Source organism: Lutjanus erythropterus, chromosome 17 (genome assembly GCF_056507025.1).
Source record: "Lutjanus erythropterus isolate fLutEry1 chromosome 17, fLutEry1.hap2, whole genome shotgun sequence".
Classification (NCBI taxonomy): domain Eukaryota; kingdom Metazoa; phylum Chordata; class Actinopteri; order Lutjaniformes; family Lutjanidae; genus Lutjanus; species Lutjanus erythropterus.
In genome coordinates, this window is record NC_139333.1 from 19,836,663 (window position 1) to 19,980,841 (window position 144,179).

The following is a 144,179-nucleotide window of genomic DNA, read 5'->3' on the forward strand; positions in this document are numbered from 1 at the left end:
GCCAAGCCTTGCAGGTTTTACTACTTAAAATACAAGCTATCCTCATGAATTGATTATGACGGAGTTGTGATTCATTTGGAAATTTCCAGGGATTAAACAGACATTTTGAGAGCAGATTCAAGTCTGCTTCTTTTTATGAATCTTAATTTATTTTTATTTTTTTTGTATGGGAAGCAGCAAGAAAGAAAATCCAATCACACACACAAGAGAAGTATTATGCCAGGGATTTTGCTGTTTGTTTTTATTCATCTAATCTTGTATCTTGACTTCCTATTATCCTTATCATTATCATTTTTATAGCTTGTCACAGTGGTTGAGGTAGATCCCAAAAATCTACGCACATCATTAGGCATAATTGGTATCACTGATAACTTTCTGTATGAGGCCTAAACCACTTGTTTTCTTATTGTCCGTTCATACTGTATTTTATTCAAGGTTACAATAAAGATCACCTCCATTCAGAAATGTGTTTTTATTACGTTTATGTCACCTAAAGTGCCTGACCTTGACTATAATGACATGAATGCAGCATTTTTGTTGCCAGGTATTTTACGAAGGAAGGAATAAGCCTCCTGAACTTTTTCTAATTTGTTCTATGCAGGCTAAGAAACGTGAAACCTGCAGCACAGAGTGGACACATCAGTACAGAGTTAGCATTAGCTGTGTCAGCCACTGCTGGTTACAAGCTAACAAGCTAACAAACAACATAAACAAATAAGAGATGCTAATTACACTTAGCATTCTGATGCATCTGTTAGTGCACAACATGACTCCTCATCTGAGTCTGGATCTGACTGAGGCTGAAACATGTGTTGCTGATTCTCTCCAGTGTTTGCTCCTCTGTTGCCCTAAAATCCTCACTAGCGTATCAAATATGCATTTATCCGCCAATTACGCTCGTTTGACTAAAATAAACTAAAAACTACAGTGCCCAGCTGTTTAAGAAGCCTTTTTGCTGGGAGGTATTGAGAGGCTAATTTAAGTCTTTTCTTTGCATTTGTTGACAATAAGAAAAAACACCAAATAAAGCCAGTCTTTTCCTCTAACTGGACTGATCAGCAGTAGCTAAAAACCTGTGTAAAGGCTTTCGTTGTACTGAGCAGCTGTGTAACCATTTGAGCATGCTGTAGTGTTCTGTCAGCATGTTTGTGTTCAGCAAACCTCCCAAAAAATTCTGATTACAATATCATTTTGCCACCATCTATCTGTGCCCGTGATTATTATTGTATTTGCTCTTTCCAAAAATTTCCACAGCTACGCCTGCTGTTTAAATTAATTAGACTCCGATGACAAGTCCATTGAAGCCGCGGAGCTCTTTTACAACTGTCAGACACACAAGTTTAGAAACCAGCAGCATGGTTAAGAGAAGATAATGATGATAACCATCCCAGTCGAAATGCCGCAGGGATCTGCGTGAGACAGCTCACAGGGGGTAGCTAAGTTAAATATGCTAGCTGGCTGATTACATTTAATTCCCCCCGTCTGCCATGGCAATGAGAACAAATTGGGTTGTTGTGGCTGCTGATAATGCTAATCTCCTGCTGTGGCGACGGGATATTACAGTAAAACAGGGAGCCACATTGAGATGTCACGTTATGGCTTTAGGAAGGACTACATCACGCATAAATGAGATTCTGTCGAGTTCTTTCAACTGAGAAAAAAGCTATTAGCGCTTTAACTCGGCATCCTTTCCTTCTATACGATCTCCTTGATTAAGGTCATTTCAATATGACTTTAGTGTGTATCCATTATGCTGCCAGCTCGACAAATTAACAGTCTCCCACACACACAAACACATATATCCACCACAAGCCGCACATACTAAATACAGCATGTACACAGGCAGGATTGCAGTCCCTTCCAAGCATGTCCTTGACACCTCCCTCTCGCTGTGACAGTTAATACAGAGAGAGGAGGCTTGGCGCTCCCTGCTCCTCCATATGCAGCTCAGGGACAGTCGAACAGGCACTGATTTCATCCGCCGTTGAAATCAAACATACACAAGACAGTAAAAGAGGCTGATTCTCCCCAGGCAAGAGCGTGTCCTCGAAGTTTTTGTAGCTGCCTGGCCTAATTGTACAGTACTTGGCCTGCTGTTTCAACACTGAGTGATTTGTGGCCTAAAGCGAAGAATCTATCAATGCCAGGTTGAACCCGAGCACCTTGCATTATTACACCCTTTGTAACCGAACAGAAGCGGCATGGCTGTTGTGTTTAGTGCAGCTCAGTCCTATAGAGACAATTCATAACAATGATGGTGGACCCAAACACACATTTATCAAAAACACCCGAGGCGGACCTGAACAAAGGTGGCAAAAGTACACATATCTGTTACCCGAGTAGAAGTACCGGTTCAACTTCTTTACTGAAGTAAAAGTGAAAAAGTTCAGGCTCTGAAATGTACGAGGAGTATAAAAGTAAACAGTCGCCCTCTGAAAGACATTTCTACTGACTGTTTCTGTGCAAAGCTAACTGAACCTCGCCTCCAGTCTCCCCCTCCTGTCTGTTTGCTACACCTTTGTGCTGTTACCGTCTTGGTAAGTTGTTTTCATCTTGTTAAATCCTTTTCATCTTCTAACGTCTTGTTACATTGTTTCGTCTTGTTATGCCATTTTCGTCTTGTTACATTTTTTGTGCCATTTTTATCTTGTAACATCTTATGTTTTTTTGTGTCTTGTTACATCTTATTACATTGTTTTTATCTTGTTCAATAATTGCTTCCTTTGTCCTGTCATTATATTACTTTCATCTTAAGTCTTCTATGTTGTTTCTGTCTTGTTACATTGTTTCATCTTGTTATGTCTTCTTATGTTTTGTTATGTCATTTTTGTCTTGTGAGGTCTTTTGTTACTTTCATCTTGCATCGTCTTTTACTTCTTTTTCATTATTACATCTAGTTATGTTGTTTTCATCTTGTTAAGTTGTTTTTGTCATGCTAAGTCTTTCATAATGTTTTGTCTTGTTTCACTTTTTTCTTGTTACATCTTATTGTCTTGTTATGTCTTTTATGTTGTTTTAGTCCTGTTGTATTGTTTTTATCTTGTTATGTCTTGTTACATCTTCTCATGTCATTTTCATCTTGTTACATTGTTTTCATCTTGCTATGTCTTTTAAGTTGTTTTCTTCTTGTTAAGTCTTGTGCACCATTCTTGTCTCATTGTGTCTGTTGTGCATGAAATGCCTTGATGGATACACAAGAAATCATTTTGTCGTGTTTGTATTAAAACATAGGGAGTAATAGTAAAAAGATGTCTGAAAAATAAATACTCTGAGCCTGAATATATTGAGGGCAGCGTCTTTTTGCAGCCTAAATATATTTCCACCTGGCTGAATTATGCACAGCTATGTTTGCAGGGGCTTTTTTCTCAGGTTTAATAATTTCCACTCAAATAACAGGTCCCATGGCTACACCCTTACTGCAGAGTGATTTCAGCAGGTGAAGCCTCTTCTAAAGTGTTTACCCAGTGAAGGGTAAACGGAGGCTTCTGCCTCGTGTCCGTGAGCGATAACAATAAAGGTCATTGCAGATAAACAGATAGGGATGTCATTGTCGTGGAGTGGCAGATGAATTTCCAGGTGGCAATAAATAAAGGTGGATTTCTTATCATTGAGTTGCTTATGTCTGTAAATGATATATACTTTATCATATTTTATCTTACCAACCTGTAAAATGTATTTCTAAAGGACCAGTTTCAGTGAATATATCTCAGAAACAAGGAGCTTTAAATTAGAATTAGAAAATATATATATTCTGGTTTATTAGGAATGCCAGGAGGATTCATTTATCCCTAAAACAAATTATCAAAAAGATGAGAGCCTGTTTACAGAGCCCGTTGTGTCTTTTTAATACTAACTATAGGTTATGTTTTATTAATATGAACACAATTCCATTTGTCTGCTGTTTTTTTCATCATCTTTTGGGGCCAGGCTTTTATTTTTTTAATCTAATTTTTACTTTTAAGTTTTGCTGCATTTTAAAGTCCTCCTTTTTTTTTTAGCCAGGCTAACAGCGTGGCTCCGGGGATGATAATACTGGTCGGTTGGTTCATCACTTTGGTCAAGGGCTGCAGCTAACAATTACTTTCACAATTAATCGTTTAGACTATTAAAAATGTTGCATAAATTGTGAAAAATCTTCATCATAATTTACCAGAATCCGAGGTGATGTCTTCAAAGACTCTTTATAGTATCAAAACCAACAAAGAAAAGCAGCAAATTCTTACATTTAAGAAGCTGGAACCAGTAAATATTTGACATAACTAAAAGTATCAATAGATTATCAGAATATATGGAAACTAATTTTCTCTTGCTTGACCAATTGATTAATTGAATAATCACTGCAGTCCACACTGAAATATCTGAACAAGTACTGGCTCTCAGATGGTGGAGGATGCAGTCTGTTAACTTCAAATTCACATGAACGCCCCCTCAAGTCGGAAAATTTGATTCGGAAAAGTCTGTTTACATCATATAAAGAAATATGGCAGATTAACATAAATTTTTGGTTGGTTACTTTTTCACATATTGCATATCGATTTTTTGCTCACATGTAATTTGTAATATGGTAATAGGTTGTAACCAGTAGTTGCTATCAATGTAGAGTGACCTGATTAGTGTAAAAAAAAGTTATTTATTAGTATTAACCCTGATAACAAGTCAGGTAAAGTAATATTTTAGCGGTTTTAGGGTTTGTACTGGTGCAGCAACAAGTCTGGGACAAAATCACTTTGTGTTAGTGTCCTTACAGCAACATGAATCTTCAATGGGACACTAGTCTGAGCCAACCCATCACCGAGACCGTACAACAAGTACAACAACAACAACAACAACAACAACAACTCTACCCTACGGTTTGTAGCATCCATGTTCTTTCCACATCATGACTAAGTCATAAGTTCAACTTCCAAACTCTGGAAATGGGACCATCTGAGGAGCATGTGAGTACAGCCTCATTTATCCACTAGTTGTTTTTTTTAAAAATATATTTCTTCTACTTTTATGCAATCATATGCAACTGTTCACGTTTAAGTGTTTGTTTCTTGCCTTCATGGATCCAGGAACTTAGCAACCACACTGACAAAAGCAAAAAAAGGATCCTGTGAACAATAAAACCCAGCGTTCTATCAGTTTCCATTATCAACTCATAGTAAGCAATGATATTGTTCTGTTTGTTTGTTAAAGAGCTTGATCACTGATTGGGTGATGGGTGTGTCACCATGCCAGCCTTGAATGAAGACAGACACACAAGCAGAGTGGCAGCATTTATCGCTGTGCCTGCAGCGAGGCGTAGAGGAGCTTCACCAGTACAGAAACAACTCTCAGGCAGATGCCACTATAAATAATGCATGAACAATAGAGCCAGAAGAAGAACCTTGGAACAGCTAATTATTCAGACCGACATTTCAGCAACTCGCAGAGAAGTTCGCGGCTAAAAAAGATGGAATTCATTGCTACTGGTGTGTGTTAATACACTGATGTAGTAGGTGCAGCCAGGCTCCATTATGAAACACATTAATTTACATACTGTCCTATCACAACATGTAGCTTGCTCGTGCCCAGCCATAGAAAAAGGGAAGGGATTTTGTATATTTGGACAAGCTGTGGAACATGGCTTTGCTTATGAAAAACCCTTCCTGCTGTTCAAGGCAGCTTCTCCCAGTGTTTCCTTTGCCTTTTTTTTTTCTGCAAAGCATAAATTGCTTTCCAACAAGCAGAGCTTTTCCACACACAAAACAGCCTCTCCACTCAATTAGGAGTCACCCACGCTTGTGTTGGGACGCCAACAGGATCTCCTTTCTTCTCTGTTTCCACTGTGAATCGTATCTGAGCCGTCCAAACACTCGCAGCAAATCCCCCCGACATTCACCTCAAGCAAAAGACATGCATGGTAATGACAAGAGGAGGACAAGAAAGCATCTCTTTCCACCACTTCTTGCCATTTTGATCTCATTAGTGTGCATCGAGAAGATTTCCACAGATAGTTGATTTGTTAGTGTGATCTTCAGATGCACACAGCAGCGGAAATACAGATAACTATTAGCTCATTTAACTGTTATGGTCTTAATTCCCAACCCCCGCGCTGCCATTCACTTTTAATTGGAAATAGGCCTCATTATCATATTTTCTACAATTGCATACTGTCCTCTTGCTCTAATTTTTCTAATTTTTCATCTCCGTAATTACACTGGCTGTTAGTGCTGCAGCATAAATCCTGTGGGAGGCTAATAAATGGCTGAGGTTGATGACAGGAGCAGAAAAACCCACAGCTGGCAGCGTGTCTTTGAGCTAAGTAAAGGAGCTCAGTGTCACTTAGGATGCAACAGCATCGTGTTCAGCAGAAAAACAGAGTGAACCCTGGTCCTGCATTTATCTAAGAGCTCTCACAGAGGAGCTGTGTTGATGTAGGATCAGTGACCGGGCCATCGCCATCATCTCATTCACAGCAGCACGGATAAATGACTCTGATCCACAGTCGCATGAAGCATCAGGTTGCTTATTAGAGCTCAATTGTAGCTTGCTGTTCCTCTTGATGTGTTACAGTATGAAGGAGTTATATGTCACTGTGGCTGAAGTGTGCTAACCTGACTGGTCAATTAGCCAACAGAAAATTAGTAGGTTTAATAATTTCAGGATTTACAGGTTGACTTAATCTTAAACATTCTCTGGTTCCATCTTTTTAAAGGTGAGGATCTGCTGCTTTTTTGTGTTGTTTTAAACTGAAAGTCTTTGGACAAAACACGCAATTTAAAGGCGTCATCATTGGCTTTTGTCACTACACATGCCAGCATTTCCCAAACTTTTTACAATCCTGTACGTTCAATGCCCAGCTACATACCCCACCCCGACCCACCCACTTGTTTTCATGTTTGTAAACCACACATTCTTACATAAACGGCCGATTAAAATCCACTTGAAACAGAAATACTCCACACAGGTTAAAAAGAGGGATGCGCTTCAAACGATGCTTTGCTGAATTTGAGAGAGTCAAATTGTTTTCCACACACAGTCTGTGCCTGTATTTTGCAAATTACAAAAAAATCACAAATCCATTACTTCATGCACCCCTGGGGGTACATGCAGCCCAGTTTGGGAATAGGGGCTATAGGCTAATTGAAATAAGTGTATGCATATACAGCCACAGTGGCGGCTCTGTGATGCTGTAGTGCACCGCTTTGAGCTAAATGCTAACCTCAGCATGCTTACAATGGCAAATGTCTCGCCAACTACTGGATGCATTGCCATGAAACTTGGTACAGACATTCAAGCCTGTGGATAAACTGTAATAACTTTTGATGACCCTTTAACTTTTTCATCTAGTGCCATCACCAGGTTACTTTGCTTTACGTCCAGATACTCTAAAAAGGTTCCCCCTCAGCCTCAGCTGTACTTTATATCCATTAACACCCTAAACTAAGATGATGAACATGACAAATATTTTACCTGCAAAACATCAGCCTGCTCATTCTGAGCATGTTTGCATGCTGCTATTAGCATTATTCTCAAAGTGCTGCTGTACCTGCGAAAGTAAAGCTTCACAAAAAATGGGAAAGGGGGTGCTAGAGCCACTATTATGTCTGTAGAGTCTTAGTCTCACTATTTTTTCATTATATTAAAGTAATTATTAGATTACATGTCATCAGTTGCTGCCCAGAGGCTCATGTGTGCAGTACGGTGGCCAAGAACAGCCTTATTGCAATTTTTTTTCTTACCACTATTTCAAAAACACAAGTTAGCTTAATTATTTCATTATCAAAAAAAATAATAATTGTATTAATTTATCTCATTATCTCGAGAGAACAAGCTTTGTTATTTTGAGATGACAAGATAATCAACCTATTGTCACAAGAAAACAAAAGGTTGTTTCCTCTTATATAAATAATGTTTATTATTTTTGGCTCCAACCAAAATCTGATCACAGATTCATATTAGGTCTCTGACAGCCAACTTGGCAGTAATAAGCTACAGAAATTGCATGGGGACAATATGTCCCAGTGGGGAACTAATAATAATAATAATAACACATTAGAAACAATGCGGACAAAATAGTAAAGTAATGGCAAATAATGGCTAGTAATGGCAAGTGGAATGATCAACTCTGCTACACCAGCATGCATCGATGGCGTCTTGACAACTGTAGCAACTGATTTAGGCTGCAAATGTCCAATCAAGGAGTTCCCATTATTGATCAACCCATAAGACAGTACTTCAATCAAGGTCTAACTCTGGCAGAAATTGCATTGCAGCTTTCTGTTAGAGATGGCATTCAGATTAAGCCTCGTTATTTAAGGAGAAGACTAGCCCGACTGCAACTTCACAGGGAAGCACACGTCACTGATCATTTTCTCATGATAAGTTATCTTGAAAAATCTGCCATTTGTTTTCTTGAGATAATGAGATTAATTAAACTGTTATTGTGAGAAAATGAGCTTTGTTATCTCAAGATAACAAAATAATTAACTCTTGATCTCAAGATAACGGCATTAAAAAATAATTGCAAGTACGGCCGTTCTTGGCTTCCGTAGCACTGCATATAAAACAGTTATTTTCTCTTTCTGCCTTTATTCATATATCCCTTCATGAATATTGAGGATGTAGATTTAGGCATACTGAGAGGCTTGGGTAAAATTTAAGCAACCACTCATTGTAATCTAATTATTGCATATATCACTGTCCTAAATTAAATTAATTCGTAACAACCAATAAGGCTAATGATCAGTTGTATTTTTGCCTTGCTCTGTGCTAATCTTAACAACCGCAGGACCTGAGGACCCATTTACCTGAGAAAGATGTGGCAATTTTCCCTCATTAAAAATGTAGCTGGCAGTATAGCAGGTGCAAGCCTTAAACAGCCCTCTGTGGTTGGCTGAAAGGCTGCACAGCTACTTAATGAGTTCCCTCTTTGCACTGCTCAGAGAGATGGGAGAATCTGGCCGTGAATGAACAGCACAGTATTGTTCACAGGAGTGGTGGCCTGAGCTCCCACTGAGCAGATCTGCCCGGACACACCAGAATGTAAAGTGGAACTTGTGTTGGGATGAAAAACTACATCAAGAAGTTTTTAACCGATGAGCTGATACAGGAGGATGCAAATCAGCTAATTACAGTCATGCTTCATTTGTTAAGTAAAATGCTAAAATAAATAAATGCTAAAAAATGAAATATTCTAAAAAAAAAAGACAAAAGAGGTCTACAAAACAACTGCAAAACAAAATCATATTTTACACCTTAAAGGATCTTGGAATCAAGAGTTAAAAGACAAAAGTACTAGCACTGACAGTGTGTTAGCACCACAGTGGAGACCGTTAGCTTAGGCTAAGGCCACCAGTCACCAAGAAATAATTCCCCTTGAAAGTACAACTGAATAAATTTCTGTTTGTGTACAGATTAAACAAATTAGTGAGCTTTGCAGATGCTGGTAGGTGTATCTGTAACATTAGACGGAGCCATGCTAGTGTTTAGGCAAAGCTAATCATCTGCTAGCCCTTATACACAAGTGGTATCGAGCCACATATTTGACATTTGGCAAGATAATGAATTCTTTTTGAAATTTTCAACACGTTGAACTAATTCTTTAGCACAGAAATAAACAGATTGCCCAAACAAAAAATGAAAACTGTTAACTTTAACAAATCACAAAACACCTTAGCACTGAGCTCTCGATGAGCAGATCTACAACACACCAGAATATAAAGTAGAAATTGTGCTGGTATAAAAATATTACATCAAGTAGTCAAACTGGTGAGCTGATTCAGGCAGATGCAATCAACTACAGCCAAGGCTCATTTGCAAAGCAAAATATTAAATTAAATTAAATAAATGCTAAAACAAAACAAAACAGTTAATAAAAGATAAACAAAGGAAGTCCTGAACACAAACACAAAATCATATTTTACACCTTAAAGGATCAACATTTTTGGAAATATGTTTATTAACTTACTTATTGAGAGATACATGACAAAATCAATAGCACTCTCAAGTTGGTATGCAAAGCTAGCTAGTGCTACAGCAGGGAGGCAGTTAGCTTAGTGACAACAAGGCCGCTAGTCACCTAGTAATACTGCTAAAGTATGTAATTCTCCACAACTGAATAAATTTCTGTTTGTGTGCGGATTAAACAAATGAGATCAGTGCTAATTTGTGAGCTTTGGAGATGCTGGAAGGTGTATTTTTTAAACTTTAGACAGAGCCATGTCAGCTATTCAGGCTAAGCTAATCACCTGCTAGCTGTAACCCAATTAGCGAGCAGTATCGATCCTCTAATCTAACTCTTGGCATGAAAGTGATTTTTAATTTCTCAAATTTTTCAAGACAAATAAATAAATGTTTCCCAATCAGAAAATATACTGTTAAAGAAACCATAAAACTCATGAGCACTGAGCTCCATCTGAGCAGATGTAGCCGAACACACCAGATTGTAAAGTGGAACTTGTGTTGAGATGAGGCATCAAGTAGTCAGAGAAGTTTTTAACTGAGCAGATTCATACGGATGCAATCAGCTAATTACAGCCAGCTTCATATGTGACCTCTTGGCCCGCTTTGCGTGGGTGAAATCTGTGCGAACGTGAATATGCTGGGAAATCTGCATAAACTGGAAGATGTGTTGTCTTGACATTTGCGGTGTGTCATGATTACAGCTTCAACAATGATGCCAGTCATAATGGGGCTTGTATAACACGCTGTAACCTGCTGTGGATTATCCAGACACCTCCTGCCTCTGCAGCTGTTGGTCTTATTGTTCTTCCTTTCAACATTTCCTCATTATGTCTCCATGCTGGATAATCATACATACACTGGTCCCATTTAAGCACCAGTCAGATCAATCAAACCACCATCACTGTTTTATAAAGCCCACATTGGTATTTTTGTAACCACTGTTTTTATTTAGATGCAGTATGAATATTCCTGCTTGCTGTGTTCACACCACCTGCTTGCCAAGACAGCTAGTAAACAAATACGACCCCTTTATATTTCATATGGTGTATTTCACTGCCTACAGCAGAGAATAGTCCTATTTGAGCAGAACCAGGCCAGCTCGGCTGTCTGTTTCTCTCTACATTATCTTGTGCTGTGGTTAAACATTGCCTTGATGATGTTTATGTGAAGAGGTTGGAATAAAAAAGGGCACAAACCACATATCTTTCCATCAAAACCAGTTTGATTGCCAGCGAACCAAATCTACACAATTATAACCACTCAAAATCATGCTGTGTACCTCTTCTTTAGAACCAAAGCAGAATGCTAAAATAAATTAGCTAAAAATGCAAATAAAAGAAGCCGGAACTACAAAACAAAACCATATTGTATACCTAGATAGTGTTTGTATACACAAAATACTGTGCAGCGTGCAAAGCACAGAAAAGTTTTTTTGTTGTTGTTGTACTGGAACGCGGTGAACATGGAACACAACATGACTCTTGGTAAGTTGAACATAAAAATAAAGAGATCAATCAAAAAAATAAAAAATAAAACATTAAACAGTTTAACAAATAAGAGAGCACATGAGCACTTATCAAAACTATTTTGAAAATACCTTAAAAGCTTTATGTATTTCATCAAACTAAACTCAGTAATAATCTTACTTCTGACTGCCATCATTGTATGAACACATTACTGCAATGTGCATGGTCTTGTAAATAATGACTGCCTATTTTTTCTTTTAAAGCAATGTGAAAAAATTAACTCTGTGGCTTTTAATGAAATGTGATTTAACAATTTATTCATACAACTGTATTTGTCTCACTTGTCTAAAAAGCTTTTCCATGTTATTGTAATAACTTCACTTTTTTACTTTAGTCTAAATCCCAGTAAACAGGCTCCCTTTGAGGTCTTCACAACATACACACACTATGGATATAAAAAGTACCCCCACACACTCCTCATCTGTGCCTTTTTCATCTTTTATGGTTTTACAAATTTTAATCACAGTGGATTAATTAAACTTTAATGAATCTGATCAACAGATTTGTTTTCACTTTGACATTTAAGGGACTTTCACTAATAATAAACTGCACAAAATCCTAATTAATCCACTGGGATTCAAAGATGTGCAACAATAAAACAAGAAAAAGCCAGAGGGGTGAATACCTATTACAGAAACTAGTGGTGAAGTGATTAGTTTATTAATGAGTTTGTCAATCAAGGAATCTAATTTTAACATTTCGCCTACATTTAGTCTTTTTTAGCCAAAGTGCAAGTGGCCTCTCTAAGGAGGTGTGCTTCTTTTCTTAGTTTTATGTTATTGTAAATTCAACATCTTTTGATTTTATTGGCCAGAAAAAAACACACAAACAAACAAAAAAACAAAACAATTAATTTGAAGATTTTGCCTTGAACTCTTAGAAATGAGAAGAGGCCTATTTCATATTTTGTTTTTATATTTGAAACAGTTGGACTTGGTGGCACCAACAAAGATTTATTTAATGAAAGATTAGTTCTAATTAGAGTTTAACTGAATAAATTTAAAATTAAGCAGAGCCTTTTTGCTAAAAACTAATCTCAGTGGAGTAAATCCATGTTTAGTGATATAAAGTGAAATGAAAAAGAATTTAATCAATACAGAGATACTTGATCACCAAAATTACATGAATAAATAAAAAAGAGTGCGATTTGGACATAGGTGGTAAGTACAAAAGAGGAGGAAAAACCTTTAACTTTTGGCTACTTTGTATTCCTTAAAAAAACCACTGATAGCTAAAAAGTTTTTGTAAAAAAGTTATTTTGTTTTCTTGCTGGCTAAAAAAAACTTGTTGGCCATTATCAAAAGGGAGGGGGTGGAAGCAGTCACATTATTTGCTAGCTAGCTAAAGAGTAATAAAAAAAAGTTTGCTCACTAGCAAAGAAGTTGAAAAAACTTACATTTCTTTGTAACTAGTAAAAAAGGGAAAAATATTCTGTTTGCTAGCAAGCTAAAAAAAAATATTTGCTGGCTAGCTAAAAAGTTAAGACAACATTACTTTGTTTGCTAGCTAGCTAAAACACACACATTCACATTCAGGACACATTCACACCTACGGGCAATTTAGAGTCACCAATTAACAAAGCATGCATGTCTTTGGACTGTGGGAGGAAGCCGGAGAACCCGGAGAGAACCCACACAGACACGGGGAGAACATGCAAACTCCACACAGAAAGACCCCGCCCCAGCCTCAGCAGAGCATTATAATTTTGCTTAATCCATCTCAAAATGGCAGCCATTTTAAAATTTAAACCTCCTCAAATATTAATTGAAAGTTAATACGGGATGACAATTGAAAGTTTTAGTGCAAAAGAATTAAACTTAATCTAGGTTTTTGCATAAAAACTAAACTGAGGTTTAAAGAGATTTAAATGTAATCTTACATAATTTTTAGCTAGTTTAAAAGTTTGGTGCAACATAAATTAAACATTCAGTACCTTTTTTGGGGGTGTGAATTACATGAAGATTTATGCCAACGTTTTGCTGTCGCCAAATTCAGAATTCAAATGGATTGAAGCTCCAATTAACATCCACCTTCTAGAAATCTTCTGAGGACAGTGTAGATGTCCAACATGCCCCAAATATGCCACCAAATTCCCCACAGAAAGGCCATAGCCCTCCCTGATCGCCCCCTCTGTCAGTCAAGCACAGATCCAATCAGACAGGTGAGGCAAAAAACCAGTGAAGATAATATTCAATTTTGCATGACAGCACAAATTTGCAAGTCAATTACAAATTCTTCAACAAGCCAGGAATGTGTCCCCGAGCCAGTGGGACACATTCCTGCATGCCACCAAGCATGGGCCAAATTAATACAGCTACTGTCTGGCCGACATTGATAAGACGATCTGTCTAAGGTGATATTTCTCTGCAATGAGATCAAAAGACGGCCCGGTTGTCAAGGTGGAGGCTCAGATCTGAGCCGTTGCTAACGGACTCCTCCTCAGAGATCCCTCACGTCCTGATTCATGCCATGTGTTCTGTCGTTTGGTACCAGGGAGGTGTCACGACTGTACCAGTGAGCCACACCTGACACCTCCTGACCCATCGTGCTCATTGTGTCCCCGTCGCCCACACATACCCTGTTGGCTATGACAAAATGCAGTTTAACAGAAAATACAAGCATCCAGAATGACCATAAAGTTGAATCAACACTTCTCTAAAACAATTTCAGCAACATTAAAACCTTCATGAAGGCAGAATTTATTGCAGGGGCTGTTGTGTTAAATTGAATTAGCTTTAGCAAGGTAATAAACTGTGCACATATTTCCTTTATTGTGTTGGCTCACTTCTGAGTGTGACCAAGTTACATAAAGACACTTTCAATGTCAAATATAATATAAAACTCAGTGTTTTCACTATCAGTTACATTCATTCAGCAAGGAGGACACCCACTCAGTTCTTAGTGCCATTCCCTGGTCGCATAAAAATGATTCCACTGAGCTGCACAAAGTGAGTTTTACAGACTTCAAAATTTGGCAAATAAGAGACCATACTTGTGTGGGCCACCCAGGTGAGATAAAATTCCTTTTTTTTCCATTTAAGACTTTCAGCCATCCCTCAGGCACCTACACCCTTCTCAAGACAATGCTTGTGTCAAAGAGACATGAGCAGCTAACGGTAAGTTAACTTTTTTTGTAACTCAATAATAAAAATACCACACTTTGCAGTTCGTATATTTAACATCTAAAAAGTCATGACATATTTTATGTATTAATGTCATGGCATCTCTTTAACTTGCAAAGGTGCAGTTGGTCTGGCTAGCTAGTTGCAAGTTATCAGTTATCAGTTGCTAGCTAATTTGGCAATACTGTACTTTATTATGGTCACGCCAATAAAGTCACTTTGAATTTGAATTTAGAACTGAACGCTCAGTGCAAAGAAATGTATTGATAAGTTAGCAAGTAAGGGTGAGAGAAAAAATCGATTCTCTTAAGTATTGTGATTCTTTTTTTTACGATTTCTTGGATTGCCGAATCGACACTTAGTCTGTTAGCTCAATGCTAACGTATAATGGGAAATCCCATTGATGTGCCAACAGAAATTAGCATCGTCATTGTAGGTGTATTGTCCATTTTACTTAACGTGCTCAACATAAAACAACGTGTTCATACTTTCAGGTTCCTCTCATTTGTGAAAACAAACTAATAGCTGCTGATTGACTTGATCTATTTCTCTGGCTTGAACACACTACATTAACCAACTACAGAAGCCTCAAAGGGTCAAAACTCAAACTCAAAGATCAGTTTCAAACTTCAGTTTCATATGTGAAGGATGTTCTATGTTGTGCGCAGTTTTCAGGAACTCAGGAACTGGCCATCATGTTTTATTTCTTATCTTCTCAGCTAACTTTCTGAATAGGAACAGCTAAGTGTAGCAATTTACTTCAAAAAATATTTGATTTACTACTTTCTTATGCAGTAAAGAAATGATACTGCTGAAATGACATGTAATGTCCACTGTTTTCAGAAATATTACTCATAAAATAGTCTCCAGAGGTGTATAATTAAACTTCTTCCATGGGCTAGTGTTAAAAATGCAAACAAGACTCAATAAATCGTAACATCAAATTGCAATACTTGTAGAATCACAATACATATTGAATCTGCATCAAAGTATTGTGACAGTATCGAATCTGGAGATCCTATTGGCTGGCTCGCTAACTCAGTGCAAAGATGGTACTTGATATCGGCAGATACCCTAAATTGGTGTTTCATAATCGGGCGGGAAGAGGATGGATTCATCTCAACATCAACTTTATTTTCCCACGGCCGACATTTGTCTCACAGTGAGTTGAAAAACATCACCCCAACAGTATGCATTTGCTAAAATGCTCCACACACATTCACATAAAACAATATACCACAGTGACAGCATGATAAAGGACCAGGCGTACATCCATCCATCGTTATCACAGTCCTCAACAGCTAAAACAAATCAACATTAACTGGAAGACTGAAGACTCAAACAGTTTGACGGCACAGGAGACAAAAGAATTTCTCACACCGGTCAGACCAGGATTTGTGGATGCCTATTTGTTATACTGCACACTGAGTAAACTAATCCTGTAATATCTCTGCTTGTATCAGTCTAATGTGGACAACAGTGCAAAGTCATTAGCAATATTGGATTGACAGGAATTTGCATAGCCTTGATTTATGAGGTATTTAATTAGGTGGATTAACTAAAAAAAACAGCCACTCTCATCTGGTTATTTTATCCACTAATGGCATCTAAATTAAATTTCCTGTCATAATTTTATCATTATCATAATGTAACGTGACCTGTTACCTGGATGAGTGGGTTGACTGGTTGGTCAAACTCATAGACTGTATAATAAATACTGGACAGAGCCTCCTTGACGTCATTCATGGGACATTTTGGCCCATAAAATGTTGATTATTGTTTCCCAAATCCCAAGATGATGTCTTCAGATGTCTTTTTTCACCCACAAACACAAGATATTCAGGTTACTGTTATAACAGAGTAAAGAAACCAGAAAGTACATTTTAGAAGCTGAAGTCAGATATTTTTTTCTTTAAAAAATCACTCAAAATGATTAATCAATTCTGAACAGTTGGAGAGTAATTTAATAGTTGACACCAGACATACTTGTCAATTCACTATGCTCCATTGAATCAGTCAACACAGAGGAGTGTGCAGATTTGAACATAATATAATAGGGTGGTTCAGCTTCATACAGTGTCACTGTTTGTTGTAGCTTTTCTCTTTTTAACTATGCAGGGGTCAAACTATTTTATCACTTAAAGATCAGGATTAGGTTTTGATCAGTGTTATTTAAGATAAGGCTGTTTGCTCAATGAAAAACAGCAAATTCTCACATTTGAGAAACATAAACATAAAGAAAAAATGTTGCAGATTTATTTCCTGACCGCAGATTAAATGATAAATTAATTTCTATCCATCTCTAAATAGCGTGGCTGCACAGAATAAACAAAGCTGTCCTTTTGCAGCCCAGAATTAAGTCTAGACAACAGATCCACATGGGAATAAGAAATATTTGTTCTCTTATTACTTGATATTTGTGATCTACTACTGATGTCTCACTGTGTGGCTTTTCAGTCTCAAAGCCTCCTAACTGTGAGCCCCACATTTCATAAGCAATATGGCAGATCAATGGGTATTGATCAGTGAATACAGACACTGTTCGGATGATCACAGTTACACCAGAATGAAGAAGAGACTTGGGCTCATATCATAGATTTCCTTTAAGTTGTATTTCATTTACTCTCACATAAAGAAGTCCATAGATAAAAAGTGTCAATTAAAAAAAAAGAGAGATGTATGATAAAATAGTGACAGATGAAATATGAGAAAATAAGGCGCCCTGCCACCAAAAATAAAGATAATATGAATTTCGTGTATTTTTGTCCGTGTTTTGAAGTATTTCTTTGGCACAAACTGCTCGTTTTGCGTGTATTTGCACTTCAGAGCGACAGTTAACTGTGCGCAAAATCACCTGAGAAAACGGCCCCGCTTTACCTCCAGCAGACGGACAGCATCTGGAGATAAGATACGACACGAACAGCGCTTGTATAATTACACCAAAACACACCACTCACGTCTCTGAAGCGATTCCAGTGTTTGATCTTACGGCTGTACTGGGAGATGGTTGACAGCCATTGCTCATCTTCCATGAAATTCCCGGCTTTCCCTGCCTCTTTCCCACTTTTCACGTCCACCTGGAGCGACAAGCCCGCCAGCAGGCACAGGCAAGCGACGATCCGCACCGCGCCGACCATGTTGCTCAGGCAGTTTGGTCCTGGGATGTATCTCCTCCTGCTGCTGCTGCTGCTGCTGCTGCTGCCAAGGATCCACATACAAGAGACTGCTGCTGCTGCTGCTGCTGCTTCTACTGACTGAATGGAAATGAGACACAGGAGAGGTAAGAGGAGAGGAGAGGAGGAGAGAGGGGAGGGAGGGAGAAACAGAGTTAAAGGAGAGATCAGATCCTGCACTAATCATTTATTTCTGCTCACTTGGTTTCATTATTCCACTGTCTTTTTGTGGCCTTTTTTTTTTTCCTGTTTGTAAGCAGCCCACACACAAGCATCCTGATAGTCACACTGCAAATGAATCATACAAGTGGAACAGATGTTTATTGTTGTCCTGATGATCAATCAGACTTTATTCATGTACTAAAATGAGTCTAAAAAAACAAAACAAAACGTGAATTTAGTTAAATCAACTCATCTTTTCTCGTTAATCAAATCTTATTTACTTCAACTTATTAATCATGAGTTCTTCTAACTTGAAGTCGTTTGGTTTAAAATGAGTTGAATGAATGAGTTTTTTTTTTAATTTATTTATTTGGATCACCAGTAGCCATTACCAAGGTAGGAGCTGTTCTCCCAGCGGTCCACACAAGTAAACAGCACTTCATAATGTAAAACGGTTTTAAAATTCAAGGCACAAGGAGGCATAATAACAAAAAACCTACAATAATTAGTTAACAACAAAATCAACACTAATAAAACTACCAATGACTGCAATAACAGCATCACGCTCCTACATTATAGGGCTGAACAATTAAACAAAATTTTATTAAAATCAAAATATGGCTTATGGCAATTTTCAAATTGCAGGAGATGCAATTTATGTTCAATGCAAAATGTGTCAAACTACCATTTGTGCTGCAGACATGTCCTGGCCTATACACATCATATTTTTACAGACTTAAGAAAACATCTTTGTGTGGTACAAAAAAAAAAAAAACAGGTTATAAAAAAAACAGGTTATAATGTAACTGAGAAAGTTCCTCAGAATTCAATCAACTTATTAAATTAAGTTTCAAAAGAAACATGATCAGCATTTTACACTGTAAAACCTGTGTTAACATTTTTTAATGAAAAGTCACAGGGAGAAGGTCAGGTAAAAGGAGAGGATTTTTATTCAGATTATTTTTGATGTTATATTTTATTGTTATGGCAGAGGAAACGCTACAGCTTTCATTCACAGGGAATTGATTTGATACTTATTAAAACTACATTAAAACATCTAATCTTTATAATCTAATAAATTTAAATGTGCAACCTACAATCTGAGAGAAATCTACTTAAAAATTATAATATATTATACACTGATGGAAAATGTTATATAAAAAAAAGTTATAGAACAAGTGTGGAACTTATTTCCAGGCAATTTCCTAGAGTATTGTTTGAAAGTTTAAAACTCTCCTGAGACCCTTCTTTTTTATGGTAATACATAAGTCATGGTTTCTTCTTTTCACAACAATGAAAACACAGTGAACCACAAATGTAATCAATTAGTTTCACATATAGTTTTTGTGCCAAAGTTTAAATAAAGAAATTCCAACAGGAGCAGCTGCAGCTGTAAGAAAATATAAAAGGAAATCAAATTTGTTTGTTTGTTTTAGTGACTGGAAAGTTGTTCACCTCATATTAAGGTTCACCTTCATATATTAAAAGTTTCAATGAAACTGCTAGCAGAGTGCTTATTGGTTACGCTTCCTGTAAAAAGGGCAGCGGGAGGGTTTTGTCGCAGGCATTGATTTGCAGTTAGCTTAGTCCATAAACAACTTTGGTACTGAATTTCCTGTTGGTCTCAGAGGCCGTGTTCATCTAGAGACTGCTGAGCCCGGTTCTGTTGCCCGCTAACGTCATTTTACAGCTAACAGTTAAACAACAAAGCTAAAGCTATCCGTCCATCAGGAAACTCAGCTCTCAAACTCATAGAGAGTTGAGTCAGAGCAGCCGGAGGACGTCAGAAGGAAAAGCCAGAAAATATTTTCTCCATAAAATATGATCCAGCGAATGAAATTTGAAAGTTGTACTTTAGTATATCAAGAATCCCCAGAAACACTGCAGAGCATGAAGGAGAATACATTCATCCTCCAGCAGTGTCATAAGCGAGAAAACTTTTCATTGGATGAAAATTTAATAATGCCCCCAAGTGCAGGATGAGTCATCAACAGTATTTATTTTTTTTCCAGAAAACAAACAAACTCTGAAATACCATTAAAAATATGCCAAAATATCTACAGAACCTAAAATATGATGAAAAGTGTCTCTAACACACTTAGGATAAGTCATGGTTGCTTGTTTTCACAATAATGAAAACATCGTGAACTATGAAAGTGAATAAATTCCCTACCCTGTTTCACTTACGATTCAATAAACTGTAAAAATGAGGTCAAAAGAGTTTGTTATGTTAGTGTTACTGAAGAGCTGTTGGATTTAATAATTTATCTTAAGATTATTTAACATGTTTTTTTTCCAAGTACAGCTGAATTAATATCAAGCTTGAGGGGAAAAGTTTGTTTTGTATCATAACAAAATTACCTCAGTGTGTCTTTTTTAAATCCAGTCAACTTGGAATTTTAAAGCAGCACTTTACTAACTGACCAACTAACAAACTAACCTTTTAAGATAAAACAAATTGCTTATTTTTATGGAGAATTTGGCTCTGTAGCAGAGCCAGGCAGTGAAATGAGAGACTCAATTAAACAATAAAGTTGGAGAAAAAAAAAGTGTGATATGAAATGCTGGGAAATTGCTGCGATTGCAGTAATAATACCACAAGGCAAAATGTGCCCAAACTGTGCTCCACAGATCGCTGAGGGTCAACGAATGACTCCCAAGTGGCCTCAGAGAAAATGAGGTTAAATTTAGCTTAAAATGAGCTCCATTTCAGTCTTAATTTGTTCATTAGCAGCACAGAGAGTGACGGTGTTAGTGTCTCAGATCAGCTGTGTCTCTAAGGTGTTTTACTGTGAAATCTGACCCAGAACAAACCTTTATTATGGATCAGTAGTCCAAACTTTATTAATGAGTGGCTTTTTTATCTGAATTATTTGGTTAACTGTGTTTACACAGCTTGTGCTAATCAAATAATGAAATATGAAACCAACATTATTATTGTTATAATTGGACTTGTATGTGAAGGTTTGGTTGCCTTCTCTGTCTTCAAGGCTCTTATCATCATATTGGTCCAGTTTTTCACATTGTGCACCTTCTGCATAGCTGAACAATTATTTTTAACGTTGTTATTTATTCTTAAAGTTTTATTGTGGCTTTATTTTTTTGTTTTGTTTTGTCTCTTATCACCACTTTTATCAAAGTTTCTCATTAGTGTTTCTTTGGAGGTTTTATTTTATCATCCCCATTGTAAATGAGGCCTCTAACTCAATCTATTTTCGAGCTAAAATAAAATAAATCTTGAATGAATAAACTTTCTTCCCATAAGTTTTTCACTTTATAAATTTTAAAGACCGGTCCAGCACTTTAGAAGTAACGTCACAGTTATGTGGAGTGAAATAATAAAATCCAACACTAATCTTTTTATTTGTGGTTCTGATGCATTTCAAAGAAGGACCATTGAAAAATGAAATAATAACAGGACTATTATGACAACAAATGACTACTTTCATTATCAATTAATCTGCTGATTATTTTTTTTGATTGCTTGTTTGAGCTATAAACTGTCAGAACAGAAATACATGTCTTCAAAAGTCCAACCAGTCCAGAACCCCGATACTCAGTTTATTATACAATAAGATAACGAAAAGCCGAAAATCTGCACAACTGAGAAGTTTTACCAGGGAAGTGTTTGGTATGTTGCCAATCAATTTTCTATCAATTGACTAATCAATTAGATCCATTATGAGGCAGAACAAAAGTACAGTCCACAAGGTTCTGCTGCTTTTATGACAAGTTGTTATTGTTATTTTGTGTCTTAAAGTAAATAGTAAATTTGTAAATAAAATACACCATGCATGGTCAGATTAACCTGTTAAGGGGCCGTGTTCTTACCACTATCTGTGCAACATACACCTTTTTTCTATGTTGGAATAAGACCTGATCCCAGGATTACTCAGCAGTAATTCGATTTAACATAAAATAAGTCAGGAATAATCAACAAATGTCCTAAAACTGGATTTTTAAACGGGAACCTGCTTCAAAACCTCAAGTACACTCCAGAGAATCAGGCAGGACCCACCTTAAAGGGCATTTTGGGAAATATTCTTATCAGCTTTCTGGCAGAGTTTAAACAAACACAAAAAATAGGTTCCCAGTCTCATGTTTGTTCAGAAAATATGCAGCAACAACCAACAGTTGCTTAGCTTAGCTTACCTCAAAGACTGTAAACAGCTAGCCAAGCTCTTTTTATTACAAAGGTAATAAAAAAAACGCTTCCTCCCAGCACCTCTTGAGTTCACTAAGGGTTATGTGCCGGTCTATTTCTTGGCTGAGAGCGGTATCTTTGTGGAGTCGCTGGTGGTTGCCTGGCAACTGCTTCCACATAACCCCTGTAAAAGAGCAAATTGTGTTTTTTACACTTTGGTTTTGTCACGGATTTGACAAACACACAGTAAGGTGTTAATTAGTGAACTTCAGAGTCGGTGGTAGGCGGTATTTGCAACTGTTTGGACAGGCTAACTGTCTTTATCATAAGCTAAGCTAACTGGATGCTCGGTGTAGCTGTAGTATCAATCTTGTCACCTAATTCTCTCACAGAAAGCGAATAATTTCCAGAAAATGCTAAACTATTCTGTTAAGCCCCTTATTATGAGCTGATATTGTTCATCACTGCATATAGCAAAACAAATTTTCACCTAAATTAGCACAAAACAGTTGACTCAGTTGATATGAGGCACTACTTTCCTCTTATCGCTCATAAACATACATGGATATTAGTTGAAACTGGAAGAAAAAAAGCATTTCGTGGCGCTGATGGCTGATCCCACAGGTGCTGTTTGATGTGGCAAAGTATAACAACACTAAATCCAGGAAGTCTTGCTTAATATTAAAGTGATGCAAACAACCATGAAAAAAGCTCAGTCTGTGTTCTGGTGAAATAACGACATTTATTCTTTGAGTTATTTCACCATGAGATGGAGTGCTTGCTTTTTTTCCCCCATGGTTGTCAGCATCACTTAATGTTCAGCTTGACATCTAGGATTTTTTTTAAACACATGAATATAACACAATCAAAATACAGTGCATATATATTGTATAAGCAGATATGCATAGATTCAGCCTCAAGGTTCAGCTTTATTGTAATTGTACAATACAGGGTTGCACAATGAAGCTGTGAAACTGTGTAAACAAATATTTAAATTTCAGAACAGACAAAACATGAGAGTAAAAATTGATATAAGCAGATCTTAAGGGTTGGAAAAAAAAGAAAAAAGGAGAGGGGAAATAACATGGTCTGTAAACATACATATTAGTGCATAGAGATATCTCAGAGCTTAGATATATTACATGAATCAGGCAGTAACAGCGCAAAGCAGTAAAATGCCCAGGAGAGAGCATTAGACATTCATGAGGGTGCTGGAGGGATGCCAGTCCACAGTGCAACGTGTACTCGGTCTGCTGCAATTAAAAAAGGTGCCCACAGCTTTTTCAAAAACCCTGAGTGCATTTTTTTTATGAAATGATTAGAAAATGACAAAGGTAGATAAATGCAAAAGTTCCAAAACTTTTTTTTCCATGTATCTTCTGTCTTGTTAGTTCTTTTTGGTCCTATGCTGTTTTTGTTACATCTTTGTCGTCTTTTACATCATTTTCAGCGTATTATGTCTTGTTAGGTCTTTTTTGTCTTATATCCTTTTCTTCGTGTCTTTTACATCGTTTCACGTCATGCCTCTTTTGTCTTCTGATGCTTTTTTTTTGTCTTGTTATGTCTGTTGTGCATGATATGCAGTGACATTCAATGACACCAAGGCATCATCTTTTCCATGTGTTACTGTCCCTTCCATTTAGGCTGAAATCTGTCTTAATATGGGAAGGCAACGTGCAATGATGCAAAATAAAAATAATGAATAATTCCTCTCAAATGCACTCAAACTGCAGCATGGAGCCTGTTTTGAAAATGTACAGATATTTGTGTTAAATTGTAGGAGTAAAAGTTGTAAAATAAAGTATTTGTTTACTTTTTGTACTTTGTCATTTCCCCCCTCTTATTCTTACCTCTGACAAACTTTTGAAAACTTGAGCAAAGACAAAATTACTCTTTTAGCATTCAACAACAGCATCACATGACTCTGAGCCACAGATGGGCTGTCAAACCCTCAGAGGAGCATGAGACCTGCAGCTGAATGCAAACAAGATGATCCGGGGAGTTTAGAAGTGACTTAATTTCATGGCGTGTGAGGTTATTCACAGCTGTCAGCAAGACTGAGAGGCACAAATGGTCACTCAGTAATCTGAAAAGTGAATTTATTTGTCAGGGGGATTCTCAATAACCAGATGTGATCTAAATTGAGCATTTAGACGCTCACCAAGGCCAGATCACAGCTGAAATCCTTAATCTGGTAGAGACATTGATCTCTGAGTGAGAATTTAATCTGATCAGTGAAGCACAGACATGCTACAAAATCATTTTTGTCTGTACCACATGCACTCTAAGTATAAAAACGCTTTGCTGTGATTACAAGTCCCTCGGGGCTGCTGGTCACTGTGCTGCAACTTCAGATATTGATGGAGCAGAGGAGGCGAGCTCAGAAGAGCTCTCTGCAATTAAAATAAAAAAGATCCTTTGAGTCTTCTCATCCCTTAAACTTGGGAGATAACCCACTCAAAGCTTTCATCAACATGTTTTCCATTTGCTGTGGCTGCTCTTGCACATGTGGGACTCCCTCAGGATCCTTCCTCTGCCTCAGTCCAGAGACAGTCCTCCCAATATCATCTCGCACAATCTTAAAACGTAATGGTGCAAAGCAGAACACGGTCTTTAAATGCTTCTGAGCGACCCAGTTCATTAATCTGCGGCGCATTCATCCTGATCCTGACATGACTGATGACGACCCCTTGATTAACACATCATGTCCGGCACCTCGTGCACAGCTGGCTGACGCTGCGGGACATTTCTCCTGCTGCCCTTGCTCCCCAGTTCTGGAGCTCTGCACACTCAGGAAAGCCTGCATCTGCCACATCGACTATTTTGATGCCAGTGTCAGAGCCAGTTCGGCCAGCTAAGCAGCATCCCAGGAATGTGATCCTGCCCCTGGCTACCCAGGCTCGGCCAATATTGGTAACCCTAAACTCAAATGAACCTGAGCAGAGCGCTGGATTATGTTTATCTTCATGGGGATGAAACGAGGAGAGGAAGGAGTGAACGCAGAGAGGCCAGGGAGAGTTTAGGGAGCAGCAGGAATAACGTGGGCAGACTTAAAATGATCTGCAGGTGCAGCAAAACTCTGTAGGTCACGGATTTTTGAAGAAAAAGTCACATCACAGCAGCAGCTCAGATATATCACAGATTTAACCTTTTCAATGACACAGATCCATCCTCACATTACAGTGTTCAAACCCATGAAAGATTGTTTTAAACTTTAGCCAAGGACTCGCGGTTTTGATATCAAAGAGGCTCATGTTATGCTGATTTACAGGAAAATGTGTGAATGCACAAGCATGCAAGACATGCAGAAGTCTAGAGTTTTCTGTTTGATGTGTTACTGGTTTTGGACAGAAGTGAAAGATTACATGGTTACTTTGATAACTGATCACTTCTTTAAAGGGACAGCTCACCCCAAAATCAAAAGTACATTTTCCCTGGCTTGCAGAGCTTCCAGAGTTCTGGAAATATCAGCCTTCTCCATCTGCCCTCTCTCGAACATAATGGAACTAAATGGCACTTGGCTTGCGGTGCTCAAAAATACATCTGATTTTGCAAATCTTAAACCAGTGTTTCTTTGCAAACATCAGGACCCATTTGCTCAAGACAATCCACAGACCTCGTTGTGAACAAAGTGGATTAATCTTCACTCTTGCTTCTCCACCTGTCTGCAGCAGTGACCCACAGAGGAGTTGTGGACCAGTTTACAAGCAAGAGGAGAGCTGAGAGCTTTCTTTTGAAACTTTTGGGATTAAAAAGTGAGTTTATCTTCACTCTCGCTTCTCAACCTGCCCGCAGCAGTGACCCACGTGGTTGTGTACTGTAAGCTAATTAGTCTGTCTGTCCATGTTTACTGCTGACTGGGGGAGAAATGTACTTTTGTGAATGTACAGAGACGAGTGGGGGAAGAAGAGAGACAGGAGCGAGGAAACAGAAAGAACTGGCTTCTCTGGTGAGTGCTGTCAGAGGTTCGCACACAAACATGCAGACACAGTTGGTGCCAGGCCTCGCTAGTTGTTAGCATGTTGCTCATTAGCTTACGACTGCCTGTTTGGGGTGAATAAACACACTTGCGTGAGTAGTACAGTCGGCCTCACTTCCTTCATCTCCCCTCCTCCTCCCTCTGTCCTGCACATGAGCATGAACATCGCCTGTTGCTGACTGGCTGGAAAAGTTGTTTTCAGCGCACTCAGAGAACAGGGAGCTGGAGGACCGTGAGGAGATACGCACTGAATTTGATTTTTGAAAAAGTGTATTGGATTAGAAAAGCACACCCCACCTTTAATCAGCTAGCTATCTTACCCACTAATCCTGATTCATGAGACGAATTCCTGGTTTTACAGCCTTCGACAGAATTCCCATTAAAGTGGGATTTCATGCTTGAGTTGGCTTTATTTTTTGTTTTATATTTACTTATCAAGTGTGTACATGTTGTCATATGATTTTACAGTCCCCCAGTGATTGCTGATTTGACTGGCACTTAGATACGTCCAAGACAAAAACGTGATGTGCAGCCTCTTAAAGCAGCGCCACTCGTCTAACATCCTCCTCTCCATATCAGAATCACGCTGTGGAAGAGTGCCTTTAATTGTGAAGAGATTAACTGATGTCATCAGTTCCCCCTGTTCCTCTCCAGGCAGATGTTGATAAAACTTATCTACCCTGTTCACCAAGCACACTCAGTTTACACAATAGGAGTCGAGAGGAGGAAGGCTTCATTTGAATAACATCAGACAACACGACAAGCAGCAAAATTTGAAGGGTTGCTTATCTGTAAATATTTGCCGTCTTCAAATTAAACACCGCACATCCATTTTCTGTCGTACAAATAGCTCATAAGGCCCAACACGAGCTCCGCTGCTTATCGTGGCTGTACATATTCTCACATGATGTAACAACTCCGTAAGGATCGCTTCAGGAATTCCTGCTACACAACAATTAATTGCAACAGGCCAAGGGTGGATGCTTTACACATTTATTTATTCCTGCCAGATTTCAGCAGAATGTTAAAACATAGCACCTCCTGCCACCGTGAAGGAAAACACAACCCAAACAAATGTTCATTTTCCCAACTGATTTCAAGAAAAGATTCAGCAAAGATGCAACGACACGTTCACGCGCGTCCGTTCATTTTCATTACCACAGTGCTTTGCTGTCAGCTGAGAGTTTCTTCATCGGCCTGACCACTTTCCATCCTGCGTCCATGTTCATCGATGACCTGCAACACACAATCAGTGATCAATATTTGCACTTTACAGAGCCCTACAGCTGCAAATAATGATTCTTTTCATCCACAATAACTCTGTTGATTATTTTTTGAATAGCTGATATATTATTTAGTCTTGAAAATGTCAGAAAATTGTTAAAAATTCCTATCACAGCTTCTAATTTGTTTGTTTTAATGGACCAACAGCCCAACTACTTGCCTTAAATTACTCATGAACATACATGGACATCATGTATGGTAAAGAGTGACTTATGAGTGATATGCGTGAAAAGGGGGATTTATGTTTTCTAGTGAATGTGTACAATTTGAAAAGCACTGTATTTTATGTCTGCATCTCCCAGTGGGCCATCATAATAAGATTATGCATAATAATATGTTAATTCTACTACAGGAGAGACGTTCTCAGCAATTAGATGGAAAATATATGTGCATATCTTGGTGTCAGCTAAAATGAGAAAATATCAACATAGCAGATATCGGCAAAAATCCAATATACTGCATCCCTAAATAAAAACATATTCTGCTCCTGTATTTCTTCTCCAGCAGCCAGTGCTGATGCTTGTTTGTGAGGCAGTTACTGCCTGTGATAGGTGCCGCCACAGTAAAGTGCGCATGAAAAAAAAAAAAGTAGCCTGAAAGCAAGTTCCTGGATAGGAGAACCATCAAAAGAAGTTATTTTGAAAGTTGAGGAGAGAATAAACCACATCGGGAGGCATTTAATAAGTAATCTCGAGTGACTTACAGCTGTAAGTGGAGCTGCTATAAACGCGTATAGATCTAATTCAATTGGATTCAAACTGGGTCACACAGCTATTAAAAGTGCAAAGTTAGTTGAGAGCAGTCTGACAGCAGTTTGCCTTTGCCAGGAAAGTACTGGTAGCTGCTGTTTTGCACTGCGGGCAGCTGCAGCAAGGGTGGAACAGAGTGCACCACCTTTTTCAATTAAATGTGCACAATAGACAGAAGCAGGTTAATATTCTGAACTCCTGACACGCTCAGTCTCAGTAGATGATTTATTTATAGTCTACATTATCAAGCTAATGCCAACTACTATAAATGACAAATCCCCATCAGTTTCACTCTACATCCTACAAATAAGAAGCAGCATTAAGTGCCGCATGAGGGGATTTCACACTGCAACATTTTGGAGAGGATGGATAAAACATTTGAATAGAAGTCAGGAGGCGGATTTGTTTAAGAAGCTTCCAATACAGCAGCAGTCTTTACTTATACATATTAAACCTGAATCAATCACAGTGTGAGCCTTCTGTGCTGAAACAATTAGTCGATGAACAGACGTAACAAAGATTTACATATGTCATGTCATTATTCATACTTCAAAGCTGCACTTATCAATATTTCTATATTAACAATGGATTGAATAAATATTGTAACTACAGCTGGACTGAATGTCATCATTCTACATTTGAAGCTTCTATTGAGGATTTAGAACGAAACTAGTTTGTCATATCTCATCACCCTAAAAAAATCCTCAAAACAATATCTTCAATTTGAATAAAGCGATTAAGTCTGTTTTTAATGAAACAGAACTCATCAGTTTTGTCAACATAAATATAATTTATGGTGCTGTCAGATTCCTGCCGGTTTAATACAGGTGCGTGCCTCCTTTTGTGTGCAGCAAGCAGGAGAGCAAACAGTTGTTTTTTTTTCCACTCACTACACAATCATACAGAATACAATTACACAGTGAGAGCAGTCTCCACATGCAGCACCTGGAGGGGACCAACTCCAGTTGTTAGCCAGCGCCTTGGTCAGAGGTACTGACTGGAGAATTGACCAAGCGTGCATGTTTTTTGTCAACTGTCTGCTGACACATTTGCCCTTACAATGTTGTGAGGTGATAATATGTAAGGGTTGCGTTTGCAGCTTGGTCTGCTGCCACCAAGACGTCAAAAAGTCAAAAAAAATAAATAAATAAAAATAAATAAATGAATAAAATCAATGAATTCTGCTTCAGTGTTCCAACTGACTAAATTAATTTGAAATTTAAATAAAAGCTGTCATCCTACCTCTATCAGAATCAAAAATACTTGATTGCCGGAGAGAAACTCGAGTCACACTACAGTTGCTGTCATTCAATAAAAAAATATATATATATATATAGAGTACATAAGCATGGAGAAAATATTAAGTAGAAAGAAATATAAGAATTATGAACACATTTGTGCATCATACTACAATATAATAATACTACGATGCACATATTTATACAAAATTCTGACATTTCTTAATAAGTTATTCTTCCTTTCTACAGTCCTCAAGTTGGTGTTGTATGTCACTATTGTGACAACTGAGTCGATTCAGTTAAGGAGTTTATTAAGCAAAAAATCCAAACATATGGGTTCTCATATATGAGGATATTTTGCTTTTCTCATTTATATAATTGTAAAGCGAATATCTATCTGGACTCTGAACTGTTGGTTAGACAGCACAAGCAATGTGAAGACACCGCCTTGGGTTCTGCTAAATTATTGTGGGTATTTTTCAGTATTTTCTCACATTTTATAGATTTAACACCTATCAAAAAAAAAAAAAGGAAAAGAGATTAATCAATAATTAAATTTGACACAGCCCCATTTTGAACTCTTACTGTGCAAAGTGTACGTAAAGTAAACAGCAGCTCTGAATGACTACCTGCTGTTCAAACACACTGTGCTTTGTGCCTCCTCCCTGTGTGAATGCCTCCAGCAGTAAACAGACGTGGACAGCTGCAGGCAGCCTCCACACTCAGCACTTTGAATGATAAAGAGCTGCTGCAGGGATCACCTGCCTTCTCGCTGGAGACACAGATTAGACATTTCAAATACTCCAGCCTTGGCTGTCCGTCAAGGCCGCTCATGCCCATTAGTGACAGAGTGATTAGTGTGAAATTCAAACGGCGGTGACACTCGACTGGAGAATCACAGCCAACATAACAGGAAAAAAAAAAAATCAAAGAAAGGCACTCAGTCATATTTCACTGCTAACAACATCCAATTTGAAAGATTCGCCGGCTTCGTCTAGCAGGATCATTTATAGATCACCTTTGTAACATCTCCTGGATAGACATGTTTGATCAATCAAAAGACCTTTGTAAAATAACATCACGATTCAAGGTTGTTCAGAGGAAAACACCAGGTAACTTCCTGTCTTAAGATAAGAAGAGTCTGTGGAAGGATTTTGGTATTATAAAAGCAAAAACTTACTCCATCCTATCTTATCTCAGGTGAGGAAATCCTAAATACTCAATCCAGAATCAATCATCAACTTTTATGTCTGTTACCTAGCAACTGATGCTACTTTTGTCATCTTGCACAATATGATTAGCTACTAATAGCAAACACTACTTTTAGCAAACACTACTGTTAGCCAGTGACATAACATGACGAAGGCAGGGTGGAGCGGGACAGGTCAGCGAACACTAACATTAGTTACTATTAGGGAACACTACTGTTACTCCTGCTATGACTACAACAGCTACTGTTAGCAAGTTGAAAAGTTAGCTACTGCTAAAAGTGCAAAAGTGAAAGTGAGGACAGTTTAATCGTTATTCTAAAGTTAGGTTTGTTTTTACATTTTGGGAAGTTAGGATGCTTATGTAATGCATTTTTCCTATCTTCATTTAGAAGAGGATAGGTCAGGATACGAGACTAGACAAAAACTGCTGTTAGCTGCTGTTAACATAAACTACTGTCAGCATACATTACTGTTAGCTGACAGTATTGATAGATACTGTTAGGTTAGCTACTGTTAGCAAACACTACATTAGCTATTTAGTAAGTTAGCTACTACTACAGTTTGAAAAGTGAAAGTTATGACTTTCTTGTGTAAAACAGTTTCGCTATCTCCATGTGGACCATGAAGTTTTTTGACTTATTGTCCACGTTTAGTGTCAATTAAGGCTGCAAAAAATGATTATTTTCAGAGTCAATTTATCGGTCGATTATTTTCTTGATTAATTGATTAACAGTTGTTTATTTATTATTAAAAAAATGTGAGAAATGTTGAGAAATGTGTCCTAAAGCCCGAGATGATGTCCTCAAATGTCTCGTTTTGCCCAAAACCCCAAGATATTCAGTTTACTGTCACAGAGGACTTGAGAAACCACAAAGAATTCACATTTAAGAAGCTGGAATCAGAGAATTTAGGACTTTTTTTCCATTAAAAAAATTACTTAAACCTACTAATCGATTCTCAAAATAGTTATCAATTACTTTCACAATCGATTCTGAGCCAAAGCAGAGAAGAAACAGGTGGGCTCACACACTTTAGCCTTTTAGGATATCTTTTAGGATTTCTCGTTGTTTAATTTTTGCACAGACGACTAAGGCCCGGAAGTCCCCAAATGAGCATATGAGTGTTGCCATGACAATGACAACATTGACTTAGGAACTGTTCATCTGTATTGGCTTATTATCTAAATCTGATCCTAATTCTACTTAGCGCAGTTACCAAACAATTAAGAAAAGATCTGCAAGTTAGGAATTTTCCGTAATGCGGACCCAGGACTGTGACGCTACCTATTGACATGTCATTGCTCTCGTAGTGTGAAGTTCATCATTTCAGTTAATTGGATTCTGTTTAAAATATCCCATGCATCGCTCTGTTAAATGAACCTGATCAACAATCGTACTTTAAGGCACACACGGGTAAAACTTAAGACCTTAAAAAAGTAATTAGGTGCTTAATCGATTTCATGTGTATCATCAGTCAGTCTGAGCATGCAAATCAAACATATCTACTGTATTAAAAGGTCACGTCCATCAAACATCGTCTTTTTTTTCCCCAGCAGATGTTAACGCCAACGCTCTTGAATGAAAGCTTAATTTCTAATTACACTATGAAAAATTGCATTGTGCAGTTCTGAATATCAAAACCCAAAATGTGCTGAAAAGTTTGACATTGATCAAGTAAGACCAATTTCAAACAGCCTCAGCGTAAAAAAAAAATACTTTGAAAACTGGCATGAAATTAAATATGCAAATTGGATTGAGGCCTAAACAATACTTGGTTGAGATAACACAAGACTTCAGTTAGCAAACATGATATGAATTCTCATTAGTGGAGGGTTCAATGTAAGCTTTTTGGGGAGTGTGATGGGGTCATCTCATCTAAGACACTGCTTTGCTTTCACTTGATTTAAATTCACAGCCTTTTCTTTCTCCACAGCGAAAAAAGTAAATTAATCAGAAAATAAGTTTTCATCAACTGGTTCTACTTTGCTTGTTTTCAGCTTTCTATACACACAGCCTGTGTGACTCATCAATGCATGTACACAGGCACATGCACAAACGCCTGCAAAGACAGCCAAACTGTTTAACATTTTAATTAAAACCCAGCTCCTGTGTCTCCTCAGATCTTTCAGAAATAAGGACGGATGCGGATCCACAGAGGAAACAGGTCGGCGGTAACACAAACAGACACTGAGGTCTCATTTATCTGGCTTATTGAAAGGGACACATGCTAGTCTCGAAATCTCAAGGGTCACGCTGGAAGTTCCCACAGCAGGAAGCGCAGAGCTGACTAATTAGGGTGAGAGATGTGGCAGGGACATAAAAAGTAAGGATGCTCACCCACACAGACATGCACAGCAACATGAGTTTTGCCAAGAGTCAATCCAAATCATTAAAGATTGTGCAAATACTATATGTAGCACATTCAGTCCTGGATGTGACGAAAATACATCATCATTTCCAGTGTAGAACGGAATCAATCATCATTATCAAATCAAAAATGCTAAACATTTGTTTGGTCCAGCTTTTCAAATGTAAGATTCTTCTACTTTTCTCTGTTTTATGGCTTTGTAAAGTAAATATTTTTTTTGAAAACAAACAGCATGGCATTGATAAGCAGTATTTACTCAATAAGTGGTGTGTAACACACTATAATGCAAATGTAAGATATAAGAGTTTATAATAAACAGATAAATAATGAAAATACAGTAAAACTCAATGAGGGCTGCGTTTGATTTAAAAATTCTGATAATAGTTCCAATACCGGTGCCCATAAATCTTTTTTTGAAGGTTGCAGTGATGTGAAAAAACACATAAATATATTTTTTTTCTAGATCTGGGTACAAAAAAGGATTGAATGCAGGTACTGTTTGACTGGAGAAGTTTCGATACTACTTGGCGTTGGGTTACTGTAAAGAATGACACATGAAATAATTGCCAGAAAATTAAATTCTTTGGAAATTGAAGTGTTTATTGGACTTTTTGACAAAATCAATTAATCAACTAATTGACTGATATGATCGTGAATAGCTAGCCATGTTCCTGATCTATGTAACAAAACATACATGCCCCTGCTTAAATAAACATGTAGTCTGAACATCATATACTGACATGCTGACAAATTAAAGCGTGTGCGTGTGTCTGTGGATGACGTATGTTCCTTCATGTGTTTTCAGTACCATCATTACTGAGGACATCTGCCCAACACATCCTTAATCATGTCCCTGCCAAAAGAAACAAGGATGCACAGTCTCAATGAATTTCATTAACTTGCAAATCATCTTCTCTCGTCCTCCCTGTCTCTCTGTGTGCTTATGAGCAATCGTTTTGGCAAATCCCACACTCCTCACTGTCTCTCTTACCTGAGAGTGGTGTTATGCTGGATGTGTACTCCTGACCTACTAACAAGCATGCTCTCAGGAGACAGGGAGTGGCTAATTAGGCCTCTTTCCTGGGTCTGAACAGATACATTTTATGCCCAGACAGAGACACAGTCAATGCATGGACGGCTCGGCTGGCAAAATTTGCATGTCCCTATCTAATGGCGTCTGTTGACATGGCTCCAGGAGAAGAGGGGGAGAAAAAAAAACAGAAGAAGTCACGCCACTGCTGAAATGGGAGGGTGGACAGCACGGGATGGCAGAGCTGACAAACAAAAAGCGCCCTCAGTTTTCATCAGCGTAACTTTTGGCCGCTCAGTGATCGCCCTCCTGAATGCCAAGCAGAGAGCATCGCCAGCTGAGGGGAGGAATGAAAAAAAAAAACAGAACAACAACAAAAAAACAGCTCTGATGGCAAAAACCAAGTGGCCGAGGCTCTGTGTCCGATGTCTGCATTCACTGACACACTCGACAGACGGGAGTGGGAACAAGGTTGTGCTTCATGTGGGAAGGGCACTGATAAAAGAAGATGGAAAAAAACCCAGACTGGTGTAATAAATCATGTCAGTGACGCATTAACACATTCATGAGGCAGTGAGATGAAAGCAAGAGGATTAATACTTGTTTTTGACTTCCAGCAGTGAGCGAAAGTCAGTCAGGATGCTTCAGCAGCTATGAAACCCTTTTTTTTTTGTTTTATTTCAAGACTATTATTTGGACTTTTCCTTGTAAATTTCAGACTTGCTACATCCAGGGTTCCCACACGTTTTCCAAAGTCAAATTCAAGCCCTTTCAAAGCATTTTAAAGCTGCATTTTAAAGCTTTTCCAGCACTTTACAGCTGTAGTAAATGACATATTTATAGACAGACATATATATATATATATACTCAAAATGATTAGGCCCTATTTCATTCCTTCCTTACATTAAAATCAGACGTTACAGTGCTAGACACAACCAAAATTATGTTTTATGGTATAATTCTGCAGAGGAGTGACTAAATTAAAGGAAACACAACAAAGTTTCATGTTTTAAAATATGTCACCTGTCTGTAATTAGATTTGAGAATTTAAATAACATCTTATTCCTTATATCTTATTTTCTGTCTTTATCTAAAAAGTAAACTATTCAGTCAAACAGCAATTTATTATGAAAGTAATGCATTTACAATTTCAAGCTGTTTCAAGCATTTTATCCAAAATCCAAACACTACATCAAAATTCAAGTGTTTCCATAAGAACCCTAAATGTTTAAGTCTCGATCTGCTCTGAGTTTCTCAAAATAGAGCAGCAGGGGTTGGCTGAAGAGTGGTGAGAAAAAAGAAACTGATCAATTATTTTAGCTATTATGGTTCACAGGTGAGATGTGACAGGCTCCTTAAATTATTCAGAACATGCCATTAATACTGACTTCCTGTGTGACTGGACTGAACATATATGAGGCGTCAGGGCGTGAAAGATACTTTGCTATAGGGTTGGGCACTTCTGACCAAACTGGCATGTGACAATGTCCACAGTCAACATGATACTGTTGCTCGGTGAAACAAAGGAGCTCGCTATACTCAGGATGTTAAATTAAGAAAACAACAGTGCAAATAACAACAGCACAATTTAAAGAAACACATCGGCCTGCAGAAAAGAAACGCTGTAACCGAGCGTCTTCGGTTCATCTAACTGTGCAGGTTTAATGAGAAAATAATAAATGGAGTCTCAGTACAATAACCAGCAGCAACACCTTCTTTTTTCTTTCTTCTTTGCAGCATATAGTACCAGTAAAAAGTTTGGACACATCTTATACATTTCAATCTTTTCTCTTTATTTTTATTATTTATGTTCACCGCAGATTGATACTGGAGACATAAAAACTCATATGAATTATTTAATAAGCTAAGAATGTGAAAACAAAGCAAAATATGATTTATATTATAGATTCTTAAAAACTCTCACACAGTCTTCTGCAAAATCGAAGATTTTGATTTCAAGTGCAGAAGACAGTGTTCAAGAGTCTTTCTGCTTTTTTTTTATTGTTGACTCATGGTCTTCTCCTACTCTTGACCTACAAGTATGCAAAAGTTTTTTGCTCTTTGACATTTTAGATTTTTCAAAGTAGGCACCCTTTGCTTTGATGATAGCTTTGCACTCTGTTGATATAATCTGAACCATTTCTTATAAAAAAAAATTAAAAAAAAACATTGAATGAGAAGTGTGTCCAAACTTTTGACCGGTACTGCATCTATTATCTAATTTATTTATTTTTTTGACCACTTGTGATGTAACACTGTGTTTAGATGTTGATAGTTTCTGTACCAGGTTTTACCAAGTAATTCTTAAAGCAGTAGTGGATGAAGAGGTACACAAATCCTATACTTTACTTCATCCAAAGATAAAACATAGATATCTCTCCTGGTACCTGTAGAGCTATTTATCCATCTAGACTGTTCTGTTGTGAGTTGCAGAGTTTTGGAGATATGGGCTGCAGAGATGTCTGCCTTATGTTTAATATAATCAAACTAAATTTAATGGCACTTAGCTTTTTGGTGCTCAAAGTGCCAAAAAAAAAACCCAAAAAACAGTCAACAGCAATGTCTCTTTCCAGAAATCATGACCTGGCTACTCAAATTAATCTACAGATCTTGTTGTGAGTAGTTTCATGTAGGAACTATTTTCGACACCCGCCGCAGAAGCGCAGAAGGAAGCGTACATCTACTCATGGATGCAGCGTGGGATGTAAACATTAATTAATAGTGTCCTTCTCAGCTGAGCTGTAACACTCGCACTACTGACCTAGCTTGCACAGCAATACGGTTTATACAGATTATTAACTTTTCAGCATCGATTCATAATATTTGTGATGTATGTGATGTGATGTATCCTCCACAACTATTTCATTATATATGGTGACAATCACATATTTTGTATGTAACATCTTAATTATAGCCATTAGACAAAAGTACAGTATTCACCTCTGAAATGTAGTGGAGTAGAAGTGCAAAGTAACAATCATATCAAAGGGAAATACTCAAGTACAAGTACAACTAATCCATTAATCAAGAAGATTAATGATCAATGTAAATAATCAGTAGTTGCAGCCTTATTTGATAAATCTCTACAGACAGTGTAACCCTGACCTAAGACTGATCTAAAGACCAAACTTTTATCTGATTTTATATCTGCAAGAATCCAATTTCACACTCAAAATCAATCATCTGCTCCTCTACGAGAACAGGACTACCAACACATTTAACTAATTAAAATCTTTCTATTGATTACAACAAAAGTAAACCATTTCATTTTTAAAATCCAGACAGAAGTATTTAGCTGTAAGAAGTGATGTTTCTGAAGTTTTTTCATATTTTGTTTTGATTTCCAGCCCCATTAAAATGTATTTCGTGTCATTTACTTTGATGTTGTTTGACTCGGCTTCCCTGGAGAGAACCAATTGTCTGGAGACGAAAGTACAAAAACTTGACTACCTGGAGCATTTCAGAGTGATTTTTCATGCGTGTTTCATCTTTTGAACGAGCTTTAGTCTGAAATTTCAATCATTCTGCTCTCTGATCATTTCATTTTTCCACATAAACTGTTCTCAAGGGGTTTTAGAAAACAAAGAATTTGTTTCAGGTACAGACATAACCAGTAATTTAGGAGAGGAAATAAAACCCTATGCTGCCACCTACTGGACAGCACTGTTACTGTCTTCACTGTCTTACGTCCCACCTCAGAATAAGCTCCTCTGTGTTGAAGCTCATGAGAAGCTGATGCTCCCTGCAGAGGTGTAGTAACCTGTACAGTCTGTCGAATATCTCTGGGACAGCAGGACGGTGTTCAGTTCAATCTCCCCAAAATGATGAGAACCAAATTTCTGGAATGAAAACAGAACACGTCTTAAAAATAATGAAATAAAAACTTAAATGACAAAACTTCATCCTCACTGTAGCCTATTTTGCATGACAATCAACTCACGTTCCCAACAACAAAGCAGCCTAACAGCTCGATGGTTTAGAAAACTCAGCAATGTGTTTAAGAAGTCGGGCCTACTTTGGAGAAAAGATGATAAGCTGTCACTCACAAACATGGTGTTACCATGGTTACAGGCGACAGAGCATTCGGTAGGCACCCTCGTGTTGTGTTCAGAGAAAAGAAAATCAAGGAATTTGTTATTCAAACAAAGACCTTCACTGCTCCAGAGAGGGGAGGAAGGTGAATCTCTGAGGTTTTTTTTTTTTTGGGTTTTTTTTATCTGCAGTGTCAGCTCGGTGTCACATTTCAAGTGCCACGCAGAAAGAAACTGAAACTGACTGAGATGGGTTTTTCTAAACAAAACAAAACAAAATCAATCAGAGCTCTCCTCTTTGAGCTATACAGGTGTGTTCATGTTAGCCTAAATAACAGGTTTCCTTAATTAACTCTTAAGTAGTGTGTTCTTGATCTTTCTACCAATCAATAGATTTTTAGCACCCTATATTTTAAGATTTTGGTTGAATGTGTTTACAATGTAATATTTTTATGTTTTTGGAAATGAGCCTTAAATTACCAGAATCTAACTAGCTTGTCATCACTCCAACTCGGGCTGCGCCATAAATCGGATAAAAATCTCAATCTAAGTCGTAACTTTACATTCTATTTTTTTATGTTCAGCAGCATTTAAGTGAATCACTTTGACAAAATGTTCCAAAGTAAGAGAGGAAAAGAGGCTTGAGGTATTCTTGTTACGAGAAGTCCAGTCCTTTGATATGTCAGATGTTTATATCATATTTTTTTAAACCTCTATCCAGAAAACAAGTGTCTCAGACGCACTTTTTTTACTTGAGCACCTATGAGTGCAATAAATGTTTTTGATGAGAAAATAAGAATTGAGTCAGTTAGTTCACTACTAAATTGCTGCTTGTCAGCCCAAGTGTCTGAATTTTAAAGAGGCTCGTTGCCATATATAATGTTGCCTGTCTGTCACACACCAGAGGACAGAAAAAGCACACAACAGGCCTTTTTCACAGATGACATTTTGACTTGTCACAGTGGGAGCAGCACAGGTGTAAATAATCAAATTAACGATGACTGAATTCACTTTAGGCGCTTCACTGTCTCACTGTCGTGGCTTACTGGGGTCCTTTAATAGAACATCGCCACTGGTAATATTAATAACACCTGTGCCTTTCCTACTGTGACAAGTCAACATGTGAAAAAGACCTGTGTGGCTTAGATGTTTCGTTTGTGATTAAAAACTGAGGCGGCCAGACCTGGCGTCTAAGTAGATCAGGTGGATTAACGTCTAATTACATATCGCAGCTGGTCTGGGAACATAATCACTTAGTACCAGCCTGGAATCACAACACCTTTTGCGATTGTTGGTAGAAGTGAGTCAGCCCCTTAAATTAACCCGATTATCCTGTGTACATGCTGGAGTGGTATCAGAGTGTTCCTCCCCAAAGAGCTAAAATCTCTCTATTTTAAGACCCTTTAATTGGCAAGCTCTCATAACACAACAGGACTCTAAATGCAGTGGAAATGTCGACCACAGTTGAAAAACATAAACACAGTATGTTGAATATGCAGACAGGTGCCTAAATAACCTGCATTTCCACATGTAATTTAGCTTAAAGGTTGTATTTATGAGATTATGAACATTAATATAGCAGAAAATAACTATTTGCAATGTAGAGATATAGTGGAGTAATGGCGTCCTGAGCAGAAAATGAAGCCACACTCCCTCTGTGTGTGTTGTAATGTGAGCTTCTCTGTTCTCTGTTTTGGTAGCCGGTCTGGTTGTGTGTGCATGTTAGTGCATGTAAGTCCCTCCTTATGAAACGACCAAACCAGAGCTGACGAGTGAAAATAACACAATGACTGACCAGCCCACCAGGATGGTTCAATTCAAGGAAACAACTGGCAGTCAGGAGTTTTAAAATTCAACACCTGTGACTCATGTACCTACAGTGATGCCCCGGTGAAAACGCTGAGAGTTGAAACACGTTGGCTCATCCAATCTCTGAATTTTCTTCACACAGGTCTATCTTTGAGGTGATCCTTTCCATGATGTTGTCAGACACTTCTGAACAACAATCTGACCCTGTCAGTTAGCAGATGTGCCTCGAAGGATTACGTCACAACCATTATAGTCTGTTTTACGGCTGCCAGCTGAGGTGTACAGCCAGAATATTTTCACATCTAACTCAGTTAAATTTGTTTCTGTCAAGCTTTAATGAAGTGTGTTTTATCATGTTCTTTGTCATGGAGTCCGGTGTGCCGACGTGCCCATTTGTTTTGGTATGAGATGCTGGGGCTCTAGTGCAACATCTAGTGGCAGTGAATGCTGTGTACATTTCTCTAAAAGTTTGCTTTCAAATTTAACAGATATTTAAAAGAAGATTTCAGGCAAACATATTTATGGCTGAAATCTCCACTCACATCAAAACAATCTAGATAGATAAAAAGCACAACAGGTAAGAGGAAGATGTAATTTTGATTTTAGGGTGAACTGTCCCTTTAAGCAGACTCCTCATACGTGATTGTCATCAGGTATTAACAGCAGTCACGTTTGGATGTTTCTAATTCAGCAGTATTTGAAAGGACATGCAGCAGTAAATTTCCACTAACCTGCAATATGTTTCTGGCATCAAAAGCCTCTCTTTCACCCACGGTTTGTCTTCCTGGGCCTCCCGTGTCTTCAACTGGAAAAACACCAGATTGTAAAAGACAAGCTGACAAATGTAACACAGAATGAAAAAAAACACAGATAGTTTATCTCCTGATCAGATAAACATGTTTCCTGGCTGCTACAGGGGCAATAATAAGGTGACAAATTCAAGGTCATTAAGTTGGTGAAACAGGGACTACAGGGAGGGAAAAAAACACTGAATTTTAATAGGATTCGTCTACATGCTGGCAAACATCGTCCACAGTGACATGGCCCCTCACTTTGCGCCGTGTTGTTGGTCAGCTCAGTACAAATTTGAGAACTGGGGCTGGACTTTATCCACGGCCAAAATGAATGAAGCCATTGTCAGAGTACTTGGAAAACACGCTGCTTGGTGCACGTAAACAGAGCTGTGGCCAACAGAGAACTAGCTGCCTGATGCCTATTCAGGAATTTGTTGTTGTAATTGTTCAGCTTTGTCGTCAATGCAGCTCATGTCCAAGCCAACAGATAATGAGGGGACATTGGCAAACAAGTTCAGGGTAGGAACTACCAATGTGATCTCAGCAGGTCAATAACTTTACACAAGCTGCGGGCAGGTGTCAACACGTCACGTATGTGTAATGTTTTTTTACCTGTGGAGTCCTTTCTGAACAGAGTGTTCATCACAGTGCCGTGCAACTTCACTCTGTCCCACTCTCTGGCCATCAGCCCCACTGAGACAAAGTGCTCCACCAGCCGGTCTGCAATCACCTGCAACCTTGAGAGCAGAAACATTTTAAAAATACTGTAGGAAAAAAAAAAAGAGATTTCAGCCAAATGATAACTTTGACACTGTGATGTGTCACAGTTTTTACAGGGTTTGTTACTGATCCGCTCACTTGTCAGATCCGTCTTTCACATTGACTTTGGCGTACAAGACGTCCACCATGGCTGGGTCATCATTCATGTACTCTATACCTGTCACCTTCAGCGGCAGAGGTTTTCCTTCTGTGAGGTCCCTGATAGCAGACAGAAAAAAATCAGATTGCAGTGACTCACCTGGCACAACAGGTTTATAATTTAGGGTTGCCCTTCATACATGACCTTTAAAGGGACAGTTCACCCCCAATCAAAAATGCACTGTTTTCCTCTTACGTGTAGTTCTATTTAACCATCTATATTGTTTTGGTGTGAGCTGCGTGAGTCATGATTTCTGGAAAGAGATGTTGCTGTAGAGTTTTTAAAATGTATTTTGGGTGTTTGTTTTGTTTGAGCACCACAGATTGGGTACCATCTAGTTGCATTACATTCAAGAGAAGGGAGACATGTCTACAGCAGATATCTGCTATAAGATATCTCACATCAAACCAATCTAGATGGATAAATGGTACTATTGGCTGCCTACCTGATGAAGTTTTGACACTCTTGGAGGTGTTCACATGCTTTTCTCACTTCAGTTTCATTTAACAGAGCCATGGTGCCGACTGTCAGGTGAAGCTTTGCAGGGTTTTGAAAGATGCTTCCCTCTACTCCATGATCCTAAACATCAAATACAGAATGAATTAATAATGTGCTGGTGTTAAACAATACATGGCCACCATATCACACTGGCCCTCATATCACCATTCATATTTACATTTCCTTCTGCAGTACCTGTGAACACTGCTGCAACACCTGGTCTTTAAATTTCAGGAATCCCTCTTGAATTTTGGGATCAGTCAGAGGGAATGACAGGAAGTGTGTGAAAGGCTGCTTTTTCCGGAAGCTCTCAATAAGGACCTCCACTCGTGTGAGTGCAGATGAGACTGCAGCTTTACTGGAGCCTGTGATAACTGTAAGGAAAAGGAAGAAAGCTGAGAGAAAGTCTTTTGTTTCAGAAAGTGCTCTCTGACCCATTTTATAAAGCTCTTACTTAGAGGCTGCAACGATAAGTGGATTAATTGATTAGTTGTCAACTAAACAATAACTATCTTGACTAAATGAGTAATTGTTTTGAGTATTTTTTTAAGAAGAAAAACTGAATATCTATGGGTTGTGGACAAAACAATACACATGAGAAATATTCACCACTTTCTTACATTTTATGGACCAAACAACTAATAAATTAATCGATAAAATGACCAACAAAAATAGAAAACAATTGTTAGCTAATAAGAAAAGAGATTCCTTTGTTAGTCTCACAACATGGAAATTTATGGTGTTACAGCAACAAAGTGGATAGCAAAAATAGGAACAATATAAACAGGGGAAATAAAAAAAAAATAGGAACAGATTCAGCAGTTGAATTTACACCATTGCGTGGAGGGAATATTCATAGTGCACATAGAATGATGATAATACACCTGATTAGTGCACACTGGAATTAACATTCACCTGAGTGAAATATTGATATTGACTGAAGTACTGAATATTACCTGTTGAAATTAAAAATTAATCTTTGTGAAATATTGCACACTGTGAACTGGACATTACATCTGAAAATAATACTAATACTAATACTAATATTGCACAGTTGGTGTCCATGGTAGTTCAGACCAATTGTCAGTTTGGTGAGTTAGTTGCAGCCCTACTCTTAATCCTTACCAATCTGTCCTTCAATCCCCTGTTTTGGGATGCTGATAGATGTCCTTGTGTCGAACTCCAGACGTCTGCGTGTCTCACCTTTTTTCCCAATGATGTATCTATAGAACAATCAAGTAAACAAAGGAACACAAATTATACTGCTGTAAGATACACAACAATCAAAACCTGTGTGTTTTGTAGATAACTCACTTGTAAAGTACACTTGGGACATCAATGGCACAGCGGAAACCTTTATCAGTCTGTTCAATGAAGCTGGTATCACAGGTTTCATCTTCTGCAAGGTCTTCGCCCTCTAAACACGGTAAACCACACATATACATTTATACAACTGGTTTCTTTATTAAGACATTGTGAGTATAGCCTGGCAGCACTATCTGGGACTTTATACATATATTTATACAAACTGAAAGGTCTCAACTTACGTGGTGGTACCATATAAGATAGGTCTTCCTCTTCTTCATAATGTTCTTCCTTAATGACATTTCTTCTGTATATTCTTCCATTTATACTGATTAGAGGTGGACGTAAAACATCCATAATGTAAACTAGCTAATGTTAGCGAAAGCTAAGCTAACCTAACAACACAAATAAATACCTGGATAGCTCGGTAGCAGAATAGCCGCATGGAAATGGTGTAAATTTAGGATTTATGACGTTTTATAGACACTTTCTCAGCTGGCTAGTTGTTCACAACGTATTCTTTCAGTTGACGTTTACATACTGGTTTCCCTGCTTTACGACACACATTGGCCCCTTTTGGGAACCCTAGATTTGGAAACCTCTCGCGAGATTTGTGGGCCTTGCTTCTTTAATGTGCATGTTGTACAAATAAATTATGTTTTATAATGTCGCAACGCTGTGGTTAAGATCTGGTTAAGTTTAGAAACAACTCTACCCCCTTGGTTAGGCTTATGGAAAGATCCAGATTTGTGTTAAAATGACTACTCTCGCGAGACCTTTCATGATCTGGGGTTCCCGTCTAGAAACAACCATTGTTAGCGCAGGGACGTTAAAGAACTGGAGATGATCGTGTCTATAAGGGAACTCCAGATCAGCGAAAGATCCCGCGAGAATGATTGTTTACATCCATGATCCATGATCTATGATCTATATCGAAACCAAAAGTCGTTTATGTCCACAAGTCTTCCTGGATTTTGAACATAGCGTTATCATATTTTAAGTAATCAGCTTGTAGAAGGTGCTGTATAATGAAACACCTACAAATCTCGCGAGAGTATCACAAATCAAAGGTTCCCTTCTAGACACGACCGTTAGCATGCCACCACTTTAAACGTAAAGTATTGTCCTTGTCGTAAACTAACTTAGTGGAAAGACATCTAAACAAACAAAACCAACCAACTGCTCGGATTTAAAGTCATTACAGATTTTACTGGGAGATCGACGGTAAGTTATATTGTTTGAAAAGGGATAGCCATTGCCATGTTGTGTCCAGTAACAGTAACGGTGAATGGTTGTTGCTGACATTGGTGTCAGCAGGATAGTTAGCCTTCTTGCTAGCCGCCTATAGCTAGTTGTAGCAGTTGAGAGTGTACCATAAAAGCTAGGAAAACAAAAACCTATTAACGTTAGCTTTCGAGGGCTGGTTTGGCTGTGTGTTACTGCCTTCGTGAAACGCCAGCCGTTAATACTGTAAACATGGTTCAGACGTTATATTGTGGTTTCTTTTGTGTGTGTTTTAAAGTTTCCTGAGGCGATGGCTGCGTCTTCTTCGTCGTCTTCTGCTGGAGGAGTGAGCGGCAGCTCCGTGACTGGCTCTGGGTTCAGTGCCTCTGAGCTCATCCCTCCCAGGAAAGTCCTGTACACATATCCTAAAGGCGCAGGTGAAATGATGGAAGGTAAGATTAAACACACAGCTAAAGTCATCCGTCTCTAGCTATACCTCTGTTCTCTCAAGAAGGAGATGGTAATCTTATAATAAGACTATTTGTCAGCGCATTGTAGGTTTGTTTTCTTTTAGGTAATTAAAACAAAGCACTGAGCCAAATAAGTTAGTCCCAGGCATTTTGTGCCCCTATTGAAGTTTACATTCAGATCACAAGGCATCTGTTTTTGTGAAAGATGGTTCTCTTGCACAGTGCATTGAAAGCTTTGTTATCAGGTTCATTTATTTGTATTGATCTGTTTTTGACAATGAATTCATGCTTTTCCTACATCTTATAAAATTTCAGTTCTGATTGTCATTTTTGTTTGGAAGAAACATTCACACGTAGTCTCTTAGTTATTGTACAGCAGTACAGTTTTTTTTTTTTTATTCCAGCCTTTGAGGAAGCTGAAAATGTCTTCAGACCAGGTTGTCAACTACTTGTTAGGTTTTTAAGCTTCTGCACCATCACCAACCATAGCCAGAGCCATCATGTTTTATAATTGTTTATTAGGGGTGTAACAATACATCCATCCGGATCGATGTATAGATTCACGGTTCAGGTACATTGATGCAAAGCTAAAATATCAATCTATATCATCACCTTTGTGATTTGCCTATATTTTATAATTCCCACTGCTTGTCTTTGTCACAAATGTCTGTAAGAGGTAAATCCAAAAAATGTCAAATCATAATTTAGTTTCTTTTCCGAGCAGACATTAATGTAACTGAATGTGTTAAATGTACATATGGTAACATATGATATCGAATGAAGGCCTCTGAATTGAATCGAGTCAAATCCATCTTGTTTCAGACTTTGAGAACAGCAAAAATTGTATCATTGTCCAAAGAATCAATACAACATTGTATTGTGATGAAACTTGTGATTGACACCGCTAATAATTTTGACTAGGAGCAATTCTGAGTAAATATGTCTACAATTTATTTCTCACTAGTCAAGATGTTATTTCTTGATATCAACAATTAATTTCTTACTGGTGGAAATGTTCATCCGTCTGTCTCTTACTTGTAAATGTGATATCTCAGGAAGTCCTTGATTGAATTTCTTCAAATTTGGCACAAATTGTACCTAAAAATAAACTGATTAGATTAGAGTTAGTTTGATTCCACGTCTGTCCCAGTCTTGTGAAGAAGATATCTCGGGAACACCTGGAGGGAATTTTATTATATCTAGCACGAACGTCCACTTGGATTCGGGGATGAACTGATTAGAATTTGGTGGTCAGAAGTCAGCGTGAGCTTAGAAAACACAAACATTCATATGGTAATTACAATCAAATTTCATACAAATGTTTAAAAGATATGAAATAATGATGTGATGACATTTTATATTGACAAGGTCAACTTTACAGTAACATAATGATGTTCTGCAAAAACACCCGGCCATTATTCAGTGACATAACTCAAACAGAAGGGGAGACTGTGACCGCATTTCATATTTATTTGAATACTGAATTGGTGACATTAATCTTGGATACCCACCTTGAAACTGTGGTGACTTTATAGTATGTATTCTGTGCTGCCGGGTTGAAAACATGTGTGAAGCATCCATGTTTTAGAATTTATAGCTTCTTTGTAGCTACATCAATATTTGAGGCATTGTTGTTCACCACAAGCTCATTGTTGCGCCATGTGATGAAGCTCTCTGTCAGTCCTCTGTACCGCTCTGTAAAAATAGTCTGAAGACAGCATGTTTCTCACACTGGAACTTATTCACTGGAATCACACATGACGATATAGTAATAACTTCCATTTTCACAAAAAGATACACATGCAACTTTACATGTTGGAGGTTTGGCTTGTAGTTATCTTTAAGAGAGATAAGTGCTTGGTTTTTCATCAGTGTAGACATCTTACGTATCTTGTCCTCTTTCTGTTAACTGAATATTCATGGAGCTCTCAAACATATCAATTGTGAACATGTGTTTGAATTAAAATAGGTGTCTGATATCGTACACTCTACAGCTTTACCCTGTAGCTCTTAATTAGCTGTCCACTTAGGATTTATGTGGGAGCAGAAGGCCATCTGGCTCTGTACTCCTACTTGGTTGCCTGTTTAACTCAAAATACACTAATTAATGTGGTTAGTTTGACTGAAACAGAGTGCACCAAGGCTAAAAACAGCTTAAAAAAAAGTGATGAATAGGACTGCAGTGATGCTGAAGGTCTCAGGCTGTTCCTCCTCATTTTTTTTCCCAAAACTCTGAAGGCCAATTTTTACATAATGCTGAAAATTGCATAATATTGGACCTGAAGTTCTCTTTCTGGCGTTGCTTGAAAGCTCCATTTTGACATTTTCCATTAGGCTAGGGAACGCCAGGGCTTCAGTTCTGCTCCGTTCGGCTCCGTTTTTCCGAGTGAAACTTTACCAGAGTTTAACTTCTTCTTGACTCGTGTCTGTTTCTTTCAGATGGCTCTGACAGATTTTTATGTGAGTCTGTATTCAGCTACCAAGTTGCCTCCACACTTAAACAGGTTAAACACGGTAAGTCGGTAACTCTGTACGCAAAATTTGTTTGTTTTGGCTGATTCACTAAAAGCCGGTTCCCGAATAAAGCAACAATTGTGTATTCTTTCAGATCAACAAGTGTCTCGGATGGAGAAACTTGCAAGCTTGGTGGAGGAGCTGGAAGCAGATGAGTGGCGGTACAAACCGATCGAACAGTTATTGGGATTTACACCGTCTTAAAGAGATCCAGATGCCTTTGCTTAAATAAATCAGCCAAATAGAAGGAGATGGTTTATTTCATTTCATGAATTATATTCCTTCTTTATGGTTTTATTCTATATCCTAAAGGGATAGTTCAGATTATTTGATGTAGGGCTGTATGAGATACTTATTCAGTCAATGTATTACCTCAAGTACATGCTGGCCAACATGGTCGCAGTTTGGAGAAGCACAAAGAAGTACTAGCATGGAAACTAAGCAATGTACTGCTGTGGAAAGGGTCAGCAGTTACGTGTACACTGTTTACAATATTTTCACTGCTTTACCTTGCCAGTAGACAGCCTTTTCTGACAGGAAACTGCCATTACATTAGCCAAATGTTGCTCTCTAAACCAACCAAACTCCATAGGAAAAATCAGTAACATCACAGAACATGGGAGTTGCTGTTGTACCACAATTTGTTAGTTTGTTTGTGTTATTGTGTGACTTACGTGAATCCAAACTATCCTAGACGGACAATAACACAAACAAACTAACCAATCGAGGCAGCAGCAGAACAGCAGCTCCCCTGCTCTGCAAAGTAAAATTACTGATTTGGCCAGTGGAGTTTGGTGGCTTTGCAGAGAGTGATATTTGGCTCATATAACAGCAGTTTCCCATTGGAAAAGGCTGCCTAAGGGCAAAGTAAATCAGTGAAAATCTTCTAAATATAGTGTATAGTTATTAGATTTTTTTTTAGGTTGCCAAAAATCCATTTTGCTGCTGAGCCTGTCCATAGCAGTACACTGAATAGCTTCCTACTGCATGTAATACACTGACTGTGGTGTATTACCACAAGTACCTCATACAACTCCACCTCAAATAATATGAACTATCCCTTTAAGTGTTTAATATTATCTTGAGACTGTGAGATGTTTTATTTTATCGCTTTTACTATTGTATGAGCATGGTTTGCTTTTTTTAAAAAACTTGTTGTATTTTACCCTGCATACTAAAGTAAAACCCTTAACAAAAGTCTTCTTTATTATTTACTAAAAAATAAACAAGTCAACATTTTGTAATAGATTGTTAATAGATTTTTCAAGTGGTTTAGGCTAATGAAGTTTGTTTGCCAGTCCAATCTGTTCTTAGCCTCAGCATTAAGGGAAACAATACCTTTGCTAATATAATAAATCCCTTCAAGTGAGGCATTGTGTTTCTACATGGCTGCACTGTAAGTCATAAATCTGAAAACCTGCTGCCTGCTCAGTCTCTCCTCCTCTCTCTGTGGGTCCTCGCTGCAACAACACTTGGACCAAAACAAAGAGAGCTTGTAAATAAAGTCATTCTTGGACATTCCTTGGGTCAGTTGCTGTTTGTTTGCCTGGCATTGTCCTTACCCGCTTCACTGAGCTGATTTCTGTTATGTTCTAGATAGGCTCCTAAATCTCTGTGCTGATGTTTATGTTGTGCCAAGTTACATAACTGTTGTTGCAAATGTACAGATTTTTTTTTGTCTGTTACTTCTGCTCCATTGACAGTGAAGAAACACTGTGTTTTGTTCAGTGAGGGAATGTTTTCAAACAAATGAGGGGTGGGGACGGACAGAATGTACTGTTCTGGGTGTACGTGTCTAAGGACAGCCCTGGACATTGCAAGACACACCTCTAGCCGCTGCCCAGATGTTCTTTTAAGAGAGTTCAAAAGTTTATTTTTCAGGACACTTTCTAGGAATTCACTGTACAAGTTGTTTGCTCATAGCTCTTAAAAGTTTGGAACTGTTTTCAGGTTTTACATGCACAAACCACTCAAAACTTTATGATAACTCTTAATTCATAACATCCCCCCGCAGAACAAACTGTGCCTACACGTGTTTATGTCTTTCAGTTCCTCCCTCATATCAAGTACAGTCCGTCCCTCTCACGTGTAACCGCAGCATATATCTGGCAGCTTTCCAAAAACTGTTCTCTGAGCAAACATTGAGTATGTCATGTACAGTACGGCCCTGTCAGACAGAGACGCGGCGGTTGTTTCTGCTTTGCACCACAATCTTTTGGGTTTCTTGCAGTGTGCTTGTGTTTTTCCATCTGATACATCACAACTCACTGCAACAAACAAGCGTGCGCGGACATTTAACAATCTTTAAATAAATACAACAGAATATCACAAATATTTTTAGACATTTGTATGCACAGGAAGATTTTCAAAAGCAAAAATGATCTGATTTTTTAAGCGCAAGTTCAGAATGTACATAAAACACTTGGTATTTGTGTGAAGATTGGAACACACATACAAAATTGTGTACAAATCATGCTGTTTTTTTTAAATTCCTTAGAGGAATTTGATAGCACCAGAACATATAGAGCTGCCAAGATTAATCAACTCTTAAATTAATCACCAGCTATTTTGATATTTGACTAATTGCTCTGAGTCATTTTTTAATTTACAGAAAAGGTCCAAATTCTCTGATTTCAGCTTCTCAAATATGAATATTATCTGTTTTTTTTAAACTCCCCTATGACAGTAAACTGGATAATTTTGCGTTGTGGTCAAAACAAGATGTTTAAGATATGAGATAAGATAGACATTACTGAGCCCACACTGGGGAAATTCACACATTACAGCAGCTCAAAAAGAAAACAAGTAGAAAAAGAAGTGAGTGATGAATACAGAAAATAAATGTAGAATAAAAGTCTGAATTAAACTACACTTACCTTCCACTTAAACAGATATATATATGGATAATTGTGCAGGATAATTGCACATGTAAATACACATGGGGTGAGGCATTATACTAAGAAAGAAAATAATATTACCTCATAAATGGATAAATTACACAGAGACACAGTGATTTGGACTGAATAAATAGAACACAAGCTGCAAAAATGAAGAGGATAATTCACCTTATGAAGATACTATTGCACAGAATGATTTAGCTGTGGAAAAATATGAATTTAAGGATGTAATCTTGAACTTTTGTCTCCACTTTCTTTCATTTTAAGGACCAAACAACTGATCGATGAAATGAGAATGTAATAGATTAATCAGTAATGAAAATAATTGTTAGTTGCAACCCTAAATAAATAAATAAGATAAAATTAAATACTAATGTGCCAGCTACCCTCCTGATGCATCTATATTGCCCTGCTTTTTCATTGTTCTATTTCAGGGCAAATGTAGGAAGATGTGTTGCACATATTTATGGATTTAAAATGCATAATTTATCAGCATTTAGCAATGTACCCTGCAGCTCTTTGTATTGATAAGCTGATGTTTGCATCTCTGTGTGGCACATGAAAAATTCTGATGTAATGCTTGAGCAAAACAGGTGACGTAATGTGCAATGCAACACTGAACCAGCAGCTGAGCCTTGCCTGCATGGACCTGCTGGACTCCTATGCTGTCAATAATCTACATGCACATACAGCAAAGTAATTTATTTATTCTTACATATATATTAAACAAAGACAAAGACAATATGTTCACTTCAAGCCCAGGCAAGTCTCTGTACATTTCCATAACACTGGGATCTGCTATTCATCACCCCAACCCCCCTTCTCCTCCTCCTCCTGTTTGTCTTCCTTCTCTGCTGGCATGTTACCAGGCAAGATACAGCGCAGATGGCGTGCCTCTCTTTTTGATTGGCTGGCTGGAGGGGAGGGGGCGTGGCCTCGAAAGCTCCTATATAAACATTGTTGCAGGACAGACTGCAGAGCTTGGCAGCTGGCAAGAGAAAGAAGAAGCGTCAGGGAACAGAAGTCAGTAGATAGTTGTTTATTGTAGACAATAAGCTTTTAAATAACTATCTTGAAAATCGACAACGGACTTAAACGGCGAAGTTTTCGATTAAGCTGTAAGTATGATGCTAAAATTGCTTTTTTTGCTAGCTTTTTTGCTAATTTGAACCGTTAAACAGCTGCTAGCTAGTCAAACAAAGATGTTCATACTGCAAACTTCTCCCGTTTTAACACTTTTTGACAAGCTATATTGTAAATTCCTGATACTTGTGTGTAATTTAACTGCTTGGTATTGTCTTTTATGTCGAGTTTGAGTGCTTATCTGTTGTCTTTGTTTCCTCGTAAACAGCTGATACTGTTACAAAGAAGACAACCATGCCAGCTCTTTCTGCACCCACTGAAATGAGCAGTTTACCCCCTTCTCCAGTGGACAGCAGTCCCAGGAGGCTGTCCTGGGGAAAACTGGTCCAAAGATTGACTGATTTCAGCACCAACAGCAGCAGCATTGAGTCGGGGTCCAACAATGGCAGCAGGAGTGATCTCTCAGACTCAGGTAAGCAAAGGCTGCAAGTAACACTTCATAAGAGGTGAATTAGGTTTTTTTCAGGTTCAGCTTACTTAATTTGTACTCAAAAGTAGATTTGGTTTGCAGGAAAAGAGTCAGGACATCCATCTAGACACATTTTACATATATCACAGACAAAGACAGACATGATAAAAGTATTCAAAAGCTCAAAGGACGCAATAAAATTGAGAAATAATTAAAAAAGCAATTTAAAAAAACGAGTATATTTTCGTCTTTATGCATTGTTGCAGCTCTAACCCTGTTTCTCCTTCTTTAACAGGGTCAGATGTCTCCGGTGACCTGTCCCCCTCTAATGATGACTTGTTTTATGACCCAATGGAGGAGACCATCCTGAAAGAAGTAGTGGACCTTATTGCACGAAGCCTCAGAGAAGCCAAAGACTCAGATTGCGCCCTACGATGTGCCAAACTCCTCATCCCGGAGAAACTCCTGGAGCACATCGGACAGGAGCTCCTTCACCTGGCAGCTAGCGAGCCCTGCGGTTTGAGAGGGGCCCTCATTGACCTCTGTGTGGAGCAAGGGGCCCTCTGTGAGAGCATGGGACAGCTGTCTGTGGACCCCTACCTTGTCCCCACCTTTCAGCTGACTCTGGTGTTGAGGTTGGAGTCTGGTGGGCTGTGGCCTAAAATCCAAGGACTTTTTAGCACAAAGTCTCCTTCCACTCCAGTTGTGAGACAAGCTATTAAACTTAGCACTGGTTTCCGTGTGATAAAGAAGAAATTGTATTGTTCTGAAGAACTTCTCATAGAGGAATGTTAAGGGACTATGAATGTTTTATCGTTTGCATTTTTAAAAATGCCCAGTTAAGCTCCCAGAAGGGCCTTATTACGATAACTACATGTATATGATGCCTTCTGAACTGTAGCCTATTGTTCCCACTGTAAGGGAGCTGAAGTTTATGGTACCTGGAGCGGGTATTGCTCCTCACTGACGGTCAGATTTTTCAAATTACAACATGTAACCATCGTGATATATCTGGTAAATAGGCATTTTGCGGAGTATTAAAGTGCGTACCTCAGTTTCTATTGAAACCACACAACGGCAGCTAGCTATATATGGTTATAGACATTGAAAACCATTGTGTTCTTTCTTTTTTTTATACATGGCAATTAATCGTAATGTACACCAAGTGATGAATTGTACACCAAGCAAACCATTAGGGACCATAGTGACTGCTTGAATTCAAGTGCAAAGGCCTACCACTGCTTGCCTTGTGCAGTTTATGTGCAAGCTGCAGCTAAGATTTTAAATGTAACTTGATCTAGCATCTGTGTAGACCTGTCCTGCTTTCAACTTTATTTATTTGACATTCAAATACTCATATCATTGCACTGTTTTTTGTACTTTCATGATTGCAAATAAATTATTTTTTTTAACAATTCTCGTTTTGGCTGTCGTATTTTGTGAAACCTGTCAAATCTAGATCAGTTGTAACTTTTTACATCCAGGCTCAGGCTTCCCATTGAAATTAAGGGAAATCAAGTTATTTTATTGTGCAAAAATAGTGCATAGTGTCTTTGATTCTGCTAAATACTTCTTTACTACATCTTTCTTGTACTCCAGTGGTTTATACTGCACAAAAGTTTTTTTCTCTGCTGAACCATCATAAGTAGGCTAACTGACTTTTTAGCTAGCTAGAAAATGTAACTCACTTTTAAGCTAGCAGGTTTGCAAATAAAATCAAGTTTTTTTTAATGATGAAAATATGTTAAAGTGTGTTAAGCTAAATACACACCACATTTAAGTTATATGCCTATTCTTTGACAAACTACCAGAATACTTTTGTTGTAGTGTGGAAAAATGTCCAGCTTTGCCATTATATAGATCAGCTGACAGCCACATCATGCTCAACAATGACAAGTTTCAAAACTTGTGACGTGAACCCTGCAGTAACAAAATCTAACAAGTTGAAACCACAAGTCAGAAGTGTTGCGTCTGCCAAAAACAGCTGGGTACATTTGCGGTGAAAGAATGTGGTGCTGCAGTTCCTGCCCGGCACATGCTGCACGTCCCCCAAAAAATGTGAACGTGCACAAAGCCATGTTTCCAGTTCCCGGCCTTAGTCAGCCGGCTGACTGACTTTTGCATGCCGAATGTGCTGACTGAGCTTTTGTCTCCACATTCTGTGCCTGTTATGCTCGGAGAGAGAGATGAGTCACATCCAACACGTTTTAAGCATCCATATTTATTTTCATCAGGGAGTAAAAACAAGGTGGAAAAAGTGAGCAAGATCTGTATTATTTTCTAATTCTGATCATCCATTCTTTTAAATAAATAATACAAAAAATAAATAGCATACTATAAACTTAACAAGTGTGACAAGATTGCTTTTTCCAACAGAGACATTATACTCCAAAACTAGAACCTGTTAAAGTCCCACTTCGTGGCTAGGCACGTCTCTCATTCTCTTGGCTTTTATTGTGAAGGTGCCATAAAGTTACACTATATAATAATTCTACCTTTAATACAGTTAAAGGAGGCAAAGTGTAAAGGGACATTTCCTAATTACTATCTCTCTCACACACACACATACAGCAGAAGAAGACAAATCTCAGGTGTTCAAGTGTCTGACAAACCTTAGACATGAGTGTATATTCAGAGGTTTCACATTAGTTCCTGCATAGTTTCAGAATGTGCATTTGAAGTCAAATCAGCGAATCTCCCACAAACTTATCTCCTCAGCTGATTTGACTGCATAAAACGAAAGAGGAAGCATTCGCTGTGGTATCTAGTCAACTGCTACATAACTAACATCCGTACGACGATATCTAACCTCACTACGCTCTGGTTTCATACTGCATTCTCACTAAAACGCCATGAAGTGACCTCTCGGTCAGCGTCGTGGCTCCCAGTCGGGGTTTGGAGATTTTCCAAATCCCTATTTTTAAGTGGCTTTTCTATTTCCAAACGTTGTATCAAAAAATTTGAGCCCAACCAATATTATCAGCTCAATACTGGCCAATCACAGCTATATCAGTCTATAATAGTATATGTTGTGTGATATGTGCCAATATGAAAACTTTTGTTATTTTAATGGAACATAATGCTTTACAGGCAGAAATGTATGTATATTTGATCATTTTTCTTTATATAACTTTAATATCTATAACTGTTGTTCTGTTTTTGTTTTGTTTTTTTAATTTATAGTTATTTATAATTAATACAAATGCCGGTGAAAGATTACTGCTTCAGTACCCTGTCATTTTGGAAAATAAAGGTTATTGTTAATCTGTAAAATATCCTCCCTCCATTACATATCTTTGTCACAAGTGTCTGAAGAATCATTGCAAAAAAATGTGTTTATGTATATATTCAATATTCTGCATAAAGAATATTGGCTGATTTGTCAACATCAGATTTTTTTTTTACTCAAGTCAGGCTCTAGTTAAGTAATTAACATTGTGTTGTTGTTGTTTTCATTTCATGTACTAAAATTCCACAGAAACCAGTTTGTGGGGTCAGTTTGATGCAGGTTGGTGCTGGTTTGTTCGTGTTGCTTGTTGAGTCATCATCAGATTGTTAAAGCTTATCTATTTACAGCCAATAATCTTTTGTGTTGATTCTGGAAACCTGGAGACAAGAAGAAGAAAGAATAAAATTTACCTTGTGAAATGAACTCGAACATGTAGGTGGTCACGATTAAATGTGTTCAGGAATTAAAACAGTATCTTAGCCTGGGTTGCACCAACAAGGATTATTTTTAACTTTAAATTATACTGGAGCAAACTTTTAAACTTACTTAAAATTCAAAAAGATAACATTTAAACCTCAGTTGATTTTTTAATATAAACCTAGATTAAATTTAATTCTGATGAACCAAAACTTTAAACCTCAATTTAAAATGTGATCCAGTATTAACTTTGAACATACACTTAAGAAGGTTTAACTCTTAAGATAGCTGCATGTTCGAGATGAGATTACCAAAATAATTAAGTTCCTCAAACAAAGTTATGGGACGAACTCAACCCCATGCGAGTTTCATGATGTGTCTTTTGTTTCTTTCACTCCACTTGATAATTCAGTCATCAAGATTTTTCTCAAAGAAATTAGAGCTTCTCTTCATCATGAAAAGTCTAAATGACTTTTTAGCTAGCTGGAAAAAAAGGATTGAATTTTAGTGAAATAAAGGTCAGGATCATAGTTTTTATATAGCTAGCAAATCATGGAGCCTTTTGTTAACTTTTTAGCTAGCTAACAAAAATGTAACATTTTGTTAAGGAATACAGAGCATCTGAAACATTATTTATTTTAATTTAGGTAAGCAAGCATCGCCATATTGATTAAACTGTAATTTCAATTTAAATCCCAAAACTTAGAACTGAGATTAGTTTTCAGCTGTGCAGCAAAGCTCTGCTTAATTTCAAATCTAGATTTGCTCTTTTGAAACCCAGTGTTGTGAGACTCTGAATTGAACTGCTCTTAGATTAAATTAATCTTTGTTGGTGCAACCCACTGTTAGTCTGGTGAACTTACTTTTAATTATGAAAGCAGCCTCAACCATGTAATGAAGCTGCGATCTCGGACAGCTTGGCGCAGCTTGGTGTGCGAGCCCTCTGTGCTCTTTGGTACAGATCAGTGTCTCCAAAATAGCGAGCTCTATAGAGCATGCCTTCCTCTGCAGGAAACAACAGACACAATTCATGAAAGATACATGAGGAGTAATAAAAAACTGACTATGTCTTTAATCATCTTCCCAGAACTGATAATGGCAGAAACAACAATATTCAGGGGTAATAAATAAATAAACAAACACAATTTGTTTTTTCTTGGCAAACATACTTTGTTGCTTCTCCTTCCAGCAATTGTTGCGAAGGTTGGAAATATAATCATCCTCAACCGTCCGCTCCAGATTCTTCAGATTCACTCCGGTGACCTCCTTGGAGAACTGCTCCCCCACATAATATGGCACCTTCAGGTTCTCCGTCAGCCTCTTCTGAGTGTAACCCGCTGACCTGCGTGGAGATAGCACAAAGTGTGGGAGAGATATCATATGACTGAACGCAGCGCGAGGATGACAGGATCTGGCACCGTCTGTCTCTGTTGATGTGACTCATGGCTGATAATGGCTCGCAGACGGGGGCCAGAAACTGCAGAAGTGTATCTGAAACACAAAGGCAGACAGCGTGGAGAGAGGCCAGACACATGGAGCCAGCAAACACAGAGGAGGCCTGTCATTATTTGGGATTAACTGAGGCAGCATCAAGATGCTCTTTTTAAACCAAACAAGAAGCGGAAAAGTCGATAAAATGGATTTGTCCTAGGAAGCAAAGATTATGAAATCTATTTTTGGGCCGGTTAATCTATAAATCAGTCATGAACCCGGGTTGGTCTCTTATGTAACGTGGAGATAATCTTCTGTGTGGGTCTATTGTAATTTTGCAGGAACAAAAGTTAGTTTTGTTGTTTAACATCCTTCTTAGGCAGGTGTTCAGAACGGGGATCAGACTCACGGCCTGAAGCTGAGGCTGTATGGGGGGCTGTTGACCATGATCTGACTGAGGGCCGACACGATAACCAGGATGAGGATGGGCATGACCTGTACGAACAGAGCGAGGCCTCCCTGCAAAGAAAACATTTACAGTGTCAAAACCTCACAGCTGAATCATTCACTCTGTGGAAGCCCATAGCCTCCAATGGGACGGGGAAAAAAGATTCTGTAAGTCATAATGACTTAAATCTCAAAATGATGAGTCAGTAATGCAAAATGGTGACTGTAAAATGAATTAGTACATCAAAATAATGAGAAACCTTTTCAAAATAATTACTTTATATCTCAAAACATTGAGCTAGCATCTCATTAATGAGACACTTTCTCAAACAGAGACATTATTTTGAGATGCCAAGTCAATATTTTGACATACTAAGTCATTACTTTGATAAAGTTTCTCATTAACATTACTAACGGGATCTTTTTTCCCCATTACACTGGCGGAAATTGGCTTCCATATTCACCACACTATATTTGCTTTGTTTGAAAAAATATCTGATAGACATTGAATGTTGCTGAATGCACCTCAAAAGGAAACATGACATATGACTCAATGTCTCCCCCTGCTGTTCAACAACAACTTTACATTGTTTGCATATCTGCAGGAGCTCTAACTTACATCTCGCTGTCGCTCCCTCCTCTCTCGCCTTGGGTAACGCATCCGCCCATTAGTATACACATTAGCATTGCCTGGATTAATGTAGCACATGTTAAAGACAGATCAGTTAAAATACTGTATATATCACCAGCCTGGCATGAAAACACAAAACAGCGACACTTACTTGTTGGATAACCTCCTCCAAAGAACATGTTGAAGAGGTCTTCAGGTGAAATGTCTGGCTCAAAGTTTCCATCGTCTGGGCCTTGTCCTGACGGATGTCTCCTCTCGTCTCCACACTGGTCATACTGTCGTCTTTTGTTTGCATTACTCAGAACAGCATATGCATTCCCAATGGCTGTTGCAGAGGAGAAATCGCGTGGTTATGTTTTAGCATCACAACGAAGGACTAAAATACACTTTCTGTTTTAATTTATGAATGAACCGATGAATGCTGGTCACCTTTAAATGCCTCTGTAGCACCTGGAGCATGATTCTTGTCTGGATGGAATTTCAAAGCAAGTTTTCTATACGATCTTTTGAGTTCATCCTCAGAGGCATCGGACTGGACCCCGAGAATTTCATAGAAGTCTTTACATTGCTTTATCCTGTGGAGAGACAACAAGACACTCAGTGTAATGTCAGAGATAAATGATTCCTTCAAACCAATATCAGATTTACATGATTAATATAATAATGATGATAATGGTTTAATTAATGATGCAAAAATGGTCCATTGTGTACTAAATTAAAAAAACAGCAGGACAGGTAGGCACACCAACATCTGTGAAAATGTGGCACTAAAAAGCAGCCTTGTGCAAATGCTATGGGCCATATAATGTCTCTGCATGTTAATAACGTGGTTAAAAATGCTCTAAAAAAACTATCCTTTACCAAAACTGAGCAAATGTTGAATTTATGAGCAAGCATATTAGCTTGTGCATACAGCTTGCAGCAATGTCTGAGGATATCTTTATCATCCAATGAATCACTATGATAGCCGAGACATTTAATGTCATTTGCATTTTGAGAACAATATCAGATAAGAAGAATTCAGGAAATACTTTTTCTTTAGTACTAACAATCATAATATTACTGGTATTAGTGTAGGGCTTCAAATAATGATTATTTATAGTCGAAAAATTGGTCAATTATTTTCTTGATTGAGCTTTTAATAGTTGTTTATTTTAAAATGTCAGAAAATTGTGAAAAATGTCATGTTTCCCAAACTCCAAGATGACATCCTCAAATGTCTTGTTTTACTCACAACCCAAAGATCTTCATTTTACTGTCAGAGAGGAGTAAAGAAACCAGAAATTATTCATATTAAAGAAGCTGGAATCAGACAATTTTGATGCACATTCTTCACCATTTCCTGACATTTTAAAATAAACAAATATCGATTGATTAATCAAGAAAGTAGCCAATAGATTAATCGACTATAAAATAATCCTTAGCTGCATCCCTAATTGTGAGCAATCCTTAAATAACTGTTTAGACCAGCATTATACAGACTAATTACCAAATTGCATAAATAAGGTGATCGATTAAAATATTGTCATACATGATCAGCCTCACCTCCTCACAGCCTCCAGCTGATCTGCTGTGTAGGGTTTTGAGGTCTCTGTAGGCTTCTCTTCAGGTCTGTTTGCCTCACTGTTGGTCTGCCGCTGTCGAGGCCCAGAGGCCCCACTGAAGTCTGAAGAGTGGCCGCCTTGTCTGGGTATGAATCCATTCCTTGCTATTAGCTCCAGCAGCACTACAGTAGAAGGAAGACGATATTGTGGACATTAAAAGATATTCAGACAAGCACTTAACATGCACTTGGATTCCTGGCATTAGTTGGTAACATAATAAGGAGCCTCACATCAGCAGAAAGTGTTTGTTGGATGGATTATTAGATTATTACAACAACTACATAAGGGCTTTAACACAATATTGTCAGAGCACCAACAGTGGTGCCCTTTAGGGATCTCATATTCATATCTAGGTTTGCTGCAGACTCTGTTTTCTCTGCCTGTGGCCCTTTTTAATTTGGATTTTGTGAGCAAACACTACTTGGAAGGTGCAAAATTGGAAAGATATTCATAAAAACAAGAAAATATCACACTATTTGAGGCCAAATGCCTAAATATCTACATTTATCCAGAGTTTGTTCAAAACATGAAGACAGAAAACTCAGCTAGATTAGTCATAAAAAATGAGAACTAACAGTGGTGGGGCCTTTAAAATCTGAATATTACAGTGACTTAAATGTTTTATATTAACAAGATTTAAAGGCAAACTATGCAGGATTTTCCCACTAAAGAATGCATAGGCTCTTACAGAAATGACCCACTAGAAGTTTGTGGTGGCACGTGCATCTGCAAAAACCCCACCATCTATTTGTATCCTCTGATTTTCTCATTATTTTGCTGCGCTAAGAATACTTTACCCACCCAAAATGTTGGTATTTGATGTCCTGCGAATGATGCTGAACTATCTTTATGGTGTGTTTACAAACAGCGACTACCTTTACATTACTATATTAAATACCTGCATACTGTATATTAACATGGCAATATTGTATTGTGTGATTGTCGGTGCCTTTAGGAGATATTTAGAAAAGAGATTCATGAGAAAGAAATCCATACATTATGTGGACAACTAGTAGGAAGACAGCTCAACTAAAACAGAATATTTTCATTGTTATGCATATTATGGAGGCCTCTGGACCAAAGTATCATTCATACCATAATAACCAAAAGCTTATCTCCAGTCTCATATCCAATACTCTCATACACCTACATGTTATATATTAATTGTTTAAACCAGTGTTTCTCAAACCTGGTCCTCAAGTACCCCTGTCCTGCATGTTTTAGATGTTTCCCTGCGCCAGCACACCTGATTCAAATGATCAGGCCTCTGCAGAAGCCTGACAACAACCTGATCACTTGAATCAGGTGTGTTGGAGCTACTTGAGGACAAGGGTTGAGAAAACAACTGTACATGGCACAGACAAAAGAACTTGCACCATGATTCAAGTTGTTTGTGTATAATGGACAGCTCCAGGATGCACTTAGCTGATTGCGATTGCTGTAATTCTTTCCAATTTCATGCAATCCATAGGGAGTGTAAGGATGTGTGGACACATGTATGCAAAGCATTTCCAGAGTGTGTGACACAGGAGGGAGAGATGTGTTTAGGTATGTATTATTATATTATATTATTATACTGAAAATTTCCCCACTGTGGGACTAATAAAGGAATATCTTCTCTTATCTTATGTAAGCGTTGGAAAGCTAGTAAATTGAAAAATAAACCATAGGAGACTGGCTTTCTATGATCTTGGATCATCTAGGGGTCTTTATGTCCCTCTCCCACGCCTGGCCTGTAGTTTTCTGACTTTCTAGGCTTCAGCTTTCTAACGGAAAAGCAACTGATAACAAGTCACTGACATCTTTAAACGCCGCATCTGTTTCATCTTGAGCAGGTGTTCAGAATATTAAATAATAACAGCAGTAGCAGTTTATAGGACCTGCTATGATGAACAAAGTAACTACATTTAAGCTAGCTAGTGTGCTACCAAAGGCCTGGGTTTAGCTTCATGCACCGCAGCAGAGCTCATCCGGGATGCAGGTGATGCTGCCACCGGTGATGATGTTGCGTACCTCCCCAACCGAAGCGTCCCTTCCTCCGGCTCGGCCATTTTAACTCACCCTTTGCTTTCTCTGTCGGGAAAAGTCTCTGCGCCTTCTCCAGGAACCTCTGCGCTTTCTCCGGCTGGTCGTTGGTTAACGCCGCAGTTGCGATGTCAATGCAGCGCTCCGCTTCGTCCCTGTTTACTTCCATTGCAGCGCGGCTGGCAGCGGCGGCTAACTGGACCAGAAGTAAATAAAGGCGCCTGCTGATGACGTCATGTGGATGCTGCTGCAAATAGAACGAGTTTCAGTTGGTGGCATGAAAAATTGCGGCCGTTTCTCGCTGCAGGTGTCAAGAGAGCAGACGTTGTGAGAAATAGGTTAGTCCTGTTTGCGTGATATGAGCACAGTGACAGCTCACTGTGATGTCTCACTTCTCCACTAGATGGAGACAGAGCGTCTGTTTTCAAATGTAGGCCATGAAGCTGAAAACTCATGGATGTGTTAAATTAAACCCTCGTTAAGTACTGTCTACTCAGCTTAACATCACCTCACTTACTGTACTTTTTATATTGTGTGGCTGGTTTAAGTTTAATTAGGATTCAGTATTTGCATGATACATCACTCACTAGCTTGTATTATAACGTTCATACTGAGCAGAAGCAGGGTGCATTTTCAAATTTGATCAGCCACTCAGTAGATTACCATTGAGTCTTTGCTCTTTCTTTCTTTTTTTTTTTTTTGCTCAAAATTATTTATCAAGATAAATTAAAAAAAAAAGGCAACACACAGACAGACTAACAAGCAAAAAACAAAAAGAAGTAAAGAAAAACACATCAAATATTACACAACAAGGAGGCCATCATACTACAGGGGGCCTGACAGATACTTGATATTTGGGAGTAAAACAATTCTTCTAATGATATATCAGCCAGTTTTTTTTATACAGGATTTAACATAGCCTCCACAATACAGAACATATACATACACATATATTTTGTGCAATGATCCTTCAAAATGGGCTATCAATAATAATAAGATATTTAATGGAGGCAGAATCAGGGCTAGTGTGTTTGAGAATTTATAAATAACTTTAAATAAAAAAAATACAAAAAGAGCAAAATATATGCATATATTAAACCTGAATTTAAAACAACAACAACACAGTTTTATATAGGTGCATTGGACAACATATATGCCAATACTGATATTAGTTATATAGATGTGATAGGCCAATACTGCACTGATAATATTGGCTGACCAATTTAAGATAAGATAAGATAAGATAAGATAAGATAAGATAAGATAAGATACAAGAGGCAAAATAAAAATCTAAATTTTCAAAAACTATACAAACTATATACACTTTATATGGATAACTGTACAAGATCATATTGCTCACTTTTTGTAGCATTATACAAAAAGAAAGTATTAAATTGATAATTGCACAGGGATTAGGTTCACAGGATAGTCGCACATTATGAATAGATACAAACGCACTAATATTATTGTCCTATTATATGATTTAAAAAAATATTTTTAATGTTTTGGGGGTATTTTTGGTTGATGGTGACGTCACAGAACAAGCATCCCCCTGTGTGAGTGCGTTGGGGGGGGGTCCTCTCTCTGGGTTCACCGTGTACAGTAACTTGTTTTGTCCCAGTTTTTTTCATCGTTGCATTTATAACACTTCGCCGCTCTGCTGCTGCTCCAACTCGTTTTAATCTACGTGTGAACGGAAAAGATGAACGCGATTCAATTGAATACATGTCTAGACAGCAGCAGCTGCCCTCCTGGGGGACGTAAATGTATGCTGCTACATCTGGCTGGAGAATGAATAAAAGGTGAACAGCAGATAAACAAGCAGCCAATCAGAGGGCGAGGCTGAGGCGGTATCCGGGCGCTGATTGGCCAGTCGCACCTCCAGCCCCAGCTCTTATTGATTCGTCCGCTGCGGAGCTGACTATCACTCTCCCTTTTCTGGGTTACTGTAGTTTTCGGATAAGCCGACCCGCTTCATCTCCGTTTAACACCCCCAAATATCGTTTTTGCTCGTTTGACGGTGTTTGGTGAGTTATTTATTTGCCTTTTATTTAATCTACAGGTATAATATGAGTGTTATGCAACGCTGCAAATGTCGTTATGTCAACTGGAAGTCAGCATCATCGTGATATGACCATCCTCCTCCTCGCCAGTTAGCTTAGCCTAGCTAGCATAAAAATAATTAACATTCACCGTGCGAAGGTGTTTCAGCCTCCATGACGTTGTCTCGGCTTTTAAACACCGATTTTTCTCATTTTCCCTGCCGCTCAGAGCATCACCACCACCACCACCACCACCACACCGCTGCTGCCACGATGACGGAGGCGGAGGCGTTGGAGAAACAGCAGCACAAGTCCAGCAGCAGCAGCTGCACCGGGGATGTTCATTCAGAGGCCAGCAGAGAAGACGTGTTTGATCACACATACAAAGAGAAAGAAGGCCCCAAACCTGCCAGGATAATCGTATGGAAAAACGTCTTTTTGATGACTCTATTGCATATAGGTTCCGTGTACGGCGTGTTCCTCATCCCTTCCGCATCTCCTTTGACCTTGCTTTGGTGTAAGTAAAGATCCTACCTGTTAGCTTTCAGTATTCAAGCTCAGACTGGGTGTTCATAGCGACATTTTGTGACTTTTTCTGTTAATGTAATAACATACAGTGTTTTGGCTCAATCACAGCTGTTATGTCGGCAGCCCGGCCCACTTTTCTCTCTCGCCACTGGTGCATGCATGCAAGGAGCTGTGCATGATCCTCCCACTATCCTGGATGTTGTGGGATTATAATGTAGATCAGGCATATATCATCAGATTTAATGCAATCACAGCATGTACCTTGAAGCTGCAAACTGCACTGTGCATGTTTGTCAGGAAAATAACTCGTATTCCTTAACAACAGAGGCCAACTATCATGTTTTTTTTTTTTTGATTAAGTAACAGTGACAGTATAGCAGGAATGCAGACAAAGGAAGCGTAGCCAGTTAATTACATAAGATGGATCATGCTTTATTACATTTTCAATACATTTTTGTAAGAATTCATTGGGACATGAGTATTTCTCATAAATCAAAACCACAGAGGTTGCACTTCTGAATAGATTAGGGCTGCAACTAATGATTATTTTCAATATCGAGTAATCTGCCAGTTACTTTCAAAAGTAATCGTTTAGCACGTATACATCACGATCTCCCAGTCCCAGAATTGCTTCTTTTGTCCAACCAATAGTTCAAGACCCAAAGACTCTTCATTTACTACCATGAATGAGAAAGAAAAGAAGCAAATTCTTACATTCAAGAAGCTGGAAACAGCAAATGTTTGATATTTTTGCTTGAAAAAGGCCTGAAATGAGTACTTGAGTACCAGTATGGTTGGAAACTAATTTTCTTTCAATCAACTGCAGCTCTAATCATTATTCTTATGTTCACTGAAAATTAGTTATATAAAGTTAAAAAATGTGATTGGATTGTGCGATTGTTGTAGGGGTCTGTACCAAACAAAGATGTTTTTAAGTCTGCAAAGTATGATATGTAGGCAGGACACCAAATTAGCACCAGCCATCAGCCAAATGTGGGTAAAACATACAAGTGGCTGGTAGATTTGCTTCAGTCACCAGCCAAAAACCAATGGCATCTCTTGACTGGCTGGTAAAATTTGAACAATTACTTGCCAAAGCTAAATTTGCACCCTGTGTGTAGGCCAGAACATCTCTGCAGCATGGCAATATTTAATATAAAATGGTATTTTGACACACATGTTGCCTGTGACAAATATTGTGCCTTATGTAGTTTGAAAAGTGAAGGAAGCCATATTGTGATTTTGATAAAATTTTGATTATTGTTCAGCTCTAGCAGGAATGCAGACAAAGGAAGAGTAGCCAGTTACATTTACATTACATAAACTGCATGCTACTTTATTACATTAACATTACAAATAGACTAAATACATGGATATTCCTCATGAATCAAAACCACAGAGCTTGCATTTCTGAATAGATTTGAATGCTTCCAGTTTTATCATGCATGCAATCATCAAATGCTTTTATCCCCCCCAGTCCTCATCTGATATGATGTAATTACATCATCCAGAGAATGTCACAATTCCATATAACAACCCTGTGCTTCCTTCATAGTCACTAAATCTGTTGTGAAATCAGTAGACTAGTATAAACCAGTTCATTCAAAGACAAATTTTAATCTTTTTCAACAATAGATATTGTGCAGAAAAGAAAGTGTGATACATTTAATTGTACTGTGAAGGTCACTTTGGAGTACATTGACAAATATTTTACCTTTAATATGTAGGAAAAGGACTTACAAACTACAGTGTGGCAAACAAGTGCTATAGAGCTCAACAGTGAATGGCCACTTGCTCAAAAGCTGGGAAGTGAATTTCCTATTCATTCACTCCTTTGACTTTTCAGAAAATTCAAAAAAAGTTTTAAGCCTGGAACCAAGACAACCAACTATGAGATAAAATGCAAACATAAAAAAAATGTGCAAAAAAAAAAAAGAGTGAAGGAACTCATCCCATGAAACGAATGATACCATTTCTTCTTGAATTTAACCTTTGTCACTATTAGTGTTTATGTTGTCACTGAAGCAATATAGTGTAGCTTGTGTTGCGTGTGTTTATATATTATATTCACTACGGCATAAAGACATGATTAGTGCAACTCGTGCAGTTTCTTGTAGACTCATGCTTGTCAGTGTTAGCTATGTAACTAGCCAGTCTGCAAAACTCACCACAATCCTGTGTGTTTTGTCTTTCATACTGGCTTTAAAGGCATCATACGCAGTATTTTCCTGAAATAAAACCTCATATAAACATAATCCTTTTCAATCATCACACAGAACTACCCACTAGAAATATTTGGTGGTGGCTGTATTTGCGGAGACCCTGCGGACTGCCTGTATTTTCTAATGTTCTCATTATTTTGCTGTACTCAGGATGCTTTACCAACCCAAAATGTAGGTATTTGCCATACAGGGAATGAGATTCAACAATCATCTATCTTTCTGGTGCATTTAAGAACAGCTCAGACAAAACCTACTGAGTCTACATTTAACAAACACCACGCTCCAGTAAATGGACTTGTACAGATTTTCACACCGTTGGACACTGTTGTCCTCATCTTTAAAAAAAAACAGCCTGTTGGAAAGGGAAACCATGGCTGCTCAGTGGTAAACGATTGTAGATGGATGCAGTAAATGTTTTCATGGTAACAGTGAGCTCCATAAATCAGAGACATTGCTGCTTCACTTTAGGATTGCGGGGTAGTCAAGTGCTTATCAATGACTTTGCAAATAAAACATTGATATCATACAGATTTGTGACTTCTACTGGAGCGTATACCATTGTTTCACAATCTCATAGCTCGTGGTAAGTCTGCCTTTGATGGTTACAACATTATGGCTCATAATTAAAATCCTTGTTTCAGATTATGAATGGGATTTTGACTTCCAGAACCTCATTGTTGAGCTCTATAGTACATTTAATAACTTCTGCTTTTTGAAAAAATGATTTCCTTCTGTTACTGATACAAAATGTAATATAGAGGACTGTCCTGTGATATAACAGGTATTAGAGGATCTTGACCACTAATAATTACAGTACAGTGCAAGTGTTCATCAAATGGCTGATGCAAAGACATTGAAATGTGCAGTATAAGTGCATTAAACGGCTTATGACATGAGGAGTTGAGAGACTATGCGAAAGTAATTTGTTGATGCTTTTCTCTCCCCACAGCTGTACTTTGTTTTTTGATAAGTGCTTTAGGAGTAACTGCAGGAGCTCACCGCCTGTGGAGTCACAGATCATACAAGGCCTCATTACCTCTAAGGATCTTTCTTGGTATCGCTAACTCCATGGCATTTCAGGTAACTATAAATGACACACAATCGCACGCTTAATGCTGTGATAATAGCGGCTTATATCACTGTATAAGTACCATGTTGTGTCTACAGTGTGTGTAATCTGTGTCTTTACTTGATCCCACAGAATGATATCTTTGAATGGGCTCGAGACCACAGGGTTCACCACAAATATTCAGAGACAGACGCTGACCCACACAACGCCGTGCGGGGCTTCTTCTTCGCTCACATCGGGTGGCTGCTGGTGCGCAAACATCCTGACGTCATCGAGAAAGGACGCAAGCTGGAGCTCAATGACCTGCTGTCTGACAAAGTTGTAATGTTTCAAAGGAAGTAAGTGGATTCAGTTAGTGGTTGATTTTTCACTTCATATCTCAGTTAAATATCAGCCCGAAAGGATTCAGTCTTAAAAAGGTGCACTTTACTCCTTTGGCGGGTAGCGTGGACAGTAAAGTGCAACTGTGTTTCATAACTTTATTTCCTAGTAATACAGTGGAAACTGCTATACAAATGAGACAATATGCCAGTGACACCACTAATAAAAATAGAGATAAACTGGCTATCAAATAACGGAGAGATGGATACAAGAGAGGACACAGCATTCATCATACTGAAACAAAAAAGACTCAGACAAAATAAAAACACCAATTATATTTCAGACAGTGTCACATAATTACAAGAATGTTCATAGATTTGTGCCTTGATATGTTTTTTTCAGTCATCATGGTCAGCGTGCATTCATACAAAGTGGTTTTGATCATCTAATTCACCTTTAAATTCTTGGGGGTTAGTTGATTTCCAATACCTGAGTATTGTTCTAGTAGTATTACCCTAGCCCTAACAACAGCTGTAGTAATTCTATTTTTTCTTACTTTACTCCCATAATACTATACTTTATCTCGCAGTAACCCATCTGCTTCTTCGTCTGGCAACCTGAGGCTGGTGCTTTGTGCACTTTGAAATAATGAAGGGAGCTAACAATGTCAGGATAGTTCAGATTATCTGAAATGGGCTTGTTTGAGGTACTTATGCATAGTCAGTGTATTGCCTACTGTAGATGCCAGTCAACACGCTCCCAGTTTAGAGAGGCAGAGAGGAGTACCAGTGCTCTTGCTGTGGACAGGGTCAGCAGTAAAATATATTTTAGCAACATAAAACTGGGCCATCTAAAAAAAACATCACTATCAGTTTAAGTGAACACCCTATTTACATTATTTTCACAGCTTTACCTTTTCCAATTGGAAACCACTGTAATGAAAGTCAAATATTGCTCTCTATTGCTTGCAGAATGCAGGATTTGCTGGTCTAACGCTGTCATCATCGGTTTGCTTGTTTGTGTTACTCTGTGACTCCTATGAATCCTAGCTACACTTTCAAAACACAGAAGTCACGCAATAACACAAACACGTTAACTGACTGAGGCAGCGGTAGACCAGCAACTTTTCCAGTGAAGTTTGGTTGATTTGGAGAGAACGATATTTGGCTTCTATAACAGCGGTTTCCTGTCAGAAAAGGCTGTCTGACAGCAAGGTAAAGCTACACTTCAACTGATAATGATTTTTTTTAAGTGGCTAAAATACATTTTGATGCTGACCCTGTCTACAGCAGAACATTACCAAGCTCCCTACACCGGTTCTGCTGCTGCTGTAGTGTCCTGTGTTGATCAGACCAGGGGAGCTTTTCATACTGAGTCCAGCCATGTTGATTCATGAAGTTTTACTGCTACCTGTAAGGCTGGGATATAAAGAAAAAAGAAAAAAAAATCATTGCCAATCACTAAGTAGTTTCCACTGTGTGTTAAATACAACTGCAGAGTAAAAAAAGAAAAAATTAACTCGAGCTGTGTCCAAAATGCAGGTTGTGTTAGTCATTCTGGTTTAACAAGGCGATAATTACCGACATGTTAGTCATGAATGTCCAGATTGACTCAAACTTGGCTTCTGTGAGAACTGTGTCATGTGGAGGAAAGTGGGAGAGCATGAACAATGCCGCGTCTGACAGCAGCGCATTAGTGTGTTTAATGTTGATGCCGCACTGTGTAAACAGATCCATTCTTTCTGCTCTCGCCCGCTCTGGCTCCCTCACAGGTATTACAAGCCGTCTGTGCTGCTCATGTGCTTCTTCGTCCCCATGTTCGTGCCTTGGTACCTGTGGGGGGAATCTCTGTGGGTGGCGTACTTCATTCCCGCTCTGCTGAGGTACACCTTGGTGCTGAACGCCACTTGGCTGGTCAACAGCGCTGCTCACATGTGGGGCAACAGGCCCTATGACAAGAACATCAACCCACGGGAGAACAAGTTTGTTGCGTTCAGTGCTATAGGTAAGATAAACACACACAGGTGTGCCCTCAATTCCCTCATCTAAAACAAAAGAAAAGACAAAGAAGGAATTAAAATAGGAAATTAGGTCAGACTCATTACTTATAATAATGATAATAAAACTTAATTTGTATGGCAACTTTCTCAACAGAGTTACAAAGTGCTTTAAAGACAAGACAAATATGCAAATAGTAAAGGCAAAGACAAATAAAAACAAACTAAAACTAAAGATTTCAATTAATATTGACGGTGGGTTGAAGAGTGTATGTCAATAAATAAGGCCAAAACAAACCTGGCATCTAATGATAGGAAAATGGTATGGAATATCATAAAGCAAATCATTCATTTGAACATTTTATGTACCAAATGTGCTGAAGATACAATAATCAGTTTATTTCCACTCTTATTCCTGATTCCCACTCTAACTTCTGCTCCCTACAGTGAAGAGGCTGTACTAACCAGTAGGAGCGGCACTCGATGGATATTTTAAGACACAAGGGGCTGGTTGCACCAACTGGTCTTTACTAAGCCTGGTCCGAACCACTAAATCAGTCTTTTTTAAGATCAGTCTTAAGAGTGGATGTTACGTAGGTTGTACCAGCCAAACTTAAACCTGGTCTTAACTACACCCAGTTTTAGCAGTTTGCATCCATGTAAATGTCCACATGACTTTGGCTATTTCCTGGTAGCATGTGTTGCTAGGATACATTGTTAACAATCTGCTGTCTTGCTACATGTCTGTTCCTTGTAAACCAAATATAAGAGAAGAGTGTTTTTCACAGCAGTTCTGCTCCTCCGCTCTTTTCTAAACAGTTGTAGAGCTGATCTTTATAATAACCCCATGAATTTTTAACGTAAAGCTTTTTATGCGTCCCTGGATAAACGGGCCGACACTTCTTCTGGAACAGTGAAGATAAAAGGATCATGGCCTTGTGATGATCTGCAGAGGGGCTTCTCTCCTGCCTGTGTGTGTCTGCTTGTCTCTTGTTTTAGACACAGCTGACAAATATGCATAATTTCAAAAACACAAGAACAAACAGCAGTGATACTGTTTCTAGTTGTAAAGTTGACACTTGAGACGCCCCGTTGTCGTTACAGTATTGATCAGTGTTACGAGCTGTGTTGCTTAAATTCGTTACTATAGAAACGGCCTAAATTTTGACTTAATGCCTCGTTTTAGCAAGATGAAGGGACCCCATGAAAATATTTTATGGACATGGCTGTTTAAGACTTTATATTCATAATTGGACCCAATGGCTCATTTGATAGCTGTTTAATTTGTAATAACTGTATGGGAGAAAGTTTTCTGGAGCATTGGATGTCACATGATCCTGCAATTCAAAATGTGGCCACTACACCAAAATCACCCTGCTCAGGAAACGCAACCAACTGTGTTTGTTGTGTTTGAATTGAAACCTATTGTAGGTCTCTGCAGCAGTTTACCAGAACTTTAAGGTAGAATCAGTAGGAATTTTCAGTTTCTGTTTGTAAAAAGATCATTGATTGTTGAGTCTCATTCCCAGGATATCAGTACCGACATCTCAGGTTGTTAAAATGTCTAGAGAACAGCAAAATAGTAAGAAAATAAGAAGCTATGTGGGCTCTTAAGTTGCAGGCCAGTCTATGCATTGTTTTGGGGGAAAAAAATGGCATAATTTGCCCTTCACTGTTTCGCCATGATTCCGTGTTATGAGCCAAAACAGAATAAATGGTGACCTTTACAAACTAAAAGCTAATCTTTTTTAGCCCTGGGCTTAACTTTAATCAAATGTCAGTGACATCTGTCAAGTAGTTTGCAAAATATCCTGCTAAATTACAAAAAAACACAAGCTCTTTTGTGGATTTAATCATCATTAGCTAAAAGGATCATTGCATATGAGGGACTACAGATGAAAACTACTTTTACTGATGTGACACGTCACTTGTTAAAGCTGGGGGAGGCTGTTTATTTTTGGTGTCCTTGGGCAAAAGTTCCATATTAACCTTTTAAGTATAATGCAATTCAAGTGCTCTGGGAGAAAACTAGACTTTGGCTTCTCGTCTTGGCTCTGTTTTCAGGCTCAGGTGATTGTTGAATCTCATTCCCGGACATCAAACACAGACTGGTGGTTAAGGTTGGGTCGATGAATGATGTCATTGGCCAAATAGTGTTTGAAAAGCTGCCCCCACATAGCTCCTTGCATCTGAGTTACTAAAAGGGAAAAAAATGATTTAAATCACAGTATTTACTGCCCAGTGAAAGCATGTATTAATTTAGACACACTAAGAAAACTTTTTTGTTTTATGTGTGAATTATATTTGGTTTTATTGCTGAAGCATGTAACAGAAATACAACAACGAGTCTTTGTCCATTGCAGTAGTTCACTGTGGACATTGTCATATGTCAGTTTTGTCTGCATAGACTCAATTAATTATCTTTATCCAGAATTTCTTCCTGCTCCTTTAATCACCTTAAACTAGTCCTTAATGAATCTAAATGTCTAGTAGACATTAGGGAGCTTTGCAGAGTCTGTCTTATTAATTGTTTCCTGTGTTTGGTATGATTTGTGACCGATGTTTCTTGTGTTTCACAGGTGAGGGATTCCACAACTACCACCACTCTTTCCCCTATGACTATGCAACCAGCGAGTTTGGCTGCAAGTTGAACCTTACCACTTGTTTCATCGACTTCATGTGCTACTTGGGCCTGGCGAAGGACCGCAAGAGAGTGTCCCACGAGATGGTGCTGGCACGAATACAGCGCACCGGAGACGGAAGCTACCGGAGTGGCTAAGGATTGTTGAATTGTGGTCAGCTTCGAGGCATAACAACCGAAAAGAAGAAGCTTCACAGTCCTTTGACAGCTATATACATTTCTCATCCTCTGAGGATAAAAGTCAGCTTCATGAGGGCCTTGACCACATTTTGCTTGTTTTTGTGGTTTTTTTGTAGCTGTAACTTAACAAAAATTGTTCAAGATGGTTAACAAACACATTTTGCTAAGCTCTTGGCCTCGGTTTCTATTGTTCACACAGGCCAAGGTCTTGCAAAGATGTTTTAGATTTGAAGTAGAAATGTTTTAAAAGTCAACTTCATTCTCCGCTGTTTTGCCACTTTGGTGTGCATTCTTCATGCAAAGTCATGTAGCCGATCATTTTTATGTAAGTATTACTCAATTATTAATCAAAATAGACAAGAAGAGGAGCACTGAAATAACGGAGTAACGATTGATAAGGTGACTGTTGCCTTTTATTCCAGTTTACAGCAAGTTTTTACAGTTACGATATAAAAATTCACTTTTTGAGCGCTCAAAGATCTGAAAAAAGGGATGAGAGGAATCTTATTTTGTTAAAAAAAAAAAAAGAAAGAAAGAAAGTTGCTGGCTTTAATGAAATATGGCACATGATGGAAGAGTGAGGGAACCCAGACCATCTTATAACCGGTATGCCAAAACTGTGCGGAAACCGAGTCATGCGGTGTGTGTTGCAGTGTGTAACCTGGTTTTCTTCTAACCAAATATGTAGGAAAGTCAAAGGCTTTAGAAAAAGATTAACACATGCTGCATTTAGTGTGTGTTTTTATTAGATTGAGACAATATAAGGGATACATTTATCATTAAATTACTGCCGTTCAATATTAACAGAAAATGATAAATGTCACTTTAACTTCAATTGACTTTTTTGTGTTTTTATTAATGGATATATCAGTGCCAAGAGCGTGCCAGTTGTCGACATATTTACAACCATCTCAATGGTCCACCAGAGCACACTAAGTCGATATCGCTTCTTCACTCAACATCATCGTGGAAGTTTTTTAAACATCGTGGCATCAGTGGCTTCGCTTCCTCTCCAGATTTTTATCCATCTTTTTTTTTTTTTTTTCTCCTTTGTCCTGAAACATCTGCAGCAGAGATCTCTCATTGGTCGATGTAGCAGCCAGCCGGTCATGTGACAGTTCTGGTGTTACAAAAACAACATGATGCCACCCATGCATGATGATAATACTGTAGTAGGTGTTGTAGTGAGGTGTTTATCGTCGGTGACTCTGATGGCAGAGCTGTGTCTATTTTTGTAAAATGTGCTGTGGAGCTGCATCCGCTTTTGGATCATCAGAACTGTTGCCGTGGTGATTTCTGAGACGGGGAGGGGAGGGGTCTGGTTTCCCTTTGATGTCCTACAAAAGCTGATTGTCAGTGCAGAATTTCAGGTGTTTATGTTCATCTTTAATTCTGGTGTGCGGAATGCTTATATTATCTTATTTATGTATTTATTTTGTTTTTTTTCTCCTTATGACTTAAAAAAAAAGATTGCTCTAACCTGAAGCGTTTTTTCTGCACTCCAAGATTTGGCAGACGATCTCAAAAAAAAAAAAAAAGAAAATATATCAAATTGGAGCACCTGCTTATTTTTTCCCAGGAGTCAGGATACAACCTAATGCCTTATGACTTGCATCCATTCCTGATCTTCTTCAGTTAAGACAAAAAGGTTCGAGTACCAGAAAACAAATCTGACCGAGGTCCATGTTTACAGGTTGAGGAGGCACCAGGTGGAACATCGTTTTTATTCTGAAACATGAGCATTTAATTTAGGCAAATCGTAGCATGACAACATTGAAGTACTGTAAATGCAAATAGAGGATAAGAGGTTCATTCTCAAAGAATCAGATACAAACTTGATGCCTGGTGCAAGTGTTCAATCGTGAGATTTAACTTGCAAAACACGGGCCCTGATGGATGTGCCAACTAGTTTCAACCCATCACGGCGAACTTCCAAACAAAAGGTGCTGTCATGACGAATCTTTAGAGCACTTAATAATAAACTAACCAGACAATATATCACAAGCCATGCAAACAACTCCTGCTGCCCAGAGCGCCAAAATAACGACAAGGAGGATCATAAAAGGTTGTCACTCTGAATGATTATGTCAAATCTCAACTGTATTCTATTCTGAAATAAAATTCACAATATTTTCAATACACTCGTAATTCAAAACAGTTGTTGCTCTTCTCTGTTTTTTTGGTGTGTGGTTTCTATGGAAGCTCATTTCCACCAACGTGATGAAAAAAAGATCCTGAAAGTCATTACAATGAGAAACTGTCTTGAAATGAGTTAAAAAGTTTCTCATTATTTTGGGTTAGTAAGTCGTTGCTTTTAGATACTAGCTTGTCATTTTGAGACACTAACTCATTATAATGACTTACAGATTTTTTTTCCCATCACGTTGGCAGTTTGACTTATGTAGTTTTCTCTGATATAAATCTTTTTACAAATGGCTAAAACTGATTATGACTATTTATGACAGATTGTTATGTTTCCAAGCAGAGTTACTTTTAAATGTATACTTTTTTTTATGGGATTTTGGTGCAAATTTAAACACATTTCTGCCATCTGGACTTCACTCTTACTTACTTTTCTTACTTTGGTTCTTTTTTCTTTCTTTCTGAGAGCTGTTATGGCAGATCTGTTGGACGTGAAACAGATGATCCAAATGCTGCTGCTGCTGCAGGTCCGGTACATTTTAACAACAGCAAATCACCTGCAGGAAGCATTTAATCTTGATGGTGGTAGAGAAAGAGGCCAGACGCTGTCAGTGTTAAATGATGAACAGGGCTGGATTCAGGCTTCACAGTGTTTGGGAAGAAGGCTGCTCTTTTCTGGCTGAATTTGCCTCCAGGTGCATTGTTAGTATTGGAAGGATATCTTAACTTCTGTTATTCAAGGAAAGACTCGAACATTTATTATTATCATTATTATCATTATCATTATTATATGACACAGGGTAGTACAGTGAAATTAAAGAATTAGTACTCAGATCCTTCACTGATGTAAAATTAGCAATAAAACAATATAAAATGACTCCACCACAAGTGCAAGTCCTGCATTTAAAGTAAAATGTAATCAAAAGTGGTGTTTTATCAGATATATGTATAAATATAAGTATAAGTATCAAAAGTTGCATATTATTGGGTTATTATTGATGCAATAACATATAAGCAGAACTTTTAATAAAACTGCTAGTTTAGATGGAGGCAGATTAATCAATTAATTCAAAATAAGAACTGCATTGATAGTTAGTTGCACCCCTTATTTCTTAGCCCATCTCATATTTTCGATATAAAAATATACGTTTGAGTCAAATTTGTAAGTAGTCGTAGTTTTCAAATAACTTTAGAAGTATAAAGCAGCAAATGAAAGTAGAATTACCTCAAAATTGTGCTCAAGTATTGTAATTAAGTAAATGTACTTTGCTACTTTCCACCACTGCTTCAGCTCCATATATACAAATAGATAACATAAATACTACCCAACAGTATTTAAAGTTGTTAAAAATACCTACATTTTTGAACAAAATGCTTCTTATAGATCCTTTAATCACTTAATCACTGATATATTCAACTTGCATCATATATACTGTGAAACTATAACTCAGTGAAACCACTTTGATGTTTCATACTTAAGAATATCTTGCTGATAATTCTTATTAAGCATTTTTAGATAGATTAGCCATATTGTCTCCCTTGGGGAATTAGAGAGAACACAGTTGAAACAGCAGCAAACATGTACAATCAAACTACCATTAAGATGAAATGTCACACCCAGATCTGTAAACACCAGAACATACCACATTGCGCAATGCCCTACAGAAAGATACTGCACAGACGCCATATGTCTTCATATTGCACAGATGCCTTGTGACTAAGTGTTAATAAGTACTTATTGAATGCAGAATCTTAACTGTTGTTGGAGTATGTTTATTTACTTATTTACTGCTAAACTTGCTCGTGTAAATGACCTGTATATTTCTCCCACAGCGTCTTTTTGTTTGCAGATGTTACGCATAACAATCTAGTCCTCTGGCAATAATCCAACTGGGACTTCTGGGTGTTTTCTGTTACCTGCACAGGTTTTGCCTTCTGCACACTAAAAAAACATACTGGGTTAACATTTGTGGGGATCAAGTGGGGACCATTTTCTGCCCGCTGGTAAAATAAACCCAGTATTGAGTCAGTTATTGTATTTAACGCCATGTTTTAGTGAGAGGGTTTAAGAATTCAGCACATGCACAAGTGTGCAAGTCAAATATAGCCCACCTATTTAATACTCGGCCTGTAGATGAAGACGGCGCTCTGAATATGTGTTAAATGGTTTACACAGGGCAGAGAGGAATGTAGGGCCAGTTTGCTAACCAGAGACCAGTTTGTATTATATCAGATGTTTCCAGGCCAGTGAGTTCATGGTTTGTGGAAGTTACCATTGCTACCAAAATGCAATTTTTGCTGAGAAAAGTTCTCCAGTACTGAAACAAGTAGTCGATTATTCAATTAGTAGATCTTTTAAGTAATTTATAAGGCAAAAAAAAAAAAAAAAAAAAACCTTAACCCTTCATAAATAGAAGGATTTCCTCGACAAAACATCTTAAGATCTAATGAAACCTATTTGGTTGGAGATACATCCAGTGGTGGAAAAAGCACTCAGCTCTTACACTTCGGTAAAAGCAGTAACACCACAATGTAATAATACAAAAGTAAAAATACTCCATATATGCAGAATGGCATCTTTCAGAATATTGTACACTCAGGTTATTATTTATATATTAATATGTAAGCAGCATTTTAAGGATGTTGCTGGTTGAGGTGAAGCAAAGTGGTGCAAAGTACATTTACTCAAGTATTGTACTCAAATACAATTTTGGGGTTTAACTGTTAACATCTACTGCTTAATATCATGGTCAATTTATGATCAATTACAGTTAATATATTACGGATTTCTCCTTTAAATGGTATGGGCAATTAGCAGACAGATGTAAGTTTAAAATATCAAGTAACTGAAAGAAAGTGTTGCAGCCGTCCCCAGTCTCCCCTACTTGGTACTTTCCACCACAGGTCACGGTTGAATGTATTTTGGGAGGATCTGTGCTCTATAAACTCCTGAACATGCACTTAAGAAGCCTCATGACGGTAGATTACAGCATGACTCAGGACGCAACCGTATGGTGTGATGTGCGGCGATGTTGAATTATATCATGCAACATCACCCCAGACTGTCAGGAGGTTACTGCAGTTCAAAACACCCCCAAAACATACACGCCACGCAAGCTCACAGCGTCTGACTGCTGCCGGCCAATCAGCGGCCAGTTCCTGACTTATGATCCTGCTGGACCAATGAGGACAGGCCGGCTTAACCACCTGTGCCAGCTTGTAAACTGCCACTTCACTGCCTCAGGAGCTGGCAGGGACTGAATGAAATCAATGAATTATGAAACGGCCCTTAAAATGTGTTCTGTAAAGTGTCCGAGAAAGGAAGAAAGTCGTAAATGCGCACGTACGCTGATGCATTCACGTGCTTTTGGTGCAAATAGGAAACTACAGTTTCAGACAAGGTGAGGCTTACCTGTGGGTGTAGACAACTCTGATAAGTGCACAGCTCTTTCATTGTGCTGAAGCTGCACAGATGCACTGGAGAGATAAAGCAGCACATGTATGATGTTAAACACAGCGACACCTACTGTTCAGAAAGGAAACTGGAGGCAAAACAAAGCATCAAACCCAAAAAACAATGTTCACTTCAAGAGTTTTATAAGAAACGTTATATTATTGCATTATGATCAGATTTATTAAACAAGAGCTGCCAAATAATTTAGCCAAGGACCCCTCACAAGATAGAAAATATACCAGGTATATGTCAATTTGAATTATTTGACATAGATTTTTTACATTTCTATTTAATTATGTGAAAGAACAACACAAAGGAAATGCTTTAATATACCAGACATGTATTACATTTATTTGGATTAGGGCTTAGTAATTTTTAAAGGAAAAAAAAAAGTCAAAATTCTGACTCCAGCTTCTTAAATGTGAATATTTGTAGTTTCTTTACTTGCCTGTGACAGTAAACTGAATATCTTTTAGTTGTGGATGAACAAAGATATTTAAGGACGCCTTTCTCCTCACTTTCCACCTATTTTGCAATGGCAGATAATTAGATTCATTTATAATGGGGTCACACGGTGCTCACTGTCTAATAAGCCAACAGCCAAAGTTACTAATAATGAATTTAAGAGCACAGAAAAAAATGTCACTCATTTTCTGAAGCCTGGCACCTGCAAAGTTGTCCTTTTTCATGGCTAATAACTATAAATCTATAAAGGATTAATTAATGATTTCGTTATCATTACTAAAGCCATTAGTTAGGACTTGTCAATGGTATCACGTGATGAATTCTTGAATCAATTAATACATTTGAAGAAATAAATCAAGTCCAAAACCTTTGAAGTGAAATTTTATTTGAAAAAAGATACCGCAATGAGTAAAGTAAGCAACATGGATTGTATAAATATCTGTGCAACCAAAATGAGCACTGAGGCACTTTACTGCCTTCTGCTGCCATGACACACCAAACTATCCAGCTTTATGTCCAGCTACAAACCTCAGGATATCATATGTTTTCATTTGTCAGTTCATTTTTTTAAGTTGGTTTAATTGTTTGATCTAATCTAAAACAAACATTTTTTCAAAAGAACGTAATCCGGAGTTACAAAAGAGCATGGGTTGGAAAGATGAGTAAGAGCGTCCTTTAACATGGAGGGTGCAGCACAGATGTCAATTCATTTGCAGTTCAACATAAATTAATGTAATTTTTTTTGTTCATGAGCTGCCATGTGAAAGGGGTTAACATGGGGAGACATGCACACTGATGCAAAGAAAAAAAAAGATTCAGTCACTCACACAAGCTAACAGGAAATAACAATATGCAAAGAGGGTTAAGTTTACACAAAATGAATTAAAAAGAATAAACAGTTTTGACAATCACTGTTTTCTGCAGTGCTTTGGCCCAAAACCAATCATGGCACTATTAAAGGGATAGTTCAGATTATTTAAAGTGGGGTTGCATGAGGTACTTCTAACGTATAAATCAGCATCAGTTTAAGTGTATACTATGTTTAGAATATTTTGATTGCTTTACTTTGCTGTCAAACGGCCTTTTTTGGCAGGAAACTATTGTTATAGAAGCCAAAAATCACTGTCTTGCTCAACCAGACTCCATTGGCAAAATCAGTAAAATCAGTAATAAACAGAGGAGGTACTGGTCTACCGCTGCCTCGATCCGTGAGTTTGTTAGTGTTATTTTGTGACTTTGTTGAATCTGAGCTAACCTTTCAAAACACCAAGGTCACACAAAAACACAAACAAATTACACGATTGAGGCAGTGGTAGACCAGCAAGTCTCGAGTTCTGCAAAGTAAAATTACTGATTTTTCATATGGAGTTTGGTTGGTTTGGAGAGAGCGATATTTGCCCTAAATAACGTCGAATTCCCATTGGAAAAGGCTGACTGTAAGGCTGTAAAAATAGTCTAAATATCATCTAAATATGCTGCTACTTCTACAAACTGGGGCACATCGATAGCTATCTACTGTGGATAATACACTGACTGTCAACAAGTACTTCATACAACCCTACTTCAAATAATCCGAACTATCCCTTTAACTGGACACAATCTGTTACAGCAGGTGAAGAGAACAATCAATATTTATGTTACAGTGTTTCCAAATGCTTCTTGTGAAATGATACACACTCAGTAAAAAGAGCATCAGTCCGTTTCTCCCTCTTACAAACTACACCGACAGGATAAACAGTAAGTGCAACCCAGATTTTTTTCTCACGACTTCCGCCCCTACAGCCAGTGGACGTAGGAGTTGTTAGTCCCAGATGTTTTGACTCTACAGTTGGAGCACTGCATGTATTTGAACTGAGAGGAGAAATATGCACGTGTAATGTGGACTATGAAAATGCACCTACTTGTACAAACAAGCCTCGATTCAAACTTTGCTTCGTATTTTACATCAACTGTTTGAATTTACACAGAATCATGACTTTCAGAATACATTCATCTTATCGTAAAATTACCACAGCAACATCGACAAATCTCTACAAAAGTCCACCTCACTGCCCGTCAGCCGAGTCCTCCGGGAAGGATTACGGAGTGTGGGGTGATGGAGACCACAATCTGCAATTTCATCAGTAATTATTCTCATTATCAAAGCACATCATCAGGTCAAAAAAAAGAGAAATAAATACATATATAACAATATGATAACACTGAAGTGTGGTTTGGTGGGGTCACCACCCCGAGGGGGGGTTAGACGCCCAGCTTGTTGGCGATGGTCATGACCACTTTGAGGATGGGCATGAATGCGGAGATCTCGCTGAAGTTGCTGCTGCTGACCACCTGGGTGTGGACCTCCAGACCCCGCTGGTAGTTCTGGCTCGCCACACAGCGGCTGATCTCGTGGAGCCCATTCAGGATGTTGTGAGAGAGCTACGAGATCGACAGGGAAACAGCGGTATCACGTTACTATGTGGCACCTGATGTTTAGGCAATAAAATGTAAGAAAAATGTGATGGAGAAGAAGTGTGTGAAATGTTTAAAATTTTTCTGGACTTGAATAGATGCTCTTGCTGTGTGCATCTTGTTAAAGTCAGAAATATCAATTTATTTACTATCAAGTAGTTAATAAATGCCCTTTATTTTACCTCCATTAAAAAATGCAACAGCAGAATTTACACTAATGGCTATTAAACATGGATCCACTGTGATTTTTTACTAGACATTTCAAACTGTTGGTTCACTCAAATCACACAAAAACATTTTCTCAGTTACCTCTAATCATTCTATTTTTATCTTCCTGAGTTTTGAACCATTTCATTTGACCCATTACAATGAAGGGGGATGGAAGTATGTTTGTGATGCTCAAAGCAAAGTTTAAAAAACACTCAGCTACAGCATCATGTGTTCAGTGACTCTTAAATTTGAATTCATCACTGCATTTTGGACACAGACCAGAAAAGACTGGTGATAATAGACACCAGAATATTAATTAGTTTATTAGTTTCAATAAGGTCTCAATTAGGATTGTAACTGTTCCAAGATGGTGAGTGTATTTTCACCAAAACATTTTCCTACAGCACTTTTACCTTTGGCACATGGCTGTAATAATCTAATACTGTCTTACCGTTTGCTCTCTCAGCTTGTCATACAGGTATCCCAACCGTTTGGCTGCATCGTCAAGTTTTCTTTTTGTTTGCTGAAAATGACACATTTGCAGACATTTGATCTGATGCAACCCAAACCTTTTATTTCTTTTTTCCCCATCAGTCAATACAAGCTGTCATGCAGCCGCACAAACACAGAGTGACAGACTTACCGGGTCTCTTGCTGCGAGCTGGCAGCGCTGCACCAGGCTGTCAAAGGTGGATTTGAGGACCATGTGTTCAGCTGGGATTTCTTTCTGCTCCACCCTCTCTGCTGGCAGCTGCTGGAGGAGCTGAGGAAAACAAGGACACAAACACAAGGTGCTGACATGTTTGTTGTCTGCGTTGCTGTTGAGAATTCAGATAACAGGCCCTTGTCACAAACCGACCTGCACGCTGGGCTCCTGTGGGGCTCCAGGGGGTACTTGGGCATGGTCATGGGGCTGAGGGGCCTCCACAGGGAATCCCATCACAGGGGCAGTGATAGGGGCTGGTGGAGTGTAGTTATCAGGGACCTGTGTACAGACAGTCAGTGAGACGCATCCAAACAGTGAGAAGAAGGTTATGAAACAACTGAGCTGTGTTCAGCCAGTTAGGTCTGACAAACTATATATATATATATATATATATATTTGCCACTTGTGGACAGAGAAACGCAGCAACTTAGCTCATAGTTAGCTAACTGCTAACTGCTAACTTTGTCATGTCTGCTTTCTGCATTTGAACAGTTTCAGATTAATTTGTTTGCTAACAACATTCACCCTCTGTTGCTAGAAATTTGATTATTAATGTTAATGTTAAGAGTACTTCTCTGTGGGTTTGTCATTACACACAACTCATTACAAATTACATGTAGTCATTAAATTCATTGTTACTAATACAATATTTATTAGTGAAGCGTAAGGAGCAAATGATACGTTAAATGAACTGTGCTCTTGATGGTCTGAATTATTTAACGCTGCCCAGTGCTACTACACAGCACGCTTTCACTGTGTATACAATGAATCGTCAGCCACGTTTCCACCATGCAGTCCAGAAATAAGAAAGATCCAGATATTTGTATTTAGAGCAATCTGATATTTTGTATTTTGTCATGAAAACTAATAAACATGTGAGTCAAGAATCTCACATAGATGGTTAAAAGTAACAGATAAATGGTTAAAACATGCAGCTTCAGTCACTCCAAATAGTACCCTGGACCCATTACTGACCACATCTACTAAAAAAAAAAAAAAAAAAAGAAAAAAGAGGCCCAGTCTGAACATCTGAGGCTGCGGGATCACTGTGGCTTGTTTGGATTTCCATGAGTCAGAATCCACCACAGCCACTAGGCTTACTCCACAGTGAAAATCAAACCATCTATGGAAGCAGCATGATTAGGGGGTATTTAAGCCCTTCTGATAGCCCTTCTCTGAAAATGTTAGAAGTTCCTACAAAGGTTTGTGACAGAAATGTCCAAACAACTGCTTGCTTTATATCTTTACTTATTTTCCAGGCATGAAGAACATTGGGATGGTTTATTTTTTTTAGCAAAGTTGGATTTGACCTAAGCTCACAATAACAGTTATAAACTAGAACACTTTATGTGTGAGCAAACATACATTTGCAAGCATATTATTTCTATTCAGCGTATTTTAAAAGAAATTTTGTATGGGCTAGACAAAATTGGAATATGTAAATGACTATTTTTATAGTGATAAATACAGTATGCATGGATACATGGATCTCTAAGTGATGACTCAAAATTTTATTCAAGGTCAGAGGTCTGGAACTATTAGTGATGACAACATAACATTTAATCAACTTTTAAGCATCATTCAAGTTCAAAAGGGTCAATATAGTCAAAATACATTAGATCATAGCAGGAGTACAGGAGATTTATGAGCTGACAGCAAATTCTCTTGTGATACGTTAATGTGTGAACTCGACAGCTACATCACACAACACTCTTGCCATGACAACGTCACCATGACGATGATGTCAGCATTAGGGAAATAAGACACATTGAAACCACATTCACCTGGGGACAAGATTGCTGTGAATGAACTCCAGCTACACTGAATATCCAATGTCACTAACAATGTATGGATTAAAAATAATAGATACTGGCCAGGTCAGGATTTACTTGTTTTGTCTTCACTTTGAGAAACACCAGTATACACATTAAGTGATTAAAAGACAAATACCTTCTTCTTCCTGGGTCCACCTCGCACTGCTGGCGGGTCATTCCAGCCTTCTTGAGGTCCTACATTTAGAAGAGGAATAACGAGAGAGAATTAGAGAGAAATAACAGCGTTTTCTTTAGACTTGCACCGATTTCAACTTTCTTAGCCGATTCCGATTTCCGATTATTGAGGGGTCTGACCTACCGATTCCGATTTTGGCCGGTTCCGATTTTCAGTCTTTCTAAGAACTGTAATTGACAGCATTCACAAACATTTTTGCAACTTTTCTTGTAAATATGTTCATAATAAGACACTGACTATTAAATATTAATTTAATACTTTCTCCAAAATCATCCAGATTACAACCAGGCCTTGTTATAATTTTATATTAAGATTATGAATTGGGTGAACGTGATCTCGCGATATCATCTCGCGGGATTTCGTGGGACGCGATTTCACGTGATCTTTTGTGGAAGCGGATGTAAACAAACCGGAGACTAACGCGGTGCAACAGTTTGAAGTAAAACTTTGCCGTGAGAAAAACAAACACAGAAGTTAAAGGAGTCTGGATGAGAAAATGTTTGAGGAGACACATCAACGCAGGTTGTTTATTCTTCAGCCAGAACAGGAGGTGAGATTTTAACTGTCCCTCTGTGAACAGCAGTCTGCTGCTAGCTTGCTAGCATTAGCCTGAAGTGCGAGAGAGTTTACGGCTGTTTTGCGACATTGTCAGCTGCTCTGTTTCGTTGTAGACTGTCTGTCTTCTCTTTATCTTGTTCTTGGAATCTGTCTCTGACACCATCTTCAAGCAGACGTGTGTCAGAGTGTGTAGCTGTTATCAGCGCTGTGTTGACGTCACGGTCAGTTTGTCTGCTGCGCGCATGACGTGACCATCGTGCAGAACATGTGTGTGACAATGACGGGCACAGAACCGGATTTGTGACGCTGACCGGCCGGTCACCGGTCAAGGCCAGTCACGTGAAAACCGGCCCGATTCCGAGCACTGCCGATTAATCGGTGCAAGTCTAGTTTTCTTTGCTGAAGTGACACTCAAGCAGCCAAAGATTGACAAACGCAATCTCTTTGAGCCAAGGTTAGTCTGTGGCAAAAACTTTTAAGTAAAAACATCTCATTATACTGTAGCTCTCAGTAGTTTTGGCAAATATGGCAAAATGTTCAGGCAGCATCCTCATTATCACTCAGCAACAATACCCCAATGCTGAATAGTTAAAAGCATCATGTTCCTTTTTAATATGCACTATAAATGTATTGCGTGCGTGTTTTCTTGGCTGATCATTGTATGATTGTAAATAAAACCTAGAAAAATCTTGCCTGTAGACTGTGGTTTTGTTTATTGTATTTTAAGATAACATACTCTACATTTCCCTCAAGCATACAGCAGCACAAGCAAACACCACCAAAATACACTGAGAGAAATTCATAAACTCTGTACAATGGACTGCAATACAGTACAAACAGAGAACTTAATGCAGAGATATTGTATTGCATTGCATTATATTACATAGCACAGGTGTGTTTCTGGTCACTCAGTGTATATTTCAGTGCACTCTTGTTCCATATCCAACCCTGACCCTGTCACCTTGGTAGTCACATTGGGAATTCAGCCATGGAAAGTATCCTGCAAGTCAAATGAGGTGGACAGATGAATAGGATTCAATAACCATGAGCAAAAGATTCCTTAACATATGCAGATCTCTCTCTATCAACAAATTCTTAAAGTTCCTATGAAGTCACCATCAATTTTAGTGTTTTTATCTTACGTCATATGTCACCTATATGCCAGTATCTGGCCTAATACTGACAAAAAAAGACATTTAGTAGGTATTCTGAGGTATTCTTAATGGTATTTTAGAGTTCGCCATTTCTTACACTTGGGGGTGTACACTAAATTTGGGTCCAGTTCCATTCAATTTGTGTTTCTTTCTTATGAAGCCCCTGGAGTGGAGTGTTTCTGGGGCCCAGACAAAAACACAACCTTATAACTTAATTCACTTAAATTATTTGGGTGAAACTGGTTCATTTTATGGAGTAAATATTTTCTGGTTTTCCCTCAGATGTGCTCTGGATGCTCGGCCTCAACTCTCTCTGATTTACAGAGTTTCCTGAACTCTCCCTGAACTGCCTGTTTTTACAGGAAACATGTAAATTTATGTAAGTAATAAGCACTTCACTAGCCGTTTCATGGGAACTTTAAGCAAAAATGAGTGAAAAAGCAAATGGAATGAATGTAATTGTGATCTTCTGACTACAACGTGACCAACATGACATCTACCTGTAGGAGGAGGAGCAACAGCGGGGGCCGCAAAGGGCTTTACAGCAGGAGCTCCGGGGCCTCCCTGCGGATATCCTGATCCAAGAGGAGCATAGGGACCAGATGCCATGGGGGGTGCAGGCCCCTGGTTGTGGAGGCCCCCTGGGTACATGGGAACCGGGGCTCCGGGTTGGGAGCTGGGTGGCATGGGGCCTGAGGTAGACGGCATGAAGCTGGTCGGTGGTACCCCGGGGCTGGGCATGGGGGGCATGCCTCCAGGGGTCGATGACGAAGGCTGTGGTGGAGGTCCTGATAAGTTAGCAGCTGGCATTGAAGGACCTGGAGGAGGGAAGGCTGAGGGCCCGCCCATGGGCATAGGCTGAGGCTGGAATGGCTGATGAGGAAGGAAACCTGGCAAAGACAAGGACCATTGAATGATTCATCAACGGTCAGATAAAATCAGTCAGAAAAACCTGGAAGTAGACAACAAATAGTGAATGTCAAACCTGGAGCTGGAGCAGGGTGCTGGGGGTATGAAGGCCTCATGGCAGGGCGGGTCGCACTGGGCGGCAGTACATGAGAAGAAGGTGGCAGACCAGGCCCGGTGTTGGTTGGAGCAGCTTGTGGAGTAAAAACTGACGGCAAAGGAGGCTGCTGCTGAGTAGAAGTGGAAGGCTGGTACTGACTCTAAAGTAGGGGAAAAAAGAAATAACACAATGTTTTAAAGACAAATTCAAACATCCATAATTACATGAGAAAGATCATCTTGTAAAAGAATACATTCATACCATAACTTGTGCTTTTGGTGCAGGAGTCTGAGCAGCAGGAGCGGGCTTGGCTGTTGACACATTAACTCTGTTGAAGGAATTTGGAGGCTGCTGTCCGACGGCAGCCTCTCCCTGAGCATGGAACAGCCTGTCTCTTAGCATCATGATCCCAGGCTGTGAGGAGGGGGGCAAAATTGTGCAAACACACAATTGATTATGTAATACTACTCAGATGGAGCAAAATGGACTTGGGTTTGTGTGATTAGGTTACAATTTTGCTTCTTACTTGGTCTGAGTTGTCAGGCAGGTAGGTCATGGCAGTGGCCAGACTGCCCTCTGCAGCCAGTATTCCAGCGTAGCAGGTCAGCTTCTCAGCCAGGATGGGGCTCTGCACTGCCACCTCACTGTTGCGGAGGCGTTCGATTGACTTACGCAGCATCATTACTTTTTCCACTAGATCCTGAAAAACACACACACAAAAAACAAAAAACACGTGTCACTGTGACTGCTGCACTCACACCTTTGGGCTATAACGTACATTGCATATGCAGCTCATAAAAATCCTCCTGTCTGTTCTTCCAAACAGCTGCACTGGTTTTGCATGTCAGTACAAGCAACTGTTCCTAATTCATGTCATAGACACGTGAGATGTACAAAATCCATAATTACTATTAAAAAAAAAGATCTGTTTCCCTGAGGTTATTATCCTACTGTACTTGTTGATCTTTTTAAAAAGAAAACGTGACAAAGTCTATACCTCTAGACCGAGAGGGGTGGCGCTCTCTCTGTGAGAGGCCCAGCACTCCACAAGCTTCTCAATGTTCCCAGAGCATATGTAACACAGACAGGCCTGCAGACAGCGCTTCTCTGTCTTCTCCTGCTCCAACCGGCCTCCCAGAGTATCTACCAAGAAGAATTATAAGCTCAAACAAGGTTAAAGACAAAGGGAAGGTTGAAATGAGAGCTTGGGGATATGTACGAAAAGAAAAGTTACTAAGCAAGTAAAACAAATACTGCTGAAATGGCTCAGCCCTACTGGAACAAGGCATGTTGCAGCATGATCACTGTGCTGATACACTTGAGAGCAACTTACCGCACAGACGGGCGAAGTCTTCAGGGTGAGCATAGGTCAGCAGAGCAGCCAGAGCCTCCTTCCAGTTGTCCAAATCACAGCTTTGCACAATGTCTCTCCAGTTCTGGGTCACCACTGAGGATATAAGCTGCATTTGGGGACAATTTAAATTAGTTTAATGTACAACATAAATATTTTCCACATGTTATTGTATCAACTGAACCGATCTTACCATTGACACGCTGTTCTTTTGCTTGCTCAGGTATTTTTGCTGAGTTTTCTTGAGCAGTTCCTCTCCTCCACTGATAGACAACAGGATGGCTTCAGCATAGCGACCGTCATTCAGACACAGATCCACAGCTCCCTCAAAGTTACCAACCAGCAGCGCCTGGCTTATCAAACCATCCGTATCTTCATTAGAAGAATGAGCAACACAAACTGTAGTTAGATTTCTAATAATAACAAACATTGACAAGATGTAAAACATCTAAACAGAGACAATATGTGTTTTAATCACAAATTTAATTTAAGGATTTTACCACATGACACAGGGATCTGAAAGTTGGAGGTTTCCTTTGGGGTTTGACTAAAAAAGTCTGCTGGTGAAACAGAACCTGAAGTCTGACCATCAGTTGCTTCTTCAGTCCTCTGGAAATACAACAAAAGAGACTTTAAACTTAACATGGGCTGCAAAGGTTAGCATGCATAATACTAACAATGACTAAAAATTGGAAAATGTTTTGCAGTGTGTGCAGACTTGCTGACCTCAGTGGTGAGTCGTTGCATCTTTTCTGCCAGATCTTTGGCATCAACTCCATGCCCATTGTGCTGAAAACTCTTGCCCAGACATTTTGAAATCTGAATAAACACAAAATGTTTACAGATAAAACAAAGGAAGTCAGCCACAATTTCACTGGTATATGTGACAGATATCAGCTAATAGCTTCAAATACATTTTAGAGGAAAAATACCTTTTTCTCCAAGTCATCTTTGCTGAAACCCAAAAGTCTGAGGAATTTAATGCGGGCTTCATCCTCAAAATTAACCTGTATGCAGAGAAACTGAATTAGCTCAAAATAAAACAACACCAAACTGACTGACAGACTTAATGTTGTGTTGAGGACCCACCAGAAGGAACTTCCATATGTCCTGCTCAGCGTCTGACTTGGCGTTCTGAATCTTGGCCTGGCAGTAGTTGTTGAAGGAGCCCGAGTGCAGGGCTGCCTGCAGCTCCCTGGAGCGCTGGAGGAACTCTGTCTCCGTGGTAACCTGGCTCATAAACACTTGTCTGGGGACAGGCTGGGGGCTCTGCACTGGAGGCAGCTTGGGATTCTCAAAGGTTATCAGCTTTCCACCAAACTAAGCAAAAAACAAACAAACAACTGATCAGACATAAAATGAATTATTTGGCAAAATTTAACACATTTTCCATTCATATACTTATCAAATACTTTAATGTTGCACTGTTTTCATTGATTCGACCTTTACTTCTTGGGGATGATCAGTGATGCTGAGATTACATTAGGCAACAAAAGCAGAAATACAATATAAAGAAAACAGGAGGACAAAAAAGAGGAAAATAATAAAGAAAATAAGACTGACAATATTAGGCCAAATATCAACATTGGCAATAATAAGATAATTCTTAATTAAAGCAAATACATGTAACTTACAGCAAAGGAAGCCCCCACCGGCCTGCGCACCCACTTAGGAGGCTTCTTCAGAGGGGGAACTATGGTGTCCTGCGTTGTTTGCTGAGGAACTTGCAGGGGAGGCAGCACCTGCCCTGTACCAAAGGGATCCATTGTATCAAATGAGGAGGATATCTGTTAAATAGAAATGTCAAATGTTAAAACAAGCACAAATCTTCATTGTTGGGCTAAAACAATTTATTTTTAATTCAACAATATCACTGCTGTAGCTTCTCAAATGTAAATATCTGCTGCCAGTCTTCAGCATCTATGAAACTAAACTGATATTTTTGATTTCTGGACTGTTGGTAATGTAAAAAAGTACATTTAAATATGTTAAATATGTTGTGAGACTGTGAAGGACATTTGTAACTATTTTTCTGACATTTTACAGGCAGAATGACTCATTGCTATATTGTGATAATATTCAACAGATTAACTTCTGATGTAATTGCAGCCCTGCTTGAGGTCAATTACTTAAAAATTCCAGGTAGTCATTTCACTATCATTCAACTTCAATGCTCTATTCTGTACATGGGTCAATGAGTTCATTAGTCAATGTCAATCCCTTCACACCAGCACCATCTTGTGGACAAGCAATGTGGCTCAGCACACAGGGTTTGGAATTAAATACATCACACAAGAACAGCCGCTACCTTATCAGCTGTGCTTTGCTGTTGAGCCTTCAAGCTCCCTCCCATGACAGAGTAGACTGTGATTTTCCCATCAAATGAGGCAGCTGAAAGCAGGGCTGGATTCCTGGGACACCACTGGACATCAAAGCACCACTGGTTTGTTGTTGGAAGCTCATAAATTACCTAAAATTAAAGACAATACACCTGTTATGATCCATGGCGTTGCCATTAAACCATAGTAATGAGGCAAGGTAATTAAGGGATGACAGAGAAGCAGCACATACCTCTCCAGTATTTGGATTCCAGCAGAGGATCCTGTTGTCTTTAGCACTACTCAGTAGGAGCTCAGAGTCGGCCTGGCTCCAAGATATGGACAAAATCCCCCTGTAAGGAAACAGCAACAGTGCAATCTGCAAGATGACTAAAGTACAGAAAGAAGCATGAAACTGTTAAAGCCCTTACCTTGTGTGGTTCTCAAGCACTTTAAGGGGCGATGTGGCAAAACGGAGGTCCCACATCTGGATGACTGGCAGTCGATCATCCTCAGAGGCCAACACCAACTGAGTGGCCACATCAGGGTGCCAGAGCATTCCTGAACAGTGCATCTAAAAGCACATCACAGAGGAGATTTTCTAAAGGGTGCAACATAATCATTTGGCCTTTTTGTCAAATCTGAAAAGACTGGGAAACCTTAAAAGATCCTAAAATGAATGCTGCCCCATAAATGTTGATAACACAATGTATCAGTCCAATCACTGTACTTTATTTCTTGCTGGGTTATCATACACAGAGCAGCACTAGATAAAAGCTTGGCATGCTTTAAACTCTGACAAACAGAGTCTTGGTCAAAAATCTGGAAATACAAAGGGGTGATGGAAACTGAGGGTGGTGTGAGGGCATTTTCACAAAATAGATGATGACCAAAGACACTAAAATTCTAGTTTTACAGATAAAATCTGAGACTTTAAAGCTGTGACATGGGTTTAGTGTGGGGCGGACTCACTGAGATTGGACAGCCAGCGTAAAATAATATATTTCCCATAATCATAGGTGGAGATATAAGCAAAACAAGCAAAGTTCAAGAAAGAGAAGCAGGGTCTATGATGTAGCACTACTCAAAATTTATTTTGCAAGATTCACAATTATTGGGATTTTTTGGGATTTTATCATTTTCCATGATATGCATACCTATGATGGTGCAAACAATAATCATTCATTTTTAAGTGCTTGTTTTAGTAATCTAATTGCAATCCAAAAAACAGAAGTTAGAGGATACGCCAATCAGCCTATGTGAAACAGAGCCAGTGTTTTTCTCTAATTTGACTGGCAGACAATCTGACTCTGCACTGATCGCTGTATAGTAGCTGAAGTGTCAGAACAAAAAAGCCTGTGAATAACTGTTATGCCAGTGTTCAATACTCTGAAAATATTGCTCAAGTGTGGCAGACAAGCCTTATTAATTGATGGATTCATGAAACACAGCAGTTTTTCCTCTGTCATTTTTTTAGCAAGGGAGGCAAAGAGTAATTTTTGGTATTTGTTCTTCGTTCTATCCTGTTTGTCTTTGTTTTGGTTCTAGTGCTCTAAGCAGTACTAACATTGCTCATATTTGGTTTCTTGATCATGATTACAGGGCTATTTCTAAGTGCCCTGACTTGTGCTTGTTTGTGGTTTAGACTAATGTGTTTTGTGTTAAAACCACCAACCCTATTGCTGTGGTCACTGATCTTGATGATGGGCTCGTTCTTCCTCAGGTCCCACACGACTGCTTTCCCACTGGGGTTGGCCGAGGCCAGGATGTGCTGGACCTGCCTGTTCCAGGACACAACACTGATGTCTTCAGCAGGCTGAAAGAAGAGACAAAGGCTGTTACTGTCAAAACAAACCTGACTGTGAGTCTGAGACGAACAGAGCCCAGATATTTAAACTGTAATACAACACAAGGCCTGTGCCATGCAAACACTGTGGGTAGCGATTTACAGACAAAGCTGCTGACTAGTGATGTAGGATTATTGTTTGCAATGGGAGTGCCAGATATTTACACTATATGTCTATTCTGCACTGAGCACTGTGCGTTTGTGTTTTTTCTAGTCTCTAATAGTTCAATAATGTTCAACTTTGGGTGAAATGCTGCACTTGTTGCTGGTTTTATCCAGCCAACCCTTTGGTGGACACAGCCCCCGAGGGAAGTTTCACACGCAACACATGAAATGGAAACCACAAACAGACTTTCATTTTTAACACACAGACATGAAACTACAAAGCTAAAGAAACAAGGAGAAAGTTCCCTGTTGGGGATTGTGGTTTCTATTTTGTGTTTTGACTCAAACAGTAAACGGGTCAGGATCAAAATAAAAAGTCAACTCATCAGACTCAACAGATGTGTGAAATTCTTTAAACCTTGTGATCTCACAATCATGCAACCAACCTGTGTTTTCGCTCCTGGTGTCATGGGACTGCTGAAGTTGTTCAGATCCCAGATATATATCTCTGAATCATTTGCTCCTGATGCAAGAAGATTACTCTGTAAGAGGACAAATTGAGAAAGATTAACAATGTGTACTACAGATCCAGGAAAGAGAAGGCCTCCTGTATAAACTGTCTCTACGAACACAGAAGATTTTAACTGCAGACATTTACCTGATAAGGGTTGAAATCGAGTGCTCGAATGGGTCCAGTGTGTTTGTCTGACTGTCCCACTACAGCATCTGCTCCGGAGCTCATTATGACCTCTGGGTTATATACAGTTAAAGTGCCATTTTCACTGCCACCAACCAGTCTCCCTCCTGTACCATCTGCCCCCATTCCAAAATTCACCCATACAATGCTGTGCAACCTGTGGAATATGAAGAGTACAGGGAGTTATTATGGTCTATATATTGCCTATCACTGGTAGCAGTAAATAGTGATCTGCATTCTGACACAAAAGCTATGTGTTTAGCTCTTTAACTCTTTGCCTTTTAAGCCAATATCAACCATAATTTATATAAAAAAGGTGTTAGTTACATGGGAGACAGATGTAATTATGTGATTTAAGTCCAAATTAGCCTTATTTTATTTTAATTAATTTTGCTCATTGTTGCAAGTAAATACAATAAACACTTTTCCAAACTACACGAGACAGAGAGTAAGGATGAAGATCTGTGTCTTATTGAGTCAAGATGATTACTTAAGGTCAAATTTTCACATTAATAATTGCTTGCTTGCAGAAAAATATTTTCTCAAAGTTGGATAACATGCAGATATGAAAGGGTGAAGTGCCATGATGATATCCCTCAAAAATATTCTGTTATCATGATAAGAAATGAATCCTGACTAGTGCCAGAATACTGGAGCTTCAACATCTGTATATACAGAGCCTACTTCTGTAACCATCCTGTACCAAAATACAGCAGTACACATACAAAATATTGTATCAAAGACATGAACCAAGTCACTTCCCATCTCTACAGTGGCTGATGTGGGTAAAATGTGCCCTAGTTTCACTAAATTACCTGTTTGTTGTGGGTAATGACCCTTTGAGCTGCATGTCCAGTGAAGGATCAGAAAAATCCACCTCAAATATCTCCAGGGCAGCTGTGGTGTTGAAAGAGGCATCCAGCTGTTGTGCTGATGTTCCTAAGGCCAGGCGGATAGGATGGTGTCCGGCAGGACTCCACGCCTGGTGGGCAGTCCTCTGGATCTCCTTCAGCCTCATTTTCCTCTATAATTTCCAAGTTCTGGACAGATAGACAGACTCCACTAAATCAAATGTAATACATTTCTTTTCAAAATAACGGTCATGGATTAAAAAATCATGATTAAAGGGACAGTTAATCCCAAAGTCAAGCTACTTTTTTCTACCGTTGAAAGAAAACAGATCCTACATGAAACTGCCCCCAACAAGGTCTGTAGATTATCTTGACTAACTGGATCATGATTTCTGCAAAGTAACATTGCTGCTGAGTTTTTTCTATTTTATTTATTTTTTTGGCACTTTGAGCACCACAAGCCAAGTGCCATCTACCAGACGTCTCTATGGCTGATATTGCGAAAAACTCAACAACTCACACCAAATTAATCTCGATCAGTGATACTCAACTTACAGCCTGTGGGCCAGGAAGGGTGTCAAGTGGCTTGATGATAATTTTCTAATTCACAAATTAAATTGATTTACACTGTGAGTTTTCCTTATGTTTAAACCAATTAGTAAGTGTTCTATAATGTCCTTACTTGAAAAGTTGCATATTAGCCTACACACACGATAAAAAGATAAAATATGGTACTAATCATGAAATGGCTTTCTGTCATTTTCCAAAAGTGGCCCACAGACAAAGCAATTTGAGTATACCTGATGTACAATGTTTTAAAAAGTAACCTGAAGTCATACATGAGTAAAAGTAAAGATATCTTGCTAAAATATTACTTCAGTAAAAGTGAAAGTCACCCACACAAATAGCATTTGAGTAAAAGACTTACAAGTATCACATAATAAATGTAGTTAGGAATCAGAGGAACAAGTACAAGTAAACAATATATATATGCATATACTACATACACACATAGATACGCATGTATGTGTCAAATCAACTCATTTAAAGTTATATGGTTTTCACTGGACAGGAAAGGTTAAAACCTTGTGACCTGAAATGTAGTGTGTAACTAAAGCTGTAGTGAGAAGTAGAAAGTGTAATATCTGCATGTATAGATGTATAAAGAAGCATCTATCAGAAATACTAAAGTACTGTAAAAGTACCAGATTTGCACTTCAGTAAATATACGTAGGTAACCTACATTCCACTTCTGCAGATCTAAATAAGTCTACAAAAAAGGAAAATATGTGTTTTTGATTTGGGGTTGAAATGTTCCTTTAAGTGTTTTCAATTGAGTCAGACTTGTGATACACAAATCTGTATTAACAAATCAAAAATTCCTACTCTCTGACTTGGCCCCAACAGGGTACCTCCCTTACTTACTAGTATCAGATTGCCACCGACTATTTCCTGAAACGGCTGGCTAACCATTAAAGCTTCAACCCATGTACCAAAATATCTGTTCTACCAACACTAACGATATATGTCAACATTAAAGTGAATTAAATATAGTTACCTTTGATGTTATCTACATGTAATTTCCGCTAATCCGCTTGAAAATTCATCTAACGCAAGCTAACCTGATATGCAGGTAGCTACCGTTAGCATTTCGCTATTTACGTCTCCAAATATGTTTCGCACACTTACCGTTAGTTTTAGTTAATGTTAGTCAATAACATTGTACAGTGAATATCCAAATGTAGGCATCACTTAGCAATCACTCAAAAGGTTTTAGGGAATCGGATAATTTATTACACATGCCACTACATAAGTGAGAAATCGTATCTCTAAGTAGGTTAACGTTTTATCTCGCTGACAGTGCTTGTGCCGTGTCTAGAAGGGAGCCCCAGACCCACGAAATCTCGCGGGAGCTGGCATTTTAACCAAAAACCATGACTTTTCCCTTACATTGATAAAATATCTTTTTAGCCTAAAACTAAACAGATCTTGTTCACAGCGTTGTCATATTATGAACCATAATTTTATTACTCAAGCACGATACATAAACACATCTCGCGAGAGTTCAGCAAATGTAAGGTTCCCTTCAACATACGAACGTTCCACTGCATAACCACAGCCGCTAGCATACAAGCTAACAGCCACCACCCTAGTTACCATATCTCATCTGCAACGAGAGGCACTGTGCATAAGACACGTCTCGGCCCAACAAAAAAAGATTAATATGGGTTTAAGAACAACTCACGTCAACTGTGTAATCAGAGCCTGACTGTCCGCATCCACAACAGACTGGAGCGCTACTTATCAGCCAAGCTAGCAGCTTAGCCGCAGGCAGAATCCGACCAAAGTGCTTTGCCGTGTTGTCACTACGCTACGGTAGCCGATACGGGACATTTCTCATTTGGCCTAAGGTAACCCCGAAGTCACTACTGACCCAGCAAAAATGTCTGTAGTATAAACATACACATATCCAAGAATTTTCATATGTTCCTTGTTACTTGTCAGTCAAAATGCAATCTTTTATATTTGAGATGTTAATATTATTTTTATACACAACACAAGAGCAACACAGCAAGAAATTTAACTGTTAACATCTTTATTCTTGACAGAAATATATATACAGGTACAATGAGACTTTAGTCATTAGATTTCATAATGTTTGACTTCCTCTGGTTGTTTTTCTGGATCTCCTCCTCTCTCCAAGTACAGGTTGTTGTAGGGATACTGTTTGGGTGCCTGGAAGAGAGACAGCATGCTTTACTGAGAATGTGCATTTTATTAAACAATCCAAAGCATTTCATCTACAGGTGGCACAGCACTAAATAAAAAGAAAGTGATGCTAAACTTAAAAAAGTAAGTATCTAAATTGTTCAGATAACATCTTTATAATTAAACAGTCTTGCTTACATTGCACATACATGATTTTAGTATTTATGAGTGAAAAAAGAAAAACGATTGCAAAATTGAGGATGGTCCTTCAATTCAATTAATAGAAATGAGTCAGAGTTACTGGTGGGAAACAGTTACTGAGTACATTATGTCTACTTGATTGTTTCTTTGGGATTTAACAATTATAATGCTGAGTATCAATTTCTAACACCTTTAAGTGTAACGAACACTTGAAACATATCTATTAGTTATGTGGAAAATCTTGTATCTAGCTGTCTTTGACAGTTGTCCTTTGTGACTTTAAAATGTTGCATAGAAATATCTTTGCAAACTTTATCACATTTACTTAAACAAATCTGTATTCAGATTTTGTTTTACATATTCAAAGTATTCATAATAGAGGGTACAAACAGGAAAGCAATTTGAACAACTTTAATTCTAACTGGCTGGTAAGGAATAACTCCTAAGAAGGAAGTGAAATAATACAATTCAAAATGTGAATATGAACAAAAAGATTAAAAGAAAAGGTAAAAAAGATAGTGTCAGTTAAGGTTTCAATTCAAATGTTATTATAGACTCAAGGTCCAGATAAAAAACAAGACATTGCATATTAGAAATTATATATAAAAAAGGGATGATCTTTTTTTTAAAGCCAGAGTGACAAGCTAAAGTCAGGAATCCTCTCCCTTTTAAAATCACGTGTCAATTTATCCTGTAATTTCACATCCTCTGATAACAGTAGAGGATAAATCATAGCAACAGTGGAGAATAAATCATAGCATTAGTCTGTACTTACAACAGGCTGGTAGGCTGGGAATTTCTGCCCAAGGTAGAACATAAACAGCATGAACCCGATGAAGCCAAACAGCTGTTTGCACATTGTGGACCAAGAGACAGGGCTGGGAGATGTGTCCACACGGTTCCTGATGTACATGTCAAAATTGAAGTGCATCTAAAAATGATCAAAAGAATCACAGATTAAAAATCATGGGAAATCTCATACTGTAATAACAATGTATGTTGTTGTTTAGGTGAAGCACTGTTGTATGTTGAGGGTTAGGGTGTCTACATATCAAAAAGCAATAGTCTATAAAAAAGAATGAAAATATGCCTTTCAGAAATATGTTTTTATGTTATCATTAGACAGTTTATACAAAATTATGCATGTTCAATCTTCAGAAATATCAGCAAAAACATCCTTTTTATTGCTGTAGCAATACATTAAGAAGATGCACAACATTAAATATGACTGATAAGGATCCATTATTAACTTTCTTCTTTTTTTAAAAAACAATTGGTCCCAAGATAAACACTGAGCGAGACACTGTTTCCAAATTACCGCAAACATACATTTGGCAATGGTGGCAGCATCAGTGGTGGCAGCATCAATGGTGGCAGCATCACTAGCTTCACAAGTGATATCACTCCAAAATTGCAGATTTATTTGTGATTCTTTAATTCCACTGTATTAGTTTTTTGTTCAACTAAAAAAACCTTCTGTTTTTATTCCTGTAAGGGTTACTGTAAATGGTAGTCATGTAAATACCATAATACATGACAAGGTAAAATTTCCTCAGACTTTCATTGTACTGTGTAAATCTCATACCATTGAAATGCCAATGATTTAACTTTTTTCCTGAATGAATCACTTAACTTATAATTATACTCCTTATTTGTTATGCCAGCAAGAATATCTATTAATCTCTTTTCTTGTCTGTGTTCTTGTGTGTGTGTCTCTGTTCTATTCCAGGTCTCCATGGTGGAGATGGAGGTCATATGGCTGGCCTCACTGATGTCTCCTGAAGCAGTATCAGCGCTCTATTGGATCCACACCCCTCCACATATTTATTTAATATATTCCATTGTTTAATATTTTCAGCAATTTTGCTATCAAATTTTTGTTAACATGAAATGTTATAAAAATAACAAATAAATAAAATTTTACTTGACTTTTAAAATATTGTGGGAAATTTGGTGTTGTTGTTGTCACATATTGCCCAATATGTACACTATTACTACTATATCAAATATATGGAGTACACATGTAAATCTGATATTAAAAATAAATAATTTCAAAAGCAGGAAACACAGTCTTCAGGATCTTACCGGCTCTCCCCAGTTCCTCCTCAGATCAGGGTGGTCCCACTTGTACCAGGGGTCTCTCTCATGCTGAGATCGATCTGGCAACTTTGGATAATCACCATAGCTACAAAAACACAATAACATTTAATTGATTATCTCTGTAAAGGCTTTACTACTGCTGGTTCACATAGTGTTGATGTATCTGGCAAACATGCCAATGTATGAGTTGAGCATTACTTTTCAACATCTGCGTAACACTACAAACAAAACAAGGACAGAATAAACTACTATAAGTGTCAGGCTTATTCAAACCAAAGCTCACCCCTCGCCGTTGTTGGGATATGGTTCATAGTCCTCCACCCTCATGTTGTACTTCTTTGCTGCAGCAGCTCTCTCCTCGGGGGTCTTAGGGTATGGACCGAGTACAGTGTCCTTGGTCACTCCAGAGGCTGAAATACCAACAGATGCAAACACAAGTAAGTTAAGTCTTAGTTATAAACCTCTCAGGTGTGTAAAAATGAAGGAACAACAATGTTATTCTGTCCGCTCTCCCTCTCATTCAGAATAGCGGCAGCTAGCGTAAGCTAACGTTAGCACGTCAAGGTTACGTCCATTCGAGGATTTTAACTTCAAACTCTGATACGCATCTTAATAGAAATTCATCAGAGAGTGTGACTGCAAGTTATACCACTACTGACCTGCTCTGCATTGCGACAAGAGGGCTGAAAAGCCAGAACCTTTTCCTTTAGAAAGAGCTTGGGCCCACCGTCGGAAACCAACACCAGCCATGTTTACTGGCTGCTGCTGTCTGACAGATGAAGAAGTACGCATGCGCAAGGTTTGAAGTATGGGTCGGCATAAAGACCATTTCAGTCCCATACTATTATTGTAAAATATTTTCAATATCTTTTTTGAGCACCTTTGAGTAGAAGGGTAAAAGAAAAGAGGCTATGTCAAATTATTCCAAGGGACACTTATTTTCTGTACGGGTTTGTTGGCTGAGAAAAAATGCAGAATCTCTTAATAACTATCCGTCTTAACTATACAATACATTAGGTGTGTGTTTTTGGCTCATGAAGGGAAACAGTTTGTCCACCCCTGAAATAGATATTCTAAACAGTCCATGTTCCCTCACAAACAGCAGCGAGCACAAGTTAAGTCCTGGAGCAGCTCCAATCTTCCATCTTGTAATCCAGAACAGGATAAATATGATTATTTCAAGATAAAACTGTGCAGTCACTTTGAATTAAGACAGTTTGAGACTAATTATGGGACTTTTAATGTTTATTCATTTTATCCGATAAATAATGCTATTATTAATGCTTGTTTATTAACTGACTCCTGGCCTCCTATCATTTTGCAAAAGTGGCCCTCAGCCAAAACAAGTTGAGTGTCCCTGGTTTACAGAATGTTAAGACTGTTTCGAAAATGAACCAAAATGTTTAAGAAAAGCTGGAAAAAATTAGCTATCATTTTGTAGTTGTTCATCATGAAGACATGTGAGTCATTAGTCAGCTAAAATATGAAAATAAAATATTTCCAAGTGAAAAAGAACAATAAATAAAGAATAGAATAATAACATATAATGCTAAAAAAAATACAATAAAGAAATATAGGAGAATAAAATATTAATAAAAAAAATACAAATAAATATGAGTTAAGTGTTGATCATAACTTCCATATACTTGGCTGAATCTGTCAGAAACTTGACATGTTCAATAGTAGTCCAGGGTTCTGTCAGTGGGAGCGGCCAAATGGCTTGGTCACTGAAATAGGTTTGAAGTGCCACTTGGTTTAGTCTTCAGCGTGGAGAGGCAAAGGGGAGAAATTAAGAGGAATCAGTTGATCCCTCTCAGTTGCTGAACTGAGCCAAACAGGATTTGCAAACATATTTCAGTTTCTTTTTGGGGCTTCCTTAATGCCAGACAAGTGAAGTTAAGTAACTTCTACAAAAATCTGACAACCAAAGAGAAGTTTAAATCACGCAATTTAATATTTTCTCTCCGGTGGTTGACTTGGTTGATGTTATGAGTGGCCTGATTGGCTTCACTCCATCCATCTAGTATTTCAAGTTTAGTGAGCAGACTCTGTATGTGCTTACAGCAAATTAACAGCTAATTGCTGACAGTAGGTTACTGTATTTTACATCATTCTTGTTACAGTGTAAATTAGTTTAAAATAAATTACAAAAATGGTAAATAATTTTGAATTAAAATACTTAAACTATGAGATCACTGAATTGTGATTTAAAATGTAAGATGTTAGATTCCAAAAAGATTGGAAAATTAGAGGTTTAATCTTTAACAGTGTTTTGTGTTTTAAGAGTTTGTTATATCATTCATTGTGTAAACTCTTCATCTAAAAAGTAACTAGTAACTAAAGTTGTCAAATAAATGAAAATGAAATAAATCTAGAGGAGTGCAAGCAACAAATGGAACAGCTAAAGTAAAGTTCAGCTACCTCAAAACTGTACTTAATTTTTCTTGAGTAAATATTGACCTACTTCATTACTTTCCACCACTGTCAATGATTTAGTTATATCAGGAGCGACAACAAGAGCAACCACAACAACCAGAACATTTTTCCATAGTGTTTTATTAATTTTTGAGTTGCAAATACCATTAAAATGTGCAGATGACACGAAACCTCCACCAGTGGCTGAAGTGGAACTTGTTCTCAGAGTGAATGCACTGAAGCCCTGAGACCTGTTCCTCTTCCCATCAGATCCAGCTCAGGTGCACGAGTGCATTTACTGGGCGATCGTCACTCTGCCACCGGTGACAAATTGAAGTGAAATCCATCAGAGAAGTTCTGCTATGTCCTTCTCCACGTTCTCAATGGGACAGTGAAGTTCATACCTGCAGTAAAGGAAAAACATTAGAGCCACTATAACAGTTAGACCCATGCTCGACCAAATTAAGGGCTGATTGGGTTTCTAACTTTGAGGCTATAACTTCACCTTTTGAAGGGTATGCCATCTGCGGTAATTAGGAACTTCTCAAAATTCCAGCGAATGTCATTGACTTTGATGGGAGACCAGTAGAATTTCTTTATATCTCCGATCACAGGGTTCACAAAAGGCAAAGATTCCTGTGGATAAGAAAAAAACAGTGTTTAACTAAATATATCATAGTTAATCTCATTATTCAACTCTTATGTTAAAGACAGTACCTTTAGATAGGTGAAAAGAGGGTCTTCGTTTAATCCGTTCACTTCAACCTTGCCAAAGACAGGAAACTTTGGTATAAAACCTCCACCGGGTCTCACATACTTAAGAATATTTAGGGTTTCATGATTCACTTCTGAAATAATAAAAGTAGAGAGAGCAACGTGTTTTAAACAATGTGTGTATTCGTAACTTTTTCCTGAAAATAACTCACCAAAGGTTTGCTACATTGCATGAGCATGCAGGAAGAAAACATGGATGTCAAAATATCAATACATTAATGTAAAGAAAAAAAAAACTCCATTACAAGTAAAAGTTTTGCATTCAAAGCTACCTCAAGGTACTTTCATATTGTGTCGATTTGCTTTAGAGGTCCCTGTAGACAAAAGCTGCGGTGTTTCTGTTGCCACACCCACAAAATATAACATCAGAATAAAATTATCAAGAGGAAAAATCTCTTCCTGCTTCAGTTTAACTGGCTAATGTACTACTCACTGCAACTTTGCCTGGGAAGATGTAAATACAAGCTCATTTCATCTGATTTCAAGAAGAATCCAATCTGGTGGCAGGCATTAAGAATAGCTACAGCCAACATACATAAATATAATACATAATAATTATATATAAATAGCCAGTCTTCTCAGTGATGGTCTTGTTTGCTTATGTAGGTCACACAGAGGCATCAGTATTAAGTTGAGACTGTTTCATAAGCAGTTAAAAACTGCTTTAGTAGAGAATGTGTGGAAGTATTACTGTACAGGTCAAAAGGAAAAGTACTTATTCTCCAGAAAAATGCCTCCCCCTGTGACACATTTCCATATATTACATTAATAGAGTGGTGATGTATTATGATGCATAATTAAGGAGCATTTTACTGCTATAGCTGGTCATAGTGGAGCTAGTTTTAACTACTTTGTAAAGTTTGGTAGTGTAGTTAAGTGGTTCCTAACCTTGGTGTCATGGTTGTTCTGCCTATGTATTTATTAGCTCTGACTTTGGATTGGATCTTTGATTTTATTTTGTCAAATTAATTTAGCAGTGAAATCATCTCAAGTTAGAGAGGCATCACTGTTTCACCTTTGAAATTTAACATGGTCTTTGTAAGGAGTCACAAGTCAAAAAGATTTGAAATCTCTGCAGAGTTGTAAGGAAATAATGATACACTTGAATGTCACAATATTATGTTTAGTGATGCTGTACTGGCTCCTGATAGAGATTTGTAGCAGTGGTTCATTTTGTGTTGCATTCAAACCCGCGACCTCTAGATAGCAGTGTTGTTATCTGTCTTCGCATATCTGATTGCATAAAGCAGTAAACCTTTATGCATATGGTGATGTGTTTACAAAAATAAAAAAATAAAAAAATAAATAGCAACATGTCACCTTGATTACAGTATCACAATATATTGCAATATTGAATGGTAAACCTTGTATTGTTAAACGTATCATATTGCCAGATTCTTGCCAATAAACAGCACTAGTAATTCAATGTAAAATCTTAATCTGAAAAGTAAATGCAATGAGTAAAAAGTACAGTTCCCTCTGAAATGAACTGGAGTAGAAGTATAGCATAAAATGGAAATGCTGAAATAGAAATGGCTCAAAACTTTCACCACTGATGTAGAGTACACTACTTTTCTTCATACAGTATACCACCAGGTCAGTAATCCATTACTTTGTCACCTTTCAGAAGCTTCAGTGTACCTACCAGGTGACTGAAGACCAAACTGGTTACAGGAGAATCCCAGGACAGTGAAGTTGAGGTCGCCAAACATTTCCATCAGTGCATTCAGTCTGTGGTACTGAGCGAGAAGGGACACAAAAACAAAATCCTTTAATAAAAAAATGACTGCACAGATTATTTGTTATGAGCTAATGTGATCTGACTGCAATTGATCAGAGCTCTCGCAGAGTATTACCTCCTCTATTGTTGACCCTCAGAAGGTGGCAACGTTGATGATGAGGAGCACCTTACCCCTGTAGTTACAGAGCGGAACCGTCTGTCCATCCAGGGTCTCCGCAGAGAAATCATAGATTGATTTATTCGCCATGCTTGCGCTTGTAGCTTGTATATGGGATTGTAGTCAGTCAAGAGTGAGTGTTCACGCGGCTGTCCTGTTGGCTCATCTCATTCACTGAAACATAACTCATGGGTCAGCAATTGTTCAGCATGACTGACTTCATTGTTCTCCTGGGCAGAGGTGAGCTGGCAGGATGGTCATTTGTTCGACACATGTATTCTAGGAAAAGAGGTGACAGCTAATTGGCAGTGGGAAATTTATTATTAAAAATAAACCTACGTGGGTCTGCAGGAGGCCACACTCATTTTGGCTGCATCCTTTCCTCTTTACAACTGAAATTCAGGAATTCATACACTGAGTTTTGGCATTTTACTTTGTGACAACAGGCTGAAAATTGTGACATATGTATGTGTATTTATTTTGTCTATACTGCACAGAACTTTGTTTTTGTGGACACCCATATCTGCCATTAAAAGAAATAAATATCCCCATTCTAAGTCATAATTATGAGATAAAATGTTGAAATTATGAGTTGAAAGTCGAAGTTATTAGATAAAATGTCATTAATTATAGGATAAAAAGTTAGTTATAGGACAAAAAGCATATTAAATAATTAATAATCAATAAATGATTAAATTTTCCCTACAATTATGATATAAGAAGTCAAAACCAATATGAGATTAAAAAAATAATCATTTTGATCTCATAATTATAACTTACCACAATTTCCTTGGTAAGTTCTAATTATTACTAATTAATTAGTTTTATGTTACTGGCGGAAATGGGCTTCTATATTATGGTGTACCTCAACAGTACCCTTTAAAAAACTCCTTTCTGATAAGATCTAAGTTACTTTTTAACTGTTCACGTCAATAGAATAAAGACTACTTAAGAAAAAGGGAATAAAAAAAACAACATTAAACGAACCACTGTTAACAATGCTAACACAATAAACATCATCGTAAGAGTATAGGAGATCTCTATAAAACAGTTATTTTATAATTGCAAACGAATATGTAAATTGTTTTAAACGTGATCCTTGACGTAAACCCGGAAAATTACACCTGCTGCATTCAAGTATTCCTCGTTAACGCTTATATCCATGATTATATTACTCTTAAGTCACTAAAATATGACGTCTATGACATTAAATTAGCAAATTATTTTGGCAGCAAACGACCAAACATTGTACTCTCTAAAAGAGTCGTGGTAGCTGTTGTAGTTAATAAGTTCATGAGCGCAAAATCGGGCCATTTTGTCTTTTTCCAGCAATCTAAAATGGGTGAAATTAGCAGCAACGGTTAATATGCGTGAGTCTATCACTTTCACTATCAAGTATTGGCTCACTTTGCCCCACATGCTATATCTTATCAAATGTACAACGTTGTTCGATAGTTCGTGCTCCATTCCGAATTCAATTTAAAGTATTCCGACGATCCATGAATGCAACATTCGGTTTGGGTTACACCTCAAGCGCTTGCAAGATGCTAAAGGAAAATACGTTATTTTGGCATCTGTGTGAAGAACAACACGTCTATAAAAACTCTGTATAACATAGCGGACTCAGAATGGATGAAGACGATAATATGGGAACGTAAGTGTCTGTTAAAAATTGAGTTTTCTATTTTAAAAGCATTTGGATCGGTGTCCCCGGTAGGCTAGCTTCTCGGCTAACAGCGATAGCTTCCGAATAATAACAACCAAGTCACTGAGATGTGGCTCTCATTTATTTATGGCTCTCTAACTCTAACTCTAATTATATATTACAGTGACAAGGCTGATATAACCTTATTTACTGCTAATGTAATATTTATGTTATTCTTGCTTTCAAGGCGTGTGTTAATATATAATTGTATTGTCGTTCCCCTTAAACCTCTTTAGTACCGTTGCATGCGGTATCAAAGTTCAGCTATAATGCAAGGCTTGCATTTCCTCAGCAGATGTCTTTTGGACTTGCCCTGGGAGGATGTACTTGTTCCACATATTTTAAGTTATTTGCCGCTGCAACACCTCGTCAGCCTGCAGAGGGTGAGCAAGCAGTTCCACAGCCTTATCCAGGTGTATTTGGCCAACTGCAGGACGTTTGACCTGTCCTCGGTAAGTCCTGATGAGTCTACCCGTCCACACCATACACATGTTTTTGTCATTTTTAGAGGGGACACAGGGTCTTTAGGGGGAGGTAGCAGGACAACACTACATGCCATATAGACGTGTTATACATCATCTTAAAGCTGGTAACAAGAGGATTCATTTCTGATGCAGCCTGGTATGCTGTGTCGAGTTTCTCAAGTTGTGAATTTGTAATAAACACTGTGTTTTTTCTAGGCACCTGTGCAGATTTTTAAAGTGTGACATTTTGGAGATTTCTGTAAGAATGGCTTTTTCCAGCAATTGGATGGTGAACACTTCTGTTCTGAGAATAGCTCGGAGACCCCCTTATTGTCAGTATACCTAGGAAGGCCATACATCTTCTGAATGCACCAGGTCTCTAGTTTGTGGTGGAGAACTTTTCTGAGGCTGTGATTACAATAGGTCATCTTATACAGTCAGGTCCTGTTTTTAAAAAATGGTCTCACTCCAATGAAATGGCTACTATGGAGACCAGTATCATCACACATTAATACCGGTGGGCTCATTGAATCCACAGGAGTTTCAGCTTTACAATCATACCCAATATATTATATTCCAACTGTTTGTGGACCCCAGCCTGCTGATATACCGAATAGAATTGGCAGAAAATAACACATTGATGTATGCAAATGTCTGCATGGCTTTTGTCCAAACTGCATGAAATTAGCATAATGGACCATTTTTCACTTGCCAATGTTTAGCCTAACTTTGGAGCTTTATATAGCCAACTTCCTTTCAAGTTAGCATGACATGGGTTCCTTCCTTAGGTCTTCTAGTTTCATGTGATGTCAGTCTAGCTCTAAATTGAGTCTGCTACAGCCTCTCAAATAGAGTGATGATGGGTGGGGACATGGTTGTCCTTGCAGAGTTGTAGAAGGTTAAATAGCCTGTACAGTTAAGTAGTAAGTTTAAGAGTTTTAATTGTTTAAAAAGCCTGTGGTTGAGAGGTAAATTCTTTTATCTGCTCTGTTGTGATATTTACAGATCGGACCATCCATTCCTAAGGAGGCATTTTGCTCCATGTTGAAGGACAACAAGTGCCTCCACAGCTTGTCCCTTCAGAACTGTTCAGACTGGGTGACAGACAAGGAGCTGCTGCCAGTCATTGGTCAGAACCAGCACCTGCAGCGAGTGGACATGAGCGGCTGTGTCTGGCTCACCCGCCACTCCCTAGTGGCCGTGTCCTTGAGCTGCATGCACCTCCAGCACCTTGGCCTGGCACACTGCGAGTGGGTGGACAGCCTGTCCCTGCGCAGCCTGGCTGACCACTGCGGGGGGCTTCAGTCGATCGACCTCACCGCCTGCCGCCAGCTCAAGGACGACGCCATCTGCTACCTGGCCAAGAAGTGCTTGACGTTGAGGTCTCTATCGTTGGCGGTCAATGCTAACATCACTGATGAGTCAGTGGAGGAGGTGGCCAAAAACTGCAGGGGCCTGGAGCAGCTGGACCTGACAGGCTGCCTGCGGGTCAGGAACCAGTCCATCAGGTATATCATCTCTTATTTTCAAGTATAATCCAGCTAACTTTGTGCTCTTGTGCACCCATCCATAAGATCCTCTGCATGCTGTGCTCACAGGACTCTTGCAGAGTACTGCCCGAAGCTACAGTCCCTGAAGGTGAATCACTGTCACAATGTGACAGAGTCAAGCCTGGATCCGTTACGGAAACGTAATGTAGTGATCGATGTCGAGCCGCCTTTACAGAGGGCTCTGGTGCTTCTGCAGGACGTGCTGGGGTTTGCTCCCTTTATCAATCTCCAGATATAGGAAAAGGGCCATCTGTCTGTCCCAACAAGAGCACACAGGTGGGTAATATGAGCAGTTTATTTGTCTGTATGAGCCACTGACATGTTTTATACCCAAAAACTGTCTGTCAGATCCCTAAACAAGGTGAGAAAATCAACCACAATGAATGTGTTACGAGGGATGGACGGATCGATTCTGTAAGAGTGAGACAAAGATTCTCATAAGCTGCTCATTTGGTATCGATTCCTTTAAAAACTATTGATAATAACATTTTGTAAACAAAATCATGGGTGGCTGCATCACTTCCAAACGTTTTCAGTTCTTTTGTATAATGTCTGTGCCAATAAACAGCTCTCACATTTTTGTTTAGCTGGCCGATGTCACGTGACTGTGACAGTCACACACTTCTGTGTCAAACTCGTGAGAAAGTGGCAGAAAGGAAACATAACGTGATGTGGTGCCACTTTTCACATGTAGATAAAAATACAGCAAGATGCATTAATTGTGACAAGAAAGTGCCAACAGTAGCAACATGAGTAACCTGTTCACACATTTAAAAACACACCTTGAAAGTTATTAGGAACCTGAACAAAAACAAGAAGATAATTATTTATTTTAATATAATTTTTGTTATAATATTTCTGTAAAATAGATTCATACAAACATCTTAATTGTTCTCATATTTGCTTTCGTAATAAATTTATTAATAGCCAGTATGTGTCATATTTTTAGAGCTTTTTTTTCTCTAAAAGTCAGCCGTTGTTTTTAAAATAACATTGATTATTGATTTAAAAAATGTCATTATTATTATTATCAATAAAATCTTGACAGAAAGTATTGGTATTGCATCAAATTCAAAAAGTTTGGTATCACCCACCCCAATTCATGTTTGCTGCAGATAGTGATGCCTTCCTGTGTTACAGGTGTCTTCATCAAAGTGGCCGCTGCATCACGTGGACATGTGAGTTGCTCTTGAGAAACATTGAGACAATCCAAGACGACCTGGATGTTTTCACTCGAGTCTGTGCGGCAAAATAACGTGGACAAGAAGAACCCACTGGAATGCAGAAGTTGAGATGCATATTTAAGATGAGAATTAAAATAATGCCACATTTATGTGACCGAAGAAAGCCATGATGTACTTTTAAGAATTGCTGCCTCGTGTCCAAAAGATGTCACTGCACTATATGTTAATCATTCAGTGTTGTTATAATGTGGCTTTGTGGGAAAGCAATTCTAACCAAAGTACAATGTATTGTTTTGTTGCTTTTTTAAAACAAAGTACACAGTTTACTTTGTATATACGACATTTTAAGGAACATTTATCTTATGTTTCATTTAGAAACATTAAAGTAATGTTTGAGTTTAATTAAACATTTCATTTTGCATGGATGTGCCAGCTTAAAGGATAATTCCACAAATTGCACAAAACATTTTCTTACATAGCACTACTTAACGATTGGTTTTATTCTCTCCACTACTGAGACTTCTGCTGTCACCACAAGACAGTAAAGGTGAATGCAGTTTTGTTTGTGGTGCTGACCGTGTGTCTTCCAGGATAATCCACAGACCTCACTTTCGACAATTTTTTACCTGATTTCCAGTGAAAACTGTTGACCAGCTTTGTTGCTTACAGTAGTTCTTACACCAAAATTGTCGGCATGGCCAGCAGGGAATCGTGGGAAACTGTTTATGTATAATAATTGTGATGTGGGTGAAGCAACCCTTTAATATATATTGTTAATAAATGCATACTTGTGTAGCTTAGTATTTGTTTGAGGTAACTATAGGAAATTATTCTGACTGTTTACCATTAAAACCATAAAATGAGTTTTGTTAAAAGTTCCCGTGTTGAATGCTGATGCTCAGTAATACAGTATATGAATTAAGGTTGATACCACATGTGTAAAACAATACAATATCTGTTAATTATCATATCAAAAGTACAGAAATTCTTGAGAAAAATAAAGATCTGTGCTTTTTTCCTTTTTGCTGTGGTATTGAAAGAAATGTTAAGAATCCTTTTTTTAAATTTTTTTTTATACTATTGTATCAAAGTGTGAAATTCTGGTACAGTGACAACTCTAATAAGAATTATATAAGAAATATTAAATTGTAAAATACAATACCATTGGAAATGACTGTTACTTTTCCATTGCATAACGAGGCACAACTCTGCTGTCATGTAAACAACTGTTGCTTGTATAAATACCTGAACTCAGGGTATCTGAAAGTACTGATCTGATATCAATGTTCTCTTTTTTACTTTTATTTATAATGTGCAATCTTCTGTGAATAAGTTAATGGAATGGTACCGAACTTTATCCAAACAAGTTTAGCCTTTGTTGAGCAAGGTTTGTTCCACTGAGGTCAAGGATCTCTTTTCTAAGGGAGAAGAAAATCAGCAACACAGAGTTTCAACAGTAAATTTCAGTCGGGCACAGATTTGGACGACATTAAAATGATCAGACAAAACATTGCACAACCTGGACTCACTGCAGTTTTAAAGAAGTTCAGGGTCACTAAGATTTGAAGTGTAAGATTATTCTATAGATTGCAAATTTCCCCATCGTGAGACTAATTAAGTAATATCTTGTTCCAGGCAGTAAGTGCTGGAAAGCTTTCTGTCCCAATTCATTTCTGGCACACATCAGTTCAGTTCTGGAACATCAATTTGCAACTGTCCAAACTGTCCAGACGAAGAAGACTGCGATTTCTGTACATTTAGAGGAGGAGATAAATAAGCAGAATTTTGCTAAATAAATAAACGGAAATGACTCTGGTGGTGGCACACAAAGCAGAACAATTCACTTTTGAATTTGATATATAATAGTGAGTATAAAGTTTGTAATGAGTTTGTAATGAATCCCCATGACACACACTGTCCAGCATGTGAGGACAATTAGCTGAGACATTCATATACAAACCCCAACTTCATCAAAAGTTTGGACGCTGTGCAAAATGTAGATTAAAAACAGAACGCAATAATTTGCAAAAACTTTTTAACCTATATTTAATTGAATGCAGTATACAGACGATATTTAATGTTCAAACTGATTACTTTTATTGTCTTTTGTAAATATAGACTCATTCTGAAAGTTTGTGCAGGGGCATGTTTACCACTGTGTTATATCACCTTTTCTGTTAACATCACTCAGTGAGAGTTTAGGAACTCAGGACACTTAATTGTTGAAATTTTGACTTCAGGTGTCTGGGTCGGGGCCTCTGTGGTTATATTTTGTGCTTCATAATGGTCCACACATTTTCAGTGGGAGACAGGTCTGGACTGCAGGCAGGTCAGTCCAGTACCCGAACTCTTTTACCATGAAGCAACACTGCTGGAACACATGCAGGATGTGTCTTGGCGTTGTCTTGAAATAAGCAGGGGCATGTCTGAAAAGACGTCATCTGGATGGCAGTATGTGTTGTTCTGAAATGTGGACTCGTCAGGCCACAGCACATTTTTCTACTTTGCCTCAGTCCATCTCACATGAGCTCCAGAGAAGTCTGCACAAATGGCAGACAACACCAAGCTCTGTCGCCCACAAAAACAAAGACAAGACTTGTTTCTACAGTAAAATATCTTTTGTCATAACATACAGCATATGCACCTGAAAAGACAAGATGTCATCAGTTAAAATCAGGTATTTGAAAGTAGATACCAACTCAGTTTGTTGATCGCTGACCATTTGGTAAAGCTGTTCTTGTACTCTATTGAATATGAAGCTCAGTGCCGTTAAAAAACACTCTGCAAGTATAAATAACAAGGTTTTAGGCAAATTAAACGACCATGTTGGTTTTTGTGTCTTGACAAATTTAATATATAAAATGTTCAAAATAATGACCCTGGCTGACTTTTTGTTTGAGCTTCTTAAATAAAGAAAATGAGCATAATTTGACTCATAACCTCCTGTGAATAGCAGGATTCCTGTAATTCCTCTAATTCCCCCGATTGTCATGCATAAAAAGGCAGAAGAGTGCCCAGTGTGCACTAATGGAGTTATGTCTCTTACAAGCTAAGAGATCAATACCAGGAAAAATATGAATAAACCAAGTATGAATTAATACACTGAAGATTTATCAACATGTGTCTCTGGAAGAACTAACATGTGGGGGGTCTTCATGGAATCACTGAAACAAAATGTTGGCAATGATCAATAACTTTAAATACTGGAGTCAGGGGTTAGTGTAGTAACCCATTTGTCTTGCCTTTAAAACTGATAGTCAAACTTGATAGTAATTCAGTTGTACTTGAGAAAACATCTTCAAAAAGCTCAAGATAATAAGCTGAACCAAGAACTCTTCAGTCGCACTGACAAACATAAACAAATGTTTAAAGTTTTTATCATATGTGTTTTCTTCAAATTATCAATAAAAGGATCCCAGGTACTTTTTAACTCTTGAACAATGCATGCTGGGAAGTCTGCTAATATGCTGATCATGTTTTTTTCTTAGAAACTTAATTTAAAGAGTTGATTGAACTCTGTACAGTACATTCATTCAACTCATTATTTTTAAGTCAAAAGACTTCAAGTTAGAAGACTTGGTGTTTAAAAGTTGTCTGAAAACACATGCTAGAAGTTTAATTAACTTAAATAAATAAAACTTTTTAACAACATAAACAATCATGGTCACCTCGGTTTTAATTACTATGTTTTTTATCTACTCATCTATTCATTTTATACTCCATTTGCTACCAAAGCTGACTATGTCATGACTATGTAATGTTTGTTATAACTTGAAATCCCCATAATATATAGTTTAAAAAAGCAAAACAGTCTATTGCCAAAGCCTTTAAGCGGTGTGGTTAAAGATGGGTCTCACCTCCTCAATGCATTTCTGTTTTTTACTCTAAGTGACACAAGGTGGCAGCAATGAGTCAGGATATTTACCTGTTTTAACTCTGTTTGAGAGGCTGCCTGACTTCTCCTCTACAACACATTCAGGAACCACAGTGATGGACTACAATGTTTAATATGTCAGGATACAGTGTTAGTGTGTAAAGGCCATGTACTTATAAGATGTACAGGAGTCTGTACTGTTTGACTGGCGAGACGGATTGTGAAATAAACATCAGCTTTATGATCTTGTTAACACTCGATGCAGTGAATGCACAATAAGAATTAATGCTTCCCCTTGTTGCTGAAACCCCTCTTACAGTTTCCTCTGGTGGTCCGACTGGCAGACTATATTGTAACTTGTCTCTGTGACAACACAACAGGTCTATTTTCCACTTGATGGCATGGTTTACTCCATCTGCTGCGTGCTGTCCACACGCTGAATCTGCACCAACAGAGAGTTGTGTTTGGAGGGCTTCAGGGATCGACCAGCATCCTTCTGTTAGCTGTGCTGATCATCATATTGTACCGCTGTGCCTCCGAGGAGACATCACAGTGTCATTAGTTATAAAGTAAATCTTGAAATGTCAATTTATACAGCAACTCACGCTGCTTATCATGCAGTAGATGCCTATATTTGGACATATTTAGCAAGAGTTTTCTCACATTTGTAGACATGTTTGCTATTACATTGTTTACTGTTTTTATCTGACTGTGTATTGTTTTTACTGTTGTCACACTTTATAATTTGTTGCCCCCCCCCCAACCCCCCACCCCTTTTTTTTTTGTCTTTTTAACTGTTTTTATTGCTCTGTATTATTCTTGCCAGGCATTTCTGCAAGGTATTGGTTTTATTTGACTGTTTTAAATCTAGTGTCTGGTTAGTGTCTGGGCTCCCCTAAAATTTTAGGTTGACTGAATCTGAAAAGACAAGTTGAGGTGACTTTTCTAGTCAAATAAACTTGATATCAGTAAGCTTAAGATACTAACAGCTGATATAATGATCTTGAAACCTTTAAGTGTGAAAAGTCAGGTCCCTATAATAGCAAATTACAAAATACACTGTAAAAAAATAAACTATTTCTTAAATGAAAACGGTTAATGTCAAAAACTTTTCTGGTCAAATAAACTTGTTATCAATTAAGTTTTACTTGAGTAAAACACACTGTAAAAAGTTAAGAAAACACTATTTCAAGTGAAATTGAAACTATTGTGTTTTGAAATAAATTCAAACAAGTTTTGCCATTTTACCAAGTACTTCTGTGTTTTTCATAGTGAATTGTGGACATGATTTGTCATGATTTACGTGCTTTAAAATTAAATGATTGCAATTGAAGATATTAAATTACTGACCTTTATTCATGTTCACTGTAATGAATTTACTCAATTTTTTTCTGTTTCTAAAACTCAAAGTTATTTTTAAGTAAATTTTTTTAGAAGTAAATTGTCTTAACAAAAGATTTTAGGTTGGAAAACTTTTTTTAAAATGGTTATCTAAGTGTTTGAATTTGATTCTTTGATTTTGAATTTTTTTTTTTTTTACAGTGCATGTTCAATAAACTTAACATATTAAGATCAAATATGAACGCAGTACAGTGCATTCATTCAACTAATCATTTCAAGCCAAAAGACTTAAAAAAATATACAGTGAGCATATACTTTTGTTCTTGTAACATAATGCATGGAAAGGGAATATTAATTTACTAAAATAAAAACTAACCTCTCTCATCTGTGTAATAATGAGTATGAATGACGTCTTCAGTGTTCAGTGGCCTACAGTGGGCCGTGCTTGTTGCTGCTCAGCAGTCAGTGGGTTAAAAACGTTTCAGACTACATTCATCATGTAGGACCTCAATTAGCATTGATCTGTAGGGGGGGAAAGAAACATCGCTGCGTTATTATATACCATGGAGCAATTTCTGTTCCAGTGATTGAGTGTACGGGGGGATTTCTCAAACATAGCCGGCCTTACATATTTTGTCTTCCTGTCAATAATCTAGCACTTGTCTAAATTATTGATCAATAGCAGCTGATCATTTTATACCAGTGAAGGTGGTCCGTTTTATTCAGTATGCAGTTTTAGCCCCCAGCTGCGTGTAATATACTGTACTTATTAACACAAAGGATAAATCCGAGTTTAATCTCTGGCTGCTTTTAAAGTCCTCTCTGACAGAGTAAGTTACTGGAAGGCTCATGAGTTTTATTCATGTGTGCTGTGGCAGCTGGTTCACGTAACAAAGGCACTGAAATCCTTATGAAGATCGGCCTTTTTCATAGCAGACATGTTGACTTTTTTCAGAAGAATCTGCACAGTTGTAACTACGTAATAACATTAACAATGGCTCTGTTAAAGTCAAGTCAGTTTTAGTTATATGGCGCCAAATCATAACAGAAATTATTGCAAAAAACCCTCTGGTCAAAGACAGCTGTCAGGGGGTCTGTGGGACACCTATCACCTTACCACCCACCTTCACAAAACTGACTCTCAGAACTGACACAATGATCCTGATTTTGATGTGGAAAATAAAGCTCTAAAACAGAGACCAGGTGAGGAATCAAGGTGAGGAAAGTTAGCCCCTTCCACCCCTATAATTTCCTTACAGTCCCTAAGTCACATCAGTGTGCCGGTGAGACAGCATGCACAGTTCTGTGAAAAATTCCCATTAAGACTGTCATGTTGTCATCACAGACTGTTCACAGCCGTTCTAACTGACGCAAATGTGTCACATGAAGCCAGATAGAAGAAAAAACTCATATGTGCTGATTTCATTCTCACAAATCTTTTTTTTTTCTTAGAAATTTGAAATTAATTTTCAGCAGAGACGCATTTTATTGTCAGACATTTACAACAGTCACGTGCACATTGTTGGTAGTGTTTGCTACTGTAAACACACAATTTAGACATAATTCTGATCAACTGTCTTGTTTTTGTTTCCATTTTGAAATGACAGGCAGTTTCATAAGCTCATTCTTACTGGACATGTGCCATATGCAACTTGTTTCTTTTTTTCTCATGATTTATTATGAAGCAAAAACACAAGTTGTAAGAATCTTATTGCAGGTGCATGGGATCAAAAACAGCAACCACCTACACACACACGCACATATACATACTAGCATGTTCCTCATGTTCCTATCTGAATAAACAAACTGCATCTCCTGTGATGAAAGGCTGGAAAAAGAAGAAAAGTCCCAGCAAATGAGTAATTACATCAGTGCACCAAGAGTAAATAAGCATAAGTCACCAAAGGCAGTAAAAATAAAATATAACCAAATAGAAAATTGCTCTCCTTGTCCAGTTTAGCATCAATGTCACACATTCATTTCTCAGGCCATTTGGCATAAACAAAATAAAAGTGAAAACAGTTTCTGAAATGATATATTTTAATTTGATTCCTAAAAAAATCATCAAATATATAACAGTCACTACACTCAGAATCTTATTAAACACACTCAGTTGCATTATTTTTTTTATAAATAAAAAGGACTTTTTGAAAATGACATTTTAATTTGTGCATCTTTTCATTAACCTTATTATAATATAATATTCCTAAAGTTTTTTTTTCAACTTTTAAATGGCAGTTAACCTTCTATCTGAAGGTCAACTACCATTTGTCTTCTGTCACAAAGCATCACAGTCACATAAGAGACTGAATCTGAATTTTACCTCCAGTAAATAAGACCATATTTTATTTTAGGAGAAAAAACAGAAACATATCTGCTTGGAAGCAATTTTCACGTAACATTAACCAACTGAATAATAAAGTAAGAATGATCAAATTATTTTTAAGTTATTTATATGAATTCAAGATATTATTTTCATCTTCAGCATGTGTAAAAAAACACATCCTGCTTGAGAAAATAATCAGAAATCGCCACTTTTCAGCTTCCTGTTAATTAAATGAAGTTCATATAAGGTGGAGAGAGAATTACTGTAGCTGTTCAGATGGGCCCAAAACTGTGGCAGAGATTTTGTTCATTTTCATATTTTTAATTAACAGACTTTCTCTGCCGTCTTCCATCAGTGAATGAGTCTTCCTTTCATTTATTTGATGTAGTTTATCTCCTCCAACCATTCATATACAACCTTATTGGATCCTGCGACTTAGGGATCCATCTTTTGGCCACCAGAGAAGCATAACTAATGACAACATTAAAGTGGCTTTGTGAGCGTGGCCATCAAAATGTCGATCAACCAAGCAAGAAATAATATTGGGTTTTTAAAAATCAGCATGAATAAACACGTGTGTTTAGAATCTAGTGAACTAAACTAAAAAGATTTTCAAGGTGTTGATGAACTTGTGGGAGATGCTGCTGATGAACCTCCTCAGGGTTCACGTGTGTCAAATTACTAATTACCTGATTCAAAAACAAAGTCAGTAACCTAATCTAAATATCACATCATTAAAGTAATGTAACTTGATCACTTTCTGTTATTTTTAATTTTTGATTATCTCATCACTAAATATGGTAAAATTGTTTTGCCTTATGTTTTGTGTTTGTTGTAGTGGTTGGTCTGTGTAGCTAATTAGCGATTGTCCTGCATGGCTTATGTTAGTTGTTTGGTGTGTAGCTAATATTAACGGTTGTTCTGGGTAGATAGCATGAATGGTTGGTATTGTATCTAACGTTAGCAGTTGTTTCGAGTAGCTATCATCAATAGTTGATCTGTGTAGTTAGTGTTAGCAGCTGTTCTGTGTAGCTAGTGGTTGGTCTGCATAGCTAACGTTAGTGGTGGGTCTGTGTTGTTAACATTGTTGGTTGGTCTGTGTAGCTAACGTTAGTGGTTGATCTGTGTAGCCAACGTCAGCAGTTGTTCTGTGTGGCTAGGGTTTGGTCTGTGTAGCTAATGTTAGTAGTTGCTCTAGGGAGCTGATGTTAGAGGTTGGTCTGCATAGCTAGCATTAGCAGTTGGTCCGTGTTGCTAACATTAGTGGTTGATCTGCATAGCTGACTTCAGCAGTTGTTCTGTGCAGCTAACATCAGAGATTGCTCTGTGGTTAATCTTACCTATAAATGTTAATTAATAAATGCAGAACTGTCACTGTACTGTGATGTTGTTTCTCTTTTATGATTTAAAGACAAAATAATGTTGAAATTTGCACATAGTTAAAGCATTTTTCTACTAGAAGCCATGATAATGGATGACCTTAAAGATTAGCTGGTTTCACTCAGATCAGAGTGCTTTGCAAGACTTGTGAAGTGTGCACTAAGTATGGTAGTATATCATCCTTTATTTTAAGTACTTTAAACTATTTTACTAACTGTAACTGTTTTCTAATGACATCATTTTATCTGTAAATGGAATACAGTTGCCTTTTTTGTATCCTGATTATGTAATCCCACCACATGTAATCCATTACTCTTAAAGCCTGGTGTCATGGATGTGAGGCTTTAATGAAAAAGACCATTATGTGGAGATTCAGGCCAGGCACTGTTGTGTTTTCGGTCTCTGAATGACGATGCCACACAAGACGTCTTCAGGCCTCCATCTAATTGAAGCGACATTTGAAGCTTTTCTAGGACTCAAAACTGTCAGATCCATTAGCATCTTCCTAATTGCTGCGCTCCTAACCCCAGACTGGACAGGAAACACATGGCCAGCTAGCTCCGGACCCACCAGTTACTCACAGAGTTCATCTCTTCATTAAGACATTGTTGTCATTCGCCTTGAATGAATAGAGCATCGTAGCCAGTGTGACTCACAACTATTCAAACTGCTTGGGTGAAGAATGTGTTGGCCCAGTTCTTATTAAGAAGAAAACGTGAACTTTTTGGGGTAATTTTGAAAAAACTGTTCTCATACCAGCCACATTTGATGAAGAGAATTGACACATTTTCTACTAATAATACAAGAAGAACAAAATAAACCTTACCTTTCTTTTTTTTGTCAGTATTGTGAGGTGGCAGTCTCCTCACGTATACTGCTGAAACAATTAGTTGATTCACTGACTTATTGGTCAACAGAAATGAATTGTTAACTCAGTAATCACTTAAGTAATCTGTTAAGCAGAAAACATGATGACAATTGGCAAATTTGAGTGTTTATGGATTAATATTGTACACTGTATTGTGATTAATCTTTCTTTTTATAAGAAATCGTGGATGTTTAGAAGCTGTCAGCAGCCCATTAGCTGCTTTTTCATGTACCCCGTACAGCTACTCCACTACGTCCCCTTTGATAACTGCAGAAAAAAACAATGTTTGGGAATCACTGTTTAGTATCATCAACACCCCAACCTGATGCTGCCAATGGCCGCTCACCCTAGCTTGGTTCTTCTCAAGATTTCTGCCACTTAAAAGAAAGTTTTTCATATGCATTGTTGCCTTAGTGCTTGCTCTCAGTGGGAAAAAGTAGGAAAAGTTGCCTGAGATAATGTCGGTTATGATTTGGTGCTATATAAATAAAGTTGACTTGACTTGACTTGACTATAGAAGAGGCATAGCTGGAGCTGTCGGGGTGTTGTAATACCTTGTTTAATAGCGCATGTTAATGGTGAAACAGCTTTAAGAATTTAAGTTTGCATTCTGGCAACTCCTGACTAGTTCATCCTTGCAGAAATTAGATGATTCACTTTCTGGTCTTTGTAAATTCTGGTTCTGTTTCTCCATTAAAAGCAGTTGCATTCCTCCACTTTCTCAGCCTTTCGTCCTGCTATTGAAGAGGTGACCTTCTTCCTGCCGGGTGCCCCGGCTCTGCCACCCAGGCTTGAGTTCAACCCAATTCTGAGCACCCAGAGGCCAAGCTTTTGTAGCTACGCTCAATTTGCCTGCGATATAAACACACTGATTTACCTAATAGAGAATATGTATACAATAAGCATGACGAGGATTCGTCCTGGCAGGAGCATTTTGCCCTCCGACTAATCTGGGCTGCTAAATTGTGAGTAACTGTGCTGAACTTGTGTCCTCCAGCCAGCAGAGATCAGAGTTCAGCATTGTGCCGTAATCACTGATCACATCTTGTTATGCTTAGTGGAAAGATGCTAGAGGCCGTCTCATCATTTACTTTGTGGGGAGATTAAGATCTGATTGAAGACAAAGGAAAACAACTCTAGAGGCTTGCACTGTGCTCTGCACTTGTACAATTTAAAATATAGAGGACATCAGTGAGAGTGTAGTGGCTATGATCATTAGTCTAAATGTTTGAAGCTATAATTAGAATAATGTCACCTGAACCATTCATAAAATTTAAATCAAAGTCTCTGACAATAGTTGCCTCCTTTGTTTATTTCTTCTGTGTTGCTTTGCTGAAACTCTGGCATAAAAGAAGCTCTGAGTATTATTTGACAAATGGAGAACAAACAGCAAAATATGTGTTTAGTACATGTCTCGGCCCGTAGATTAATGACATTAACGAAGTTTCCATTAGCGCAGCGATTGGGGGAGACAGAGGCGTCCATGCGTAAATCCACATGACTGAATCACTGATAAGAGAAAATGAAACACATCTCTATGGGCCAAGAGGGGCCAGGAAACGCCACTCCAAATTAGCCTGCGGCCCAATTTGTTGTTACTTCATTAACCAACCAGCATCTGTAGAATAGGGGAGGGAAGTTGTGACCCATCTTTTGCCTAAAAAATCCCCTCATTTGTTTCCACTATAGGCCTCTGAACAAAAAAGAATCCCAGTGCAGAAAGGCAGCTGGGGAGAGGATCAGCACGGCACACAGTGACTCCACCAGGCAGTATTGTGTTCAAGATGTGTTTGTGAATCCTCATCACAAACTAACTGGGAGCATGTGAGTGTGCTAGCACCTTTTTTGGTCCCAACCTGAGGATTTGTTGTTTAATCTCAATTTTCTTTGTGTAATCCATTCAGTAGTTATCAGATGACCTTATGTTTTCATATCTCTGTCTGACTATTTTAGAGTCCTTGGAGTATAGAGTTTCAGATCACAGATAATTAAGGAGTGTGTTGCTGGTTCCAAAAAGCATATTGAAATTCTTCCAAAAAAGGCTAAAGACAAAGTATATGTGCTTGCTGCTGAAAATGTGCTGTTAAAACATTTGAAACATTTTAAGTTGTAGTTGAAGTGGCAGTCTCAGTGCAAGATATCCTACTGAAAGCAGATGAAACAACAGTTACAATGGACATGTCAGTCGATGAGAAAGTGATGAAAACAGTTGTGTCATTTAAAGTGTGACACATGTATAACACAACAGTGTAAAAATTTTTAAGTGGTCTGAAAAGAGCATAAAACTACAGAAACACCATAAAAGCTATGAAAAGCTGAACTAATACAATAAAACACAAAGGGTGGAGACTTGTTTTACGTTTGAATGAAGTTTGTGGGTGTAGATGGTATGAGCGAGTATGAAGGTTTGAGGGATGTTGAAAATGTCAAAGGGTGGACAGAATGCTCAAAGTTTGAACATTCTATAATGTAACGCTGAACATTGCTTAATGTAGCTCTGTAAATTCCGTAACATTGCTTGTAACATTCTGTACAGCAAGCTTCGAACATTCCAAAACGTAACTATGAACATTCCACAAAATAACTTTGAACATTCCGCAATATAACTCGGAACATTCCGTGATGTTACTTGTAACATTCCTTACAATAAGCTTTGAACATTCTGTGATGGAACTTTGAACATCCCACAGCTTCAAACATTCCGTCCATTAATTTTAATAGGAAAACTTGCAGATGAAGTGCTGAATATTTAAAAAATATATATATAAATGATATGAGAATGGTTAAATAAATATATAAATGTGACCTGGAACGTTAACATGCTTTGCACTTTCCCTAACATAACTTTGAAGATTCCACAGTGTAACTTGGAACATTTGTTAACGTAACTTTGAACATTCTGTCCATTTATTTTAATGGGAAAACGTGGAGTTTGAATAAAATTTCTACATGAAAGTATGTTGAAGCAGTACACTAATTAAAGTCTTGACTTATTTCTGCCCTAAAATAAACCTTGTAAAAATTCAGTTTTGCTGACACTGAGTTCTCTCGGATGCAGCTGTCTGTACACACACTAACACTGGTATGGCTGACACAAAAGACACTTTCCTGGTATTTGTGAGCATTCAGTAAAGAAAAAGCACGTACTGATGCCCATTGCTGACACCAAAAACATTGCCTCCTAGACAAGGCAATAAGTGGCTGACAACAAAACACAATCCCCTAAATGTCCTTCACAGTGTTTGGCAATTTGGCACTTCTACACTGTTACAGGTAACAGTGTTTTAATTTTTTACTCTTGCTTGTCTTTTTTTTAGTTATAAATGCGGATACACTGTGGGATGGGAACCACTGAACAGAGGCTCAGAGTAAAGATACAATATCTGTGATATTTTATGTTGACACCCAGGGGAGATATTTATTGGTTATGAACAATTAATCATTTCTATTTCAAAATACAGCAAAACATGATTCGAGATATAATTATTACTCAACTATAAAGAATGATAGTTTGTTGGCATATGGCAGAATCCCAAATTACAAACATGTCTTATATCATATTGTTTTAATTGATTTCTTAATTTATATTTCAGTATACAGCCCACATGAACATATAAGGAATCAAATGATTGCAGATATGGAGCATACCACTCTCATTAAACAAAAGACAACAGGTCTTTACAATAATCATCCAACCAAAACAAAATTATCAGAGCGAGACATTTTAACAACACCCGCTTAAGCCCATAGGAAAAAAATGATAACAAAAACACTAATATAAACACTATTGCTGTTAGATTGACTATCAAGAAGTATTTATGAGATGGTTGCATCATAAATAAATAAAAAATAAATGAAAAAATAAAAATCCTGGTTTAGGATGAACGCTGTAAAGTCGCAGCACATCAGGCCCGAAGTGGATCAGTGGAGGTTCAGGTGTAGCTGAGGGGCCTTTTCTGCTCTTATCTGCTGATGGAACTGGCTGTCTGGGATGGCTAGTTTCTTATCTTCCATGGCCCACTAATATCCACAGGGGACCAACACCGTTTGGCACCCTCAAATCCTTTCTCCTACACCGGATGGGAAATCAGGCTGGGGTGGATCACGGGGGCTTGAGACATGGATGCCATATGGCCTCCTTTTTATTCTCTGTGGAGTTCAGGCCTGTGGGATGCCCAACATCTAAACGCACACAAGAGATTTTGACAATATGTGCCGTGACAAAGGCATTTTGGCAGTTTATGTTGTTGTTTGTCGTTGTTTCTGGCACGTCGCTGAGTTCATTTGCATTTTTCAACACAGAAGAGGTGACAGTAGACAGCAGCAGTGAAGGTATTAGTGCACATAAATGCATAAAACTAGGCTTTGTCTAGTCTAATGGAATGGTCTTCTAACTGTATATTTTGAGTGATTCTTTTAATTTTTTAAATCTTGTAGTTTTATTAAAAATCAAGATTTCTATTTTAATAGAGATCTGAGAGCTTTTAAAGTTAGACCGTCCAAGCAACCATACAAACCTGCCTGTAAATAAATGATGACCACAGTTACACAACAAATAGAAACTCATGAAATAAAATTAATCAGATAAGAGATTTCACACAAAATAGCACTTAACCATATAAATGAATAATAATGACATATAAACATGTTCACAATTAACTTCCCAAATAAAATAACATTGAGTTTTATTTTACCTGTACACACAGGTAAATTAAGGCCAGATCTTTCTGAAATGATTGACAGGGCTATTTCTGAAAAAAAAAAAAGAAAAGGGTGCACTACTGTGTGTGGCCAGCTGAGGACATGCTTTCCTCAGACTGGGAGAAGAGGAACATATAGCTTTATGAAGCCTCACTTACACACCATGATCCAGCAGTGAGATTAGATTCAACTTTAGTGTCATTGCACACAGTCAGTACAGTACAACAAAAAGCAGTTTAGCATCTACTCAAATAGTGCAAACAGTAGCAAATGTGCATATGGATATATACACTCCATGGCCATTTTTTTAGGTACACCTATATAATGTAATGTGATATAAAACAGTATTGTAAACCACAGTGCAAACTACAGCCTCACTCACCAACATATAGTTAAATTAATACATCTCTAAAGTAAAAATGATCATTATTATCTTTGCAGCCATATAATAGGCATGTAATATAACTATAATACGTATAAGTGAACAGAAACTATCTGGTGATGTATTAAGCAATAAGCAGGAATATATTGCATAGCCTGACCTAATTGATTTAACTGAAAAAAGTGTGTGTCCTGACTGCCTTAAAATTTTAAGTTGACTTAATTTGAAAAGTTGAGGTAATCTTGCCATGATTCAAACAAATAAACTTTTCTAGTCACATAAACTTAATAGTAATTCAATAATGTCACATCACATACATTTTGCTCTTATTTGTTTGCTTATATTTATGTTTAGACTTGTTTTTATCTGCTACCTCCCTTCCCTTTTCACACTAAAAAGTTACCCAGGTTGTACCCTGAATATTTACACCCCCTGGCTATCAAAATGTTAAAGGACCAGATTCACTCTTTTTTGTATTTGGATACTTTTCATGGATCTCAAGCCAAACCACCAATGCAATACAGACACAAATAGACTGGGATCAGCAACATTAAAGAGTTCGCTTTTCACCCACCTCCCTTCCTCTTTTACAGCTGAACTTAAGAAAATATGTTCAGAAGATATTTAGTTGAACCAACAACTCTTCAGTCACAGTGATAAATGTTATAAACAAATTTAATTTCCTTTGATTTTCTCAGTTTGAAGATTCAGATCTTCAACTCTATAACAGTGCATGCTGGGAAGTCTGCTAATTTGCTCATCTTGTTTCTTTAGAATTTACCGAGATGATTGAACTCTGTACACTTCATTCATTTAACTCATCATTTTCAGTTGGCATTTTAATTTAATTGAATCAAATAAATAACAGTTGTATATTTACATTAAATTATAAGACAAGATTAGTTGATGCCACTAAATTCCTGTGTGCAATGTAAGATAGGACAATAAAAAGTTCAGAATAATGAGTATCTGTTGTTAACTGTGTGGGTTTCACTTTCACTTGTTGGCTAATCGATGTTGTTTTAGATGAGGACTTTGGCAAAGCGGCCCCATGCTCTGAATTAACCGACTTTTCCCACGCAGGTGTAATCCACAGTGAGCTGAGCCCACCACCACACAATATGTTTATGACGCAGACTGGGAGACCTCCATCGAACTGTCTTTATGAACTAGATTGGGGACAATTTTCCTGCTGAAAGGTGGTCTACCTGGAAGGCCGGGGCTCCCTGCCAGCTGCATGTCATTTCTATCAAATGTGGCCGGGGTCTGTCAATTAAGAAAACACAGGGCAATCTGTGGCTGCTGAAAGAGATCCCCTTGGCCTGCTCCCAGGCTGAGAGACGGCCTTTTGTTCCCAGGCATGTCTCACATACTTTCAGAGCCCAGATAAGCTCAGGCTTCATGAAACCCTGCTTTATATTTGCCCACTGTAATGTCTCTGTGGGGTCATGGAATATGGGGAAGCACTGTCGGAGAAAAGGTAATATCCCCCCTCCCACACACACATTATGGGGTCAGGAATAGAAGCCACAGGTTAGGTGGTCCTGAGGCCTGGCCAGGGGGACTTTCTCGCTGAGTGATCCCCTCCACCCATGTGCCCACCCTCAATCCATTTCTGCCTCTTTCATACCCGAGGACGTTAACTGCAAAAAAACAAGCGGGCAGCTTTAGCCGTTTCCTGAAATCGGATAAACAGGTATACTCTGGATCTGCCAGCGTGGGGGGAAGGGAGTTTGTTTTAGTAGTGGCCTGGACCACCCACAGACCTGTAAACAGGTACATCAAGGTGGGATGAAATATAAGACGAGGGGAGGGGGCTGGCAGGTAGAGGGATCAGAGGGGACGGGGACCTCTCGATGACTTGGCGTCCTGGTTTATCATAAAATATGTCTTGTGAGAGAGCAAAGCTATAGGCAAATACCAGGCATTCTTTTTACAAGCTGCTCTTACCTGTATCAGATTTATTTCTAACGCAGCCTGTAGAGAATATATGTATTGGATGTGTAAAGTTTGTTTCTGTGATTGTTTGCTCCTGTTTTTTTTAGTTTTAAAAGAAAAAACTGTGCAAAAAGAAAGCAATGCACATTTACTCCATGCCATAAAAATTTAATAAAGACAACGTTCTGATCCCACATACATCTCAGTCAGGTCAGAGTGTTTAAAAAAAAAAATGTGAGCTCTATGACAGCAGGTGTAGTTAAACATCCAAACCACCCAGGATGATAAACACCCAAAAACTGACAATTCAATAAAATTGTATGAGTTTTGAGACTGCTATTTGCTTTATTTTTGTCACATTTTTGCTATTGTTTATAGTGGTTTCTCCTGTAATTTCCTCCACTATTGTCAGTAAATCGAAGTCCAGCTCCTGGACAGGATATGGGATATGAGCAATATGTTTTTACAATCAGTTGCTTCTGTTGATTGTTGATTGTTTTGTGTGTGGGTGGTTTGCAGAATTTCATTAAATGTTAGGTATTTTCTTCTGGTCACACTGAAGCAAATTCCTGGAAACTGTCAGTATCCGTTCATTTTACTCTTTAATATAAACATCTATCTCTGTATCTTTACAGATCCTATCCATAATATTGTCAGACAAGCACATTTGCACTAAGGATTATGTTGCAGCTATTGCAATGCATTGAGACAATCTACTGCACCAATTCAAAAACGTTTTGTTATTTAGACCCCAAAATATGTGAAAAAAAAATTGAGGACAGGTTTAAAAATACCAAAAACACCACAACTATTTTGGTAATAAAGTGACTGTTTTGATTGTTTTTAATGCAAAAAACAGGAAATATCTGGTGGTTCTCATATGATAAATTGCTGCTTGTCTTTGTCATATATGATAGAAAATTAACTATATTTTGGTTTTGGACTGGTGGATGAGAAAAAACAGCAGTTTAACAAGGTCACTTTGGGCTTTTCGGAAGTTGTGATAGGTGTTTTTCCTCTGTTTATTTATTTATTGATTGATTAACTTACACATTTTACATTTCATTAACTAAATGATTAATTGGTAGCATAATCAATAATGAAAACACTTGTTAGCTGCAGCCTTAGTGTGGAAGAACTGGGATGAACTGGAATGCAACTGTGAGCCAGGTCCTTTCATCAGTTTCTGACATTAATGATGCTCTTGTGCCTGACAGGGAGAAAATCTCTGCAGGCAGGTTCTGAAATCTTGTGAAAAGCCTTCCAAGAAGAAATTGAGGCAGTTATAACAGCTTATTAATGCCCATAGGGAGGGAACAATATAGGTATAATGTCTACATACATACATATTTGGCCATATGTTAGATATGTGCATTTTTTTATTTGTTGCTCCCATTAGTTGTTGAATGTTTCATATTTCTGGGATGCATGGTTGAATGCTGAATTTTCTCGTCCCTTAAAATGTACAGTTAATTGCATTATTTCTAATTTTTCTATACTGGCGGTTACAGTAGCCTACGTGGTCATTTCCTTCATCATTGTCAGCAAATTGCCCATGCAGGAGTGAGGTATTTAATGTCCAGTCTGGGTGTGGTTCCATTAGATAGCTTTAAGACCATGCTGAGTGCTCTTGAAAATTAGTTTTTTGGCAACTTCCTTGGATGCACAGTCTCCCAGCAAGCCACCAAGGCTTTGTCAAGACCGTGCTGGTTTAAGCTTGCAGCTTTTCAAGCCTCCCATTATGCCTGACTCAGTCGGGCAGAAAGCGAAAGAGCCTTTTCTGCAGTCATGTGGGCATACTGGCATTATACACAGTTCAGTATTAGATATTTGTGAGTCATATAAACAGAAGGGAGGGCACTGAGGCTTCTTGGAGGAAAAAAAAAAAACTTTATAATTGGGGAGTTATATAAGTGTCTAAATCCTCCTCCAGGGATTTAATTTTTCCCCCATTGTGTGTTTTGAAAAGCAGGAAGACCTCACAGCAGAGGTGACAAATCCTCTGACACAGAAATCACTGCGCTACAGTTTAAGGACTGTAAATGAAGTCTTTGAGTCTTCAGGTAGTTAAATGCCTCCCACTGTGATTCTTTATTTAACATTTTGCAGTATCCAGCCAATTACATGCGCTTTATAGATTTCTTCTGTATCTGTATGCCAATAAACAGAAATTTGGATGGTTTAAGAGAAAGCAGAAAGAACGGTCCGACTTTATTTTACAGTATACTAATAAGGCAGATGTACTTTGAATTAGATGCAACAGAAACTAGAAATAATAAGTTCTTTATCCGACAGTGCGTATACCCTAATTAGACAAAATACTCATTATAGTAATAAGACATAAAAGCTGTACTTTGTATCAAATTAAACAAAAACTACAACTAATATGTTCTTTATTAGACAGTATTAGACCCTTTATTAGAGAGTAATTAGAGACATAATACAACAGAACTGTACTGTAAACTAAGGTGAAATCATATATTTGCTACTTTAGGCCAAATGCCTACTGTTACAAGCCACACATTGACAAAATATTCCTCTACTTTTACAATTTTGACCTTTCCTTATTAGATCTGGTTCACATTTTGTTTGGAGAAGCAGCAGATATATTATTTTGTTTTAGCTCACTGTAGTTCTGTTGTAATGTGTCCCCAATAATCAAATTGAATCTAATAAGAGTCCAATAAAGGTTCTAATCCTGTCTAATCAGTAACATTTTATTCCTATTTGTAGTGTAATTTGAAAATGGCTAGTTATGTCTGATTAGTGTATTGTAAAATTAAGTGTGGCTGAAGCTACCTCCTTATTAAAATTTTTACCAAATTGCAAAAAACAAAAACTAAAACTAACTTATTGAAGCAACTGGAATTTAATCATATATATCAGCTATAGGTATTCAGCTGTTTGCATGGATAGCACTGCTCCAAATGTATATATCGTACCTCTTCTCCTGAAATCGTCCCACTTTCTGAGTCTCCTTTTAGACATTCAGGTCTATTTAGCCTCATGCACCCTTGTGTAGATTTGTTATGGTTCTCTTCTTCTTCCTGTAGTCTCCCCCAATTATAAACTGTATAGATTTCCCCATGGTGAGTCCCCGTCCTCTCTTCACATCTACAGTGCTGTGCATGTGTGTGTATCCGTGAGCTCGTAGTGTGTGTGTGTGTGTGTGGCTCCCTGTTGGCCCAGATGCTGGGGTGTGTACAGTGTGTAAATCTGGGGCTAGTCGGGTCGCTCAGGCATGACCTGGACTATGTCGGGCCTTGTCTTCTGAGCGCCTCCAGCAGTGTTCCCCTCCTCAGCTCTGACCAGCCAGCCTCACAAACAAGGATTTAGGTCATCTTGACCCCCCCCCCCCTCCCCAGCATCAACCGTGAGTTTGTTAACGTGGCTCTGAGTCACTGCCTCTGATGATCTGTGGACATGGAGTTTAGGATTTTTACCAGTACTGTTTGCCCTGTGGTTTCATGACTAATTCTATAGCAGAGCCTGTAATCACAATGGTTGTGTTTTTTATTTAGTACAATATAATCCTATTGATGATCATGTTCCTGAAGCACACACAGCAAAATCAGCACACCCAAATTAACACTGTCAGAATTAATTTTAACACCACAGAGTGTTAATTCAACTCTTATTGGACTATTGGTTCCTTAATTTAGTGTAATTATTGACTCATTTTGGGGTTAAAGTTTAACACTTCTTAACCTTGGCCAGTGTTAGTGTTTCTTGCGCTATCTTGCTCAAGCTGAAGCAGTTGAGACCAACGGCACTGCTAGGTGGCTAACATGATAGCGCTGCCTTTTTCAAGGTGGACTTCGGCAGCGTAGTGGAGCATCTGCAAAGGACTGTGTTATTCAGGAGACTGAAACCGTGCTTCTCCCCGAGTCTGTGAGAAAACAATTTCAAGACACTTTCAATCTTCTTTATTAAAGCTGCTTCCAACAGTGCAGCACAGTAGACAGAGCTACGTTGATAGACAGAAAAAATACAACTGGAGATCTATGCTGCATGTAACTGTGTGAGTGGTAGTAAAACAGAGCGATAAAAAGAAACTCAGAATGATTCATATAGATTATTACAGCTCTTAATATCAAACACAAACTTGATTATAACTTATCCAAACAACAGCAACAGAGTAAATGGTAATTATCTACTGCTTAATACAAGCTTAAGTAGAAAAAATGCTACAAAAGGCATTACTTATTCTGCTATCATTGTACAGTGTTTGCTGTTTACTGTGTTTTTTGTATATGAAAACTACACACTATAAACACATAATGCAAGTTACCTGGCTGCCTGCTTCTTATTCCAGCACAATCTTTTTCCATTTCACTGCATTTTTGGTGTAAACATAGCTTTTCTGAATTACTTGAAAAATGGAAAATAATGTTTGCCTAAATAAAGAGGTCAAGTTTGGTTAAAACACTTTTATCTCAAAACATGCGCAGCACATAAATGTTTTAAAAACTCCTCAAAACATAGCGATGAGGAACAATGCATGTTTTCTCACATATTTAGGGTCTAAAACAAGTGAGCTGCTCAACGCAAAACAGCACAGCATGTTCATTAGTTCGATCTTTTATACATTCTGCAGCCCAAACCAAAAGACATTTATTTGGGAAAGTAGCCAGGTGACACGAGCCTGGCCTAGAAATAGTTTTTAAAAAATACATGAACAGTCAGATTACACCATCTCTTAAACCAAAAGACTTGCCTGAGTTCTGGCTGTGAATTGCAGTCTTTCATGATCAGCTGTTATGATGGACAAAGTTGATACAGTAACACAAGTGAAGAAGGAAAGAGACAACAAAAACATGATACAGACCTTTTTTACGGCAGGCATTTTGAACTTGCAGCTAAATCAGCTTGAAGACATCAAACGTCCAGGGAAGGAAAGGGTCTGGAGCTCACTAATTAATTTACATCTTTTAACTGCGTCAGAGAAATGTTAGAGACATTTTGAACTGTCAGAGTAGGAAAAGCACAGGTGTTATTAATAACATTAACAATGGCTCCTTTCTACTCAAGTGTCCCTGTAAACCATGACAGCGTGACAGCAGTAACTAAATGGAATCCAGCCATCACTAGCAGAGTTTCTATTTAAAGATATCACAAAAGTTTAAAGGTTTGCTTCACCACTGTTATGTGATTATTAGGAAATGGTTCATGGAAATAAGCAGTCTGGTGAAAAACAGGATGGAAATATGACATCTCTGTTTGTTTCATGTATTAATGTGAAGAACGCTCCATCAGTTCTGTGTGCATTGATCATGGACGTATTATAGACCCATAGGAGCGATGAGGAGACTGTCAGAGCGGAAACAGCTGATCATTCATAAGAGATAAATGTTCACTATGTCAGAACTGATTCAGAGAAAGTGTTTCAATCATCAATTAGGCACCTTAACTCTTTTTTGAAAAAGGCAAAAACTACCACAAGCAAGTGTAAAAACTTTTTTTTGCTAAATTGAAGACTTTTTTTTTTTTAATCTCTAATATGAAGTTTCAAAAAGCACATAAAAGTACGTTGATGGAAAAATGTCTTTTTGTTTTATTATCTAAACCTGAGCTTTTCCTGCTGTGACAACTGTGAATAAAAATAATTATTAGGGTGTTAGGATTAGATGAGGAGCTGGTGGTACAGTAGAACTTAACTGATTTCTATGTGTGTATTTTGTACCATTTATTTATTTGTTTTGAGGGGGCTTATGCTCACTTCCACAGATACCACCATACCGCTGCATTTAAGGGAGTGCAAAGGCCTGTCCTAGAACAGGCGTACCAGTACAACATTTACATGGTGCCTCTGAAATCAGATTATGTATGGGTTCAATTGACTTAATGGATTTGAAGAGACTAGATCCTATTAATGAATAGGCTGCCCTACGGCACTGCCCCGACCAATAGCAAGCTAATCTGGCATGCAAATTAAATCCTGCCTCAATATGCCTGCCCGTTTAATGCAATCCATTACACAGTTTCACTTATTTATATATACTATTATAAAAGGATAGGCTTATAAACAAACTGAGGCAGGGTTTTTTTGTGTCCTATAAATGGTGCTGTTGTACTGGCCTGTTTCCCTGTGCAGTGGCCCCGGGGCCGGTGGAGGGAGCAGTCACTGACAGTAAGCAGGCTGCCTGCGCTGTAGAAAACATGGAATTACAATCCACTGCTGCTACAAACTGTGAAGGATCAGTCCACCTTTAACCGTCACAAGTTTTTCCAAACAGCTTATTTTTTTAATTATAGAATTTCCAACTCTTTATTTTGAGATATTGACTCATTATTTTGAGAAAGTTACTCATTATAATGACTTACAGGATCATTTTTAAAAAAAATCACATTGGCCAAAATGGGCTTTCATAGTTTCCAATTTCAATCTGTTTGGAACATTTAATCTTTTGTGCCCTTTCCTCTCACTCCAGACTCGCCACTTTCAGCCCGCCGCGCTGCAGGCAGATAAATGATTTGCAGGCTGAAGTATGTATTCGAAGTCATAATCTGGCACATGATCACGCTGAAGGCTGAGCAGGACGTCTGCTGCTGAGGAACTGCGGCGCTTCCAGCCTCTTTGGTTCTGCCAGGCTCTTCATGCCTGGTTACCTTAGAGCCTGCTTTGTTAGTGTCGGAGGGAATAGAGGTCAGGGAGAGGCCAGATTTCACCTGACCCCTCCTGAAATATTACAGCCAGGTTTACTTACGTCTGCAGCTGGGGAACAGAGCTGGGAAGCCCTGTGAGAAAAGAGGAGGGGGGGAATGAGAATCAGTGGCTGTATTACAGAAACCTCCCATCTTAAGTCTTGTAAAAAAGTTAAGATAGGAAAAGTCCAAGAAAAGATTTTCCAAGCAACCAACTTTTCTCATCTCAAAAAAAAAATTGACGGGCACTTAACTTCAAAATGGATGAATTAGAGGGTTATAGAAAAATAAAGAGATGGCGTTTTTTGAAATTTACAACAATGCTAACTTAAGAGATAAAAGAAAGGCAATAAAAGCAGCCATAAAGATTAAATAAGTTAGCGAACACTGCTGTTAGCTACTATTAGAGAACACTACTGTTAGCAAACACTATTGTTAGCCACTATTAGCACATCCTACCATTAGCCACTGTTACTGAACCAAACCATCACCAAGTTGGTCAGTTAGCTACTACTTCAGGTGGAAAGTGAAATGCTAACAGCTATCCTAAAGTTAGCAGTTAATTTAAGATTTTGGGAAGTTAGGATGCCTGTGAAAGTTGTGATAGGAACATTGACTTACTGTTCATCTGTAATGGCTTTTTCTTAAATCAGGTCCTAATCCTAAACAGTTATGATCTGGAAGTTAGGTGTAGTATTAAAGGTGTTGGTAACATCTGCAGAGTAATCAAGAGTTACAACAACATTAGCTCAAAACTCTATTGTAAAATACTGTTAGCAAACAGTACCATTAGCAAACACTCAATAGCTAGTTAAATTTGCTACTACTACAGGTGGAAAATTAAAATTTAGGATATCTTTATTTTATGTAAGAGTTTATGTAAGATTTTGGGAAGTTGCTTGTGCAATACACATTTCCTTCAGTTATGAGAGGAGCATTAAACACTCAGGAAGTTTCTGTGATATACACCCAGAATTTGATGAGGGGTTTTCCACTGATGAGGTTAAATCATTGCTCTACTCACATAATTCCAGTCAGTCCTCCTGCACTGCATTGCCTAAACATGTTCCTTTAAGCAGCCTGTAGTCTCATGTACCACTGGCCTTACTGAGGATCAAAGTCTGATTCAATCTGGTTCAACCACTTTCAGAGCATACTTCAGCACAACCGGCTTTTTTGAGCAAAATTGAATAAGACGTGAATTGAATATTTTCTGTTTATCTGACACGGGTTCCCTGACAAATATAAATAAATAAAGCCTTCCCGATGCAGGTATGCTTGAGTGTGTGCACCTCATTTCAAGCACAATTAACTTGAAATGGAGTGCTGCAGGATCAATAGTCCCCATTTGATCCAGGGGGGTCTGTCACTCCATGGAAATGGCACACATATGGTAATACAGCCAGCTTAACAACAACTTAGAGGATTTACTGTTGCCGTTTTCAGGCCAACATGAATAACAAACAGTGGGCCCGCTCTTGGGAGCCATCTTCTTTTATCTCAGCTTCAATTAATCTTAAAGAGAGATACCATTTAAAGCTAATGAACAGGGGGTAAAACTAATGCATATTGATAACAAGAGGTGAAAGCATCAGAATAAGACTGTCTGTAATATTCAGAGCCGTAGGAGGGGGAGTCATGTTGCAGAATCCGTTGCTATAGGCAGCCTGGCTTTAGTATAGCTTGCCTCAGAACACAACATAAAAAGATAAATGAACACTGAATGACCCTGACGTAGCCCTGTTCCTTCATCATATAAATAACAAAAAGCAGAGCGAATAAAGCAGACTGTGCCGGGGCCAATTCCCCAACGGGTGCTTATATAAAATTCAACTTTCAAGCGTTCTCCCTGCTCAGAATGTGGCATTTATTTGCAGGACTCTGTTTCAATTTAAAGGGAATGGCAGCTGAAGGAGGCACAAGGGACAGTGTCTCATCACCGCCACTTACCACTGTTATAGGCCTGCTGCTGGGGAGGAAAACCTCAGCAGGCAGCTCCACTTAAACAGTGAAGACCTCCACCAGTCAATGTAATGTGCAAGGCTCTGATAGCCTCATATTGTCAGGCCTGTTTGAGTGTGTGGGTGTTTGTGTGTGTTTGTGGCACAGTGAAAGGTTTGTGGAGCACATATTTTTTGTTATGCTTCATATGTTCAAAGGTTTTTCATGTTTGCAAAATTTAGACATACAAAGGTTGCATCTTGTTAGACAGAGTTTATTAATGAACTCGGAGGCTGCAGTAGGGAGGAGCATGGTGTGAAGTTTCCATTAAATGAAAAAAATGTAAGCCAAACACAAACATGTTACACAAAAGTTAAAAATAAATGAATTCTTTAATCTTATTATGGTTGCTAAATCCGTTACATCTGGTAGCAGTTTGTGCAGCATTAAGCCAGTCTGCACCAACCCATTAAGGAATAGTTCAACATCAGAGGGGAATAAGCTTCAATACCACCTGTTTGTTAAATATAAGGCCACAGCTAGCAGGTGTTAGCTTAGCTTAGCACAAAGACTGGAAAATGTGGGAAACTGCTCTGTTGGAAAAAGTTAGCCTTCAAGGCACATGCACAAATGAAAACATACTTATGAATATAATATTTCGTTTCTGCCATATTTTGCCAATAAATCCCTGTAAATCTTACACACTTGACCATTAAAGCCAAGCTGTCTTGCTTAACATACAGTTCTTGTGAGTGTAGTGTACAGTACTGGTACAGCCTGGTACATTTTTTTTACTAGCTGCCCCTCATACTCTGAAGTAATATACAGTATGTCACTACTATAAAAGCAGAGATTACAAAGTTCTTAAGGACATAAAACATACAACATACATGCTACCTATGTATTTCATAATAATCTCTTTTTTTATGCATTTTCATAATCTCTCTAAATAAGTGTGAGAATTTTTAAGGTGATTTTCGCACAAAGCTACAAGACAAGCCCCTAAACAGATCATCTTTAGGGGGGCGCCAGAAGTCAGAGAGGGATCCCAAGACTTTGTCTGCTCTGAGGTCGTCAAAATCAGATTTGCACATGTCAACTAAAATCACTATTCCAAGGTTCGTAAACCTTTTCTAAAATCAGATTGAAGCTCTTTTCAAGCTTTTCCAGCACCTTACAGCTGTGGTAAATAACATATGTATGTACAAAATGATTATTTCACCTCCTCATCACATTAAATCAGATGTTATTGTGAAATTATCAAGGAAAATTATGTTTTGTGACAGAAAGTTTAATGTCAGAATGAGTCTATAAGTAGACTTTGCTTCCTATTAGGGTAACGCATTTTGTGCATTTTCCTTAACCAGTAGTTGGAAATGCTAACAACTGATCAGCTGATGAATCATTAATAATTAATAAGACATAAAACACGTGTTTTTTCCCTTTTCCCCTTGTCAAATGAGGTGCATTAATGCCATTTCTAGACTAATGATTGATTATCAATTAATTAATAATGTTTAATCAGCTAAATTCTTAATTGGCAGTTAATCAGATAATGACTAATCATTAATCTCCTATACAGTGGATTATTTTATTTCTTTATCTAAAAAGTTACCTAACTAATTCAGTCAGGCAGCGATTTATTATCAAAGTAATGCGATTACAATTTCAAGAATTTTTAAGCACTTTATCCAAAATAGAAGCACTTTCCAAACCTTGAAAGCACTGCATTAAAATTCAAGTGTTTTCAAGGTTTTCCAGCACCTTAAAGAACTGTGCGATTTATACAAAAGTCTGTGTTCGGGCTGGGGGGGCTCAGCTTTCCTTAGATACAGGTAGGGGGGGCTTCAAGGAAAGAAGGTTGGGAACCACTGTTATAGGTCACGTGCTCTGATGCTGAAAACAAAATTAATTATCTTGTATTTTCACCCTAGGAGTCACTGAGAAACCAGACTAACTAAAACAGTGTGACTTCCCGCCCAAGGACGTTCCTGGGACTGTTCTTGAAAAGACGGCATACGGACGTTCCTCGCCCAAAGGGTTAATGTTGATGAAAAACAAACAAACATGTCCATAAATAGGTGCTTTCCCTGGAAGAAAGACTTTATATGCTACGAGCTCATTTGGAATTCAGCTGAATGTCTCACACAATGGTCGAACATACAGGGCTGACGGTGGGGGGTAAATTAGAGCTCGGAGATGAATTATCAAACAATTAAAAAAAAAAAAAAGCTGAAAAGAGGCTGAGCCAAAGGGAAACAGAGCACAGATGATATTGGCAGTGGTTCTGGAGAGTCTCTTGTCTTTCAGGGTTAAGTCAGTCTGTCCTTTGATTTGTTTTATTCTCTTGTTTTTGTGCTTTTGGTTACTGTAATGCAGCATCATGAGGTGCTTTAAAGGGATAGTTTGGATTTTACGAAGTGGGGTTGTGTGTCATACTTATTGATAGTCAGTTTAGTAGATTCACAGTACAGTACAGTAGAAAAAAATCATGTCACTTTAAATGTATGCTATATTTAGAATATTGTCAACACTTTACGTGGCCTTCAGGCAACTTTTCGACAGGAAATTGGAGCCAAATATTGCCCTATCCAAACTGACCAAAGTCTGTAGACAAAATTATCCATTTTATCTCGCAGAACAGGATATTGCGCGACTTCAGTGAACCTGAACTATCCTTTTAAAACACAGAAGTTACACAATAACACAAGCAAACTAGCAGATTGGACCAGCAACTCATGTGATTTATGAGGTAAAATTGCTAAGTTTACCTGTGGAGTTTGGTTGGTTTGGAGAGCGCAGTACTTGGCTTATATAGCGATTTCCTGTCCAAAAAGGCTGTTTGACGGCAAAGTAAAGCTGTGAAAATATAGCTGTTAAATAAGCCAGATATTGTTCTCCAAACCAACCAATCCTCACTGACAAAATCAGTAATTTTAGTAGCAGTCCAATCTGTTAGTCGTGTTTTGTAAGGACAGGCTGGGTTCACCAAAGTCACACAATAACACAGACAAACTAACCAACTGATGTAGCGGTGTACTGGCAGATTGTGTGTTCTGCGAATTGTAAATGCACTCATTTTTGAGTTTGGTTGGTTTGGAGGGAGCAATATTTGGTTTATATAATTTCAGTTTTTCAATGGAAAACACTGTATGATGACAAAGTATAGCAACAAAAATATACTAAATGTTATTGCTGAACCTCCTCTTTTCTTTTCCAAACTGGGGGTATGCTGACCTCCGTCTTCTGTAGGTAATACACTGACGATGGATAAATACCTCATACGACTCCATTTCAAATAATCTGAACTATCCCTTTAAGACCAAACAGAAGGAAAAAAAAATGAACGCTTTATTTCAAAATCTATTTGTCTGACAGTGAGACCAGTAAAATGGCAAAGGATGTGTCCATCCCCACCCCCACCCCCACTCTCGCTCCACCCTGCTCTCTGTGTTCCAGCGATATTCATTTTGATTTCAATTAAAGATCCTGAGTGTGACTCTCGGAGAGAAATTGCCTGCCTTTAATTAGGTAGTCTAAGTTCATGGAAGCAATTGTTGTTTCCCCAGCACTTTCAATTTGATGAGCCAAGGACTCCCATTTTATAGCTATGAATGAATATGGTTTCATACCCCTCAGGTTCCTTGTCCTGCTAACTGTCTTGCAACCAGAGAATATTACTTGTGTGTTTCTCATTAGTCGTTGGGTTTATGCTGCTGCTGTGTGCGTGTGTTCTCCATATATGTGTGTGTGTGTGTGTCCTCTGGCCTTGCTCTGGACTGCAGGTGGGCTCCTCCATCTGTGATGAAGAGGTCAGTAGCTGGCTAGGACCACATGGTGCGGCGCAGGCCGCTGCCCGCTGGTCAATAATCTATTACAGGACATCCCTCCTCCTCCTCTATGTGACTAATGCACTGCACAGAGATGCCGTCCCAGAGGTTAATGCTGCTCAGCTGACCCCGGCCCCCTCTGACAAACACTGTCAATGCTCGATTCAGAGAAGCTCTTCCTCAGTCAAGTATCAGGTTGGTGCACTCTGACGGTTGCTTGAGGGGCGTTCAGGGATTCATTTGTGAGTCCAGAAGTCCAGTAATGTGTCAGTATAGCTAACTGCCATTTGCTTTCATGGTACAAATGATCCAGAAATCTCCTTAAGGTGCAATATAAGGCATTCAATAACACAAATAGTTGTTTTTGAATAGCACATTAGTCCATGTGGGCGTGCATGTTGGGGCAAGTGAGTCCCTCCCTGTCCTTCTTATGTCTGTTTTCACCATAGTGGCTTACATTAGAACTGCACAGCAAACTAAAATTCATTTTTGAAAACATTTTAGGCACTTGTCACTTGTTTCTCATGTGATTTTCCATTAATTATTCATTAACTAATAATTAGCAACTCTATAAAATTTGATTAGGGGTTGTTCATTAACTAATAAGTAACATGCATTTGTTCCTTATTCATTCCCTGGTAACTACTCAATTTTTGTGTAATTTATTTAAAGGTGTTACCCATAATCTTAAATCTTTCACTTCTCCTAAACCCACCCAAGTAGTTTTTTCCACCTTTATTTTGCACGTCTACCTGAATGTTATATGTATTATTGCTAACTTGACCACCGAGCTTTGCACGTGGATAACTGATTTGGCAGGGTCATGGTTTGAAGCGTAGGGTGACTGACCAAACTGCTGTATTTGACAAGTTGGGAGTGAGAACGTGATGTTGTCATGTGATTGTGTTGGCCAGTCAAAAACACTTTACTGTTTGATTATAAGGCTCATTCGTCCTTTTGCATTGTCCTACAGGGGCTAAGCTTTTTTAAAAAACCTGATGTGACAGCAAACAGCCTCAAATTAAAGGTGAATGTCAGCACTTTAACCTCACAGTCTTTGTTTCATTTCAAACCCAATGTGCTGGAGTACAGATCCAACGCAGGGAAAATCACATCACTGTCCTGACTGCACTGTAACTGTCAGGTATTACTTGACTACACTGTGCTGTGATTGTCTCTGTGTTTGGTTTAAGGTGCCTCACTGGGTGCTGCTGTGATAAACAGATCTCTCGATAGGACCCTGATTGGTAGAACATCATGTTTTTCTGACAACCCTCACTTCCAATCAATTTATGCCTCAAATTCTAACTCACATTCACTCAGGCATCGCCTGTGGCCTTGTTCCTCTATTTCCCTTCTCCCCTGTTGGTTTCTCCAGCCTCCCTCTTTCTCTGTCAGTTCAATAAATGCAGCAGTGAACAGCACCAGCTATTTATCAGCGCGGCGCCTGTGTTCACAAAACATTTTAAAACACGTGAGCAAAAAAAAAAAAAAAAATGTCACAGTTTGTTTTTCCATCTTAATTTGCATTCAGTGATATTTGCACTGTACACCCTTAGAAATAAAGGCACTGAATAGAACCATAAAAGGTTCTTTAGGTTGTCTACATAGGAGAACCATTTAATTATTCCTAATAAGGTTCCACTTGGAATGCTTTCAGAGAGTTCTACACTGAACCTAACAAAAATGGTTATAGAACTGTATAGGTTATAGATCTGTGAAAAGGTTTCCAGGAAAAACCCTTATGAGAGGTTCTACAACCTAATCTTTCTGTGGTGTAATGGTTCTACCCAGAAGGCTCTACATGGGTTTTATCCAGAACCTTTCCACCTTCTAAGTGCTAACAAGAACCCTCCCAAATGGTTCTACTGAGAACCTTTTTATATTTCAAGGGTTTTATCTAGAACCAACCAAGTGGGTTCTATTGAGAATCTTTTTATATTCCAAGGGTTTCACCCCAAATCCACCAGGGGTCCTAACAAGAGCCCTTTTATATTCCAAATTATTTATTTTGAACCCACCCAGGGTGTTCTATCAAGAAGCCTTTTGTAAATTTTATCTAGAACTGACCCAGGAGCTTCTAACGAGAACCCTTTTATACCCCAAAGGTGTTATTTAGAACCTATCTGAGCAGTTCTACTGAGAATACCTTCATATTCTAAAGGTTTTTATCTAGAACCCATCCAGGACATTCTATCGAGAACCCTTCCCTTTTCTAGGTTTTATCTAGAATCCACTCCAGATGTTCTACAGAGAATGCTTTTATATTCCAAAGATTTTATTTAGAATCTATCCAGGGGGTTCTACCAAGAGCGCTTATTTTGCGGTTTTTATCTAAAACTCACTTGGGCTGTTCTATTGAGAACCTTTTATATTCCAAAGGTTTACTCTCGAACCTACATCAGGGGTTCTACTGAGAACAGTTTTATATTCCAAAGATTTTATTTAGGACCTTTTATATTTCAAAGTTTTTATCTAGAACCCACTACCAAGAACCTTTGTATAGGTTTTATCTAGGACCCACCTAAAGGACTGAGAACCCTTTTATATTTCAAGGGTTTTATTTAGGGGGTTCAACCAAGAACCCTTTTTTATTATGGTACAAAGAACCCATATTGTAACACTTCTTTCATAAAGGGTTCTTCTGATAAAAAAGCGTTCTTAATGGAACCTTTAGTCTTCCAAAGAACCCTTGACAATGCCTTTCTTCAGAAAAGGGATTTCCAGAAGCAAATGGTTCTGGGTAGAACCTCGGCCCTTCAGGAGGAACCTCTTCGGAACCCGTATTTCTAAGAGTATAGTTATGAGCCAGTTGGATCATGGTTTGTGAACACTGCACACTCTCACTGTATTCATAGTGAATAAAATCCACAACATGAAGGCGACGTCTCTTTGTTTCAGCGTTCTGTTTTAATAAATCACCTGCTGCCGCTGTAAGAAGCTGTCATTTGAAATTCTAGCAGCGGGTCTCGTCTGAGCGCGATGAGGACCGTGGGCAGGCCTCATGTCTGCGTGTGGAGCAGAAGGAAATTAGCCGCACCTGAATGACAAGGCAAAGGCTCCCACCCCCAGAGGGACTGTGATCTACACACAAACTCCCTTTTAATAGACTTACACCTCATTTGGCCTCTAAAGCTTGTTGAAGGGTCCCAGAGGACGGGGAGGGGGAGGCGGGCCCCTCAGAGGTCAGCCCCGCTGCTCGCTGTAAACCAGCTGCAGTGAAAGGGAGAGCTTGATTAGATGGCCATTCACACCCAGAAGGGGACCGCCGTGCAGGGACAATGCCACATTTTCCCTTGCAAAACAACAGGGACATTTTGTCTGGCCTGTCGCGAGCAATATCTGTTATGTTGAGGAAGGCTGTTTGAAAAGCTCACAGGAGACCGAGTGATCCTGCATGTAGAGACCAGTGGCTGCTCACACTGCAGTCACCTGCATCTAAGCAAAAATACATGTTTCTTAGCGGGTTTTTACATGGTTTCCCATTTAATTCAATTATGTTTAATATCATCTTTAATATTAATGGATATTAATGGATCAGTGTAGTGCTGCGATGTGGATTTGTGAAAAATATGTCATAGATAACATAAATAAAAACATTCTGGCAGTGTAGTCGACTACTAAATAGGTTATGAGCAGCCTAACACTTTACTAAGGATGGGTTAAGGAGAATCCAGTCTCATCCCAAAGTGTGTAATACACCTGCTGATCCACCAGAGGATACCGTGTCTGCCTCACCTTGATGTGAAAAGTACCAACAGGGGGTGATGATGGGGGAATGAACATAGTATAAAGAGCAACAAAGTCAGTATGGAGAAGGTCAGGATGGATGGACAGGTCAAACACCGGAGACAGGGGTTTGATTTCCATGAGAAACCTAGTTCAGTTAAATTATTTAACATACTGAACAGATGTCACATCTGTAATGTACTTAACTTTCATAGCATGGGCTTTTCCTACATGTAACCAAGTAGTCAAACTGTGATCATCACCTGAAATGTTTGTTAGCGAGCTTTAATTAAAAAGTCTAACTGGATATTAGAACATGTCAATTTCATATCTCAGTGATGCAAACCATGACAGTGCTACAGTGGATTGCCTACATGCTTTGGTATGACATTGGGTTGGATAGGCCCTTATTCTATTTCCAAAGAACAAATAAAATATTTTGGGGTATGACACTACTGGCAGCAACCAGATAGCTTAGCTTAGCATAGAGCCTAATGAGTTCTTAGCCAGTAAGGTACTAGCTGCCTTGCTAAGGATAGTGGCTAAATAAACCCCCTAACAATTGAGAATTATTGTTTATACTGCAGTTTTTGTACTGATTAAACAAATGAGATACAGCGTTTTAATGAGTGAGCTTTAGAGGCAATTTTTTATTTTACCTTTAGACTGAGCCAGGCTAGCTGTCTCCCCACTTCCAGTCTTTGTGCTAAGCTAAGTTAGCTTATTAGCTTATTTACTGCTCAAAGGTATCAATGTTCTCACATAACGCTTGGCAAGAAAGTGAATAAGTTTGAACCTTTTACCACCTGCTGTTCCACGTTCAGGATAAAACACCACAGACAGAAACATTTAATCACACAAATGGTCTCAGGTTTTTCATCTTTCAGTCACTGAGGTCATTTTTAAGAAGAACATCCTGCATATAGAAAGTTAAAAAATGTATGTCCACATTCATCAAAGGTATAATATAATATGATTCCAGTGGTCCATCTTGAGTAATATTACCCTTGAAATTAAAGGAGAAATTATCTTTTTTTTTTCAACCTTTTTGGAACTGAAATATATTTTAAATCCATAACAGTCCTAATACCTGATGTCAGCCAGATGGCATACATTCAACCCTGATTTATCATAGCCTTGTTTAATAAAATACACATTTAATATGTGAAACATTGGAAATGAGTTAACTTATTGGTTTTGAAAATCAAAATTAATGTCCTGTCAGCAACTGCTGTTTATGGAAAAAATACCTTCACTCATTCTACACTTTCTCTACTCCTTTTCACTGCTTTGTGCTCGTACTGGTCTGCAGTGTGTTTCAGCAGCTAAAGAGCCTCAATTTAAACACTGTGATAATACCATGTTCTCTGTCTGAGCTGAGGCTTGTAGCTTCAGACATAATATGAATTCAGTTTGGCTCACGTGTGCATGACGGGTTCTCAGACCTTGTAACTGGAGAGATAAACCCTGTGATCTTGACAACGGCAGAGAAAAAGAAGTAAGGTGAGTCATCTTTACAGAGAATGGTGGTTGTAATAACCAGTCCCTCCAGTAAGATGGGATGTTGTGATCGCAACAGGTGAAGCAAAATCAATCAGTCCCTTTGAATTCTGCACAAACTTGCAATTTTGTCCAATCACTGCAGCTATTCTGCAGAACATTGCAAGATACACCACAATTCTTTAGAAAAGCTGCTGTTAAATCAAGCATTTATGCTGCAACAGTCCCCCTCAAAAAGCCTGTGAAATCCTAGAAGGACTGATAAATAGTTAAATCAGCAGTTTTGCAGGCTTTTATTTTGATATTTGAGCTTTTACACAACATTTAAGCAGCCATGAAACGGTCTGAATTAGTATTCATGAGTGGATTTCATCAACTTTGACAAATAATTTATTTTTGGAGATAATTTTTTTTTTAACTTTGATGTCCCACAGCTCTGAAATATTCTACTTCTGACAGTGTATCTACTAAACAATAGACCCCAGCTACTATAATTGTCCTTTGGTGAATACGTTTCAAGTGACACATGACGATAAACTGGGAATTCATTGTGTTTGTGTGCCTTGCTCGGTGCTCTCACTGTCTGTTTTTCCTCTTTACACTTCATTCAATGACATCCAAAAACATTGATGGTTAATTATTTCTGAGGAGGCTTTCTGCATAGCTCCTGTATCCCCGGGTTA

The 144,179-nt window shown here is 38.2% G+C and overlaps 9 protein-coding genes across 12 annotated transcripts; 4 read left to right on the forward strand and 5 right to left on the reverse strand.

Annotated features, from left to right (window-relative positions):
• Positions 1–27,016: 27,016 nt before the first annotated feature.
• Positions 27,017–43,812, reverse strand: ascc1 (activating signal cointegrator 1 complex subunit 1). Its single transcript, XM_084741038.1, has 10 exons — positions 43,517–43,812; positions 43,284–43,386; positions 43,095–43,192; positions 42,165–42,343; positions 41,917–42,050; positions 41,411–41,530; positions 41,165–41,289; positions 40,490–40,563; positions 37,613–37,757; positions 27,017–27,275 (listed from the first exon to the last, which is right to left on the reverse strand). Exons 1-9 carry the CDS (start codon positions 43,629–43,631, stop codon positions 37,641–37,643), a joined length of 1,065 nt encoding a protein of 354 aa, XP_084597164.1. The 5' UTR covers positions 43,632–43,812; the 3' UTR covers positions 27,017–27,275; positions 37,613–37,640.
• Positions 43,813–44,342: 530 nt separating this feature from the next.
• anapc16 (anaphase promoting complex subunit 16) lies at positions 44,343–47,953 on the forward strand. The gene is made up of 4 exons (XM_084741037.1): positions 44,343–44,498; positions 44,797–44,950; positions 47,408–47,482; positions 47,577–47,953. The coding sequence occupies exons 2-4, from the start codon at positions 44,809–44,811 to the stop codon at positions 47,684–47,686; spliced, it is 327 nt and encodes a 108-aa protein (XP_084597163.1). The 5' UTR covers positions 44,343–44,498; positions 44,797–44,808; the 3' UTR covers positions 47,687–47,953.
• A 3,397-nt stretch (positions 47,954–51,350) lies between these two features.
• On the forward strand, positions 51,351–53,346 carry ddit4 (DNA-damage-inducible transcript 4). The gene is made up of 2 exons (XM_084741412.1): positions 51,351–51,934; positions 52,227–53,346. The coding sequence occupies exons 1-2, from the start codon at positions 51,757–51,759 to the stop codon at positions 52,724–52,726; spliced, it is 678 nt and encodes a 225-aa protein (XP_084597538.1). The 5' UTR covers positions 51,351–51,756; the 3' UTR covers positions 52,727–53,346.
• Positions 53,347–54,132: 786 nt separating this feature from the next.
• Positions 54,133–62,093, reverse strand: dnajb12b (DnaJ heat shock protein family (Hsp40) member B12b). Its single transcript, XM_084741374.1, has 9 exons — positions 61,752–62,093; positions 59,632–59,812; positions 58,516–58,661; positions 58,238–58,411; positions 58,075–58,145; positions 57,418–57,527; positions 56,747–56,919; positions 56,441–56,582; positions 54,133–55,537 (listed from the first exon to the last, which is right to left on the reverse strand). Exons 1-8 carry the CDS (start codon positions 61,882–61,884, stop codon positions 56,461–56,463), a joined length of 1,110 nt encoding a protein of 369 aa, XP_084597500.1. The 5' UTR covers positions 61,885–62,093; the 3' UTR covers positions 54,133–55,537; positions 56,441–56,460.
• A 1,907-nt stretch (positions 62,094–64,000) lies between these two features.
• Positions 64,001–74,869, forward strand: scd (stearoyl-CoA desaturase (delta-9-desaturase)). The gene is made up of 5 exons (XM_084740365.1): positions 64,001–64,274; positions 67,457–67,587; positions 67,709–67,914; positions 69,669–69,901; positions 72,473–74,869. The coding sequence occupies exons 1-5, from the start codon at positions 64,031–64,033 to the stop codon at positions 72,670–72,672; spliced, it is 1,014 nt and encodes a 337-aa protein (XP_084596491.1). The 5' UTR covers positions 64,001–64,030; the 3' UTR covers positions 72,673–74,869.
• Positions 74,870–80,444: 5,575 nt separating this feature from the next.
• sec31b (SEC31 homolog B, COPII coat complex component) lies at positions 80,445–96,475 on the reverse strand. Of its 2 annotated transcripts, XM_084741600.1 has the most exons (26): positions 96,287–96,475; positions 94,006–94,230; positions 93,152–93,347; positions 92,940–93,035; positions 92,218–92,358; positions 90,974–91,116; positions 90,796–90,895; positions 90,533–90,694; positions 89,859–90,011; positions 89,314–89,544; positions 89,157–89,231; positions 88,951–89,043; positions 88,725–88,833; positions 88,418–88,596; positions 88,207–88,333; positions 87,871–88,016; positions 87,400–87,573; positions 87,135–87,287; positions 86,853–87,033; positions 86,368–86,757; positions 85,675–85,713; positions 84,096–84,154; positions 82,299–82,424; positions 82,083–82,202; positions 81,891–81,962; positions 80,445–81,196 (listed from the first exon to the last, which is right to left on the reverse strand). In XM_084741600.1, exons 2-26 carry the CDS (start codon positions 94,206–94,208, stop codon positions 81,017–81,019), a joined length of 3,648 nt encoding a protein of 1,215 aa, XP_084597726.1. In that variant the 5' UTR covers positions 94,209–94,230; positions 96,287–96,475; the 3' UTR covers positions 80,445–81,016. The 2 variants fall into 2 exon arrangements, with proteins under 2 accessions (XP_084597726.1, XP_084597727.1); XM_084741601.1 differs by lacking the exon at positions 85,675–85,713.
• Positions 96,476–96,620: 145 nt separating this feature from the next.
• ndufb8 (NADH:ubiquinone oxidoreductase subunit B8) lies at positions 96,621–99,843 on the reverse strand. The gene is made up of 5 exons (XM_084741602.1): positions 99,711–99,843; positions 99,335–99,461; positions 99,037–99,136; positions 97,727–97,882; positions 96,621–96,777 (listed from the first exon to the last, which is right to left on the reverse strand). The coding sequence occupies exons 1-5, from the start codon at positions 99,841–99,843 to the stop codon at positions 96,685–96,687; spliced, it is 609 nt and encodes a 202-aa protein (XP_084597728.1). The 3' UTR covers positions 96,621–96,684.
• A 1,746-nt stretch (positions 99,844–101,589) lies between these two features.
• On the reverse strand, positions 101,590–104,327 carry gpx9 (glutathione peroxidase 9). Its single transcript, XM_084741603.1, has 5 exons — positions 104,097–104,327; positions 103,886–103,979; positions 102,184–102,314; positions 101,972–102,102; positions 101,590–101,870 (listed from the first exon to the last, which is right to left on the reverse strand). The coding sequence occupies exons 1-5, from the start codon at positions 104,226–104,228 to the stop codon at positions 101,813–101,815; spliced, it is 546 nt and encodes a 181-aa protein (XP_084597729.1). The 5' UTR covers positions 104,229–104,327; the 3' UTR covers positions 101,590–101,812.
• A 1,131-nt stretch (positions 104,328–105,458) lies between these two features.
• fbxl15 (F-box and leucine-rich repeat protein 15) lies at positions 105,459–109,020 on the forward strand. Of its 3 annotated transcripts, none has more exons than XM_084741647.1 (5): positions 105,459–105,792; positions 106,136–106,295; positions 107,313–107,815; positions 107,906–108,133; positions 108,998–109,020. In XM_084741647.1, exons 1-4 carry the CDS (start codon positions 105,767–105,769, stop codon positions 108,093–108,095), a joined length of 879 nt encoding a protein of 292 aa, XP_084597773.1. In that variant the 5' UTR covers positions 105,459–105,766; the 3' UTR covers positions 108,096–108,133; positions 108,998–109,020. The 3 variants fall into 3 exon arrangements, with proteins under 3 accessions (XP_084597773.1, XP_084597774.1, XP_084597772.1); XM_084741648.1 differs by having other exon boundaries at positions 105,561–105,792; positions 106,139–106,295; XM_084741646.1 differs by lacking the exon at positions 105,459–105,792 and having other exon boundaries at positions 106,074–106,295.
• Positions 109,021–144,179: the final 35,159 nt, after the last annotated feature.

Coding starts and splice junctions, on each gene's coding strand:
- ascc1 (XM_084741038.1), bottom strand. CDS start 43,631: ATGGATGTTTTACGTCCACCTCTAATCAGTATAAATGGAAGAATATAC. Junction 42,051..42,164: donor TGTTGCAGCAGTGTTCACAG/GTACTGCAGAAG, acceptor TTTGATGTTTAG/GATCATGGAGTAGAGGGAAG. Junction 41,531..41,916: donor GAGTGTCAAAACTTCATCAG/GTAGGCAGCCAA, acceptor GTCTGCTATCAG/GGACCTCACAGAAGGAAAAC.
- anapc16 (XM_084741037.1), top strand. CDS start 44,809: ATGGCTGCGTCTTCTTCGTCGTCTTCTGCTGGAGGAGTGAGCGGCAGC. Junction 44,951..47,407: donor CGCAGGTGAAATGATGGAAG/GTAAGATTAAAC, acceptor TGTTTCTTTCAG/ATGGCTCTGACAGATTTTTA. Junction 47,483..47,576: donor ACTTAAACAGGTTAAACACG/GTAAGTCGGTAA, acceptor GTATTCTTTCAG/ATCAACAAGTGTCTCGGATG.
- ddit4 (XM_084741412.1), top strand. CDS start 51,757: ATGCCAGCTCTTTCTGCACCCACTGAAATGAGCAGTTTACCCCCTTCT. Junction 51,935..52,226: donor GAGTGATCTCTCAGACTCAG/GTAAGCAAAGGC, acceptor CTTCTTTAACAG/GGTCAGATGTCTCCGGTGAC.
- dnajb12b (XM_084741374.1), bottom strand. CDS start 61,884: ATGGAAGTAAACAGGGACGAAGCGGAGCGCTGCATTGACATCGCAACT. Junction 58,146..58,237: donor TGGAGGAGGTTATCCAACAA/GTAAGTGTCGCT, acceptor ACATTAATCCAG/GCAATGCTAATGTGTATACT. Junction 56,920..57,417: donor TACAGCCTCAGCTTCAGGCC/GTGAGTCTGATC, acceptor ATCTCCACGCAG/GTCAGCGGGTTACACTCAGA.
- scd (XM_084740365.1), top strand. CDS start 64,031: ATGACGGAGGCGGAGGCGTTGGAGAAACAGCAGCACAAGTCCAGCAGC. Junction 64,275..67,456: donor TCCTTTGACCTTGCTTTGGT/GTAAGTAAAGAT, acceptor CTCTCCCCACAG/CTGTACTTTGTTTTTTGATA. Junction 67,915..69,668: donor GTTGTAATGTTTCAAAGGAA/GTAAGTGGATTC, acceptor GCTCCCTCACAG/GTATTACAAGCCGTCTGTGC.
- sec31b (XM_084741600.1), bottom strand. CDS start 94,208: ATGAGGCTGAAGGAGATCCAGAGGACTGCCCACCAGGCGTGGAGTCCT. Junction 92,359..92,939: donor CACCAGGAGCGAAAACACAG/GTTGGTTGCATG, acceptor CTCTTCTTTCAG/CCTGCTGAAGACATCAGTGT. Junction 89,545..89,858: donor CGGTGGGGGCTTCCTTTGCT/GTAAGTTACATG, acceptor TTTTTTGCTTAG/TTTGGTGGAAAGCTGATAAC.
- ndufb8 (XM_084741602.1), bottom strand. CDS start 99,843: ATGCGTACTTCTTCATCTGTCAGACAGCAGCAGCCAGTAAACATGGCT. Junction 99,462..99,710: donor CTTGTCGCAATGCAGAGCAG/GTCAGTAGTGGT, acceptor TTGGTATTTCAG/CCTCTGGAGTGACCAAGGAC. Junction 97,883..99,036: donor GGAGGAACTGGGGAGAGCCG/GTAAGATCCTGA, acceptor GATCATTTTTAG/ATGCACTTCAATTTTGACAT.
- fbxl15 (XM_084741646.1), top strand. CDS start 106,089: ATGCGGTATCAAAGTTCAGCTATAATGCAAGGCTTGCATTTCCTCAGC. Junction 106,296..107,312: donor GGACGTTTGACCTGTCCTCG/GTAAGTCCTGAT, acceptor TGATATTTACAG/ATCGGACCATCCATTCCTAA. Junction 107,816..107,905: donor GTCAGGAACCAGTCCATCAG/GTATATCATCTC, acceptor CTGTGCTCACAG/GACTCTTGCAGAGTACTGCC.